General features: G+C 46.0%; 4 protein-coding genes, 1 long non-coding RNA gene and 1 pseudogene across 13 annotated transcripts; 3 read left to right on the top strand and 3 right to left on the bottom strand.

Annotated features, from left to right (window-relative positions):
* Positions 1–4,143: 4,143 nt before the first annotated feature.
* On the bottom strand, positions 4,144–27,007 carry POFUT1 (protein O-fucosyltransferase 1). Its single transcript, XM_079783378.1, has 7 exons — positions 26,799–27,007; positions 25,103–25,224; positions 21,496–21,678; positions 20,217–20,329; positions 11,601–11,793; positions 9,906–10,148; positions 4,144–5,436 (listed from the first exon to the last, which is right to left on the bottom strand). Exons 1-7 carry the CDS (start codon positions 26,914–26,916, stop codon positions 5,248–5,250), a joined length of 1,161 nt encoding a protein of 386 aa, XP_079639504.1. The 5' UTR covers positions 26,917–27,007; the 3' UTR covers positions 4,144–5,247.
* Positions 27,008–27,093: 86 nt separating this feature from the next.
* On the top strand, positions 27,094–43,649 carry PLAGL2 (PLAG1 like zinc finger 2). Of its 2 annotated transcripts, XM_079783376.1 has the most exons (3): positions 27,094–27,231; positions 32,732–33,105; positions 36,314–43,649. In XM_079783376.1, exons 2-3 carry the CDS (start codon positions 32,846–32,848, stop codon positions 37,542–37,544), a joined length of 1,491 nt encoding a protein of 496 aa, XP_079639502.1. In that variant the 5' UTR covers positions 27,094–27,231; positions 32,732–32,845; the 3' UTR covers positions 37,545–43,649. The 2 variants fall into 2 exon arrangements, with proteins under 2 accessions (XP_079639502.1, XP_079639503.1); XM_079783377.1 differs by lacking the exon at positions 32,732–33,105.
* Positions 42,758–45,112, top strand: LOC307107473 (putative testis-specific Y-encoded-like protein 3; annotated as a pseudogene). The gene is made up of 2 exons: positions 42,758–42,857; positions 43,837–45,112. The product of its transcript is annotated as a putative testis-specific Y-encoded-like protein 3 (transcript).
* Positions 45,113–58,413: 13,301 nt separating this feature from the next.
* Positions 58,414–107,444, bottom strand: TM9SF4 (transmembrane 9 superfamily member 4). 4 transcript variants are annotated; one of them, XR_013814241.1, is made up of 19 exons: positions 107,278–107,392; positions 84,528–84,644; positions 81,842–81,941; positions 77,694–77,862; positions 77,463–77,592; positions 76,547–76,670; positions 75,203–75,321; positions 74,990–75,101; positions 73,638–73,708; positions 71,777–71,909; positions 70,528–70,609; positions 70,358–70,433; positions 68,189–68,272; positions 66,149–66,324; positions 65,595–65,658; positions 64,005–64,124; positions 63,341–63,430; positions 59,430–60,373; positions 58,414–58,773 (listed from the first exon to the last, which is right to left on the bottom strand). XR_013814241.1 is itself a non-coding variant. In XM_079785012.1 (18 exons), the coding sequence occupies exons 1-18, from the start codon at positions 107,290–107,292 to the stop codon at positions 60,224–60,226; spliced, it is 1,929 nt and encodes a 642-aa protein (XP_079641138.1). In that variant the 5' UTR covers positions 107,293–107,444; the 3' UTR covers positions 58,414–60,223. The 4 variants fall into 4 exon arrangements, 3 of the variants coding, with proteins under 3 accessions (XP_079641138.1, XP_079641137.1, XP_079641139.1); XM_079785012.1 differs by having other exon boundaries at positions 58,414–60,373; positions 84,528–84,641; positions 107,278–107,444; XM_079785011.1 differs by having other exon boundaries at positions 58,414–60,373.
* On the top strand, positions 107,416–115,151 carry LOC307107645. Of its 3 annotated transcripts, none has more exons than XR_013814243.1 (5): positions 107,416–107,549; positions 107,926–108,042; positions 109,442–109,505; positions 114,342–114,733; positions 115,012–115,151. It is a non-coding gene; the product is annotated as an uncharacterized lncRNA (long non-coding RNA). The 3 variants fall into 3 exon arrangements; XR_013814244.1 differs by having other exon boundaries at positions 109,403–109,505; XR_013814242.1 differs by lacking the exon at positions 109,442–109,505.
* HCK (HCK proto-oncogene, Src family tyrosine kinase) lies at positions 114,740–137,602 on the bottom strand (the record flags this gene model as incomplete). 2 transcript variants are annotated; one of them, XM_079785014.1, is made up of 12 exons in its annotated part: positions 114,740–116,401; positions 119,180–119,311; positions 121,236–121,389; positions 127,605–127,681; positions 128,683–128,862; positions 130,263–130,415; positions 130,747–130,896; positions 131,330–131,433; positions 132,808–132,906; positions 133,881–133,980; positions 134,569–134,611; positions 137,486–137,602. In XM_079785014.1, 12 exons carry the CDS (start codon positions 137,600–137,602, stop codon positions 116,199–116,201), a joined length of 1,512 nt encoding a protein of 503 aa, XP_079641140.1. In that variant the 3' UTR covers positions 114,740–116,198. The 2 variants fall into 2 exon arrangements, with proteins under 2 accessions (XP_079641140.1, XP_079641141.1); XM_079785015.1 differs by having other exon boundaries at positions 130,263–130,412.
* Positions 137,603–143,007: the final 5,405 nt, after the last annotated feature.

Genomic DNA, 143,007 nt, shown 5'->3' with positions numbered 1-143,007 from the left:
CTGGAAAATGCCTTTTGTCCCTTCCCTTCCCACTGTTTACTTGGTTGGGCTTGGCATCCTAGGCTGATGCTCAATAAAGGATTAGATGTAAAAACAAATCAAACCTGCTTGCCCTTAAACAATGTTATTTCAAGGGAAAGATCCCAACCCTGAAATAAGCCAGGTTTCAAGTAAGAATCTGAATTAACTCTGACAATATAATCCATATTACATGATTTGCCTTTAGGCTGTGGGGTTTTTCCTATCAAGTCCTCTAAGGAGAGAGAAAAAATGGAGAAGAGAAGGGATCTTTATTTCTGGGCCTGGGAATGCTTTTTTATTATTACTCTCTAAGCTTTTTTGAAGTGCACAGAACATGGAAATGAGATCTCAGCTCTTTCTTTTCCCCTCTATCCTGTCCTTCCTTTCTTATTCCCTTACTCTCCACCCTCTTCCATATTTTCGGAGGATCTGTGATGTATCAGGACAGTGTCTCCCAGGCTTGGTTCCTGTGAAAACCATTTCTGTTTAATCCACAATCTGTCTCTATTGGAAGTTACTTAATTTTTTAAAAATGTAATTCCCATTGTTTTGCTTATAAAAATGTGGACCCATTCCTAAAACAATAAAATCAATTAAATCAAGGGTTTGACTATCTGGTTGTATACTTCCCCCAATGCACAATAATCAGTCCATGTTGCACTGTGGGACACCTCCTAAAGCTCTCCCATTGATCACATGTGATGGAAAGCTTCAGGGCTTGGGGCAGAGTAGGCCTTCCATCGGTGCTTTCTGGTTAACCCACAGTCTTCCGACCAGTATTGCTCAAGCTTTAGCTCCTGGAGAGCTTAAGATTCCTAGAAAGCTTCAGATTTCCAGAGCTTCTGATTCAGCAGGGCTGGGGGAGTAGGGTGGCTGGGAGTCTGCATTTCTTTTCTTTTCTTTCTTTCCTTTTTTTTTTTTTTTTTTTTAAGATTCTAGTATACATTTATTTTTCATAATAGACAAACTGGAATCAGAAACTTTGAGTAACTTGAGAAGACAAAGAGTTATTGAGAAGTGACCACAGGAAATTGAATCCAGACCCTTATAAATTTGAAATCCAATGTTAACCTCTTAAAAATATCTAGTTATATTATTCATCACAGCAAAGTACCACTTCTATGGGAATTTGGTCTTGGGAATCTGCATTTCTAACAAGCTGTCCAGGTGATGTCCATATTGCTAGTCCGAGTACAGCTGAAGTAGGTCTCAGGCCACTGGGCATCAACCCACCCAGATTCTGATTGTTCAGGTGTGGGTGAGTCCCTGGAATCTGCCTTATTAACCAGAGTTCCAAGGAACCTCTGGAGACCACCTTTGAGAAACACTGGGACCACCATTAGCACCTGGAATTCAGAGGTTAGGTAGAGAGGTGAGTGACCTGCCTCAAGGTCACTCTGCAAGTCAGGGACAACTCCTTCTCTCTTGGGTATTAAGCCTCAGCACATCCTGGACTTCCCTTTCTCTCCCACCCCGCATTCAGTGTGTCAGGGAACCCCACTGGCTCTTCCTTCAAAACATAGATTTCCTTTAAAATCTGGACTTGGGGCTGAGACTGTAAATGAAACAAGACTGTAAAATGTTTAGAATTGTTGAAAATGGGAGTTCATTTTATTTTTTAATTACTTTATTGATTAAGGTATCACATATTTGTCATCAAACCCTCCCTAGGAGTTCATTTTATAACCTATGATTTATATTTGATTTTTTCCATAATGAAAGTTTTTATATTTAAACCTATGAGCTAACAAAACCACGTCTGGGAATTTATCTTTTTAAAAAATATATATTTTTATTGATTTCGGAGAGGAAGGAAGAGGGAGAGAGAGAGAGAAACATCAATGATGAGCTTGGCTGGCGTGGCTCAGTGGTTTAGCGTAGATCTATGAACCAGGAAGTCGTGGTTCGATTCCCGGTCAGGGCACAATATACTTCTTTATTGTCTTCTTACTAGAATGAAAATTCCTTGAGAACAAAGACTCTATGTCTGATTCTCTGCTGAATCCCTAGAACCTAGCACAGAGCCTGGCATATAGTAGTTGATCAATAAATACCTGTTACTAAAAGGATGTTGAATAACCACCCAAGGGAAGTATAAGCTTCCTGTGGCTTTCTGTTTCTCGGGTGATCTCCCCCAAACCCCCTGGCATGGCCAACCCATGGCAGAAGCTCAAATGGGAGTCAAGTGCATCCTATGAACCGGGGGCAGCCGAGCATGTGGTTACCAGGACTGGCTTTGGGAGGTCAAATCCTGGCTTACAGCCACCACCTGTGTGGCCTTGGGAAAATTATGAGCATTTTCTGAGCATTCATTTTCCTTGTGCAGGAAGAGGATAATAACAGTTCCTACTTCCCAGGGCTGGTGTGGGGACTAAATCAGAGACTGCCCATAAATCACTTAACAAGCACAGTGCCTGGCACAGAGTAGGCGTGCGGCAAGAGGCAGTCAAATGAACGAACAGCCACAGATGAGCCTTTGTCTCTTTCACATTTACAATGTGCTCTGATTTGAGCCCTTTATCTGATTTAAGCCCTTCAACAACTCCATCAGTTTTATCACCATTTTATAGCTGAGAAAACTGGGTCAAAGAGGAATAAAGTGCTTGCCTAAGAACACACAACTGACTACAACTCTGGTGCCCTCTCCCCCAGAAATATAAGCTATTATCACAGCCGATGCTAACCAACACGATTTGGATGGCCCTTCAGAGCCCAGACATGTGTCTCGTGTGAGGCAGTGATGGACAAATGAATCCAACAAATGAAATCAGCTTTCCCAACTAGCCGATGGAGGCAGGAGTACACACATGGGGTCTGTGTCTCTGAATGAGGCTCGTGAACAAGTCTGAATAGATAAACTACCTCTCAGAGTCCATCTAGCATGTAAAACATTTCACTATTTTCCCAAGAGCAAAAACACAAAAGCCCTCTCTGTATAGTCTCTCCTGCTTGGAGTTGGGCGGCAGCCCTAAGCAATAAATGTCACCTTTGGTGTTTGACACCCTTGCTGCCCTGCAACCTCTGACCAGTCTGCCCTGACAAAAACAACAAACAAACAAACAAACAAACTCTTCCAAAGGTAACCCGAGGAAAAAGCCCCTGACTGAAGATCTGGGCCTGGCTCTCATGAGAATATCCTTCATCTTCCCGGGATCGAAGACCAGAGAAATCCCAAGATGGTGAGGGATCTGCAGGTATTAATTAGACTTGAATTTTAGAACCAAAAGGCCCAAAAGTCAGACTCTCAGGAGTCATGGGAGCACAGCATCTGGGAGACAAAGAAACTTACAACTATAACACTTTAAGTCTCATGGGATCAGAGATAACATTGGATAGGAAGGGACAAAAGTTGCTTCAAAACAGGGACTCCCATGCATCCCAGGTTTGGGGCATCTTCTGTCTGGTCAGAGGCTTAGCAAACACTCCCTTGTGAAAATATGGTCTGAGGGCTCCAGCTACAGGAGAAAGGCTGGGAGTACAGACCTTGGATACCAACTTGATGGCAAAATTCTACAACCAGGCCCCTGAGGCAAGAGAGCAAGAGAGGAGATGGCAGCCTTCAGAAGGATCCCACCAGGCTAGACAGCCCAGTGATTGTTATAAGACCCTGATGATGCCAGGTTTGTGGCAGGCCACCAACTACCAAGAGACTGAGACCAATGCCATGATGGCTTGGTGAGATGGTGTGGGCTCCGTGCAGGGAATGTGCCCTGTGAGCAGCACTCAGCTGTCTGTGGAACTCTGTGTGGCCCCATGACTGAGAACTTGTATTTGCCAAGTGTTTACAATGGAGGAGAGTGTTCATAGCCCAAACCTTGGAAAGGGGTCAAGAAGTGGGGTCGACAGTGGCTCTGGTGAGGCAGTGGGGATGAGTCTGAGGGCCACTCTGGGGGTCATATGGAAAAGTGGTGAACACCCCCACCCTACCCCTGGCCTCATCTACATTCAGTTAAGGTCACTTTAAGTACCTATGTTAATGAACTTCATTGATTTTTTTAAAATGAGAGAGAGTTGTAGGGTAGTCATGACCTTGTATCAAAACGAGGCTGCTCAGAGTGAAACCGGACAATCAATGGGTCTGGGCTGCCTGTCACTACTTGAGCCAATTAAGTAGAGACAGGGTTGAATCATATATGAGCATTTATTCCAATACTGCCGGCAGGGTGGGAGAGCAGCAGGTCATCCACAAGAATCTGCTCTCTATCTCTCCCTCCCCCATAAACCAGCTGCTTATATTGGGTAGAAGGACAAAGGTTACATGGGGAAGTAGGCAAAAGGGATAAGAATAGGTATGCAAAATGGGCAGTTTACAGGTAATATGGGCGGGGGGTTTGCAAAGACCTGGGGGCTTGTAAAGGGCTGGCACCGCTGGTTAATCTTTCCATGATAAGAGGTAGCTCCCAGATGTGGAGGATGGGATGAATTTCCAGGTGAGCTCCCAGGTCCCGTGTGCAACTCCCAGCCAGGTGGGAATGTACTTTCTTTAATCAGAACAAAACAATGACGGTTAACAGAGCATGATTAATCTATATATATAAAAGCCTAAGTGACCGAATGACCGTTTGACCAGTTGCTATGACGTGCACTGACCATCAGGGGACAGACACTCAACGCAGGAGCTGCCCCCGGTGGTCAGTGCACTCCCACAGTGGTAGCGCCACTCAGCTGACTGACGGATGCCAGATGCCAGGCTCAAGGCTGGTGATTGCAGCCGCTGTGGCAGTGCGCTGCCGAGCAACGGTGGTGGCAGGTGCAGCGGGGCTGGGATGAGCGGGAGCTGCTCGGGGGCCCAGCCCAGGCTCGGGCTCCTCCCTGGCCGCCTGCCGCTTTGAGAGGGAGAAGGCCAGGCTGAGGGACTCCATTGGTGCACGAATCCATGCACCGGGCCTCTAGGATTTCTTATAATTATAGCTGGTCTGCAATATTCTATTTCTGCCCCTGATAAGAGCAGGGTAGACCAAAGGCAGTGGTTGCACTGTTTTGCTGGTGTGAGAAACTCCCAGAAGCATGGGAGCAGGGAAGATGGTCTGGCTCCTAGGAACTTGGAAGTCCTGTACTCTGGGAGATGGACCGTCTTCCGCCCCAGGAAGTCCCTGGTTCTTTTCTCTATCCTTGGCAGCTGCTTCTCTTTTTGGCCTGCTCCTTTGGGGTCAATCCTGGGAGCAGCTCTGGGTGCCAGGCCTGGCTGGAGGGACCAGCTGGGCTGGTGATGTGCTCCAGCCTAGATCAGAACTCGTCCCGAAACTGTGGGGGCCAGTCCATGCCAAAGAAAGAGGATGGCTTCCCCATGAGGTCTCGTTCCCGTTTCACGAACGCGGAGAAGGAGGAGACACAGTTGCCAATAAAGTGGTCAGCTTGGCCAAGGATGTACAGGTCGATCTGGGCCACCTCAGGCTGCAGGCTCACCACTTTCACCTGCAGGAGGAAGGGTAGGGCATTTTAGCCAGGGTGAAGGCCAAGGTGGCCAGCTCAGCCAAGGCCTGCAGCCATATTCCCGGTATTCTTCCCCTGTGTTGAAGTTACAGACACAACAGGAGGTACAGAGAGGATTGAGAGGTAGGGCCGGCATCTAAGAGAAGTGTTGCCCAGCAACTGCCCTGGCCTATCCCCACATGGAATAGCAGCCCAGCACTCTTTTCCCACTGCCAGCCTTAGCTCCAAACACACCACTCATTCACACTCACCTCTGCTTGCTATTTTCCTTTGCCTGGAATACCTTTTCTCTGCCCATTGAAATCCCTACCATACTCTCAAGTCTCAGCTCAAGTTCTACCTTTCTCATGAAGCCCTAGACCAGTGATGGGCAACCTTTTGAGCTTGGTGTGTTAAACTTCGCCAAAAAACTGAGCATAACTCGGGTAGTGTGTCACTTTGAGGAAAAAACATTATTTCGCAAATGTTTCATCCTCAGGAGCAGCAAATGTTTCATCCTCGGCATGCGGCTGCCTCAGCGGCCGCGTGTCATCAGAAATGGCTACGCGTGTCAGCGCTGACACGCGTGTCATAGGTTCGCCATCACTGCCCTAGACTGACAGGCTTGGCTTCCCTCACCAAACTGTGATCTGACCAAGGAGCGCTCCACCCATCCACTTATGTTGCCTGATGCCTCTAGAGCCTAAAATCTTATCCAATTTATTCCCAAGATATTCCCCAAAGGTGAACCCTTCTCTTGATGAAATACCACTTCCTGGCCAGCCACCATCCTCTCTTACCTCTTCACTGGTCTCCTCACTGCCTCTCCTCCTGGCCTCCTTACCACAGTGCAGCCAGAGAAAATCTTTTTAGATACCTCTAACCCCATCATGTCCACTTCAAATGGTGCCCTATTGTTCTTCAGGTAAAGGTGGCAAATCTTTTTTAAAACTATGTTTTTGTTGATTTCAGAGAGGAAGGGAGAAGGAGAGAGAGATAGAAACATCAATGATGAGAGAGAATCATTGATTGGCTGCCTCTTGCACACCCCACATGGGGATCGAGCCTGCAACCCGGGCACATGCCCTCACCGGAAATCAAACCATGACCTTCTAGTTCACAGGTCAACGCTCAACCACTGAGCCATGCTGGCCAGGCAAGATGGCAAATCTTGATTGTGGCCAATAAAGCCTTGTTTAGGCTCCCTTTCCACTTCCTCTCATACCTCCAGCCACTACAATCCAGGCACCCACCTTCCTCAGGACCTTTACATATGCTCCTCCTCCCATTTGGGGTGCTTCTCTTTGCTTGGTTAACTCCTACTTAACCTTCACTCTGAAGCGCAAGTCTCGCCTCCCTAGGGAAGTCCTCCCTCACCCCCCAGTCTAGGCAAGGGTCCTCTGTTCTACACTCTGACAGAACCATGTTCCTTTACTTTGGAGTGCATGTCTGTTTGCAGTTTTCACTCCTTAGTGAGTCTCTGATTAATGTCAGCCTCCTGCACCTGATGGGGGCTGGGCTGTGTCAGTTTGCTTGTCACTGCTGGCTGGAGCCCTCCTCAAGAAGCATCTGTTGACTGGGCAAGTGAATGAATGAGACTCCCCCACTCCCCTACCCATGGCATGTATTATAGTTCTCTGCAAAGTTTCTTTTCTTGAGTCTAGACTGTGAGCCCTGGAGGGTCACATCACCTCTTATTTATCAATATCTCCAGCTCAGCACTGGCCAGGCTTAACGGAGAAGCAAGACCGTCCAGGAGAAAGGGGAGCTGAGGAGTAGAGAAGGGCAAGAACAATGGTGCAGAAACAGGAAATAGAAAATGGCAAAAGGCTCAAGGCATAACAAGTACATTAACTAAAAACTCACAAAAAACTCCCTGGGACTCTCCACATGCTTCAACTTAGTACTGAGATGGCAGTGTGGGCAGAGCTGGGCGGAAAGTGCTTTGCTGTCACACAGAGATTTCTAATGTAACAAAAATCATCATCTTGCTATTTGGATGGTAGCAAAGAAATAATATGAGTTTAATCATGGCTCAAAAACCCCTGAACAATTCCATCCACGCCCTGAAACTTATCCCCTCTGTGTCACACCCATAATTAGCTCTGGCACCTCTTGGGTAAATTCTATTCCTTCCTGGGACTTTGGTTTCCTCAGCGATAAAGCACAGGGGTTGTTGGGTTAGAGGTGCTTCGAGGTCTCCCAGCTCTAATATTCTTCTATAAAGTGGGTGGGTGGGAGACCAGAATGCACTGACTCAGCACTTTTTTGTTTGTTTTGTTAATCCTCACACGAGGATATTTTTCCATTGATTTTTAGAGAGAATGAGAGAGGGAAAGACAGAGAGAAACATGGATGAGAGAGAAACACATGGACTGGTTGCCTCCTGCATGCACCCAACCAGGGCCCAGGTCGGGGAGGAGCCTGCAACCAAGTAACTGGAATCGAACCCAGGACCCTTTGGTCCATAGGCTGACACTTTATCCACTGAGCCCAACCAGCCAGGGCTGACTCAGCACTTTTGTGTCTGAGTAAAAGCCTTGTCTGGGGTAAAAGAAAGGGAGCGAGGGCACTTATTGCTAGAAAGTGAGGGCAGCCTTGCTGGTTTGGCTCAGTGGATAGAGCACTGGCCCGGGTTCGATTGTGGTCAAAGGTATTAGTATATGCCTGGGTTTTGGGCTCGGTCCCCAGTAGGGGGCGTGCAGAGGCAGACAATCAATGATTCTCTCTCATCATTGATGTTTCTATCTCTCTCTCTCCCCCTCTCCCTTCCTCTCTGAAATCAATTGAAAAATATATATCTATACTAACAAAAGCCTAGGTGGTCCTTGCGCCCTCGCGTTACGCCCTCACGTCATCACAAGATGGCTGCCCTCACATAGTCACAAGATGGCCGCCACAAGATGGCTGGCAGGGGAGGGCAGTTGGGGACGATCAGGCCTGCAGGGGAGGGCAGTTGGGGGCGATCAGGTCAGCAGGGGAGCAGTTAGGTGTCAATCAGGCCATCAGGGGAGCGGTTAGGGGGCGATCAGGCTGGCAGGCAGAAGCAGTTAGGGGCAATCAGGCAAGCAGGCAAGCAAGCGGTTAGGAACCAGCAGTCCTGGATTGTGAGAGGGATGTACAACTGCCAGTTTAGGCCCGATCCCTGTGGGACATTCCCCGAGGGGTCCCAGATTGGAGAGGGTACAGGCCGGGCTGAGGGACACCCCCCCCCCCCCCCCCGTCCACGAATTTTGTGCACCGGGCCTCTAGTATATATATAAAAGAAAGTGAGGGGGTTCATTGCCTTTTAAGATCTGCTCAAGCATTTAGGGCTTTCGTTCATTCAGCGTAGTCTTATGGAATGCTTACTATTAATTCAGTCATTTAATGATACACGCTCTTCACGCATACAGTACCAAGCATATACATTCTATTGCTTATTCATATACTGAATACCTACTACTCACAGCTTTTAAAGTATTAATTAAGCACAAAAGACCTTCTCTTTATGCATCAACCCCCAACTTCTACCAATGACAGCTAACTTAACTGAGTGCTTATTTGGTACCAGACAGGTTTAATTTCTTTATATCTGATCTTCGCTAGTACTACTCTTAGTCCCCATTTATAGACAAGGAAACAGAAGCACAGAAAGGCAGTACCTTATGTAAGGCTGCACAGTGAGCAGAGCCCAAGTTCTCTGGCTCCAGAGTCCATGCTCTTCTTTTTTTTTTTTTTAAGATTTTTCAGAGAGACAGACAAACATCAATGTGACAGCAAAACATAATTCAGCTGCCTTGCCGAAACCGGTTTGGCTCAGTGGATAGAGCGTCGGCCTGTGGACTGAAGGGTCCCGGGTTCGATTCTGGTCAAGGGCATGTACCTTGGTTGCGGGCACATCCCCAGTGGGGGGTGTGCAGGAGGCAGCTGATCGATGTTTCTCTCTCATCGATGTTTCTAACTCTCTCTCCCTCTCCCTTCCTCTCTGTAAAAAATCAATAAAATATATTTTTAAAAAAAATTCAGCTGCCTTCTGCATGCCCCAACCAAGGATTGAGCCCACTGCCCGGGCATGTGCCCTGACTGGCAATCGAATTAGCAACCTTTTGGTGCATGAGATGACAGCCAACCAATGGAGCCACACTGGCCAAGGCAAGTCCATGCTCTTGGTTCCTCTGCTACACTGGACCCCTACTGGGGCCCATTCTTTACATCCTTATTCAGCAAACATTTAACAACTGTCTACTATGTGTTAGGCACTCTCCTAGACACTGGTGATGGCAAGGCGGGGTCTCAGCCCTGGAGGAGGTCAAAGCACCTGGCTAGACGCCAAGGAACAGGACAGTCTTGGATCCTGCCTTCAAGGAGCCTGGATGTCCAAGCAAAAGTCTGGTGGCAGGAGGACACAAAGCATGTGTGGGGAACAGCGGGAACACCGGGCACTTTCCCAGATTCCCTTCCTGCTGCACTCCCACAGGGCCCACGCATACCTTCCCTTTGAAGAGCTGCTGGATCTCTGGCACATAACTCTCAGAATCCGTGGCGATGTAGACAGACCGGGCGTTTTGAGTCCACACCCAGAGCTCCACGGCCCGCTTGATTTCCTTCAGGTCTGGGAGGCACATAGTCATGGTGAGAGGGGTCGCTGAGTTGCGGTTATAGCCCACACACTGCGGAGAGGCCATGAAGTGGGAGTCCGCAGTCCCATCCTTCAGCATGGCACAGGCATTCTTCTACGGGGTGGGGTCAGGGGGGCAGAGTTAGAAACAGCAACCGGCCTGGAACCCCAGAAGCCAAAGGTGGTAAGTAGACAAAGGCAGGCTCAACTATGTTTTTTTTAAAGCATCGAGGGAAGAGGGAAATGCATCAAAACAGTAACAGTTGTTTCTGGGTTGTGGGATATTGGCTTTTTATAAAGTTGGTTTTTCTTTGTGGTTTTTTCTTTTTTTTTTCTTTTTTACTGGTTTTACTGCATTATCTGGGACTTCCAGTCGAATTCTGAACCAGGGTGGTGATAATGGGCAGCCTTATCTGATTTCTGACTTCAGTGGGAACAGTTCTGATAGCTCCCATGAAGTACGTGTTTGCTGTGGGTTTCAGAGAGATAGCCTTTATCAAGTTAAGGTGGGTCCCTTCTATTCCTGCTTGGTTAAGAGTTTTTTTAAATCATAAATGAGTGTTGACTTTTCTCAAATGCTTTCTTGGCCTCTGTTGAGATGATTATATGATTTTTCTTCTTTGGGTGTTAATATAGTTAATATATAATTGCATTCCTAGGATAAATTTTACTTGTGTTGCATGGATTTTACTTGCTGATCTCTTACTTAGGATCTGTGCATCTATGCTCATAAGTGAGAATGGGCTATATACTTTTCTGAGTTGACCTTATCTGAGTTTAGTGTTTGTGCTATGTTAGCTTTATAAAAAAATAGTATCTTCTATTTTTTTATGTTCTAAGAAAGTACAGATGAGAACTATCTGTTCTTGAAGGTTTGGCTGAAACTACTCATAACGTGTTCTGGGTCTGGCTCCTTTTCTTTGTGGAAGTGGGGCAGGAAGGGAGTCTAGTGGGTAAATGTGTCATTACCTTCTCAATTAGCTCTGAATGAATTTTGATCTAATTTCAATGTTTTTCAAGTCTTCAATAATGAGCATTTCTAACACATATACATATATTTACCCGCTTACATAAACTAAGGAGACTATATTACTCCTGTTATTTTCACACAGAGGATAATGTGATGAGGCTTCTGTACATTTAAGCAGCCTCCAAATTCAGAGGATGACATCTTCATTTCTTGGGAGCCCCACCCAATCTCCAGAACTTGTTTTTTAATAAGTAGACTATTGACTAAACACTGAGCTGGAACAGAGGACTACTGGACTATGAGTCTGAGCTCTCTGGCTTGCTGCCTGACCCAGAGTCTCGCTTGATACTTCAGTTTATCCATCTCCAAAACCAGGATAAAAATGGCAACTTAGAACAAGAGCTGGCAAGCAAGCTCTTTGGAGCCACATGTTTGACCTGTCTATGGCAGGATCATGAGATACAGTGGGAACTCTCATGTGAGGACTCTATGGTCTTGGCTGGGACTTGGTGCAATGGGTTCAGTGTTCAAACCCCAAGGCATGGGCCCTGCTCAGGGACATGTCCAACCCATCCAGGAGAGGAAGGAGAAAGTTACCCAGTCGGAGCCAATGCGTAGGTGAATAGCGACATAGGGCCGGATGAGGTGGGTGCGGATCAGGGCCTCTCCTGTCTTCACCATCTCATTAGACCATACCATGTACTTCTGCAGTGGCCTATGCTCTTCCCGGACGGGGAACTGGGCTGGGGCCCCTGGCAGGGCCAGCACTGGATGTTCCTTTGGAGAAAATCTAAGACCCAAGACACAAAGAGGGGAAGTCAGACAGAATGCACAGAGAGCCTGGCTATCACCCCCACGGGAAAAGGGATGGTGTTGCACCATGTCCTAGAGACTCTGTTCAGAGGCCCCTTTAACATGCAAGAAGCATGAGAGGTTGTGAAACCCCAACGGGCTGATAAGAAACTGTGGCGGCGGCGGCGGCAACAGGCACAAAATGCAATACTGTCCCGCCGCCTGGAATTTACAACCTTCTTTGCTTGTTTAACAATTAAAATTTTCCAGTAGAGCATTCCAATCTTTTTTATATCATGTTGGCTTCCAATCTGTGGTGTGGTAATTCACTCCAGGGTGTGGTGTCTGGACGGAGCCTTGCCCTTTTACCCACATGGCGGGATTGGGATGTGCAGCTGCTTCCAGAGGGCAATGCACAGGCCACACTCACAGGGAATATGTACCCTGAATAAGCTCATTCACTCAACACTTCACACATATTTACTGATTGCCTACTATGTGCTGGAGCCCAGGGGAGAACAAGACAGGCATGGTCCTTGCCCTCATGGAAAGCACCAGAGTTCTACAGATGCCCATCATCAGACCTCCCTCAAAGGCTCTTCTCCACCCTGTACACGACGCACCTTGTAACTACTTCAACCTGTCTTTTCTGCTGGACTCACGCTTCTGAAGGGAATGCCTCCATGTGCTCAGAGCAGAGTCTGGAACACATAAGAGCTCTACTAAGACTTGCTGACTGAATGGATGAGGAGCAAACCTGTGTTCCCCTCCTGAGCTAAGCCCAGACCTATCCCAGCAACATGAAACACTCTGCTATCCCATAAACTGTCACATGCTAGATCTCTGCAGCTTCTTCCCTCTGCCTGTAATGCCTTCCTTCACTAGCCAAAATCCTGTTCTTAAAATTATGAAATAGGCACAGCACTCTGGAAAAGGGTTTGGCAGTTTCTTATAAAACTAGACATGCAACTACTATACAACCCAGAAATGAAAACCTATGTTCACACAGGAACCAGCAGATGAATGTTCAGAGCAGCTTTATTCATAAAAGCCAAAAACTGGAAACTCAGATGTTGTTCAGTAAGTGAATGCTTAAACACACTGTGCTGCATCCAACCAAAGGAATACTATAGCGATAAAAAGGAACAAACTATTGATTCAGGCAACAACTTGGACAGATCTCAAGGGAATTACGCTGAGTGAAAAAAGCCCCAATCCCAAAAGAATACATACTGTATGACTCCATTTATATAACATTTTAAAAATGACAAAATGGAGAAGAGAACAAAAATAAAGACTAGATTAGTGGTTGCCGGGGGCTAGGGTGTGTGTGCAAGTGTTTATGAATATTTAGGGAGGTAGGTATTGTTATAAACTGGCCACACAATGATCTTATGTAGAGCTGTTTGATATCTTGATTGTGGTGGTGGATACATGAGCCTACACTCATGATAAAATTGAATAGAACTAAATACACACACACACACACACACACACACACACACACACACAGAAGTGAGTACAAAATGAGAAATCTGAATAAGATGGGTGGATTGTGTCAATGTCAACATCCTGATTATAATACTGTACTATATATAGTTCTGCCAAAATTTATCATTGGAGGAAATGGGCAAAGAGAACATGGGATCCCTCTATATTATTTCTTATAACTACATATGAATCTACAATTACCTCAATAAAAACTTCACTTAAAAATTACAAAATATTTCAAACAATACAGGAAAAAACAGAAAATAATCCATACACCTAGAACCCAAATTAGCAGCTATTAATACTTTGCTTCAGATTAAGAATATACATACACCTAAATAAAAGCTCTATTTTATCATGTCTTTCCCTTCTTATTCTTCCCAGAAGATAATGTGGTTTTATGCATGATTACACTTTTACTACTGATATAAAAAGGTATTATATTGTGTGCTTTTTATGAAGTGTAATGGTAAAAGCACGAGCTGTTGAACCTGATGGCCTTGTTCTAGAATGCTGACTATGTCACTCGTTAACTTGAGCAGGTGACTTAACCAAGTTAGAGCTGATAATAGAGCTGATAATAGTGCCTACATCATAGGGCTGTTCAGACGATTAAATGGATTAATACAAGCGAAGCATTTAAAACAGTGCTTGGCACATAGAAAGTTGTAAGAAAATTCTGACTATCATCATCATCATCATCATCATCATCATCATCATATCACCACATTGCAGGTAACCTATTTCAACTTTTTCAAACTTCAACTTTATGTTTTAGAGATTTGGCCATATTGATCATGTAGATCATGTGATCCTGTTAACTTCTCTTGAAGTTTTCTATTTTGCACGAATAAACTGTGAGGTACCCATCTAGTCCCCTCCGGCTGGACAGGGAGGTTGCTCCCATCTTTCACTCCTACAACAGTGCTGCAATGAACATGCTACTTTCTTCATGCCCAACCCAAACACCTCAAATGCCAAACTTCCAAGACTTGTCGCCACTCCCAAGCTTCGGTTCCCTGTTCCCTCTTCTTCTTTGATGCCTTTTGCACACTGATGTGCTCAACAACCATTTTACCTGCTCTACCATCAGCCCATGAGGGCAGGGGCACAAGCAGTCTTATTCACCATGATTCCCACACACTCTCCTCGAGGGCCAGTGCTGAGGAAGTAACACACAAGTGTTCATTGACAGCCTGGCGCTATATAACACTTGTCTTGTCAAATAGTATTGAATATCTCATGTAATTTATTATGCATATCACTTTCACACCATTGTAAAGTAAAAAATCCTAAGTCAAACCATTGTAACTGGAGACCATACATACATGTGAATCCTTTATTAAGCCTTATTATCTGACAATATTCCAACTACTTTGAGTATGTTAATTCATTTGATTCTCATATGAGCCCTGTGAGGTAAGTAGTATTGTTCTTCTTATTTTACAGATGAGAAAATTGAGGCACAGAAAGGTTAAATAACATGCTGGAATTTAAATGCAGGCAGTCTGCTCCAGAAACTATACTCTTAACTACTACAACTCACTCACACCCTGGTCAACGAGCACCTCAAAAGCTGAGTCTGGCCCAGCCAGCGTGGCTCAGTGGTTGAGCTGGACCCAAGAGGTCGCTGGTTCCATTCCTAATCAGGGCATATGCCTGGACTGTGGGCTCGATCCCCAGTAGGGAACGTGCAGGAGGCAGCCGATTAATGTTTCTCTCTCAGCGATGTTTTTATCTCTCTTCCTTCTTCCTTTCTCTTCCTCTCTCTAAAAAATCATTAAAAAATATGAAAATTTAAAAAAGCTGAGTTTGTGGCATATTCTTTTTTTGTTGTTATTAATCCTAACCCGAGGATATTTTTTCCATTGACTTTTAGAGAGAGTGGAAGGGAGGGGGAAAGACAGAAAGAAACATCAATGTGAGAGAGACACATTGATTGGTTGCCTCCCACACATGCCCCAACTGGGGCCAGGGATCAAACCTGAGACCCATCAGTCCAAGGCCCAATGCTCTAACTATTGAGAAAACTGGCTAGGGCTATGGCATATTCTTTTGATTCCCAGCCCCTAGTACAGGCCTCAACACACAGTAGGTACAATAAATATTTTTTGAATAAATGAATGAGAAGAATTCAGGGATCTCACCAGAAAGACCAGATCACGCTGTTAGAAGTGAATAAGAACTGAGCACCTATTCTAGGCCAGGTCCTCAGCTAATCTCCTTTCAGATGCCACCTCAAAGGATTACAAAAGGAAAGCAAAAGTTTGTGATCTCCCAGAGAGCTGAAACATGAGGATAAAACCAGGATCTGCACCCTCCCTGCCCTCTTGGAAAGACCCTGCTGCTGACCCTTGGTGAATTCCATCCCCTCAACAGCTCCCAGCTGTCCCAGTGGGATGTCACCTCTGACCTGACAAGCAGCAAGAGACCAAGACTGATGTGCTCATTTGCTTCCAGTGAGGGAGGAGAGTGTTGCTTGAAAGAGTTTCACCAGCTCCATCTGCCCCCTGACTGTTCACCCTCGGTCAGGCCCTTAGCCTGGCCACTGTCCAGCTAAAGGAGGTTTTCTTTCCTGCTGGCTGGGTGCAGTTAACCTCTGGGGTTCTTCATTACCACGCCTACTCTACTGAGAGCCCCAAAAAGCTGGGGTTTCTCTATGCACAGCATCCACTCATGTGCCCAGTGTACATCTGTGTGTGTACACCAGTAGATGTTCACCATGCTGAGTGCAGAGGATGCAGGGATGTCCCTGCTATGAAGAATGACCTTTTCTTCCAGCTATTAGTATGGCTGGCTCCTTCCCATTTTTCAGGTCTCAGCCCTGACAATTATATATCACCTGTTTATCTTCTCTCAGGGGGGCTGTGGCTGGAGAGAATGATAAGCTACATGCTCAAATACCTGTTATCTTCATGCCACAAGAATGGGCCAGCATGATGGAACATAGCCTTCCAACAACAAACAGCAAATGTGCAAAATGTCAGTGGAATTAAATCTACACCCGGGTATTCACAGACTCAGAACCAGCAGAGCCCAGAAACCAAGTAGTGGTGAAGAAATACCTCTTACCCTCTTCTTCCAGAACTCAACTTCAACCAGAAACCCTCTTGTATGTTACCCAAAAGTTTGTACCCAACTGTGCCTGGACACACGGCAGCCCAAAACAAAGACACTTCACAGTACTTTCTGTAGCTAGGTATGGCCATGTGCCTGACTACTGGCCAATGAGTTGTAAGCAAGTTGTACTCAAGGTGAAGATGTGGCCATCTTCTGCTCCTTCTGTCCTTCCAGCTAACTAGGGCAAGGATGTGATGGCTGAAGCTTTGTCAGTCATCTTAGCCCAAGGGGTGACACTACGGATAAAAGCCAGTGCTGGGATGGCTGAGTAGGGAAATGGAGCCTAATTCCTGATGACACAATGGCGCTGCCATCCAGCCAGGGTTGCACACCCCAGCACTTAAAAATAACGTTTCTATTGATTTTAGAGAGGAAGGGAGAGAAACACTGATGAAAGAGAAACATTGATCAGCTGCCTCCCACATGCCCCCCACTGGGGGATTGAGCCTATAACCCTGGCACGCGTCCTGGCCAGGAATCGAACTGGCGACCTCCTGGTGCCATGGGATGACACCCAACCAACTGAGCCACACTTGCCAAGACTATCCCAGTACTTTTTTTACCGAAGAAAATAATAAACTTTGCCCTGGCTGGAAAGCTCAGTTGGTTAGAGCGTCGTTCTGATATGCAAAGGTTGTGGGTTCAATCCCGGGCCAGGGCATATAAAGTCAACCAATGAATGCATAAATAAGTGGAACAACAAATTGATGTTTTCTCTCTCTCTAATCAGTAAATTTAAAAAAAGAGAAAAAATAAACTATCCTTTAAACTTGCTGTTATTTTGGATTTTGTTACATGTAGCCTGAAAGATCTAGACCTGTGGCCATCCATCCAAACTTTCGGGTGATATACAAGAGGGTTTCTGGTTGAAGGGGGTCAGGGGGAAGAACTGAGCCCCTCCAACTAGGCCCCCATTGCCGCTCCCATGGCACTAGGGGCACTTCTCAAGAACTCCAAGGAATAGTTTGAAAAACCACTGACCTTGCTCACCCCTTCATTTTACAGATGGAGGACTGCAGCCAAGAAGGGAAACAATCTGCTGAGGCACACAGTGAGCCAGGGAACCCATATTCTTACCCCCAAAGGACAATTTTCTACAACGAGCAAGTGTCCACTATTTTATTTTATTTAAAACAAATTTAATTGATATTTTTAGAGACAGGAAGGGAGAAAAGGAAGGATTGGGGGGGGGGGGGGGGAGATCAATGTGAGAAACATCATTTGGCTGCCTTCTGTAGGCTGACTGGGGAATCAAACCTGCAATTCAGGTATGTGCCCTTGATTGGGAATCGAACTGGCAACCTTTTGGTTCTTGGGATGACACTTAACAGCCATTCTGGCCAGGCAGCTTCCACCTTTTGTCCCTTGGGACACTCACTCCTGGGGTGCACCCTCTCAGAAGCCGGCTACCATGCCATGCTCTCAGAGTCCAAGCCACAGGGAGAGGTCAAGTGTATGAACGCCAGCTGACTGCTCCAGCCTTTGGGAGGTGGTTAGGTTTAGATGAGCTCATGAGGGTGGAGTCCTCGTGATGGGATCTGTGCTCTTATAAGAGACAGAGAGCTTGCTCTCTCTCCAACATGTTTGGATACAGCAGGAAGGCAGTGCCTGCAAGCCACGAAGTCCTCACCAGAACTCGACCATATTGGCACCCTGATCTCAGACTTCCCAGCCTCCAGATCTATGAGAAATAAACATCTGCTGTTTAAGTCCCCCAGTTTGTGGTATTTTGTTAGAGCAGCCCAAGCTGATAAAGACAAGGTCTCAGCCCTGCCAATCACACATCCCCTGTTATGCCTTTCGGGACGATCTTATGTAAAAGTATTCACTGTCTCCCCCATTAGACTCACCTCCATCAGGGCAAGGGCCTTAACTGCCTTATTCTTGCCTGACTGCCCAGCATCCATACCAGTGCTTGACACTCAGGAGGTACTTCGTAAATGTGCTTCTCAAATTGCCTCCAGGGACCTCATCTTCTCTATTAGTCTCATTTTCCTAAAAATTTGGCTTCCTCAAGCCGTCACACAACTCCTACACAACTCAGTGAACTACAACAAGACTGTGGGGCAATAAAAAGGTGTTTCAGCAACATTCCTCGACTAATGCATTCATGCAGCACTGTCCCTTCTTTTCCAACCAGGATTGTGTGCTTTTTCTGGCTTTCTGGAATTTGCTTTTGGAGCTGCTTTTAGAGCTGGTGTCATATTTTCTTTTTTCCTGGCATTTTGTGATAAGGGGCAAATCTCTATCCATTCAGGGCAGGTCTGCCTTCTGGTAATAGCTCCAAGTTCTTCAGAGCTGAATGGGGAGAACCAAGTAGGTGATTAAATGGGACTGCACTACCTGGATTAACAATGAGGGGGATTAGAATTTGCCATAACTGAGTAGCTCATGAACTAGCTCTGAAGGTAAGTTCCAAATAGGAATTGACAGCTATTAAAGGCATAGCTGTTTCCCCACGGAGTCAGGCTGCCTGGATTCAAACCCCAGACTGTCACTTCAGGCTGTGTGATCGTGGGCAAGTGACTTGACTCCTCTCTTCTTCAATTTCCTTACCTGCAAAGCACACATGACAGTAACACCTGTCCCAAGAGGCTTGTGGAAGGATTAAGTGAATTATTACCTTAGAAGTCTTAGAACAGTATCTGGCATATAGTGGGCACTAAATAAATATTAGTGCTTATTACCTATTAAAGGCTTACATACAGACTGTATGTCCACTCAACAGCTGCATTACCGTGGGCAAGTTATTTAACCTCCCTGGGCTCAGCTTTCTCACCTGTCAAATGAAAATTGACCATAATACCACTTCATGAAGTTCCTCAAAGGCTTACATAAAATAAAACTTGTGAATAATAATTGTAATAGCTAAAACTGGTTGGCCCTCTACAATCTGCCATACACTCTATACACTATAGGGCAAATACCATCGTGCTCCTTCCATTAAACCAAGGAGGAAACACAGGCGAGACAGCTAGAGTGATTTACTCAATCACTTAAGAGGCAGGGCTGGGTCGGAGCTCAAGCCTGTCTTATCCTGAGCCTATGCTTGTTTCTCTACGTCAGTCTACCTTTACCCACTAAATGCCAAGTGCTATGACCACGCATGAATTCATAAGCTTCTTATAGCTCCTAACCCAAGTCTGACTTCTAAGCCCGTGCTCTTTCTTGCCACACCATAGCATCAAGGGCAAGCACACTATGTTAGTTATCATTATAACTAGACAGTAGCTAGCTGAAGGCTGAGGCTGGGTCTTCCTCATTTTTATATGTCACCTCTGGCCCTTGAGTACTATGTCTCATACATGACAGACGCTCTATAAATACCTCCTGGCCTGTGCCTATGCCCTGCTAACCTATTTTTTAAAATAGGGCCTACTGGAGGGCAACTAATAAAACACATCCAATTATTATCAGGATGACATCATTCCTCAGTCTGCACCTAAAGTTGTTCTTCTTCTCTAGAAGCTGCTTCCAATTTTCACCTTGTTAAGAAGAAGGTAACAGGGGAGTGATTCTCACGCCTAGAGGAGGAAATCAAGATTCATGTGACTGCACAATATTCTTTTTATGACATTCTTTATCGGCTGATAAACTCTTGCTCAACCTCGTGGCAGGTCAACGTTCCACTGTGTCAGGCATTGAGATGGGAACAGATCACACAGGATCCTGAGTTCAGCAGACAGAACAGCTGCACCTTTGGTCTCATATATCAGGGTGTGGTAGAGGGGGAGAGGGCCAGGAAGGTGCTGAATGCCCAGGGGCTCCATACCTCTCCCCACACCCAGCAATGCTGCCCCCTCCAAGTACCTCTGGATCCACTGGTCTTTGTAGGAGGCGCTGTAGGAAATGCCCGAAAAAAGCTCCGACTTGTTGAAACTCACATGAAACTGATCCCAAAATGGGCCAAAGGGGTTTCCTTCCTGCAGGAAGACAGTGGTCAGAGGCTTACTGAAGGGGAAGGAAAGCCAACTGGGGATGGGGCCAAGGAATTGTGGCTGGGGAACTCTGGGCGATTTTACTCAAGCCGAAACACCCTTGTAGGATGGCCCATAGGAATGTCAGTTTGTAATTCCTGGCGTGGGGCCCGAGGAGGGCAGTTCCACCTTCAGTGTGGTTTCTAGCAGGAGGCATTCACCAGTGTCTGAAGGAGTCTTTCCCGCTCACATGCCACATCCGTTGACCCTGTAGCATGGATGTGGATCTGGGGAGGAAGTGGACCGTGGATATGGGACCATGAATTAGAGCTTCAAGAGACTTTTAAGATCAGCTAATCCAATGCTGCTACTTTTAATATGGAAACTAGGGCCCAGACAGGAAAAGACACTTGCCCAAACTCATACAGCAAGTGAGGGCAGTGTTAGGACTATAATCCGTCTCCTTTCTCTCATTTCAAGCCTCCGCTAACCACCCTCCCCAGACTTTAGCTTAAGCACTGAAAGACATATTGAGGACTGTCTTATTCCCAAAGTGCCAGGAATTTACAGGTTTACAATTTGTACTGATAGAATATAACAGCTTCTCATTAACCTGCTGAAGACAGGAAAGTATACAACTTAGGAGAGTGGACAATGGGGTCAATTTACCTAGGGTTGAATCGTGGCTCCACCACTTGTTTGCTATGTGACCTTGGTCAAAATACTGAATCTCTCTGTAGCACTCAGTGTCCTCTCTATAAAATGGGGATGTTAATAGTACTTTCCTCATGGAGCAGTTTGAAGATTAAGTGGGTTAATATGTGTAAAGCTCTTAGCATGGCACGGCATATATTAGTGCTATGTGAGCATTAGTTGTTATTACTGATGTGGCACTTTACAGTTTACAAGCGCTCTTACACCCTGGCTCTCATGATACTGTACGAGTGAGACAGAGAAAGGACTGTCATCTTTGTTTTATAGGTAGAAATAAAGGCTCAGAGGAAGCAAAGTCCGCTGCCCAAAGTGACACCACTGACATATGAGACTTAAATTTCCATCTTTCTATTTTATGCCCTTCTGGTGCCTTCCCCAACAAGAGCCATCACGCAGTGTCTCATGGGCCTAGAGAACACCGATCAGGCAGAAAGGGCCCCCAGGTCCCTAGGACTCACCTTCATGGGGCATGTCTTCTTATCAGGGCTTCTCTGGGCTGCCACTTCAAAGCAGTATGCTACCCGCTTCTCAGGGGGCCAATGGGTGGGGGCCAGCTTCTCCATGAAGTCCTCCAGGCTGATGACCCGATGGTAGGCCTTGAGGGGCGCCAGTTTGAAGTACTTCTGGAAGGACACATGGACCTATAGAAAAAGGGGGAAACAGAAGGGCAGGGACAAGATATCTGTAAAGAACAAAGAGTAATTTCCCTTGGGTTAGAAAATGCCTACTGATCTCTAAGAAAAAAGAGAAATGATGCAAGAGAAAACATGGGCAGAGGACAGGAGTGAACAACTCACAGCAAAGAAAACCCAATTAGCCAATACACTCAAAAGATGTGCAACTTCACTAGTAATTAGGGAAAAGCAAATTACAACAATAAGGCATTACTTCTCACCCATGAGATTAGGAAAAATGTAAAAGCTTAACTCTAATTATTGGAAGAGATGTGAGGAAAGGGGCATTTTCGCACTTGGCTGGAGTAGCAGTGTACATTTTGGAACAACCACTTGGGAATGTAATCTTGAAGCATCTAATAGAGTTTAAATTGCTCCTTCCACCACCTCGAGGTATTTGCCCTAAAGAAATTCTCGCACTTTGCACCAGGAGATGGGTACAAGGACTCTCCAATATAGGAAAGAACTTGGAAGAGTCACACCAAAGGCACTAAATCCAAGATAGTGGTTGCCTTAGGGGTGGAGAGAGGGGTTGGGATTAGCCTCAAGAGCCAAGAGAGATTTTATCTTTTATCTGTAGCAAAGATGAGAAACTGTTAACTATTATCACTTTTAGTGGTAGATACATAGGTGGTGATATTAATCTGTTTTTTTCTGGATTAAAAAGAATTTCTTAAAACACCAGGGAATAAAATTTAGACTTTATACTATAGGTCAGGGTTCCCAAGCATGTTCCACTAGTTTAGGTGGGTAAAAGATTCTGCAATAAAAAGACACCAGAGTTAAACAGGCTTGGGAAATACTGTATTAAGCTGGTTTCCTTACTCTAGGACTTTTCAGGGCCTTAAATATGCTAGTGTGCATTCTGAATCCCCAATTTTGGGGAGACGGGAACTTGATAATAAAATTTCCCAAAGTGATTTAACCACCGCACACTTCTTGTATGAGCCATTGGCGTTCCAAGGAACAGATTTTGGGAACCCTAACTATTAGCAACAAGATCTTGCTGGGCGATTTTAAGCAGAAATAATATGAGATTTGCCTTTTTGAAAGATCACTCTGGTGGCGGAGGAGAGAACGTATCTATGGTAAAATTAAAGGGGGGAGTTAAGAGGCTACTCAAATGGTCCTTTTGTTTGTTCAAGTATTCATTCAACATATATTTCTGAGCATCACACATAAGTCCAAGTGAAGGTGGAGAAATGGAAATTCTAGAAGATGTAAAAGAAAGTGAAGGAGAGAGCAAAGCATTTAGGATAACTTATAGATTCCTGGCTTGGTATCCAGATGAATGAAGGTGACACACATTAAGGCTTGGAATATAGGAGGTAACACAGGTTTAAGGGGAAAAATGCCAAGTTCTGGCTTTGAAAATTTGAGATATCGGTGGAACATTCAAGTAGACTCAAAGGCCTAGGAGTTGGAAACAGAGGCCAATGGTCAGAGGAGAGTCTGGGCCACAGATAAACTTGGAAGGTACATGGAGAATAGTGAAAGCCACAAGAGCCAACAGAAATTTATAGCCAAGCAAATAACAGTAATAATAGCAACTAAGATCTATTGAGTGCTGACTTAGCACCAAGTGCTGTACTCATTACAATTTCATGGATTCGCCCATCTAATTCTAAGAGGAGGAATATAACCATCTCCAGTTCACTTATGAAGAAACCCAGGTGAACTCATCTGCGGTCACATAGTTAATAAGAAAACAGAAAGAGAAGACTCACCAACATTTAAACAGTGGGCAGAGATACAGCAGCCCCCGATATAGTGCAAAAAGAAAAATGCTGAGAGGTCAGGCTTGAAACAAGAACAAGCTGTGTCTTGCAAGCCAGGGGAGTAATGTTCAGGAAGGAGAGAGGCTCACAAGGCCAGGTGCCACCAGGAGGTCAGTTGAGATAAAGACTGGATTTGGCAGTTCTGGGATCCTGGGACCTCTGTGAGAACGGTCCCAGTAGGTAAGGGGAGCCTAACTGGGGCAGGGTAAGTAACCTGTAGACAGCAAGAAGTGAAGACTCCAAAAGACTTGGCTGAGAAGACAAGGTGAGAAAAAGAGGAGGATGCACGGGCAATGTCTAAATTACAACAGTGGATGCAAAAAAAATCAGAACATCAATGACTCCTGGTTACTGAGGACTTCTTGTGTTCTAAGCACTTTATATTGTTGAGTTCAGTTGATTCTAAGAGAGAGACATACAACGTTCAAGGCATGCCACAATCACTAACTCAAATTAGGAAGGTAGCAACCATTATTATCAGCCTATTTTAAAGATGAGGCAGCCAAGACACAAAGAGATCAAGCACCCTGCCCAGTCTACACAGCCAGTAAGTGGCCATGCCAGGTTATGATCTCGGGTACTCTGGCTTTTAACCTTTGTTAAAAAAAAACACCTCTCTAACTACAGAAAAATAAATCCTATGCAAAGAAAAGACTATAAAAATGAAATACAATGTTTTATACATACTAAATATAATTTTTAAAGTTTATTGAAAACTTGTAAAGTCAATTCATTAAATATTAATTCAGTTACTACTGCCAGACCCTTGGGGATACAGTGTGAACAAAGACAGACACAGCACAAGTGGAAGACACAAAGAATAAGCAAGGAATTAGAAGATGCTGAGCATCACTAAGCCCAGGGATCCCCTGATGGGATGAAAGGTGGTGTTGGAGTCTGGGTTGGTGGCCTTGGACACGTTATTTTTAAAAATATATATATTTTATTGATTTTTACAGGGAGGAAGGGAGAGGGATAGAGAGCTAGAAATGTCGATGAGAGAGAAACATCAACCAGCTGCCTCCTGCACACCCCCCACCGGGGATGTGCCCGCAATCAAGGTACATGCCCTTGACCGGAATCGAACCTGGGACCTTCCAGTCCGCAGGCCGACGCTCTATCCACTGAGCCAAACCGGTTTCGGCCTGGACACGTTATTTAACTAACCTGTGCTTCAGTTTATCTTTCTAAACAGATAATAGCATCCGTCATCTTTGACGAATGGGATGCACAAAGGGTGGGGTCAACAAGGTCTGGAAATGAATGGGGCTTTAGGTTCAGGTCACAGGCTCTAGAATCAAACACCTGAGAATTCCAGCTCTACTATTCACTTGTGTCACCTCGGGCAATTCACCTAATCTCTCTAAGTCAGTTTCCTCATAGGGATGTGATGAAGGAGAAAAGAGCTAATCTTCATGCAGTGCTCAGAACAGTACCTGGCAGACAGCAGGTGCAGGATCAATATTATTGTATTCCAGGGAAGACAGTTCTGGGTGGCGGTAGGGCAAGCACAGAGCGGTGGGAGGTAAAGCCCGGGGGACTTGGGAATCGAGCAGAGGCGAACAGGATTGGGAAAGGGTGGACAAGGGCCAAGGTCAGTGGGAGGTACTCACATTGGTAAATGGAGGCTTGTGATGTTGGTACTCAATCCAAGGGGGTACAGCTAGGGTGCGGTTCAATAGCTTTGCAAATGCAAGGGAGCCCAAGAAGTGATCAGCCTGGTTCCCGAAGCGCCCTGGATGGTATATTGGGAGAGGTGAGGCCTGGGGCATCACGGGCATGAGGAATGCAGGGCTCATAAAGGATGCAGAGCCAGGGTTGGGGAAGGCCAGGGGAGCTGCGAGTGTGGGGTCAAGTCTAGATGCCTAACAGTTAGGCCCTTCAGGCCCTGTCCCTTCTGCCTCAGCCACTCCAAGTTCCCTTCTGTTTCCCAAACATGCTCTACACTTCGACTCTACACAGCCTCAACCCAAGCCTTTGTTTTTTGCTGTTCCCTCCAAGAGTGCCTTTTCACCTCTATCTTTACTCACCTACGAAAGGGGCAACTCCAGTGCTTCATTCTCTGGGATCCTTTCACCTACCCTCTGCCATTACTCAGGCCCCTCCTCTGCTTCCCATCTTGGATTTCAGTTACCAGTTCTTCACTTATCCTAGAAGGTCCTTTCCCATTTTCTGACCTTTATAGTGGCTGTTTCCTCACCCTGTGAATGCCTCGGGGCAAGGACCCTCTCTGATTTTTTTTTGTTATCCCTAGCATGGCATCCGTTCATACATCCCACAAATATTATTGAGAAGCTACAATGTGCCAGGCTGTCTGCTAGGTGATAGAATACAGGAGTGAGCAAGAAGGGCAAGGTCTCTGCTCTTAAGGTACTCACAGACCAGGTAGGGAGACATTAGATGTGTAAATATATAGTGATAGACTTGTATAATTTCAAGAAGGAATGGAAAAAACTTTGGTGATGAACAGTAAGAAGTAGATTATTTCGGTTGAGGTCAGCGAAGTCCTTTCTGGTGACATTTAAACTGTGATCTGAGGATGGGAAGGAGTTGGTCTGGCAGAAGTGAAGAGGAGGGTGATCCAGGTGTAGGGAACAGCACAGGCTGCAAGACCCGAGTATGTGTGAGGAATAGAAAGGGGTGAGTGTGCAGTTGGAGGATCTGGGAAAGGAGAAGGGTGTGATGAAGATGGGCAGAGGTCCAAATTATCATGGTGAGGGGTCTGGAGGATTAAGGCATGACTTTTACAGTGATGGTCCACCATCCCATTTAAACTGCATCCCTCCGCTGGCCATTAGATCCTTCCTTACCTTTCTCTACATTATTTTCCCTAAGTAATATGCAATTACTTATTATTTTAAATGTTTATCTTTTATTGACTGTCTTTCCCAACTAAAATGGAAGCTCTACAAGGCCATGGGGTTTTCTGTCTTATTGCCATATCCCTAGAGCAGAGCACAGGGCTGGGCACAGAGTAAGCACCGGGTAGATATTTGTCGAATGAATGAAAGAATCGCCCAGAGTCCCTGTTGAGTCAGTGGCATCAAGTTGTGGCCCACTAACGCCATTTACTGGGCTCCAGGCTAGCTTAGACCTTGCGCAAGACATGTAACCTCTCCTGGCCTCAGTTTTCTCATCTGCTGCCAAACAGAAGGTTGGACACGGAGGCCCCTCGGTGCCCACGGCTGGGTTCTCTCTTGGACCTGTCAGTTTAGGACTGTGATAGGAGGCCCGGGGCGCTTCCGAGGCGTGGCTTCGCCTCTCGGGGCTCAGTTTCCTCGTTTGAGCAGAGGGCTCGGGAGGCCTTACCCATGCATGGGCAGTAGAGCAGGTAGCCGGCCGGATCCCAGGAGCCCGCGGGCAGCCCCGGGAGCGGCAGCAGGAGCAGCAGGAGAGACGCACGCAGCGGCAAGGCCCGCCACGCCATTGCGGCGGCGCCCAGGTCGGCTCCCGAGCCCCAGCGCGCGAGGCGCGCAGGCGGAGAGAGAAGGAGGGGCGTGAGCGTCCGCCCCGCTCCCGGCGGTCCCCGCGCGTCGCCCGCGCACCGCCCCGGCCGCTCTAGCCGGCGGGCGGGCGGGACCATAGAGATCCCGCGGCACCGCCCCCTCCACTGCCCGAGCGCCCGCTCGCGCGGCTCCCACAATGCACCGTACAATGGCCCGACCGCCGCCACTACCGGGGCCTGAGCGGGCCTGGCGGAGCCCGAGCGCGGCCCGGCCCGCAGTGCGGGGCCCCGAGCGCGGTGAGTGCCGGCGAGGGCCCCAGGGGACGGCGGGGAGCGGGGCGGGAGGCCGTCTCGTTGCGCCCGCGCGCCCGGCACCCGGAGCGACGGCGCCCCTCTTCTTGGGCCCCTCAGCGCGGTCGTCCACACCCCCGACCGGGGCCCCCTCTGCGTCAGCCCGGGCCCAGATAGGCCCCATGGGGACGAAAACTCTCCCCGGACCAGATACCTGGGTCTGGGGGACGCGAAGAAACTCCACTGCCCCCCCACCCCCCTTCCGAGACTCGGAGACGCAGCCCGAAGGGTCCACTACCCCCGACCCCCAGGGTCCCTGGGGACCCAGAGAAGCTGCACCTGCTCGCTCCCCGCGGACACGCCTACTCGGACCTACAGACCCCCCTCCCTGCTCCAAAGAGCCCGCTCTTTACCCTCTGTTTCATTTTCCAGAACCTCACAACCCTTTTCGAGGCTTCCCTCAAATACTTGGTTTTGGTTTTAGAAACCCAGATAGGACCTACTACAGTTCCCTCCGCAGTGACCGTATTCCCTAAATTTAGGTAACTTCTATCCGAACACCCATTTCCAGACTCTTGAAATTCGGGGAATTCACTTGTGACTATCTGGAACCTTCCAGTCCTCATAATTCCCCAATGTCTTTTATTTTTATTTTTTTTTGGTGTGTGTGTGTGGGGGTCCCTTAGAGATCCAGTTAGCTTGCTCATGATTCCTTGCCATACTTGCCCTTTTTTTTTTCCATTCCCGAGATCTCCAAACCCAGCCCCGAATTTGTTCCTTCCCCGGCAGCCGTCCCGTCCACTCCCATCTCTCCCAGCCCCAGAAGAATGAAACCTTCTAGACTCTAGAAGTCTAGAGTCTAGAAGCTGCTGGGGGAGCCAAGTGGTTCCCTGCAGTTCCAGCCCCACACTATGGCCCCAGCTCGGTGGGGGAAGGGACCTGTAAGGTGGACGACGTGGGGACAACTGGTGTGGGGGAGTTGTTGGTGCTTTCACCTGCCAGTGTAGCTTGTCTTCTGGCTTGTGTGTTTTTCCATCTGTCAGTTTAGGACGGTGATAGGGGCTGGCCTTGGGTTTCTAATCCCCCACCCCCACCCCCAGGTAAGGTCACCAGATTGGGACAGGGGTGGGGGTGGGTACCTAATCAGCTTTCCTCTTCGCGAAAACGGGGCTGTAGTGAGTTACAGGCCTTTTCTCAAGGCTTCCTCAGGAGTGGGAGGCAGCCGGAATGAGAGTCAAAGGGACTCGAGAGAGGGCCCGTCTGAACTGACAGAACTAGCAGCCCCAGAGTAGATCCAACCCCTGTTAATCCAGTTTGATGTCTCCTGGAAGGAATGATGCAAGTCACCGAGGCTCTCCAGCCTCTGTAATTTAATTCTCCCACCACTCCCCAGTGTGTGTGAGAGAGGGAGTGAGGGGGGCAGCTATTCTCATTCTCTGCTCCCCACTGTTTTCCAGCCAGTCAGTGTGTCTTTTGGATTCATTTCTGGTGCCCAGGTCAGGATCTGTTGTTGTTGTTTTTTTTCTCTTTAAGTCTATTTATAATTTCCCAGTTGCTATTTTGGGTTCTGCTTAAGGGAAGATTCTATCCACCCCAAGGAATGGGTTCCAGGGTGTGTTTCCTCCTCGGCAGGTGTTGAATTGAGTTCTTCAGATCCCCAAGTAGCTCTTAGGCAGGAGGGATAAAAGCTATTTTAGGGTAGTCACTGAAGTGGAGCTGTTAATCCTCTGTGGGTCTCTCTAGTTAAGAACACTTAGAGATTAACCCTTTCCTTGCTGTAGGAGGGCTGTTTCTCAACAGCGTTTTGAGAGGGTTGGGAGAATTCTAGTGGCAGCAGAAGGTGGGAACAGGCAACTCAATACAAAGGCAAAGATAATAGCTGCCTTTTGTTGGGTACTTCCTGCAAGAGAGGCCCTCTGCTGAGCTCTTTGCATACCTGACTAACATAATCCTTACAACAAGCCTGTGAGGTTAGTATTTTTAGCTTTACAGATGAGGAAACAGGCTAATAATGGAGAAAGAACACAGTTTCTATAGAGATGATGTAACATCATAAAAACTAGTTTCATCAGAAGGCAGCGGGTATGATGGCTCACAACAGAGGACAGACAGACTAGGGAGCAACTGGTCTCCTTTCAGCTTCCTAAGAGGGCCATACAGAGTTTTTAGCAGGCACTTGTACAGAGACTTAATAATAGAAGAGATGCCTAAAGTGAGAGAACTCTGGCCCAGGAAGGTAAAGTAAAGAGGGACTGGTTAGAGGGGATGACTGAGGGTTAATTGTGAGGGGAAAAGGGGAAGGTTGCATTCTGGGGAGATGATGGGAAGGGAAGGAAGCTGAGGTCTGAAAAGTAACATTAAAGGGGAGGGGGAAAAGTAGCCCTACTCAGGCCCCATGTGGAAAAGAGGCAGACACAAATTAGATGTCCGAGATGACACTGTGTATTCACACATTTTTATATGTCAGATGCTTTCAGGAGTATTATTTCACTTAATCCTCCATGAGAATATTATAGTTAAGGATAATAAATCTCAATTTTATTTTAAAAAATTTTATAACCATTTATTTCAGCCAGACTGAGGTCAGAAAGCAAGATCTCAAATGTTCTCAATAAATCTCTATCTTAGAAATTGAGGAAACGGAGGTTCAGAGAAACAAAATAACCTGCCCATAGTTTCACAGCCAGTGAGTGGCAGCTCTTCTGATAGCAAGTCCAAGGTTCTTTCCACGCTACCTCCCTCTTCAGATCAGGTGCCAGAAGGAATCTTAGGATGAAAATATACTGAGTTATACCAGTAACTGGGAGTGATTGTGTTTGTTTTATGGGAACAGGTTCTGTCAGCTTCTCTGTAGTTAAAGTTAGCATGTGAGACCAGAAGAGCAGCTTTGAAAGAGAAGCAGAATTCTTTGACAGTTTTGCCAAGGAAGAACTGAAGGAATAGGCCTGATGATGTGAGAAAAGCTCAGGATTCTTTCTGGAGGAGAGGAGTTTGCAGACAAAGGACAGAGGGAGAGAGACTAGATTCCCAAAAGGACTCCTTAAGGTAACACTAGCAGCTTTGGTTATCCAACAGCTTTTCAGTGACTGTAGGTGAGGACTTCCGCTGTGCCTTTTTAAAAGCTAGGGTAAGAAGGATCAGGGTGTTGGCTGTTTTCTTTTTAAAGCCTTAGCCCCATTAAATGCAGATCAAGGCAAGCACATGGCTGCTGGCTTCCTCCTTTGGTTCTGTGAGTACAGCCTCATGAGCCTGTTTCCTAGAAGCCCATTACTCATACTAAATTGCTGTGTCTTGTTTGTGCTTGTTCAGGAGAACAGATGAGGTGGACGTGTGGGAGGTGGGGGATGTACTGCTCTCTTTCTGAGTTTGTGCGGAATTTCCAGGGCTAGGCTCCCCTCTCACAGTAGCCAGAGTGGTACAACTTGCTTCCCTCTGGCTGCCATTCCCAACTTTCCAGAGGTTGAGGTGCGTGATTTCAGATATCAAGAGGAAGCAGAATTTGACTTTGAAGGTAAAGGAAATCCCCTCCAAATTAGACATTTCAAACTTGAGCTTCCTATCTACCCAATTCCAAGGTGTATAGTAATTGCTGGTATTATAAACAGGTAATTCTACCCTTGTGAAGAAGGAGGATACTTAAACATTGAAAGCAAGACATCAGGGACCTTTGAGGTTTATAATGAAGTAGGTAAATATGCCTTGACTTGAAGGCTCAAGTGGGACTAGTTTTTGGTGCTAGCTATACCTCACCAGCTTGTGATTCATGCAAAGTGCAGCCACCTTTGTGCAGATCATTCTAGGCAAATCTTCACTCATGATGGGGAAATGTTTATCATATTACATTGCAACGTTTCTTCAACAAGTGGAATGGTTCCTGAACAGGACATAGCTCATGTTAATGATGAGCAAAGCTCTCTAGGGCATGAACCCGCTGATCCTATCATCTTGTTCAAGGCCCGTCTGTTGGATGAATGGTCACTGTAAGCAGCAGTTGCTAATGAGCTGAGCAAGCATTCTGTGGCTCACAGCTAGTTTGTATGGTTGGCGCCCTCCCCAGATTCTCGTGGACAACCCCCAGATACCCTCTCGGCTCCCTTCACATGGAAAGGTCTCATGACCATATTTTGGCATGACCTCTTCAAAGGGAATCCCTGTTGTAGCAAGTTGCATTGCAATTGGTACTCTGTGATGTGCTTGTGAGTGTGAATGTGGATCTGTTGTTCCCCTTTTGAGAATCAGTTTGATAACTCCTATCCTCTTCGTCTGAGTTGATGTCAGGAAAGAAGTACTGACACTTGCTTCAGCCTCACCCCTCCCCAATCCCTACCCCTTCTACTCAATAAAAGAAAGGATCATACTTCAGGGTAATGGCTTCACACTTTGGAAGTGCTGTAACCCAGTTTAAACCAGAACTTCCTGAGTCTAAGTTAAGCCTATGAGAATCAACTTATACTCAACGATTAATTTACTCATCTAAAAGAAAGTTGAGGGTCCTTTTCTAGATGCTAGGTGTATGGAGATGAAAGAGATGTTCTGAGCCCTCAAAGAATCAGAGTTTGGTGGAGGAAACTAAGTTCTAATGCAAGTATGTTGTTAACCTGCTTGTAATGGAGAAATGAATGTGCACTGTGAAGTTCTATAGGAGGGGCCACTCAGCAGCTTGGGGTATTGGACAGGTTTGCTAAAGAAGAATGGTCTGGGCCCGAGACAAAAAGACTCAGAGAAGCAGTGGAGGGCATGATGGGACCAGCACTGGTTTAGTGGAAATGCTGAGTGTGCTGTTGCCTCCTCAGAAAGAATCTCTTGATGTTGATGTGCTACAAAGAAACATATTTGGCCTGGCTGGTGTGGCTCAGTGGATTGAGTTTCGTCCCATGGACCAAGAGGTCCCCAGTTTGATTCCCAGTCAGAGCACATGGTCAGGATGTGGGCTGATCCCCAGTAGGGGGCATGCAGGAGGCATATTTAAAACAAACAAAAAAAAACCCATCTGACACAGGGGCTGACTTTTCAGGGTGTAAATTTCCTAAGTAAAGGCTTTTCCTCTTCTCCGTTGCCTTTTGGGCATTTTATTGCTCCTTAGCACCTCCAGGAGGAGGAGAATTGTGGAAAATAGTGGGTGAGGGGGAGTTAGGGTAATGAGGAGGAAGAGGATATGCTGCTAGCTCTAAGTTTAGTGGGAAGGATGTAGAAGAGAAAGTTTGGAGTTTAGGGCTTTTATTTCCTCAGATTATCTTGTTTCTAGTAGCCTAGGTGGTACTAGTGAATAATGGTTACCACTAAGCACTTAGTAGGTTCCCAGCCTTTGCTGAGTGTTTTCTATTATCTCATTTAATCTTCAAAACATTCTTATGATTTAAGAGATTATTAAGCTTATTTTGTATGTGAGGAAACCGTTCAGGGAAGTAATTGGAAGGGCTGGGATTGGGACCGGGCTCTGTTTGCCTCCAGAACCCATATTTTCATGGTATTGAGCGCCCTAACACCAGGTGTTCTAATATTTCAGGTGAAGAGATTGTTTTCTGAAGGCTGCGTTGGAAGCTGTGACAGAGCAGAGAGCCCGTGTGAAGCCGATGGGGAGGCTTTCTGAGTAACATGGCCCTTCGCCATTAGCCTTGCCATGACCACATTTTTCACCAGCGTCCCCCCCTGGATTCAAGATGCAAAGCAGGAGGAGGAAGTGGGCTGGAAAATAGTTCCCAGGCCTCGGGGCCGGGAGGCGGAGAGTCAAGTGAAGTGCCAATGTGAAATCTCGGGGACACCCTTCTCAAATGGGGAGAAGCTGAGGCCTCACAGCCTTCCCCATCCAGAGCAGAGACCATATAGCTGCCCTCAGCTGCACTGTGGCAAGTCTTTTGCCTCCAAGTATAAGCTGTATAGGTAGGTGTCACTCCCATACCTCTTCCTGTCCTGGGGTTCCCAGAGGACAAAGCCAGAGAGACTCCACTGAGTGTGACAGAAGAGTAGAGGTTAATTTGTCTCATAAATGTACCCTGAATTCCAACCATTTGGGGTCACTCACTAAAAAATAGTGGTGGTGTTTTTTTATTCAAACACTAGAATGTGTGGGTACAATATCAGATAACCATGAACAAACTAGATTGAACATTTTTTTCTATACGTTTCCCCACTCCTGTAAGGTAACAGTGAAAATCTTGGCCAGAAATTAGGAATCCATCTTAGAACTTTAGAAGGAAAAGGAGATGCTGTGATCCAATCTATAAATTTTAAAGTGGAGGCTCAGAGTAGGAAAGTAACTTACCCAAGGTCACATAGCTTCTTAGGTACTACAGTGCCTCTTCTACTGAACCAGCCTGTCATTCAGATGATTACTTCTGTGTCTGTAGAGTCCCTGGTGTCCTCTGGGTTGGTGGCTTTCCTGAAACTTGTAAGCCCAAGAACCCCTGCTGAAGTGAAATTGAATGTAAGCAGAGCAGCTTTGAAGAGAAAGGGGCCAACTAAAAGCAATTTTGATTTTATCCTTGCTTTTCTATTAAAGGAACATGAACATGCTCTTTACAAATGAGATAAGCTGCCTGATGCAGTCTTTTATCTATTCATCTATCATGATTTATTGAGCTCCTGCTACACACCAGGCACAGATAGATGGGAGTGCTGGTCCTCCTTGAGTTTACTGTCTTAATGTGGACAGAGAGCAAATAGGTAAATATATGAACAAGATGACCACAGAAAGCCTCAGTTCCTTCTCTGGAAAACAGTTGATAGGAAGGAACTAAAACAGGTAACAGGGTAGTAGGGGCCCAGAATTGCCCTCATGACAGTTCTGTGGGCCTCAGGAATGCTTTGATTCTGTGTGCTCCTGTGTCTTAGGTAAATGCCTGTTGGAGCTGTCCTGTTAGACCATCTTTTTTTTTTTGAGAATTTTTATGTGTTTATTTGAACCAAAGTGATGATATATGCTGGGGAGCATGATCTCAAATGCTTCCCTCTTAAACTGTCATAGTGACAGTCTAGGTGACAGTGGGAGGCTGTAAGAAAGGTCCTAGTTCAGGAGGCATGACCTCTGACTCCACCTATTGTGTGATCTTAGGTTAGTTACTGAACCTCTTTGAGCTTCAGTTTCTTCACTTGCTAAATGAGGGAAGTAGGCTGTGGGTCACTCAGCACTTCTCATACATTATCATGTCAGTTATGTCATAGGAGGTCAATAGTAACCCTCATACGCGTGAGCATGAGAGTAGCATGAGAGGAATGGGGAGGTTTGATGCTCTTTAGGTAGAAAAGATCACTGGGTGCCATACTAGAAACAGTGGTGGCATACCTAAGTGAACCCAGTTCTCAGGAAGGTCTGTGTTTAAATTTAGTTTCTGCCACTTACTTACTGGTGGGTGGGACTGCTCCATGCTTTCAGCCTCTTATGGGGAACAAGGTTAATGACTCAGCTCACACTGGGCCTAGCAAATGGTCGGCCCTAAAAGTCTTGCTGAGTTGATTCTGAATGTATTATGGAGCTCTGGATTGTGATTCCTAGACTCTGAGCTGTTTTCCAGCCAGCAGGGAGCAGGTAAACCAACGGACACTGCTGTACCATGAGAACATTTAAAATATGTTGCTGGTTTACATGGCAAACAATTTAAGTGGTACAAATGGACATGCAGTGAAAATGAATGGTCTTCACATTCGAAGTCACTATTCTCCTCCCCAAAGACACCCAGAGAGGTGAGGGGGAGGGTCAGTTTCTTATGTGTCCTTGCTGAGGCATTCAAACATGTATTCCTTTTTTATTTTCACAAGGGATTGTATTGCATACATTATATTGAACTTCCTTTTTTGACTCAGCCCCAGATCAGGAAGTTTATCTAAACTTCATTTTCCCTTTATTGTGTCATTTAAAAATTTTTAAATATAATTTATTAAAAAGGAAATACATTCACATAATTCGAAAGGTACTAAAAGGTACAATGAAAATGCTCCATCACACCCATAAGCTGCATGTGTCTTCTCCCCAAAGGCAACCAATATTGTCAGTTTCTTTTATATCCTTCCAGAAATATTTTAAGCACATATAAGCAAACTTACACATATTTCCCTCTTTTTGTATGCATAGTGCCAGTCTATATGTACTCTTCTGTCTCATTGCTTTTCCCCATTTACTGTATTTTAGGAGCTTTTCCCTGTGGGTACATGGAAAGCTGCCTTATTTTTAAAAGTTGAGTTATTTTATGAATTTATCATAATTTATTTAACCAGTCCCCTATTGATGAATATTTAGGTTGTTCCTGATGTTTTGTTCTTTTGTTTTTTTTAGATATATTTTATTGATTTTTTGCAGAGAGGAAGGGAAAGGAATAGAGAGTTAGAAACATCAATCAGCTGCCTCTTGCACACCTCCTACTGGGGATGTGCCCACAACCAAGGTACATGCCCAAGACCGGAATCGAACCTGGGACCCTTCAGTCTGCAGGCTGATGCTCTATCCACTGAGCCAAACCGGTCAGGGCTGTTCCTGATGTTTTGCTACTAAATACACAAGGCTGAAAGAAAATAGTATATACAGGGTGGGGCAAAAGTAGGTTTACAGTGTGAGGACATGAAATAGTTTTTTGTATTATTATTTATTATTGTTTTTCATACAGACAACTGTAACCCTACTTTTGCCCCCCTCCCTATATATGATTCTTCAGGTGGGCAAGGATATCTAGAATACACTGAGTGGTCAGATTATTATGATCTCTGAACGCATAATAATCTGGCCATTCAGAGTGTGTGTGTGTGTGTGTATTAGAGCCTCGGTGCATGAATTTGTGCATGGGTGGGGTCTGGCCAGCCTGGCCAGTGGGAGGGGACATGGGTGGTTGGCCTGCCTGCCTGCTGGTCAAACTCCTGGTCAAGGGGACAATTTGCATAGTAGCCTTTTATTATATAGGATATACACTGAGTGGCCAGATTATTATGCGTTCAGAGATCATAATAATCTGGCCACTCAGTGATAGTTGGCATGGTATTCCATCCATTCCATTGCATGGCGCTACCATAATTTTTATATCTAGTTCCCTGATAATGGGCACCTCAGTTGTCTGGCCAGCCCTTGTGATCTTGCCTTTTTTTTCCTCCATCCCTATCCCAGGCACATGGCTACCCACTCAGCCCAAAAACCACACCAGTGCATGTACTGTGATAAGATGTTTCACCGCAAGGACCATCTCCGGAACCACCTGCAGACCCACGACCCCAACAAAGAGGCTCTTCACTGTTCCGAGTGCGGTAAGAATTACAATACAAAGCTGGGCTACCGGCGCCATCTGGCCATGCATGCCGCTAGCAACGGTGACCTCAGCTGTAAGGTGTGCCTGCAGACCTTTGAGAGTACCCAGGCCCTGCTAGAGCACCTGAAGGCCCACTCACGCCGGGTAGCAGGGGGTGCCAAGGAAAAGAAGCACCCCTGTGACCACTGTGACCGGCGCTTCTATACTCGTAAGGATGTGCGGAGGCACCTAGTGGTGCACACAGGCCGAAAGGACTTCCTATGCCAGTACTGTGCCCAGCGGTTTGGCCGCAAGGACCACCTGACACGGCATGTCAAGAAGAGCCACTCGCAGGAGCTGCTCAAAATTAAGACAGAGCCAGTGGACATGTTAGGCCTACTCAGCTGCAGCTCCACAGTCAGTGTGAAGGAAGAGCTGAGCCCTGTGCTGTGCATGGCCTCTCGGGACATGATGGGGGCCAAGGCCTTCCCTAGTATGTTACCCATGGGCATGTATGGCGCCCACATCCCTACCATGCCCAGTGCAGGCATGCCACACTCCCTGGTGCACAACACGCTGCCCATGGGTATGAGCTATCCTCTGGAATCTTCACCTATCTCTTCTCCAGCTCAGCTTCCTCCAAAATACCAGCTTGGATCTACCTCATACTTGCCCGACAAATTGCCCAAAGTGGAGGTGGATAGTTTTATGGCGGAACTTCCTGGAAGCCTGTCTCTTTCATCCGCAGAACCCCAGCCCGCCTCACCTCAGCCGGCGGCAGCTGCGGCCCTCCTAGATGAAGCACTGCTCACCAAGAGCCCCGCCAACCTCTCTGAGGCCCTCTGCGCTGCTAATGTGGACTTCTCCCACTTACTGGGCTTTCTTCCACTCAACCTGCCCTCATGTAACCCTCCTGGGGCCACAGGAGGCCTGGTCATGGGCTACTCCCAGGCTGAGGCACAGCCCCTGCTCACCACATTGCAAGCTCAGCCTCAAGATTCCCCAGGAGCTGGGGGACCTCTGAACTTCGGGCCTCTGCACTCCTTGCCTCCTGTTTTCACCTCTGGCCTGAGCACCACCACCCTGCCTCGTTTCCACCAGGCATTCCAGTAGCCCCGAAGGAGGCCCTCAGTTCAGTCTTGAACTCTGTCAGGGTGCTTCAGTACCCATCCTATCTGCATCCCCCATAACGGCAGCTGAGCTTTCAGAGCTGGGTTCAAACAGAAAAAAATCCAGTATCTGTATGGAGCACTTGGTTCGGGGGCTCAGGCTCCAGGATCAGTTCCAAGAGGAGCTTTGAGACCCAACCCCATGAAAAGATCACATACTATAGGACTTCAGGTATTTTTATTTTTTTATCTGAATCGGGAGCCACACTTAGTCCTCTCTTTCTCCAAAGTGTCAGAACCTCATTCTCTTTGGAGAAGGGGTGACCTGTTGGAGACACAGAGGGTTTCACTTTGGATGACCTCGAGAAAAATAGCCGAAGAAGCCCGCCTTCTGGTCCCAACCTGCAGACCCACACAGTTGGTCAGGCCCTGACGGCAGAGGGTCACTTGGCTCCATCACCTGCTTCCAACCAGCGGGCAGGAGAGAAGGCCTCTATTCTTCCCCATCATCCCATCCCTCCTGTACCAGCACCTCCATTTTCAGTCAGTGTTGTCCAGCAACAGTACTGTTTACACAGTCGCTTCAGACACACCATTTCACCTCCCTTGCCGAGCTGTTAGCCTTAGAATGATTGCAGTGAACATTGTTTACACACCGTGAATTCATTCCCACCAGTCCATTCCAGTTGGCACCAGCTGGAACCTTTTGGTACCTGGTGTTAACCGGAGCCCTGTTTACAAGGCGGAGTCGGGTCTCACTGACTTCTCTTCACTTGAGGTCATATTTTTCCCCTGTGGGGAAATAAACTGACTTTGGACTGCTTCAGTCTCTGCCATCTTCCATGACTGTGTCTGTTCCTGGCTTCCTCAGCAGTGTCTGCAGGAGACAGGCAAGAAGATTGGAGCAGTTTTCTCACAGGTCTGCAATTCTACTTTTCTCCAAGTATACATCATGACCCCCTCATTCTCCTCTTGAACTGGGGAGGGGAAGAAATAAAAGGCATGCCCACTTCCATCACCTCCCCATTCCCTAACCCCTACCGTGAGCATCATGCGCTGTTATCAGGAGTCTTTGAAGGAGGGGCTTCGGTTCTAGGCTGGTGTGAATAGCAAAGGAGAGGGTGTGAGCCCCTCATTTGTCTCTTACCTGTCCCTTTTCCAGGAAGTTGTGGAACTGTAGGAAGAGGAGTTTTCAGAAAGTTAGGACTGGGCAGATAGTTGAGTCCTAATCTATGGGTGCATCGTTGCTTCCCACACCAAACTTTTCTTACCCACAGTGTCCCTCCTCTCTCCTCTACTTTGCAGTTCCCTTGGACTCAGGGCCACTGTACATAGGCTTTTCTGCTCTCCATCAAAGAACTTCCACCTTCCTCGTGTGGCCCCCCTCCGTTTTGCCCCCAATATTCAGCAAGATTACTTGCAACAAATGATTAGTTCTGACTTGTGGGGCTCTCTGCCACAGGCAGCACAGCCCTTGCCCAGCTGAACCCCATCCCTGCTTCATCTCAGTTCTGCATGGGCACTCTTCCCACTCATGGAAGGGAGATAGCTCAGGGACCACCAATGTGGGACCCTCCTGAGACTCCTCCACTCTGATTCAGAAACACACTTCTACCTCTTTACTGTTAACTCCTACAGATGCAGCCAGCAGTTTCTGGGCACTTCTCATAGCAGGTGCCTCATGCTGGCTTCTCCACTAGGATTTCAGGACAAACTACCGAGGAACTGCCTCAGCCTCCTCCCAGTCCCCCCCTCTTCCCCTTCCGTCTAGATATAACTTTGGTCTATCATCAGAAACTGAGCAGGTCCAAGACCCAGGCTTCTGCTTCAGCCCAGGCCAGTACTCTTTGTTTGAGGTGAAAGCCTTAAAATGTAGCTCTCTAGCCCTTGATTGGAAGCAATGTGGAGTGACTAAGCATGTTTTGATTTAGGCAGGGTATCTTGGGATACCTTTAAAAAATAAAACCAGATATAAATATCTGGCAAGGTTGAAATCAGACTAGGTAATTTGCTTCTAAAAATTAGTTTCAGTGAGTCCCAGGGACTGATTAAGGTTTATTTTAAAAAAGCGTCCACCTTGGTACGCAGCCACCTCCTGCATGCTGTGCATGTTATTGGGACTCGTATTACAGGAAATGGTATGTGAGGATCCAAGCAGGACTCAGTGCTGCCATTCTCCTTGTCTCTGGTCTTCATCACTAGACCCAGTAACCCTTTACCACCTTCCCTGCACCCATAGTTTACAGAGGCAAATGGGCCTCTGGCCACAGAATATAGTCTCAGGCTGTTAGGGGAGACCCCTCCTTTCTGCCTGCTCTTTCCTGTCCCTTCCTTGAATCCTCTCCGCCATTAGTGATGCTGGGAAACTCATAGGACAGGCAGAGCAACTATTTAAAACCTTGTAATTGGAGCCTTGCCTCCTCCCCTTCTTTCCCTCCTGCTCCCTTTCCTCTTCCTTCAGTGCCCTCACCACCCACAAGGAATTTCCCTATCACTGTGAACTTGGCAAATGCAGAGGTACATCTGCCTTTACTTTTTTTTACCATAGCCACCTAGCTGTTCCTTAAACCTCCCTTTTCATAATTTAAAAAAAAAAAAAAAAAAAAAAAAGCCTTATTGACCTGGTTGTTCAAAGGATAAGAATAGCTTTATCCTACACTCAGTACCAAACTCACTTCAGTACCCTTACTGAGGCCATGCGAGCCTGAGGGGCATGTGGCAGAGACCAAACAGGGACCAGGAAAAAGGGGTAGTAATGTCCCCTTTCCCCACCATCTCCTCTAACTTCTGTCAGCGATGAGCTGCCCTGAATGGGGGCAGACACCTCCCACCCTGCACAGTAGCTGGTCACGGTTGAGTGCAGTCCTGGGGCCAGAGGACAGCATGCCCAGCTCTGTCAGACCAAGGATCTGTGCACATCGTAAAGGGGTGAGAGGCAGGGAAAGGAGCACCAATGAGGCTTTTCTCCCCAACCTTTTACAAATGGCATTTTGTTAATGGAAATCTGGGAAGCAGGTGTGATTACTTTTTTGCTCGTAGATATTGTCCTAAGTTGAAATTCTCCCACTACCCTAAACTTTCCCCTAGTAGCCCTTTAAATCCACCCCCCCTTCTTTTTGGTAGTTGTTTTTTCCACCCCTCTATCCATCTCCCCTCTTTATCTAGGAGCTGTTTGTAAACACGATTTTTAAAAAAAACAATTTATATTGTACAGGATCAATATTTTGCTTTTAACAAGGATATTTATGTAATAAACTTTGCCTTAGGCAGGTGTTGGCCAGAAAAATCCAGATTCCTCTGGGACCCCACCCTGGCCTCTCCTGGAGCTCTGAACCTGCTGTGGAAGGAATTGGCTGTGACCTTCACCACTGGATAGTAGGGGCTGTGGCTAGGGAGGAGGGTGTTGTGGTTCTGACAGGAGAAGGATTCACCATGATAATCTAGTGCCTCTGTTGAGGTGTTTGGAAGAAGTATTCTATTCCAATTTCTTCAGATATAAGCTGATTTTCTTAGTGGATTCTCCCCATATGCACATCTCCACCTCTGAATATTCGGCACTAGAGCTCCTGAAATACCACTTCTTCTCATACACCCCCCTCCCTCCCAGTGGTCAAAGGCTTTGGAGCCTCTCTTTCGTAATGCCAGATTATTTAAAGAGAAAGATACAAGACAAAAACCTTCTAGCACTTTGTAAACAGTGAATAACCTCTTGGAGTATTTTTGGCTTTATATAAAACAAGGTTTTTAATTGTAAAATATAAGTGCCATTAGAAAATGCACAGGGCATATCTTTGTTAAAGTAGATTTTCAATGTTTTACAGAATTACATTTTCAAAAAAAAGTTTTTATAATGAAGTTGTTTATTAAAAACTTCTGAATGATGTGTTTGGAAGTTGTGAACCTATCTGATTGGGAAAGGGTTGGAGAGAGTCTGGGGAAGAATTGGAACCTCCAAACATCTTTAGCATCTAAGGAGATGATGAGTATAGAACAGACAGGAGCGACCTACACTTTGGCACCTAGAAACTGCATTCCTACCTAATAAAAGGGAAGTATGCAAATAACTATCACTCCACTACACCCACGATTGGGCCGGCGGCAGGCTGGGAGCGGGACTTGGGGTGGCCAATTGGGCTGACAGGATGAGGGGGGGCGGTGGCCAGAGGAAAACTGCTGCTGGCGGAAAACTGGTATCGGCAGCCAGGTGAAGGAAGGTCTATTGCACGAAACTTTGTGCAACGGGCTTCTAGTTTGAAATAAAAGATCTAGGATGCCTTTGAGGAAAGTGGCATCATATTATCACTTAATCTTGGATGCAAAGGTCAGGAAAATCAAATTGGCTTAATGATTTCATGAAACTGAAAATGCCAAATGTAGATTAGTCTTTAGGTTAGGATTGATCCAGCAATTCAAAAGGTTGGTCTGAGCATTCTGATTTCTTTCTGCCCTATCTTGCACAGTTGTGACTGCATCCTCGGGGCCTACAAAGTGGCTTGTCCCTTTGTGTAGGAGTAGAGTGCTGCTATGATTCCAGATCTGTTATTCTCACACAGTGCTGACCAGGAAGAGAAAGGGAGTCCTTTTATTCACAAAAGCCCCAGTAAGCATCTCCTATCTTATTGGCCTTGAGGGGATTCTGTGCTATCCCCAAACCAGTCACCAAAAGCCAGTGATGACAAGGTTGAGACGGGAAAATTTTGTTTCTCAAAGGAAATTTGAGGTACTATTATGAAGAAGAATGAATGGATACTGGTTGTCCAAGAAAAATGTTATCCACTGCTCACAGTGCACAACTGGTAAGTAACAGAGCTAGGACCTGACCTTGCTCACTTGTGCCGATCCATTAGGTTCAGACAAACTTGAGAGGCTGACATGGCTTGGCCAGTCGCTAATAAAGGTAGTTATCACTCTCCTGGGTCCCATCACTTGTGCTAAAATCCCCCCATCCAGGGTTCAGACTGAGCTTGTTTTTCTGTGGTCTGGAGCCAGTGTCCTTAGCCAAGCAGTGCAACTCTGGAGTCCAACCCAGGAGTCCAAGGGGCATTAACAAGAATTAATGTGTGTAACAGGTGTTGTGTGTAAAAAGGGCAGTGGGTTGGCCCTTCATCTCTTTGGCCTTCCACTTGACAAATGTTCACTGTCCATCTCAATGGGTCAGATCTCTGGCTAGCGCCCCAATGAAATCCACCTTGCCCTCTAGGGAGTTTGTGCCCCAGGATGGTCCTGCGGGCTCAGACTATCTTATCCATTGTGCCAGGGGAGGATGAAGGCTTTCTGGAGGAGGTGGCAAGAACTTCAAGGCAGAACAGGGACATAGGTATATTGACCTCCACAGGCTACACATTTCAAAGCCAAGACCACAGGAACGGATGCATTTGTAGGATCAGGGCTGCAGGGACTGGTCCATCCAATCTCTTACCTATTCAAGCACACAGACCCTGCACTTCAGACTCGAGTTCACATTTGTGAAATGTTTGGTACAGAGCCAAGGGCTAGCCCCAGAGTCTAAGTCAAATTGTCTACCTTTCAGCCTACTGGCCAGAAGGGCCCAGCTGGCAGGGATGAAACCAGGCAGATGCCACTTGTTCCCTGGTTGGCAGTACTTGAGACCCTCCCTTGCCCCAGATCCTTTTTCTCTGACCTTGTTTCTCCTTTCTTCACATAGTTTGAGCATCTCCATGTGCTGATCAATTGTCAAATACTGTCAACTGCAGCACGCAGTTTGGTTGCAAGGGATACTCTTGAGCCCCTCTGCATATGCCTGAGTAATTTATCCAGTGCAAAGCTGCAAGGTGTCCTACAGCTACCCCAAAGCTGCAGAGGACTGGGGGCACCTGGAGACTCCCACCTGCCCACCACAGATGGGGGGAACGGTAATCGCCTGGCTGGTAGCTGTGATGGAAAATTCTGTCTATAACCAGGGGTTGGGCTTGGCCCCTGATGCTTACTCGGAGCTGCTCCTTGCTTGGTACACCCCCGCACTTCACCACCAGCGCCCTACTAATAGTGGGCCAGTTCTGTCTGGCACCGGATGTTTCATCCCCACCGGGAAGTTCCCTGCTCCTCGGCCAGACCTGGCCCCTCGCGACCCCCGCCTCCCCCTCTCTGCCCCGCCCCCCCTCCCTCAGCCGGGCGACCCTAGCGAATCACCTCCCAATAAGAGGGCGCGCGCCAAGGAGTTGGAGACCAGACGTTCCGCCAGCTGCCACTCTCGCGGAGTCCCCTTTGTTGACAGAGCCCCCGAGCCCCTTCAGGCCAGAGGCTTCCGCAGGTGAAGGCGGAGGAGGGTGCTTAAGTCCTGGAAACCACCGCGCGCCTGCCGCCCGGCCCCGCACAAGAGCGGGGGCTCACGCCTGGCCTTGGCGGCTTGGGCCCGAGAAGCCGGGGAATGCGGGCACCCAGACTCGCAGCCGGCCCCGGGACCACCTCGCCAGGTCCTGGGAGTCGGGAAGCGGCCTCCGCAGCGACTGATCATAACCTGGAAAACGGCCTTGTTGGGGGCGAGGCCCCAAAAACCCGTGGCGTAGAGGGGTTGGGGGGGCTCGTGCTGAAGCCGGGCGGGAAGGCGGAAGAAGTGATTATTGAGGAGGGCGCCATCTTCTTGGAGGAGGCCGATTGGGAGGTGCAAGAGCAGCAGGTGGCAGAGAAGCTGGAGGTGGCAGAGAAGGACGGAGGCGCAGGAAGGACCGGTACCCCTAAACCTTGATGGCCCAGTTATGGACCCACTGGAGGCCATCCACTGGAAGCTGGAGGCCATGAGTGCCCAGGCCAACCGGGCCTATCTGCAGCTTGAGCGCAGGTATGGGCGCATGAACCTAGTCCTTAGATTCATTATCCAGACTATTCCTGGCTTCTGGGTCACCACCTTCCTGAACCACCCGCAGCTGTCAGCCATGATTAGCCCCGCACTTCACCGCCAGCGCCCTACCAATCTGGGGCCAGTTCTTTCTGGCACCCGTTGAGATGAAGATATGCTCTGCTACCTGATCAACTTGGAGATGAGGGAGCTTAGGAATGCCAGGATAGGCTGCAAGTTCAAGTTCTGCTTTTGGAGCAACCCCTACTTCCGGAACCAGGTGACAGTGAAGGAGTATGAATGCAGATCCTCAGGCCGGTGGTGTCAATTGCAACTCGCATTCCATGGCACCCGGGCCAGGAACCACCTGCTCGGGTGCACAGGAACCGGGAGACTGTCCGAAGCTTCTTTATCAGGTTCTCAGCACAGCCTCCCAGAAGCTGACAGGGTTGCCCAGATTATTAAAGAGGATCTGTGGCCCAACCCACTGCAGTACTGCTTACTGGGGAATAGGCCCCACACAGCCAGGTGAGGCCTAGTAAGGTGGCCCACAGAGCCCCCTCCTAGGCCCTATGGGTTCCAATGTGGCTAAGTCCCACGCTGGGACCTGGCCCCTACCTACATAAGACTTCCTTCTGCCTCCTGTGGACCTCTGCTTACGCCAACAATGGCACTCTGCCATCTGCTTTCTCCTCCACACACTCTGGCCCCTCTAGACATTTAGTGGATGCAGCTCCAAGACTGTAACCTTCATGGCCAAGTTCTTTTGTTTCCATGTGGCCTTCATGCATCATGGGACTCATATGCCACAGTGTCTATAGACCCAATGCTGTAGACATGTACCGTACTTTCCGGCGTATAAGACAACTGGGCGTATAAGATTTTCCTGGGTTAAAAAGTCATTTTATACGCCAGAAAATACGGTATATTGGACTATATTGATGGGATTAGATATAATGGATTAGATATATTGGACTACTGTATTTTCCGGCGTATAAAACGACTTTTTAACCCAGGAAAACCTTATACACCCAGTCGTCTTATACGCTGGAAAATACGGTACTGCCATCACCTTCATGGCCTATCTTTGATCCTAGCCTTACTACCCATTTCTGAGATGGGTTCCCACAAGTCATAGCTAGGAGGACCAATGCCTCTTCAAGGCCATAATATGCTGGGCTTCATATTTATGCTGGCCATGCACATGGGCTGTGGCAAGCTGAATCTTATCACCCACAATGAAGTGGGTGCATTGTGCTGGCTGTCAACCAGACTTGGACATTCCAGGGCTTCAGAGCTTCGCCAGCACAGGCCAGGCTACCCCACACTGCTGGACTGTTCAGCATCTGGCAGCATGGGCACAGCGACAGCAGACCACTGTTGGGCATGGGTGAGGTCAAGGACATGAAGCAGTGGGTAACACATTCTTTGTGATCATGCTGCTCTTATCCATGTTGGTGCTATCTCACAGCCCGCTGTCTGTGAAGTACCTTACCAATATTCTCTGCTGTACCTTACCATGTCTGGCCATCACCTGTCTCATGAGCTTTGCCCAGTTTGCCACCAATCCTTTTGCCTGCTCCCAGGTCTATAAGGACCTCAAGGACTGCCTTTCGACTCAGGTGGGCCACCTGCAAATGCACAAGAGATCTCCCAAACCCCCAGGAACTCTGCTTCTGGCACATCTGGGTATGAGCTCAAGGCAGGGGCAATGACTGGTCTCTTCCAGAAGCCTCCCTTCCTGACCCCCCATCACTGGACTCCCATAGAACCCAGCTTCCCTTGCCTCTACCTGTTTTTAGCTTCCAGGTTGAGGGTTCTGGGGAAGAGGTGTTTCTGGTCATGGGGCCTACACCTGCCCAGAGCTCACATCTATTTATTTTCTTTAAAGTGACAGCTCAGAAACAGAAAATAAACAATTGAAGGAGCAAGTTGTTTTTTTAATAAAGAGGAGCAGGCTTTGTGGTTTAATTTGCCTCTTTGTCTCCCGAGAGGATGGGCTGGCTCATAGACTGCTGGGCTTTGTCCCGGCTGCTACCATGCCCTCCTTCTTCACCAAGGTCGAGTCTTCAAAGGGGGAGGGCAGGGCTGCTGAACAGAGACCAGGAGGTCTGAGCCCCGGGAGCAGGGGTAGCTCATTGTTTTGTTTATGCTGTGTTCTTTTAGACTAACTTTAGCCCAACTCTTTCTTCCACCAGGTCCAATCCCCCCTGTGGGATCCTCCCGCCCCAAGTTCCCCTCTCCAGGCCTTCATGGCTGTTTCCATTTTATTTTGGGGGTGATAATACCCCGGCCCCTTCCCATGGAAGGCTATGTCTTCTGCTCCCCAGGACTTGGGGAGGTCTTGACACAAAATAATGAGGGGGGCTGGTGGGAGGGCGGAGGCGGGGGAGAGGTGCTCTCAGAAGCCCAAGTCAGCTGTATGGAGTGAAAGGGAGAGAGCCCCCTGACTTCTTAACTTTTTTGGTTCACTAATACTTTTTTTTTTAAATTAGAAGAACTATTACCAGAACACGGCAACTTTAGGGGTTCTCTTGGTCCAGGTAAAAACTTGTATAGAAAGTAAATGCTATGTTTTCCATTTCACTGCTTTTAAGTAATGCATCCCCTTCTCCATTTCCACCCACTGGGGTAATTGAGCTGTCGAGGCCTTCTTGTTGCCTTTAGTTGAGAACATTTTCAAGAATGTCATTGTAATTATTTTATGCCATTGGGAACTTATGTGGCTATTCCTGATTGTTATCAAATTTTTATGGCCTGTTAATTATAACCCTGTACTTAGAAGTAGTTTGAATAATGGTGGTTTTGTAGGACTTCAGAATGGAAACTGTTACTGTGTTTTGTGAGGATAGCCTCCAAAAAGAAATCTGTAACTCTGATGGTTATGATTCTGTGTCCCAGGGGCCATGTTGTAATAGACATCACTCTAACTGATATCTCTGACTCTAAACAAATGTTCATGAGGTGGCTTTGTCCAATCAGAATAGGATTCATGGCACTTTCATCTTCTGTGTACATGATGAAAAAATAAAAACCTTTCATTCTGGGGGAGAAATTAACTTGGATCATATTCTTGCCCTGTCCAAAACCCTCCATTGGGAGAAAAAAAAAATCCTAATTCCTTATTGTGGCTGATACAGCCCAGCATTTTCTGTTCCCTGCTAACATCGTCCATCAGTTGCCTCTATACTTCCCTAACACTCACCTTCCTGCTCCTTAAATATACTAAGCACGTTCCAACCTCAAGGTTTTTGCACTTGCCTCTCTTTCTGGAACTTACTTTCTGCAGATGTTCTCATTTCTGGCCCCCTCAATTCTTTTAGGCCTCAAACACTTCTTTAGAGGCCTTACCTGTCCAGGCTGTCTGAAGTCATCCTCTACCCCTTTCTCATCTCTTCTCCCCATCCCTATCTGTCTGCTGCTTTGCCGCACGTGCACCTCAGAAATTACTGTGAGTGAATGACTATTCAGATGTGTCAGAGTGTTATGCTGGGCTCTGTCAACATAGTTCCTACCCAAGGATTTCAGTTGGGCAGAGAAATGTGGGGGCAATGAAGGGTGACCATATAATTTGTCATTTAGCTGGAACACATCTGGGAGTGAAAGGGACACTACTAATAATTACCCTGGGACTAGAGGCCTAACTGGTACACAATGGTCATCTCAAGGAGATAGAACCCAACTTAAGTCCAGCTTGGCATACAGCTCACCCCAACTGTGTGTGATGTGTGTGGCCAGAGGGTGGAGACTTCTCTGAAGTCAGACACTAAAGCTGGGCTTTTAAGAATGGGCAGTAGTTTAGAAAGTGGGGCAGGAGAAGGGAATTCCTGACAGTAAACAGCATGACCAAAGGCACTGAGATAGAAAAATGCATGATGTGTTCAGGGCCCTGAGTGTGGCTGTTTGGGAGAGGCAGGCTAGATGAGTAGGTTAAGGCCATTTTCTGGAAATAGAAACTGAATGCAAAAACTAAGGTATTATCTCATGGACAGAGGATCAAATGTGGTTCAGAGATGGGAGAGCTCACAGGGCAGCTGGAGGCAAGAGAAGATACCAGCTCTGTAGTATCTTCAGTTTGAATCTTACTGAAGCTCTCCATGATTGCCCTAGCCCCCAATCTCTGCCGCCTCCCAAGTACAGCCTAGTACCTTAATTTTGGACACCAGTGCCTGTGCGGGCGGCACCCTCTGGGTCTCTCTTATGCCAAATACCTGTCCTTGATGCTCCCAGCATGAGCCTCAAAGTGTCCTGGCAATCCTGGAAGCTGGTTGTCTGCCCTGAACCTACCTGGTGTGTAGATGCACTTTGGTTCCTGCAGCCCAAATTTAGGCCAAGCTGAATCCTGTATGTCCTTAGGCCCAAGACAATGGTGCTTACCAAAACAAGTGCTTACCTGACTTTCTGCTGCATGACCAGTGGCATGCTGCCTTCACACTGAGCCTGACCTCGCCAAGTGTGTGTCCCAGCCGCACTTCTGGAGCATGAGTCTCATTCTCAGAACCCACTCCTGCTTGCTCACTCATTCAGGTCCAGAGCCACTCATTTGTTTATCCATACATTGTAGCACCGCCTCTGTACTGGGCACTGGGGACACAAGACGGCTCTATTCAGGTCTCGGCCTTCAGTGAGCTCGAGTCCAATGGGGCTGAAAAAAATGATAACTGCTGACATTTAGTGAGCACCTACTATGTACCAAGTGCTTACTAAGGTATAGCAGCCAGAGTGGCTCTCTAAACCTTGTGTTGGCCATGTCCTTCTTCTGCTCCAAACCCTCCAAGGGGTCTGATTGGATGCAGGAGGAAAACACAACATGCTTCTCATGGTCTGTAAGACCCTCGTGATCTGACCTCGCCATCTCTCTAATTTCATTCCCCATGCTTTCCTCCTTCCAGTGACTCCAGCCTTCTGCTAGTCTTCAAACCTGTCTGAAGACCTCGCTTGCTCTTCCCTCCACTTGGAACCTTCTCTAGATATTTGCATGGCAGGCTTCTCGATTCATTAAGGTCTAAGCTCATCTATTGCAATTTCATCTCTTAAGGGAAGCCTTTCCTGACTACCCTTTCTAAAAAAAACACCTTCACTCTCCTTCCCCTTTCTCTGATTTGGGTTTTATAATAAGACTTACGACCACCTGACATTATATTGTATATTTATTTACCTATCTACCTTTTCCTCTACACTCGTGGGGACTGTTTATATTCACTGCTGGACGCTATTCTATGTGAGGGGTGTTCACCTAGAATGTCGTCCAGTACAGTGGGGGGGCTCAGAAACTCTGTGGAACAAATGAATGCTTCACATCCTCCAGGTTCAGGAGGGTCTTCCAGGTGGGCAAGGGGATAACTATCTCCCTTCTACTGAGAGATGGCCACTTGGCTTACACATGCTCCCAGGGTGGTGAGGAGGGGCTTCCTGCTTCGGTGTGAAGAGCAAACACAAGCCTCTGACACCAGGGTTGTGCTCACCGCTGCTCTAAGAGATCAGCCCTGTTCTATTGGCCTGGGAAGGACCTTTGAACAAGTTCTTTTCAATCAGAAAAATATGTCCAGAAACTATAGATAGCAACTAGTTGTTACCTGTAACTGTGCTGATTACAGCTTGGGGGACTTTGATATTTTGCTCCATGGACATGATTTCAGCACAAAAATTAAAGGAAGTCTCTCGTATCTGCTTGCCCTGGCTCAACAGGAGAACTAAATATTGACTTGGGTCAGTGAACTTTGAGGCCCCCAGCATCAGAGCTGACTAAGGATCTCAAGGGCATGGGGCTGTGGTGTAGCAGGCACCAGCTGGAAGGCTGATGGACCTGTGAGCTCCCGATTCTGCAGTGTGGCCTTGGACATGTCTGTTGATAGCTCTCAAGAACTTGGAATTCCTTAAAGGGAGGAAAAATCCCTTTAAGATGCCTTCCCCTCCACATAAGATCTCCAGCTCTCCAGGTGGCTGGCTCAGTTACAATACTTTTGGTTGCATCTAACAGAAGCTTTAACTTTGACTTAAACTTTTTTTTTCTTACCTGAACATCCAGAGGTAAGATGGGCTTTGGGGCTGTTTGATTCAGCAGCTCAATGATGTCTTCAAGGACTTGGGCCTTCCTCTCTGATCCGCCATCCTTTCTGTTGGTTCCGCTCTCAGGTTGGTACCAAGATGGTGGCAATAGCTCCAAGGGGCACTTTGGGATATGGCAACTCCAGAGAAGGCTGATTTGTCTTCCCATGACACCCTTAAAATGGAGGGAACCTTTCCCAGGAGCCACTCTAGACCTTCAAGATCTTGTATGTAATTGGCTAGAACAGGGTAACATGTCTACTCTTGAATTAGTTATTAGCGAGAGGGAGCATGGTACCATGACTTGCTTGGACCAAGCATCAGTGAAATGGATGTATGCCCACAATGTCTAGTGGGATAACTAGGACCATCATCTCTAGGAGCTCACAGTCATAATTTGGCCTTTCTATGGGTCCCCCAAGATGGCACTTTCATGCTGTAATGGTCCTTAGGGTTAGAGGGTACTGACTTCTGGCTAGCATAGGTCCAATGGCAAGGTTTCTGGTCTTAGAGAGCTCCTTAAGTCCAGCCAAGTCATTGCCAAGCTAAGATTCTTGGGAGTCAGGCCCTTTAGACTCACCTTTGGTGAGTGAGGAGGGAATAACTGACTGAGCACCTAGTGTGAGTGACCCTTTGACTTAACCCTACCAGACCGCTGTACCGATTTTTCGGTAATTTCCGAATCTGCCGCTATACCGCTGTACCTAATTTTTGGTACTTTGCCTAGACCTATTTTCTACAATGTCTCCAAGTTCCATCTTATTCTAACCACTTGTTTGCATGTAACTAACATTTTTCTATATCATGTTGATTTTTTCTCTTTAATGCTCAGGAGCCCAGGTATAGGGGACAGTTAGGTTCAGGGCCTCAGGTCTGGTAGGTTTAACAGAACTCATACAGTCCTTCACAGACACCCTGTGATCTTACAGGTAAAAAAGTTGGCAGTAGAGACTTCTGTTTTTAGCCAAGATGGAATTACAGGGATCATATTTATCCTTCCACCTGAAGCAACCAGAAAAAAAAACAGATCAAATACATGAAACAGTGGTTTTCCAGGCTCTGGACATTGACCAAAAAGGACAGTGATCCCAGGCAGGTAAACAAGCAAGGTAAGCCCCGTGATTGCCCTAGCTTACTGCCCTAAGAGAGTTTTTAGGCTGTAGCATAAGGATGGGTGACTGAAGTGAAGCCAGTGCACTGAGTTGAGGAGACAATGCAGAGAGTTCAGGCAGGCCAAAGCAATGAGTTCCTAGGACAAAACACCAGAGAATGAACGAGAGCTGCAGAGAGAAACGCCTAGAGATCTGCAGAGGGTCTCCTTGAATATTCAGTGAAAAACTGATCGGCACAAGCCTGTGGGGAAACTATCTGAGGCCAGGTAAAGAACCATCAGGAAAGATGAAAGGGAATAGAATAGTCTCTATTCCCACCAGCCATGGCACTGGGGACAAGGTCATGGGGGCATTGAGGAGAATACTTAGAAAGGTCTCAGTATTGGCCAATAACTAGCCCTAGAATGAGCACTGTTCTGAAATTGCCTTAAAAAATCTTACGAGCAAGACTCAAAAAGATCAGACTATTTCCAGTAACTTAACTGTCCCAGAACAAAGCTCAAGGAGATTTATAGGATTACAAAAACATTCAGCACCTAACAAGGTAAAGCTCACAACATCTGGCATGCAATAAAAGATTGTCAGTCCTATAAAGTTCCAAGCAATATAATCCACAATGAGGAAATAAGCAATAAACACCAACCCACAACTGAAACAGAGGTTAAAATGAGCAGATAAAAACATTAAAAGTTACTACTGTATTCCACAGCTTAAAAAAGTTAAATTGAGCCTCACATATATGGTCAAATGATTTTTGACAAACGTGCCAAAACCATTCAATGGGGAAAAGGACAATCTTTTCAACAAATAGTGCTGGGAAAACTGGATTTCTACATAGAAAAGAATAAAGTTGGGCCTGGCCAGTGTGGCTCAGTGGTTGAGTGTTGACCTATGAACCAGGAGGTCACGATTTGATTCCTGATTGGGGCACATGCCCAAGTGGTGGGCTTGATCCCCAGTAGGGGGTGTACAGGAGGCAGCCAATCAATTATTCTCATCATTGATGTTTCTATTTCTCTCTCCCTCTCCCTTCCTCTCTGAAATTAATAAAAAATATATTTTAAAAAAGTCAGACTCTTACCTTATACCACATACAAAAATGAACTCAAAATAGATCAAAGACTTAAGTGTAATATCTAAAACTATGAAATTCTTAGAAGAAAACAGGGGAAAAGCTTCATGACATTGGCTTGGCAATGATTTATCAGATATGACACCAAAAGCACAGGCAACAAAAGAATAGAAATGGGCTTCATCAAAATTACATCAAAGGAGCCCTAACTGGTTTGGCTCAGTGGATAAAGCGTCGGCCTGCGGACTCAAGGGTCCCAGGTTCGATTCCGGTCAAGGACATGTACCTTGGTTGCGGGCACATACCTAGTGGGGAGTGTGCAGGAGGCAGCTGATCGATTTTCTCTCTCATCAATGTTTCTAACTCTGTATCCCTCTCCCTTCCTCTCTGCAAAAAATCAATAAAGTATATTTTAAAAAATTACATCAAAGGACACTACTAACAGAATGAACAGGCAACCCACAAAGGGACAAAATATATTGTAAATCATGCATCTGATAAAGGATTAATATTCAGGATATATAAAGAACTTCTACAACTCAATAATAAAAAAAACACCTCAATTAAAAATTGGGCAAAGGACTTGAATAAACATTACTCCAAAGAAGATATACAAATGGCCAACAGGCATATGAAAAGATGCTCAACATCACTAATCACTAATGCAAATCAATCCCATAAGAACATTCACTTGGATGATATTATAAAAAGCAGAAAACAACAAGTATTGACAAGGATAGAGAAACTGAAATTTTTATGCATTGCTGGTGGGAACGTAAAATGGTATAGCCACTGTAGTAAACAATATGGTGGTTCCTCAAAAAAGTAAACATAGAATTACCACAGGATCCTGCCATTTCACTCCCAGGTATATACCCAAAATAACTGAAAGCAGAAACTTGAACAGATATTTGTACATCAATGTTCACAGCAGCATTACCCCCAATAGCCAAAAGGTGAAAACAACCTGAATGTCCATTGGTCGATGAAAATATATATATTTTGATATACACATACAATGGAATATTAAGCCTTAAAAAGGAGTAAAATTCGGATACGTTACAATGTGGGTAAATCTTGGAAGACATTATGCTAACTAAAATAAGACACAAAAGGACAAGTAGTGTGTGATTCCACTAGAGTAGTCAAATTCATAGATACAGAAAGGAGAAAACAGTGGTTGCTAGGAGCTGAGGGGAGAAGAGGAATTAGTATTTAATGGGTATAGAGTTTTAGTTTGAGGGAAAGTTTTGGAGATGGTTGCACAACATTGCAAATGTACTTAATGCCATTAAATTGTACATTTAAAATGGTAAAATGGTAAATTTTATGTTATGCATATTTTACTCAATATAAAGTTGAGATAGGAAAGATATACAAAAAAGACCTAAATCAAATTTCTAGAGATGAAAAAGATAATGTCTGAGATGAAAACCACACTAGATGTGATGAATGGCAGAGTACATATGGCAGAAGATTAGTAAATTTAAAGGCATAGCAATAGAAATTGTTCAAAATGAAACATAGAAAAAAGAATAAAAAAAGAAAATGAAGAGCATTAGTGGGTGGGACATCAGTGCTAGGACAACTTCAATCAGCCTAATATATGATTAATCAGACTGGCTGAATGAAAGGAGAGATGGAGGAAGAGAAAAAAATATTTGAAGATATAATGATCTAAAACTTACCAAACTTACTGAAAACAATAAACATACAGTCCCAAGAAGCTCAATGACTTTAAGCATAAAAAATATGTAGAAAACTATACCAAGGCATACATAACCAAAAAATAGCTCAAAAACAGTAACACAGAAAAAAAGACATGTTACATATAGAGAGGACACAGGACATCAGATCTGTTGTTGGAAGCAACATAAGTGATAATAGAGTAACATCTTTAAAGTACTAGGAAAGAAAAAGAAACTTGTCAATCTAGGATTCTATAACTAGCAAAAATATCTTTTAATAACAAAGGTAAAATTGAGACATTTTAGGCATATAAAAACTGGAAGAATTCAGCAGCAGCAGATCTTTACTACAAGAAATGTTAAAGGATATCTTTCAGGAAGATGGAAACTGGTAACAGATGGAAATAATTTACACAAAGGAATGAAGACCACTGGAAATGGTCTATATGGGTATATATGTAAGTTTTTTTTCCTAGCATTTAAATTCTTTTAAGACAATTGTTTAAATAAAAGAGCAAAAGTATATTATGAGGTTTATAACATATATAAAAGTAAAAAGGAATGGCAACCATACTATAAAGGCTGGGAAGGTAGACATGGAAGTATCCTACATAATAAAAGCCTAATATGCAAATTGTTTGACCGGGAGTTTGACCGCTCACTGGGATGTGTGCTGACCATCAGGGGGCGGCACGGAATATGGCGGGCATCAGTGACACTGTGCTGGCAGCAGGTGGTAGTGGAGGTGCTGCTGGCCCCGATGAGACTGTGGCGGGATTGTGGAGCAGGTGAGCGGGCGATGCCAGGCCAAGGCAGGTATGAGCAGGGGGCCCGATTGTCCCACCCATAGCCCCGCAGACTGCAACCAGCGGCAGTGGTGGGGGGCGGGGCCGCTGCCAGGCTCCCAAGTGCTGAGGGAGCTGGGCAGGGGGGCCCAGCCCCGATTGATCATCCCGCAGGTGAGATGGTGGAGCAGGTGAGAAGGCGGCACCAGGCCACAGTGGGGTGCCAGGTGGGGCTGTGGGGCTGCGAGGCTGGGGGCATGAGCTGGGGCTGCAAGGCTGGGGGTGCAAGCTGGGGCCCAATCCTTGCAGGCCACCCCACCCCTGCACGAATTCATGCACTGGGCCTCTAGTACTATTGTAAGCTTCTTATATTATACATGAAGTTGTATAATAACACTTAAAGGTAGACTGGCCTGGCCAGCATGGCTCAGTGGTTGAGAGTCAACCTATGAACCAGGAAGTCATGGTTTGATTCCTGGTCAGGGCACATGCCCGGGTTTCAGGCTTGATCCCCAGTGTGGGGCCTGCAGGAGGCGGCCGATCAATGATTCTGTCATCATTGATGTTTCTCTCTCCCCCTCTCCCTTCTTCCCTAAAAAAAAAAAAAAAAAAAAAGGTAGACTGTAACAAGTTAAAGACATATACTATAAAGCCTAAAATAATCACTAAAATATAAAAAGTTATAAACAATAAACCAATGAAGGAGATTAAAATGCAAAGCATCCCTAATTTACCCAAAAGAAGGCAGAAAAAGAGGAAAAAGCCAACAACAGGTAGGACTAGGAAACAAATGGTAAGATTATAGACTTAAACCTAACCAAATCAATATTCCCATTAAATATAAATGGCTTAAACAATCCAATTAAATAACAGAGATTGTCCGGCTGTGTGGCTCTGTGGTTGAGCTTCAACCTATGAACCAGGAGGTCAAGGTTCAATTTCCGGCCGAAACCGGTTTGGCTCAGTGGATAGAGCCTCGGCCTGTGGACTGAAAGGTCCCAGGTTCGATTCCGGTCAGGGGCATGTACCTTGGTTGCGGGCACATCCCCAGTGGTGGGTGTGCAGGAGGCAGCTAATCGGTGTTTCTCTCTCATCGATGTTTCTAGCTCTCTATCCCTCTCTCTTCCTCCCTGTAAAAAAATCAATAAAATATATTTTTTAAAAAAAAAGTGTTGCCTTCTGTACCTTTTAAAAAAAAAAAAGGTTCAATTTCCGGTGAGGGTTGTGGGCATGCCGAGGCAGCCAATCTATGATTCTCTCTCATCATTTATGCTTCTATCTCTCTCCCTATCCCTTCTTCTCTGAAATCAATAGAGACATTTTTTTAAAAAGCAGAGATTGTAAAATTAGATAATAAAGCAAAACCAAACTATACACTGCCTATAAAAAATACACTTAAAAAATAAAAATGCAAATAGGCTAAAAGTAAAACAATGGAAAGAGATATATTGTGCTAACATTGGTCAAAAGAGAGTGGGACTGACTATATTAACATCAAAGTAGATTTCAGAGCAAAGACTATTACCAGTGATAAATTGATCCAAAGGGCAATATGTATCTAACAGAGTTCCAAAATACATACAGCAAAAACAAAATTGCAAGGAGAAATATACAAATCTATAATTATAGTCAAAGATTTCAATACCCCTCTTTTAATTGATATAACAAGCAAGCATAAAAATTAGTCAGGATATAATAGAGTTGAACAATACTATCAACCAACTTAACCTGATTGATATTTATAGAATACTCCACCCCCCAACAGCAGAATACCTGTTTTTTTATGTGTACACTGTACATTTACCAAGATAGATCATATTTTGGGCCATAAAACAAGTCTCAATAAATTCAAAAGGTTCAAGTCTTACAAAGTCTCTGCCCATATGGTCTCTGCCCAAAACAGAATTAATAACAGAAAGAGCCCTGAAAAAAAAAAAATCCCCCAATATTTGGAAACTAAATAACACATGAATCAAAAAAGAAATCAGATATTAGAAAGTATCTTGAATTGAATGACAATGAAAAACAACATATCAGAATTTCTAAGATGCTGCTAAAGCGGAACTTAGGAAGCAATTCATAGCATTGAACATCTATATTAGAGAAAAAAAGAGGCCACAAATAAATTACCTCAGCTTCCACCTTAAGATATTAGAATAGTGCAAATTAACTGAGTTGGAAGGGATGGGGTATAATAGGCAACTATTGTTTTTGTTGCTCTACCTTCCTTACCTTGGGAAGTCATTCTTCCCTCATCACCCATTCCAAGTGATTCCGGTGAGGTTGAAATTCACAATAGTCAATACCCTTGGAGTATGCAGCCCATAATAATACTCTATTCCCCTGGGTTTAGTGAGTGGTCCAATATGTGCAAGCAGTAATCCAAGTTGGGCCCACCAGAGACCTTTCCTGGGATTTATTTATATTAAATACTAGAGGTGTAGCGCACAAAATTCATGCACGGGGGCAGGGGTCCCCTCAGCCCGGCCTGCACCTGCTCGCAATCTGGGACCCCTCAGGGGATGTCTGACTGCCAATTTAGGCCCTATCCCTGCAGACATCCCCCTCGCAATCCAGGACCACTGGTTTCTAGCTGCTCGCCTGCCTGCCTGATCACCCCTAACCACTCTGCCTGCCTGATAGCCCCCAGCTGCCTTTGACTCAGCCCCCGCTGCCACGGCTTCGTGTGGAAGGTCATTCAGCTGTCTGGTCTAATTAGCATATTATGCTTTTATTATTATAGATACTTAAGTAGGGAAGGATATGTTTTTTTCTAGGCTTTCCAAAGTAGCTAATGTAAGCCTAGAGCCATCTGTGCCATGTCCTCCATACCTTCCCCATAGGGAAGAAGACTCTTGACAATGGGACAGAATGGACCAGAGAGAAGCAGAGTGGAAAAGGGAGAATCCTAAGGCTATATTTTGAGCCCTTGGATCTATCCAAACCTGAAGCCAAATCATCCTTTTACTTGGTGACTTATGAGCCAATGTATTCCCATTGGGCTTAAGCCAATTTGACTTGTTTCTACTGTTTGCAATTAAAGGAGTCTTACATGACAGACAGGTGAAGTGAGTTGACAGTAAAATATTGGAGCTGGGAATCTAAAATCAGGTCTCACTGCTACCAAAGCTCAGTTAAATACCATTTCCTACTTGTGGGATCAGAGGGGCAAATACTTGTGATTCAGAATGGAGGGGATGAGCAGATGGGAGAAGCTATGGACTTGTACCAAGTAGGGGAACAACAGTGGCCTTAACTCTAGCTAGCCTGACATGAGACTGAGCTTTGAGGGAAACCACTCAGCTCAACCCACTTGGAGAAGTTGCCTCACCTCAGACCCCTAATGCTTGCAAGAGATTCAAGAGGCATGACAACAGGACAATGGAATATTTATTTACAATTGGACCAAAAAAAAAAAAAAAAAGGCATACAGGCATTTTTAATTAAAAATAATAATGATGATGATTAAAAAAGTCAGAAAAATTGATGATGTTTAAATCCTTTATGAGGAGTCCATTTCCCTACTCCCCCCAAAAGAGAATCGCTTAGGGAAAAAGAAATCCAAGATTTGAATAAACAAGATTCCATTATCATTCTCTACTGCTTGAGTTCCCTTTTCTTCAACCTGATTCTTGGTGGCTGCCACTTGGCACTGTGGAGTCACTGTGAGGCAAGGCTGAGAAGTTCACTGGTTTGATTGGTGGAGCTGGTAGGGGCCGTTCTGAGAATAACCTGGGAGGGGAAGGGGGTAGAGTGTGTTCCTAGCTTAACCAGCATCCTGAGCTTTGTCTTGTGGTGGGAGTCCTAAAGGGCTGGAGCAAGGGTGAGTGGCTGTTACTTAAACCCTAATCCCAGGGTGGGTTTGGTCTCTTGCAATTTAAGAGAAAGTGACATGCACAGAGTGGGTGGGCAGTGGGGGTGGAGGGAAGACTTGGCCCCAAGAGTGGGTGTTGATAAAGGAGCCAGATCTGCCATGTTAGTTATCTCTAACTTGGGGTAACTGGCTCCTTGCCTATTCCTGGGAATTGGGGAAGAAATGACAGAACTTACCTTCCATTTCCTTTTCACCATCAGTTTTCTGGGTGACCCTCAAAGGAGGCAAGAACTCAAATGGGAGGGGGAGGGGAATGGGGTTGGCTAAAAGAGCTGTGCATGGGCACTAAGGCTGGGGATGTCAGGGAGGGAACGCCTCTCCCCAGCCACCTAAAGGAAGGGATCTGAAGTCTCCAGGCCTTGTTGTGCTCGAAGTGGGGGAAGAGAGACCCCACCACCAGCACACTTTGCAAGAACAGCAACCCCCTGAGGAAGGGACTGGGAGAAATCCTAAAGGGTGAAAACCCTCAGCCCAGGCACAGACATGGATATACTTGGTTTGGCTTTGGAAATACCTGGCCCTGGATCCAGGATTTCTTGGCACAGAAATAGTTCGCTGCAAGTCTCTTCTCTGCTCCAGCAAATTCCCACTGCTCACTAGTACTTCCAGGGAGGTCCTTGTAGCAACCAAGACTGGACTTGCTCCTGGTGACAAGGCGACCCAGAGGCCTGGCTAGAAGCTCTGCCTTGGGCAGCCCCAGGAGAAGGCTGGAGAGGTGAGAAGAGGGAGGGAAAGTGGCTGGTAGAGGCAGGTTGGCACTGAGGATGCATGTCCGGGCTAGAGCTGTGCTTGTCACGGCATCAATGGCGAGGATGGACGGTGAGAGGCTTGGAAACCTCACTGAAGTCCCAGAAGGCCTGGTGTTTCCTTTTCCAGTTAGTCGTGGGGTGGCCAACAGCCCTGAGGAACTGAGGTGGAGACAGTGACCAAAACCCAGTGTCTTGGTGGATTTATCCATGCTGGATCCATTGTTAAAAAAAAAAAAAAAGAAAAAAGGGAAAAACCCCTAACCAAAAATAAACCTGAACGGGTCCCAGAGTTCCTACTGAAGGGAACTTTCTTAGTACTGAAGAAAAAATGATCCACAAAAAACCTCATCCCCCACAGAATTGGAATAAGATGATGGAGGAAAATGCAAGATTTATCTACAGGTCCTCCCGCCCCCCCGCAGCCCTGGGATCCAGGAACACCGTGCCAGGAGTTACATTCCAAACAAGCAGGAGTTACTTTATTTTGCGTGCCTGCAGCTCCCCACGCAGGGTGCTTCCTGTCCATGGACGGAGTGGGCATGGCTATGGTCCACCCCCATCAGTCTATCTTCACAGCAGCGTAGATCTTGCGGACAAACATGTAGGCTGCATAGAAGCCGATGGTGCCCGTGAGGAGCCAGAAGGACAGGACCATGAGGGCCGTGTAGCCAAAGTAGAGGAGAGAGGGGATGAACTCGACGATGTCCAGCTGGGGCATTAGCAGGGGAGAAAAGAGAGGGGTGGATGCTTAGTGCCAGCCTGCCACGGCCAACTGCCCCCCACCCCCATAATTTCATGGCAAGCTTGGCAGGAAAAGGGGCTTGCTCCAGATAGGCAGCAAGGAGCAGACGGGCCCACAGTCACAGTGAACCTTCTTCCATGCTAGGGCCCGTGCATTGCCTTGGATTCTCATGATCACCATGGTAGGCTGTTAGCCCATGTTACAGATGGGGCATGAGGGGTTAAACAACACCCACAGTTACACAGCCAAGAAGTAGAAGGAACTGGGATTTGAACCTGGGGCTAGAGTGCTAGGAGTCAAAGGCCCAACTCTATCGACCCAGGCCATTTCTGGCTGGGGTAAGAGGGGCCAGGAGTCTCTCAGGGAAAGGCCTAGGAGCTCACTGGAAGACAGGTGTGACTCAGGGGCGAGGACCAGATGCAGTACAAATAGATACAGCTCTGTCTCTTCTTTACCCTCCACAGTTCCCAGAACAGTACAGTGAGACTCCTGAATGGCTGGAGTAGCAGACAGGGAATGGGGGAGGAGAGGTGTTTCAGAGTCCCAGCTTAAGGACCAGAGAGCCACCATATGCCTGCCCCAGCCTCCAGCCCTCTCTTCCTCAAAATGCTTCTGTCACTTTTAAAAAAAAAAATATATATATATTTATTTATTTCAGAGAAGAAAGGAGAGGGAGAGATAGAAACATCAATGATGAGAGAGAATCATCCATCGGCTGCCTCCTGCATGCCCCCTACTGGGGATCGAGCCCAAAACCTGGGCATAAGCCCTTGACCGGAATCGAACCTGGGACTCTTCAGTCCCAGGCCGATGGTCTATCCACTGAGCCAAACCAGCTAGGGCTACTGTCACTTTTTTAACACCTCACAGGGATTTTATCTTGGAGCATTTTGGACTCCTCTGTAGAGTTTTGAAGCTTGAGCAGGGAGGCCAAGGATCTGTGTTGTGCTGGTATGTGCTGGGCCAAGTGGAGCTAATCTGGAACCGTGGTATCAAGATCTGCCCAGATACTAGGTAGGACCTGCATGGGGCCTGCTCTAGGGCTCATGGACAGACACATGGTCACAAAATGCCAGGAGCCCAGAAGAAAACAATAAAGTCACTGTTTTGTTTTTGTTTTTCTGTTTTTTAAAGATGTTTTTATTTATTTATTTATTTTTAAAGAGAAAGAGGAAGGGAGAGGGAGAGAGAAAGAGAAAGATTGGTGTGAGAGAAACATCCATCAGAACTGAATGGATGACCTTCAATTCTGATGGATTGAAATGCACGGGACAACACTCAACCAACTGAGCCACACCAGCCAGGGACTATTTTTAAAATTTTTTAATCATTTACCAACATGTTTGGAGAGAGAGAAAGGAAGAGAGAAAGGAAGGGAGGGAGGAAGGGAGAGAGGGGGAGAAAGAGAGAGGAAAAAAAGAGAGAGATAAACATTAATCAGTTGCCTTCTATATGTGCTCCAACTGGGGATGGAATTGGCAACCCAGGTATGTGCCCTGACCAGGAGTTGAACTGGCAACCTTTCCGTGTATAGGACTATGCTAAACCAACTGAGCCTCTCTGGCTGGGCATAAGGTCACTGTTTTGAGACCTTCCTGAGGTCAAACATTCTCAAACTGAAGGTGAAGTCCACGTTCTCAGGCTCTACCCACACCTCTCCTTTTATAGCCTTTCTTGTGGCTGGAGAAAGGATGAAGGTGATGGGAGGTGGGGGCAGGGGACAGGGGACAGGGGAGCGGTAAATCCAGGGGTAAAACCAGGAAAGGGACGAGGCAAAAAGGCAGTACTGGAAGGGTCCTTTGAAATTCAGACAGGCCAAGGCCATCATTTTACAGACAAGGAAGGCTCTGGGGATGGAGGAGGAAGTTTTTAGAACAGAGAAGAAAGAACGAGGCAGAGGAAGGAAGGACAGGAGACTATGCTGTGACTCCAGGGGGCCTGGTAGGAGGCTATGATAGTTATGATTTGCTTGCCCAACACTGTCTCCTGTCTTCCTTCTGCCCGGTGTTTTGGAGTACCCACTCCTCACTCTGTGGTCCTGTTGGGCCTGTCATTCCTAGTATAAAACCTAAGCTAGTCAGTGTAAGCCATCCTATTGGACCTGAGGAACAATAGGGGATGGCATGTAACCTGGGCCAATAACAGTTTTCCCTTAGGGATTGATAATATGATGGTAGAAGACAGACTTTCTTTTAGCTCTAGGGCTGCAAAGCTGAAAAAAAGGAGCCTCTAGGGCTGCCAAGGGTCAACTTTCTACTTTGTGGAAAGATCCTGCCAGCAGATTGAAGCCAAGCAAACACAATGTACCGGAGTCGGGTGAGCCAGGCTCCCTTTCATTCGCTCACACTTTACCTATGTGGCTCACACAGCATAGACGATCTGCGATGCAGACGAAGCCGTGGCCCGTCCTGACCTTATTGTGAAGGACTGAACTGTACTTGAATGAAGAAGGGAAGGAAGCATCCAGAGACAGGACACCTGAGGTCGTAAATTTGGGTGCTCAAGGCTATTTCATAATTTTCTGTTTTTATCTTTACTAACTCTTTTCATTTATCCTCTTTATCCTTTCACGTTCTCTTTTTCTCTAGCTTCTTGAGGTGAATACTGTTATCATCAGTGTCTCTTTTTACTATTAAAAGCATTGTAAGGTGATATATTTCTTTTAAGTATCCTTTTGGCTATATGTCACAGGCTTTTCATGCAATAGTCTCATGGTTATATATTCTGAAAGCTTTTGTCTTCCAAAAATACAGACATAGATTCTCTTTCCTAAAAAGATACATGTTCTAGAGCAGAGACAGTTCTATACTGGCATTGGTCCCACTGTTGATGGGAAAGTAAGATTCAGACACTTGAGTTTTTCCCAGCACTCTCTTCTCCACTATCCTTCCCTAAAAGGGCTAAGGGATCTTGTTAACAAAATAAGAGTGGTACCTTGTTAACAAAATAAAAGATGGCATAGACCAGGACGTAGAATGCAGATCCCCCGGAGACTAGGAAATTCCTCCACCACCAGCGGTAATCCTGAGGAGGAAACAGAGGGGTCAGAACTCTTCCCCAAGTTTCATAGTTGCCCAAGGAGCTAAAGACTCTGGGTAAGAACAGTAATATTTGGGGCGATGGGAATGTTTTATATCTTGACTGAAATGGTGGTTTCACAACTGTATGCATTTTCAAAGGCACATTGAAAAGGGTGAACTTCCTTGTTTATAAAATATACCTTAATTTAAAAAAAATCAACAACAAAAGAATAGTAATAACAACTAACATGTCGTGAGCAAATGCTCCCCATGTGCCAGGTACAATTCTAAGTGATACATGTGAATCAGCCCAGTTTAATCATTGTAGCGGCACTCTGAGTCAGGTCCTACTGCGATCCTTGTTACATTAGGAACACATAGAGAGGTTAAGCAACTGCAACCAGAGCTACTAATGAAGGAGCCCACTGAATAAATGGAGGCCCAGAGAGAGGAAGTGATATATCTGCCCGAAACCTCATGGCCAGAAGGGGGAACATGGGAAACCCAGACAGCTTCAGTGACCCATTCAATGTTGGACCCAGGTTCCCCACCCCAACTCCTGGCCCCATGCCCCTTACCTCTGCACACAGCTGAAAGTACACCATGACGATGCTGATTTGTGAGCAGGACACCACCAGGATGATGAAGACGAGGAATAGGAAGCCAAAGAGGTAATAGAACTGATTCTCCCAGATTGCCTGCAGACATATCACAGCCAGCCTTCAGCTAGCCTGCCTCCACCCAATGGCCCTTTCCCCTGGCTTACCCTGCCTGCTCTCAGGACACTAGCTCTCAGTTAGGACTGGCATACCACTTGTCACCAGGGCAGGAATGGAGATATCATCACAATGCCATCGGGGTCTATGTGCCTGGCATATGGTTCTCACTGGCCCTCCTCCCTGGAGCAGAGGGTGAGCCAGCCTATTCTTAGGGAGTGGCTGGGGCATGGCTGACCCTACGATGGGTGGGCTTTACCCTGAACACTGAAGCTTGTAGAAAGCTGCATCACACCCTTGTCAAAAGTATATAGCAGCCCGGCCGACATGGCTCAGTGGTTGAGTGTCAACCTATGAACCAGCAGGCCAGGGTTCGATCCTGGTCAGGGTACATGCCCGGGTTGTGGGCTCAATCCCAGTGTGGGGCGTGCAGAAGGCAGCAATCAATGATGCTTTCTCATCATTGATGTTTCTGTCTCTTCTCTCTCTCTCTCTCTCTCTCTCTCTCTCTCTCTCTCTCCCCTTCCTCTCTGAAATCAATAAAAATATATTTTTTTTGAAAAATTACATAGCAGCCACCACCACTCAGGGGTAGCTTACCACATGGCAGGCAAGCTACAAGCTTCATGGACATCTTCACATATGAACCTATGAAAGTGTGGACTTTTACAGTTAAAGAAGTCAAGGCTCAGTGAGGCTGGCGATTGGCCCAAGGTCACACAAAGAGAATTGAGGTGGCTGTGCTGGCAGGGAACCCATTCTCTGACCCCTTTCCTAGGTAGGGCTGGGTGAGCAAGGGGATCTCAGCAGGGAGGGGCTGGGCCACTCCAGAGCAGCGAATACTTGTCCAGCACTGACTTGGTGCAAGGTACCCTCTGTGCTGGGCATCAAGTTAGGTGAGACAGATTTCAATGGCTGTGAAGAGTTCTACTGCCAATTTTCATTTTCGCACGCCTGGGACAAGAGCAATCGTCATCACAGCCACAGCTACAATTTAACAAGCGTTTCTGACTGTCAAGCACCCTGCTTTTTACAGACATCATATTCCAGCTTCACAATGATCCTGAAAACAGGCCTCATTCCCTCTACTTCCTGAGTCTTTTGAGTAACTTAGGTAAATATGTATAGGAACCCAGAAATCAAAGCAGATGCAACAATATTAAAAATAGTGGTGACTGACTGCAGTATTATTGAAGCAGCTTCTATTCACTGAATCCTCCCACACTAGACCCTGCACACATGCCGTATCTCATTTGACCTTCCAAGCCATCCTAAGAGGAAGGACTATTATCCTGTCGGGGTGAAAAATGGGGGCTCCAAGAGGTTAAATGGCCCATCTGAAATTTCAGAGGCAGGAAGAGGCAGAGCACCTCAGTGAAGGGGAAGGGACCAGGCTAGCGGTGATAAAGGCTGTGTGGTGTGGAGGGAAGGGGAGCAGACAGCACTACTCACACTGAAGATGAAGAAAAGCTCGATGAACATGGCACCAAAGGGCAGGATCCCAGCCATAAGAATGCTGCGGCAGAACAGGAGGGTTAACACTGGGAGGAGACCCAGCCATTGGAAGCCCAGGCTCCCTCCCTAGCCAACCTGACTGAGAAAGCTTACAGGGTGTGGTGGTTCTAATTCTTTCAGCATGCTTCTGTACCATTATAGCCTCTTGAGAGGCAAGCCGGTGGGCATCATTCTCTCTGTTTTATAGATGGGGAAACTGAAGTACAGAGAGGCGGGCTGACTTGCTTAAGGTCCAAGCAATGGTTTTAACCTGTGTCAACACACCTTTCCACCCCTCCCCCAACCTGGTTCCTAGGCCAACACCAAATCTGGCTATAATTCGGTCCTCTTTATCTTAGAGCGAAGCTAAGTTTTCATGAAGTCTACTAGGCCCAGCTGAGCTGCAAAACACCAGTCACAGCATCCTTGGGGGGAGGCACCTTCTTTCATGTTCTCCTAAGAAGAGCAGTGTTAACCTCACCCATTCCAGAAGGCCCCTGCTGGAGACTCACCCCACAAATCGGTTCATGTACCACCGCTGTTCAGGGATCTGCCGGGGAATCTGATTGGTGCGCACAGGGTTGTCATATGGCTGCTTTCTGAAGCCGAAGTAGTAGCCCAGGTAGACGAGGGGCAGGGAGATCCCGAACCACATGCACAGCAGGGCCACCATAGTGGGGAAGGGCACCTGAGGACACACCACCACGAGGCCCCATAAGGCCCTGATGCCCAGGCTGGAGACTGTGCAAAGGGAAGGGGACCTTCTGGGGTCTCAGGGAAAGAGGGTGTGTACAGCAGGGCCACCATCATGGGGAAGGTCCTACAGACACACCCCAGAGGGCTCCTGGCCAGAAGCTCTGGAGCTGACCCCAGCCTTGGGGAAAAGTGGAGTGCACATGGTAAACCCACTTGGGCTATGAAGACGGAACCACAGCATCCCAGAGCTTGTCATTCAGGGAGGAAGTGGGGAAAGAACAGGGACGGAGGAAACTGAGGACATGAAGGAAGATGAAGAGGCCAGAATGAAGGGACATTATGTGTTTGGTATGTTAAGTGAAGAAAAAGAAGGGCGGAGGGGGGGAAGGACACTGCACAATTAGTGTGTTCCCTATTTTTTGTCAAAATAGAACCCTACAATATACTACTAACTAAATGAAGCAGGTTATAAAACTGTATGTCTAGCACTCCATTTTAATAAAAATACCCAATATTTATATGTGTAAGTGCCTAGAAAGACCTATATCAAAAAGTTATTAGTACTTCCTCGGCTGGGATATGGAGGATGAAAACGGATTTTTCACTTTCTTCTTTATCCTCTTCCCTGAAGTATTATGTTTTGATAAGAACTATGCAAAAAAAGCCCTGGCTGTTGTGGCTTAGTTGGTTGGGTGTTGTCCTATGCACCGTTGATCGGGGTGCACGGTTGATCCCAGGTCGAGGGTGTGCTGGAGGCAGCTGATTGATGCTTTGTTCTCATGGATGTCTCTCTCTCTCTCCCCCTCTCCATTCCTCTCTCTCTAAAAATTAATAAAAGATATTTTTAAAAATCAATTAAAAAAAGAATCATGCAAAAAGAAATTAATATATGTCAACTATTTAAAATAGAACTTATTCCAAAGTAAGCATCTTATAAATGTTTGCTATTATTATTTTATAATTTTTAAATTACATTCTTCGATTTTAAATAAATCTAAGAAGAGGAAAAAGACTGAAAAAATACATAGTAAAGATCTACATAGTATTTATCTCTGGGTGGTTGGATTCTGGGTTATTTCTGACTTCTTTAACTTCTCTGTACTTTCCAAATTTTCTACAATGAGTGTTTGTAATGAGCGGTTGGTTATTGGGAGAAAAATGTTGAAAGAGAGAAGGAAGATAGGTATAAAAAAGAGGAAGTGAGAGGAAGAGCACCACTGTTCTTCCTGGGCAGCTTCCTGGACTACTGGAAAGAAACCAGTCCTCCGGCACCCTGGACTGGAAGCCTCACCCAAGGACCTTTAGTGAGCACCTGCACGAGGAGGGGCGGTGGCTCTAACTGCTGTGGCTGAGAGTGCAAATGCCTGCCTACCTCTACCACAGTCCTGTTAATGGATCAAGACCCCATCTCCCAACCCTCAACTGAGTTCACAATCCTACTCAATGAGTCCTGGGCAGCTGCTAGAAACAACGGGGGCTGGCGGGATCCCTCTCTGAGGATAAAACAACCTGCAGGGGAGGAAAGCCTTGTTTTGGGACACTGACTTAATAAATTCACAGCAAGCAGCTTTTCCTTGGTTGGGACAAAGGGGAATTCCCCAGTTGGCCCCTAGACTATGGACACCTCCCTATAGAGAAGTAAGTTTTGGTCAGCTGTCTGAAAAAGCCCACAGGAAGGCCAGGGCCCAGGCAAAAACATGGGCAGGGCTGGGGAAACCCCAGCTAGCCCTCAGCCCCTGGAGCTGGAAATAGAACTTTGTGAAGACTCAGAAAAGGGAAGGGAAGAGCAGGAAGTGACTTACGGAGTAGCGCTGAGCACAGCTGCCCAACCCCCCCTTGCTGGGGAGGGCACTTACCGCTCCTGATGAGTGCTTTCCCCAGATGAAGCAATTCAATACGAAGCAAATGCCGAAAACCACGCCAGGGTACAGTGTCGCTGTCTGGAAGCAAGAGGAGCCAGGTTGGGGAGCTTCATCTAGGGAGCTCCCAGCTGTCCCAGTGGGGCCCCCAGACTACAGGTTCTCAGTCCCTCCCTGTCCTCTAGGACTCAAGAATCATTCCCCCCAGAAAGCACTTCCTGATTCCCAGACTAGGCAGGACTCATGTTCTTTGTCCTCTTAGATTCCTGAACAGCCCCTTCCTTGTCCTCATACCAGTTTGTAATTCCATATTGTTGTAACCTAATCAGTGTCTGCCTACACCATAGGCTGAGGAGGAGTGTGCCCTCCTGTTCACTGATGTAATCCTAGCACTTAGAACACAGCAGCTGCTCAATAAACATTTGTTGAATAAAGAATGAATAGCCCTGGCTGGTTTGGCTCAGTGGATAGAGTGTTCGTCTGTGGACTGAAGGGTCCCAAGTTAGATCCCATTCAAGGGCACATGACAGGTAGCAGGCTCAATCCCCAGTAGGGGGTGTGCAGAAGGCAGCCGGTCAATGATTTGTGTGCTCTCTCTTTCTCTCTCTCTCTCTCTCTCTCTCTCTCTCTCTCTCTCCTCCTCCTCCCTCCCTCCCTCTTCCTCTCTGAAATCAATAAAAAAAAATTTTTTTTTAAATAAATGAATAAAACTTTTACAAAATGTATATGTCTAGCCCAGCCAGTGTGGTTCAGTGATTGAGCACTGACCTAAGGACCAGGAGGTCATGCTTTCAGGCTCGATCCCCGGGGGCGTGCAGGAGGCAGCCAATCAATGTTACGCTCACATTGATGTTTCTCTTTCTCCCTTCCCCTCTCTCTAAAAAAAAAAGTCAACAAACTATTCTTTTTAAAAAATTTAAAGGATGAGGTGAGTGAGAGGGTGGTGTACCTAGGCAGAGGTGATGGCAGAAGCTGGAGGAGAAATAAGCAATCATATACCCGCACTGATCATCTGCAAACACGTTAGAACATCAGGGAAGGCTCAGAAAGTCACAGGGAGACCAGGGAGGCCTCACAGATAGTCAAGGGTGGAGGCCAGAGGCAAAGATGCCTAAACTTGGGCAAGAAACCTGGAGATGGAGATGGGAGGGAACTCATGGACTATTTGGCAGGAAAACCCTCAACACTTGATATTTGAGGAGAAGGTGGTCACCGGGGTGAATGGTGTTGCCACCAGATGCAAGGAATGGGTTTGGGGGAAGAGAGACTGGGATTGGTGTGAGACCCACTGATGGAGCTCCTGGAGGGTATCTGGTGGGAGACCTCACCAGGGGATGAGAGGGCAGGGTTTTACGCTTCTGTAGATCACACAGTATCTTGAGAAAAACACTTGATGTTACTAAGGATTCTGGACCTTTTTTGATCCTTCTAGAATAATCGTAACAGCTCTTCTATACTCAGGGTTTACTATGTGCCAGGGTGTGGCAGCCAGAGCTCTGAGACAATCTGAGTTCCCTCCCCCACAGCTTTCTATGTTATTTCAGAATGCTGGGATTAAAGGCTTCTCCGAGTTTGACACCAAGGCTCTTCCTGGTCCCCTAAAGACCTCATTAGCTCTGGAAGAAGGGCTCAGGGCTCCCTGGGAGGTAGAGTTGGCTCCTAAGCATCCTTCAATTTCTATGTCCTGGTGGAGGACAGAGAGGGCAGGAGCTATCCTCACTGAAGGGGAACAAAGGACCAAAGTCTGGAAAACAGACTAATTGTGACAAGGGGCCTGGCTTCTGCCCCTCTGCACCACTGGGCAGGATGTACTACTCCCCGCAGCCCTGACCAGTGTTTGCCCTTAAACTTTTACACTTAAGCTTGATGGCTAAATTCAGTTATTCTGAGTCCTCTATTTCTTCTCTTGCTTGAGACATCAGACTAAGTAGGCTAAAAATCACCTAAACTCAATCCTCTCATTTTATATGGCAACTAAGGCCCTAGGTTCTGCTGCACGAGCCCAGCATTCCTGACCCTCAGGATATACTCTTCCTGCTCCATCATGCTGCTGCTCAGCCTCTGGCCCTAAAACCTTCCCAGGGCCTGCTGACACTGCTCCTGAGGAAACCAGGATGAAACTTCTCAGTTCCCCACCAACACCAGGAGGAGGTTGAGGACACTTACACAGAAGGCTCCTTTCTTCCACCGATGGCCTTTTAGAGTGCGGTACAGACGGCCAGCGGAAAATCCACCAAAAACTCTGTGGGAAACAGCAGGGATCCACACCAAGGAACCTATTAGCTGGAGCGCAGCTGGCGTGTGCCAGCCCCCGGAGCCCGCTCAGACACACCTACCCCATGAACATGAAGAGGAAGCAGGCAGTGGTCATGAGAGCTCCCCGGCTGGAGGGCGACAGCATCCCAAGCATGGCCACAACTATGGAGGGAGTGGACGGAGGAGAAAGTCAGTGACTGATCGATAGCCAGGCCCCCACCCCCAATCCCAGGCTGGCTGACAGGGACTTGGGCAGATGGAGTAAGATAAGTATACTCCCTTCCTCTTTACTTAGCTGGGCTTCAGAGGGCTGTAGCTTTCAGCCCACAGGGGACTTGCAACCAACCAGGCATTGAGCTGAGCATTATGAATGCTAGTCACTAAATCCGCCTTATCAATCCTGTGAGGTGGAGGCTAGTTTCCCAATTTCTTAGCTGGGGAAACTGAGGCTCACAGAAGTTAAGATCACAAAGCTTGTCCACGGTCACAAAGCTTGGAGCTGAGATACAAATTTAGGCAGATTAGTTGCCAAGAGCTTAGATATTAAAAGTTCTCATCACAAGAAAAAAAAAAGAACCATGAGAGGTGATAGATATTAAATATTAACTAAACTTATTGTGGTGATCATTTTACAACACATACACATATCAAATCATTATTCATACATCTTAAACTATAATGTTTTATGTCAATTAAAAGATGGATAGCCCTGGCTGGTGTGGCTCAGTTGGTTGGGTGTCATCCTGTGCACCAAAAGGTTGCCAGTTTGATTTCCGGTCAGGGCACATTCTGGGTTTTTGGGCTCAATCCCTGGTAGGGTTGTGTAGGAGGCAGCCAATCGATGTTCACTCTGACATCGATGTTTCTCTTTTTCTCTCTCTCCCTCTCCATTCCTCTCTCTCTCTAAAAGAAAAAAAAAAGTTGGATAAAATCTTAAATTTTTAGGCAGATTGACTTCAGAACTGTCTATAACTACTATATATTAGTTTTTTGGGGGTTATTTTTGAGAAGAAAAAAAAAAGATCTGATTCCAGCCCTCATTTTGGTCCTGACTTGGTAAATCACTTCATGCCTGACTGCAAAAGGAGGCCAACCTCAGAGCACTGACATAGTGGACGTGGTGGGCTATAAACAGTGCTGAAAAGCTCTGTCGAGCATCAAATTACCAGGGCCTGGGGTTGAGAGGACCTAGCCTTTCTGCTAGGATGGACAGCTCCATCTGGCCCAGAGATGCTGACATGCCTTTTTCTCCAGGAAGAAAAGCCTACCCTTCTCTCAGACTCAGCCCATGCTGCTCTGGTGACAGCCTCCCACACCAGGCCCACTCACAGATGACGATGAGGATCATACAGAAGAGTTGAATGCCTGAGCCCAACAGGGAGCTGAGGATCATGGGGTACTGGGGTGGCCTGAAGACGTCACCGTGCACCAACTTCCACCCAGACTCTTCCATGGTGTCTTCCTACAGCAAAGGGCCAGAAAATGCAGCTGCGTCTTTGGCTCTGGTATAGGTAGCTCCTGTAGGGATCACCCCCAAGGACCCACTCTGACTAGGGATGAGGGTCCCTCAAGTGTCAATCAGCTCCACTCTGACACAGGAGTGTAAGCGACACGATACAGTGCTTCCCAGAGAAATGTCACAGGGTACAAGGAGGACACAAACATAAAGCCTACAGCTACATAAAGAGAAAATCTCCCTAAATTCCACAAACCTTATGCATGGAAAAATAATGTAATCATCAACATACAAAAATGTGAACTGTGATAACTTTTGGGTGGTGAGATTTATAAGCAATTAATTTTTTAATGATTATAAAAATAATATGTGCTCTGACTTGTATAAAATGTAAAAAAATTTTGGTATATGGCATGATAATCAAATGATCAAAAAGCCCTGGCTGGCTTGGTTCAGTGGTCAGAGCCAAAGGGTTGAGGATTTGATTCTGGTCAAGGTTGCAGGTTCGATCCCAGGCCCAAGTCAGAGAGCAGGAGGCAACCAATCAATGCGTCTCTCTCACATAGGTGTTTCTTTCTCCCCTCCTTTCCACGCTCTCTGAAAATCAATGGAGAAATATACGAAGATTAAAAAAAAAAGTGATGTGTACTATAGAAAAAATTTTAAAAATCTAGAAAAACTGAACAAAAGATATAAAACTCAGACTTAAAAAGATACAGAAAATAAAATGATTTATACATTTAATGATACCACTGTTTTGATATATTTCCTTTAATCCTTTATGTATCTGTGTATATATAATTTGAAATTGGGATCATAGTATATTTACTGTGTACTTGCTATTTTCAGTTGATGTTTGTGAACATTTCCTCATGCCGATAAATATTCTTAGAAGTATTATTTTAATGTCTGTATATATTTTCATTGTACAGCTATACCATAATATAACCAATCCATCATTATGGAACAGTAGGCAATGTCCAGTTTATTTAAATTATAAATAAAGCTGCAATAAATATTTCTAGACTAGGTCTTTGTATTTCTGATGCTTTCTTTAGAAAAATTCTAAAAGAACTACTGGATCAAAACAAGTCAACTATTTTATAGTATTATATGTTCTGTATTATATGTTCTTCCAATTAATTACTTTTCAGAAAACTACCAATTTACATTGGCATGGGTGGTACAAGAAGGTGCCTATCTCATGTTAACCTTGCCAAAAATTAGTTTTATGGAAACAAAAATATGTGGTATTTTGAAGGACCTAAACTATTTCTCATGATTGTTTGAATCTGCGGTTTTTAGGAGTATCTCTCAGCTACTTTTGAGAGCAGTTTTTCACATGTTTACTAGCTATGTACAGTTCCTTGTCTGTAAACTCTTTGTTCATTATCATATTAAAGATTTTAGATTTTTAAAGAGATTTTATACCAGTTTTTTAACTGTATCATCTTTTTTTGGTTTAAAAATTTTTAATGTCAAATTCATCAAGTTTTCTCCCTGTGATTTCTTCCATTGCTTTTATGCTTAGAAATCAGAGTCTATCCCCATCATTTTGGGTCATAAACATTTTTTTGCTTTTCACTATTTTTAAGGTTTACTCTATAAATGATCACACACACACACACACACACACACACACACACACACACACACACACACACCCCTTTTGGTCTGGCAGGCTACTCTGCCTTCCCTCTCCAACTCCATCCCTCCCTAGCCAAGACCTCGTACAATGTCATCCTCTTTGTTATAGTTGGCAATGTCCTTCCGGAGGGTCCGAATGATAATCATGCTGAGGATGCCTGAAACAAATAGGAGAGGAAGTTGTCAGCATTGCCAACCAAGTTTTCTGTGCTGCATGCCTTCCTGGGATTGGTGTTTCACTGAGGGATGATTGGCATGTGAGAAGTGGCTATCAGCTGCCTCAGGTCCTCTTTTGGGTATAGCTCCATCCCAGGTATTCGGGCAGGAGTGAACAGAGGGCCACCTCCCAGACAAAGGAAGGAAAGAGCTGTTGGGATAGGTATGGGCAGAACGGCACCCCAGCTACTCCATGGCCTGGTTCTACAAGCTTCTCCAGCCTCCCCTCCTCCCAGGCTCCCCTCTTCTCACTCACCCCTGGTTCTATTTTTTTTTTAAATCCGGAACTTGAACTCACGACCCTTTGGTCCATGGGCCAATGGTCTAAACACTGAGGAAACCCATTCAGGGTTCGTCCCTGGTTCTTTGCTGCTTTTATTATCACTTCACACTGCATTGCTCTCTCACCTCCATGCCTTTACGCAGGCTATCCTCTACCCTGAAAATCCCCTTCTGCCCAGATTAACTCCTACTCACACTAGTATAGTGGTTAGGACAATAGGTTGTATGACTTGAACTAACTTAACTCACAGGAATTCGAGAACTGAGATGCTTATAAGCACAGTAGATGGGTCCTGGGTTATATTAAACAGTAGCTAGCATTTTTACTTCTCATATAATATTAAAATGATCAGTTTCATTTCACCTCTGCCCACCACTCTGCCCCCTGCTTACTACCCTCTTGCCATCCGGTTTCTCGCCAGGCTTGTCCCATTGCAGGCTGCTGGACCAGCCTTTCCCTAGTTCTTCCAATGGTGACTCCTCATTCAGAGAGGTATTCTCTAAAGTAGCCTTCACCTTTTCCTTACAGCTGTGTATATGATCACCTTGTTTATCTGCTTCATGTCACTGATTACTATTTCTTTGCTTTTTTGTCTCTTCCACCACCAGAATATAGACTCTGAGGCCAGAGACTGGGTTGGGTTTGCTCACCACCATATTCCCAGCACGTGGCACAGCACCTGCACAGAATGTGCAACAAAGTCTTACTGACTGAATGTATGCATGAGATGTATCCATCCCCTCTAGGAGCTCTCCAAAGTAGAGATTGAATCTTGTTCACCTTTGTGTACCTGATGCCTAGCACAGAGCCCTGAGGCCCATTTTTGATCCATGCTTGGCCCTAAGAACACCCCAGAAGTCCCCCTTAAGTGATGTGATGCCTCAGCCCCTTATCCCTCACCTCCTTGTCCTCTCAACCCTCCGACCTATAGATCTCTCACCTGATAGGAAGAAGACCACAACAACGGAGTTAATGATAGAAAACCAGTGGATCTGCACATCACTCATGGTCAGGTAAGTGTCCCAGCGAGAGGCCCATTTGATGTCACTTTCCTGGTGGGGGGAATAAGCACTTAAGAGTCAAGCCTCCTGCTAAACAACTCCTGCCCAGACCAGAACCCTCCTCCCCTGTTGTGGCCTCAGCCCCTTCTCACCTCCCAGTGTACAGAGTAGGTGAAGTACAGCTGATTTTCCTTGGTGGGATCAATTTCTTGGGGCGAGGAGTTGGCACCCTCAGGCAGAGTGCATGAACTCTTCTCATCTACTTTGAGGTCTGTGAGAGATAGAGACTCAGTCTGTTTCTGTGGGGGGCCATTGCTACTACCCAAGGGCTGTCTGGGGGGTGCCTTCAGAAGCTGCCTGAGGGGATGGCATGCTGCTGGGACCCAGGTCTGAGTGGAGGCTGTGAGAACAGCTCTCACCTTCCAAAGGGCCTTAGGTGTGTGTGTGGAGGGGTCTGAGCCCCTCATTTAATCAATCAACCTTCCTTCACGCAATTCAAGCATTCATTTACTCATTCAATCAGTCCTATTCACATGCAAAACAACATGGGCTCAGTCTATCATATGTTTACTCATTCACTGAGTCCCCAAAGTTCTGGTACTTTAGTAATCCACTCAGAAGCCTCTTTCATTCATCCTGTTATCTATCCATTTAATCAACCAAAAAACATATCACAAGCACCTACTATATCCCAGGTATTGTGCTGGAGATAAAACGATGAGAAAAGGAGACAGGTCTCTAACCTCCAACAGGCAATGGGGGACAGATGATGTCAAAATAATCAGATAAAAATGTCCAGCTGTGCTCATGACACTCACAAAGGAGAGGCAGTATGGAGTTCGGAAAGTACAGGATGTTTTATTTGAGGCCTCTGTGTATGATTTTGTTTGAAAACTAGGTTCCACAGCTTAAAAATAAAACAAACCAACAACTCCTCACCCGCCCTGAAACCCAGCCCCACTGTGGACAAAATGCTAGGTCTCCTAAATTAAAGAGTGCCCTGTGCTAATAAGCAAGGTGAGACTGGACCAGGTCTGCTGAGCTTGGGCCAATTTTAGTCTAGACCATTCACTCACACAGAAGACAAGAAATCAGAAACTGGTTGCCCGATAGCTGTCTGTACACTGCCCCTTTCCCTTCAACCCAGAGGGAGCTGGCTGGTTCTTATGAGAGGCATGGGCAAGCCCCAAGTTTCTGTTTGATCTTGGCTAAGCCACTAACCTCTTGGAGCTTCTGCTTCCTCATATATAATCAAATATATCTGGGGGTTGCCAGAGGTGGTAAACCTGTAAGGTGCCAGGCCAGGACACAACAGATGCCAGCTCTCCCCTTGTACCCTACCTTCTCTAATGGGAATGCAGTGACCCTACCGTGGCTGGGCCCATATGCTACATTGGGGCCTTTTAGCTATTTCAGGAATCAAGTGAGAAAACCCAGGAGTAAAAGCCTAGGCCCATCCACCAGCCCTGCCCCTCTGGTCGCACCTCCCCACTCACCCTCCAGCCTGATGCTCTGGGGAATCACCTCGAAGCGGACGACACGGTATGTGTGCTCCTGGTCCTCTTCCAAGTCCTCTCGGTGGTAGTAAAGGATGAAGGAGAGGTGATTGTGCAGGTAGATCTAAAACAGACCAACAGAGAAAACAAAATAACTAATAGCCAAGAAACAACCAGAAAAATCACTCTGGGGGACCACCTAGGTATTAGGTCACTCCCCTTGTCCAATAGACCAGCTATCCCAACTTTCCCAAAACACTGCTCTCAGAGCTCTCCTATGCTCAGAAACCCTCCAGGGCTCCCTAGGGTTTAAGACAAAAGCCCATCGCTAAGCCTGGCATTCAAGGCCTTCCATCATCTGATTGTCACCACCTTCGAAGACACATTAGTTCACCTTAACTCCCCGAACTCCTCCTTGCCCCATGAATAGAATAGTCTCCACTCTGCAGCTCTGTTCATGTCATTCACTCCAATCAGAATGCTGCCCCTGACTCCACTGAGCTCAAGCCTGTTTTTTAAGGCCCACCTCCTCAGTGACAATCTCAAAGCTCCCTCTGAACGGCTTTGGCATTAACTGTCATGGCAGTGGCACATGGTCAGAAAGGTATGGGACTTAAGATTCAGGGTCTTACACTGTCAGTCTTTTCCCAATTAGGATAAAAGCCCTTTGATGACAGGGACTGTACCTCAAAAGAAATGTTTTTGTCCTCAGAATTTTTTTTAGAAACTGAGGTTTTTAGCGACTGTGCCTTTTACCTCCTGGGTAGCATCTGCAAGAGCCTTGCCCAAGAGCGCCTGGAGGAATCTGCCTCAGCCAGCCCCAGAGCTAAATATTTCTTCCTCCTCAGTGGTCCCAAGTGCTCGTGACTTTAGGTTGTGGCTTCTCCAGCCCTTTGAGCACACCAAGACACTCTACCTTGTTGACATCCGTGAAGCCAAGCCGGTAGCCGTGTTCAAACTGCACATCTTTTTCCTTCTTCTTGTCATCGCCGTCGCGGTTGGAGTAGAGCTCCAGCCGGGTGGCCACAGGCAGGTTGTCGGCAATGCTGGAAACCCAAGGCCCCGCTCAGTCCCTCTGAACCGCCTCTCCCATCAGTGCCCTCCCCAATGTGAATTCGAGGATGGCAGGCAGCAGAGGACGACTTACAGGTGGACATAGTAGTCCTCCGTGATCCGCTCCGCCACGAGCCGGCTCTCTTTCACGGACAGGGTCACTGGTTTGTTGGACTCACTGCACAGAACCTCACACTTCTTTTCGCTATTCATGAGAACCTGGAAAGGGGTGTTGACAATCCGGTCCCCTCTCAGCACCTCTCCTGCCGTAAGAGAGACAGATGGAGCTCAGAGCTTCAGCCCTGAGGCTGCTGAGGTCAGCAGAGCCACGGAGACCCAGGGCTGACTTGCAGGGCTGTCATCAGTTCTGCAGCCTGGCACTCCATACTCTACCCGACCTATTCAGGCGCAGCTTACCCTTCCACTCCTACCCATTGCCCTCTCCTCCCCCTTTGTGCTCTAGCACCATCAGACTTTTCAGAGCTCATCAAATATGCCATTTCATTTCACGCCTCTGGGCCTCAGGTCCCTCTGGGCCTCAGGTTGTTTCCTTTGCCTCGGAGGGCAATTGCCTGCCCCAGGTTTTTGAGAAACTCCTCCTCACACTTCCAGCTCAGCTTCTATTTCACCCTTGAGAAGCCCTTCCTAACCTCTTCACTTCCTCCTCTGATTTCCCTCTGTACTGAGGCAGCATCATACAGTGGTGAGGAGAGAGGGCTGCCTGCTCTGAATGCTGGCTCTGCCACTTACTCACTTAGCAGCTTTGGCATGTCACTTAACCTCACTGAGCCTCACCCTACTCATTTATAAAACGAGGATAATAATAGCACCCACTTCACAGGGTTACAGACAGAAATAAAGTACCAGTCACAGAGTAGGCAGGCAACAAATACTATTTTCATTATCAGAATCACCTCTGCACCTTTTATGTCAATGATGTGACTTTGCACAGTGTTGACATATTACGTTTCTGGCTCCCTTGACTATGAGTTCTTCAAAGGCAGACAGTGTTTCCTATTTATCTGTCTTCAGATCCTGATTCAGGGTAGGAGGGAAGTGGGATAAAATCCAGCACTTGAAATTTTTAGCCAAAATACCTTTTTACTTAATAAACTGGTACGCCCCTTGCATGCCTGCCTCAGAGTAACCTGCTACCAGATGTCATGCAGCAGGCACCAAGCAGTTACAGATTGACAACTAAAACTCAATGGTGCTTTTGTTTTGAGTCATTCTAATAATAACAATGCTACTGTGATGATGTGAAACTGGGACAAGCCAAAGGAGACTGACCAAACCAACAGGCAGGACTGACCCCTGAACACACACTTGGTCTAGCATTTGCCTACCAGTGTGGACCTATGTGATGTGACACTCTCTGCCTAGTCATTTATTCACTTATTCATTCATTCCCAAAACATGTACCGGATTCTGGCTATCTCCTAGGCCCTAAAGATACAATGTTGAATGGACATACACATGAAGCTTATGGTCTAATGGGAATGCAGACTTTGATTACATGAGAATATACTGTTCAACAAGAGGAACTTGCTCTAGACAAGTGATGCTTGAAATGAGCTATAAAGGAAGAGAGAAGTGTTAACTAGCAAACAGATAGGGGAAGAATGTTCTAGACAGAAGGAACGGTATGTGCAAAGGTCACTTGAGGGTGGGGGAAGCACGGTAAAACTGAGAGGCCTGTGCAGTTTTGATGCAGAGAGCAACTTGAGGTGAGCTGGAGAGATGGGGCTGGAGCTGGATCTCAGGGGGTGTGGACCACACTGGAAGTTTCAACTTTATCCAGAAGGCAAAAAAAAGCCAATGAAAGGTTTCTATGAAGAGGGATAGCAGAAGACTTCATCTGATTCTGTTACAGAAAGATCACTCGGGATGATGGTGGTCTGTCATGCAAGTGAGCAACGATGGCTGGACGAGAGGGTGTGATGAGGATGGAAACAAGTATACAGATTCAGGAGCTACTACGGAGGTGAAATCTAGAGACCCAGTCCTGACTGATACAAGGAGTGAGTGAAGAGGGGTGCATATTAGGAAGACTGAAGTTTCTATAACCAGGTTCTAGGTGGGAAGACAGGAAGTATAGCAAATTTAGACTAAGGGCATTTTTTTCAGCTTGTTAGTTTGACTTGATATATCTGGATATAGTCAGATATCCAGACATAAAAATCAGAGGCGAGATCAGGACTGATGGAAGCTGTGAGTTGTTGGTACACAGATGAGAGGGCCACAAGCTGAGAGAGGAACAGGGTTATAGTCCAAGTAAGGTGGGTATCACTTCTTGATATTTAGAAATTAAATTTAAACCAAGAAAGAGGATATAATGGTCTGGAATGGCTCATTTGTATTCCTTTTAACTTTTTAAAAAAATATATATTTTATTGACTTTTTACAGAGATGAAGGGAGAGGGATAGAGAGTTAGAAACATCGAAGAGAGAGAAACATCGATCAGCTGCCTCCTGCACACTCCCTACTGGGGATGTGCCCGCAACCAAGGTACATGCCCTTAACCAGAATCGAACCTGGGACCCTTCAGTCTGCAGGCCAACGCTCTATCCATTAAGCCAAACCAGTTAGGACCCTTTTAACTTTTTAAAGCTGGGAGCAGGTCGTCAGCCAGGCTAAATGAGCAACACGCCATGAATGTCACCCCTCTAAGAGAGTCTGAGGTTGTACTCCAGCACATCTACCATACACACACCATGAGCTGAATCTCCATCAGTATAATCATGAGCACAGCTATCAGCTATCAGACAGCCCAACTGAGCCTTTCTGGAGAAGGCAGCTGGGACAACAGAAAGAATCTGGCCTTAGAAAACTTGGGCTAGTATCTCCATTTATCTACCTACTGACCATATGACACTGAGCAAGTCTTTCAAATCCTTGAAGCTGCTGTTCCCTCTCCTATGAAATAGGGAAATCATATTTGGCTTTGCAGAGTTACTATAGGAATCAACTAAGATAAAGTGCAGAGTAAAGTGCTTAAGGATATGGCCAGAGTTCCTGCATTCTGCCGCTTACTAGGTGAGTGACCTGGGGCAAGAGACTTCATCTCCTTGTGTCTCACTCCCCTTGATAAGAGGATATAAGAATAGCTGCCTTATAGGGCTGTTGTGAGAATTAACAAGTTAATGCATACAAGTGCTTAGAAGAGTGCCTGGCTCATAGGAAAAGCCCTGTAAATATTAACAGTGATGATGAAGATAATGTAGAGTACAGTGCTTACAATCCAATAGGCATTCAATCAAGGATGTTTCTGCTCCACTCAGTAGGACATTAACATTTACTGAATGTCTACTGTGTGTTAGGCACTGGGTCAGAAGTGGTGGAGAGGGGAATGTAAGACATGATCCCTCTGCTCAAAAAGCCCCTAGGCCATGAAGAGAAGCACTACACAAAGGCAGGATGACATACATCATGGCAGGATAACTTTTGTACACAGAAGTTTCTATTTCTAGGAAGCAGGACCATTCCCCAGCTTCAAGGGTCCACATTCAATTAAGATCACCCGGTATCACTCAGAAGTGTGCCCAATTGCAGAGCCTTCGATCTTTCCACATTTTCATCTCCAGGCCTTAACACTGAGACAGGCATAGAAATAAGTACTAATAGTTGTGTCCTGAATAGATGCCTCCAAATGTCTTTTCCTTTAAGCCTGAAATTCTGCCAAATAGAGATAATTATTTGCATTAGAATAAAACGGCTGCTATTTATGGAACATTTGTGCCAGACATTGCCCTGGTGCCTCACACATTACTTGAGGTGAGTCTTGCACAGCATAACAAGAACTATAGTGATGTCCCTGCTTCCTTAGGGCCAGAGGTGATCACTTTCTTTTAATTAAAAGTAGAGCAGGTTACAGAAGCCACCGAAAGGAAGAGAGAGAGAGAGATAGAGAGGGAGGGAGAAAGGTATGATATTTAGAAATCAAGGGAGAACCAATCTGAACAGTAGCCAAGGGCTCCAAGTCTGAAGCCTGACTGCCTAGCTTACCTGTTGATTAACAGTATAACCAGAGGCAAGTCACTTCACCTGTAAAAGGGGAATAAAAATAACAGCTACCACCCTAGAGCTGTTATGAAGATTAACTAAGCTAATATGTACGTAAACGATGTAGACCGTGTCCAGGACACAGTAAGTGCTACCTAAGGGTTAACTGCTATTATCATTATGAAAAGATCTGGGTTCCCATTGGGACAGGCTGACAACAGTGAGAGAGAAGAACTTACCCAGATTCTCTGCCTTGTACTTTATTTTTAAGGGCTGGCAGAAGGGCAGTGAGTAGTACTCATAAGGTAACTGGGTTCGAGAGCTGGTGAGCTTCACAGCCTAGTGGGAGAAGAGAGGCCATTATTCTTCAATTCAGACTGTTTCAATAATCCTCCCTGGTACCCACCATCTTTGGCATACTCGACAGTATTATCTAGAAAGCAAATGAACTGTTGCAGTGTTCTATATACTCTATTGCCCACAATTCTGAGTTATTTCATATTTCATTAAGTTTATTAGATTACATTACAGACTTGGTTTAAAATCACAAACAAATTCAATATATATTGAAAGTCTTCAACATACTGATTATCCTCTGACCCTGGAATTTCACTTCTGGGCATCTTTCCTAAGGAAATAACTCCAAATGAGGACAAATCTTCAGGAACAAAGAGGTTTTACTCCTTATTCATAAGCATAGTGGTCTCTGCTTCTAGTTTCTTGATCCCATTAAGCTGCTTATAACTGATGCCCCAAATGAGCATGATGTGTAGCAATTTGAAATTTTGATAATACCTAAAATTTGGTGGCAAACTAAGGGACATATACGTGAAAGCAAGTCATGTGGACAGCCCTTTGAGACTTTCTTATCTTCTGCTTCTCCTTTTGAACACTGGGATGCTCAGGACATAACAAAAACGTTATTTTCACACAATCTCACTGCTTGCTTTTGCACAGAGCAGTAAAGATGTGGTTCACATCAACATGGCAATGAAGCAAGAAATATACATTTATTTTAGAAGTAGAATTTTTTTAAAAATATATTTTACTGATTTTTCACAGAGAGGAAGGGAGAGGGACAGAAAGCCAGAAACGTCGATGAGAGAGAAACATCGATCAGCTGCCTCCTGCACACCCCCTACTGGGGATGTGCCCGCAACCAAGGTACATGCCCTTGCCCGGAATCGAACCTGGGACCTTTCAGTCCGCAGGCCGACGCTCTATCCACTGAGCCAAACCGGTTTTGGCTAGAAGTAGAATTTATTGTAACTTTGTTAAGTTCTGCTAGCTATGTTTTATAGGATCACTAAGAATCTGAAGGATGCCCTAGCCGGTTTGGCTCAGTGGATAGAGTGTTGGCCTGTGAACTGAAAGGTCCCAGGTTCAATTCCGGTCAAGGGCACATGCCTGGGTTGTGGGCTCGATTCCCAGTGGGGGACTTGCAGGAGGTAGCCGATCTATGATTCTCTCTCATCATGGATGTTTCTGTCTCTCTCTCCCTCGTCCTTCCTCTCTGAAATCAATAAAAATATATTAAAAAAATATAAAAGAATCTGAAGGATGACTCAAAAATTTCAACTACACATTCTTTTGTCTATGGGGGACTGATGAAGGTGTGAGAATGCTAAGTATTCTATACTGTAAACACTGCACAGAAAAAAAGACTAAGAAAAACAGACCAAAGTATTAAGAATGTTTATTTGGATGATGATAGAGGGGAGTCCGGTTAGGTGGGAGCCCTTGTACAAGGTTATACCCTTTCCCTGGTAGCAGTCTGTATCCAATGACTGGCCCACTGGGGGGTTTGGAGAGGTGGTTCTCTTGCCTCAATTTAGAACAACTTTGAAGGACCAGCCATTCCAGTTCCAGTGTTTCCCACATGCCTCAGTTTACCATAGCTCAACATTCCCTCTGCCCAGCCCACTTCCCTCACTCCCACCAAATGCTGACCCTGAGAGTCTCCCCGGTACATCTCCTGCACCAAATCTCCACCTTACAGTTTGTTTCCTAGGAAACCATATCCAAGAAGATCCACCACCAACCCTCAGCCCTGCTTGGGGCTCTGAGAATGCCACCAAGAGTCCACTGTTTTAGAGACATAATCAAGATGTCAACCTGCCCACTGCCCCTGGTAAACCATTTATTAAGTGACTTCCTTCCACTCTCCACCCTACCACAGTTGACTGACCCTCAGATCGGCATCCAGCCTGAAAATGTGAGGTAGCCCAGTTGGAAAGCCTCTGTCTAGATCCTGACTTATGGCAATGCTCCTCAAATCCTAATTGTTCACATACCAACTTGCCCTATCTACTTACCTCTTATTCTACTATTGCATCTGACTCATTTTTCATAAATACATTTAAGAAGCAAACATTATATATCAGTATTAAAAACAGAAAATCGATAGCCATGAAACCATGAGTTGAAGTACTAGCTATGTTTTCTAATATATGTTAAAACAAAAGTTATTAAAATATATTTGTCAACCACTTAAAATCATCTCATATACCACCACTCGGATATGCAGTACACATTTTGGAGATACTGAACTGGAGAAGCCAGCGGGTAGCAGAAGCTAACATTGAAAAAACAGAGGTCACAATAGGCTGTGTATGTACAGACAATATAAGTTAGGCAGGAAAGCTGGTAAGAGAGGAGATGGAACAGATAAAAGAGGAAGGTAGAGATGTCATAGAAGAGGCAGACTGAGAGAGAGAGACAGAGAAAAAAATGAAGATGAGAAAAAGAGAGAGAGAGAGAGAGAGAGAGAGAGAGAGAGAGAGAGAGAGAGAGAGAGAGAAAGGCAGAGTTCCTAACTGGCACTGGTCTTTGTTCTCTGCAACCACAGGAGGGATAAGACCAGCTCACCATGGTCTTCAACCACACTGCCCAGCACAGAGGCTCCAATGGTCCAGGAACACTTACCTTGATTTCTACAGGGTCATTCTGGTGGAAGTTGATTGGCGCAACCCCAGGGACATAGAAGGCTCTTGTTCCACACATGAAGGAGAGAAGCAGCAGGGACCACGGCAACCAAGCCTGCTTAGAAAAAGAGAGGCCTAGGTTGGAATGAGGGAAAGAAGTGAACATCTCTCTGGGGCAGACCAAGTCATAGTAGGTTTATGTCTACTTTAACTGACCCAGTCTCATTCCTACTCTGGGAAGCCTGAGATGCTACCTCTTACATGCCCCCAAAGAATACTACAAGGAATCAATTCTGCACTTCCAAAAACGAGCAATAAAATAAATGAAGTAATAATTAACATGGGCAAAAGACTAATACAGGAGCTACATTTCCCCACTTCTGGATCAATGTTCCTTTAAAAAAATATATGTTTTTAATTTATTTTAGAGAGGGAGGAAGGGAGAAAGGGAGAGAGCGAGAAACATAGATGTGAAAGAAAAACACTGATTGGCTGCCTCCCATTTGTACCTTGACCTGGACAGAATCCACAACTTGGGCACATGCCCTGAATGGGAATTGAACTGGTGACATTTCAGTGCACAGGATGACATCCAACCAACTGAGCCACACCGGCCAGGGCTGGATCAATGTTCTTTTAACTATTTTATATTATACTAGAAGCCCGGTGCACGAAATTCGTGCACGGCGGGGGGGTTGTCCCTCAGCCCAGCCTGTACCCTCTCAAATCTGGGACTCCTGGAGGGATGTCCGACTGCCCGTTTAGGCCCGATCCTGGTGGGATCGGGCCTAAACGGGCAGTCGGACATCCCTCTCACAATCCAGGACTGCTGGCTCCCAACTGCTTGCCTGCCTGCCTTCCTGATTGCCCCTAAACGCTTCTGCCTGCCAGCCTGATCACCCCCTAACCACTCCGCTGCCAGCCTGGTTGATGCTTAACTGCTCCCCTGCCAGCCTGTTTGTCCCCAACTTCCCTCCTCTGCCAGCCTGGTCACCCCTAACTGCCCTCTCCTGCAGGGTTGATCACCTCCAACTGCCCTCCCTTGCAGGCCTGGTCCCTCACAACTGCCCTCCCTTGCAGGCCGGGTGCCTCACAACTGCCCTCTCCTGCTGGCCATCTTGTTGTGGCCATCTTGTGTCCACATGGGGGCAGGATCTTTGACCACATGGGGGCAGCTATATTGTGTGTTGCAGTGATGATCAATCTGTATATTACTCTATTAGATAGGATAGAGGCCTGGTGCACGGGTGGGGGCCAGCTGGTTTGCCCTGAAGGGTGTCACAGATAAGGGTGGGGGTTTCCTTGGGGTGTGGGGCGGCCTGAGCGAGGGGCCTGTGGTGGTTTGCAGGCCGGCCACGCCCCCTGGCAACCCAAGGGGAGGCCCTGGTATCTGGAATTTATTTTCCTTCTACAATTGAAACTTTGTAGCCTGGGGCGGCAGCCATTTCCGGGGCAGTTAATTCACCTTCTACAATTGAAACTTTGTAGCCTTAAGCGGGTGAGCCCGGCCAGGGTGTGCAGAAAGCTTTGCTTCCCCTGTTGCCGCCAGCAACCCTGGCCTGCTCTCTCAAGCTCCATTCTGCCGCCATTTGTTTGAATTTGTTTACCTTCTATAATTGAAACTTTGTAGCTTGAGTGGAGGCTTAGGCCTGCAACGGCTATGGAAAGCTTGGCTTGCTCTGTTACCTGGGAAACCTTGCTCTCTGTGGCTGTAGCCATCTTGGATTGGGGTTAATTTGCATACTCGCTCCTGATTGGCTGGTGGGAGTGGCTTATGTAGCGGAGTGATGGTTAATTTGCATATTACCATTTTATTAGAGAGGACTAGAGGCCCAGTGCATGATTAAATCATGCACGTGTAGGGTCCCCTAGGCCTAACCTGCCATCCAGGCCATATCCACTGCCCCGCAAAGCCTAGCACGCTCCACGGACACTGCTGGCAGCCTGCTCCCCGCTTTTGATGGCAGGGGGTCCGCTGGTGCCGGAGCAGACACACAGCTCCCCGCTTTCGATCGCGGGGGGGCTGGGTGGGTGTCTGCTGGTGCACCAGGCCTTTCAAAAGCCTCCGGCAGAGGCTTTTGGCCTGGTGCCGGAGCGGACAGACACCCAGCTCCCCCGCTTTCACTTTCGATCGCGGGGGAGCTGGGTGTCTGTCCGCTGGTGCCGGAGCGGACACCCAGCTCCCCGCTTTTGATGGTCAGCGGCAGGATGTGGGCTCGCTGCCCCAGAGGCCCCTTCTGTGCCGCAGCACAGCCATGGCGCAGACGCTGAGCTCGAGCCGCCACTGGTGACGCGAGCTCAGCGTCCCGCCGGCCCAATCGGCCACCCCCGCCACCCCGAGTCCTGCCCCCCCACGCCTCCTGGCTAATCATGGGCATAGTGAAGGTATGGTCAATTTGCATATTACTCTATTATTAGGTAGGACCAGAGGCCCAGTGCACCAGGTGGGGTCTGGCTGGCCTGGCCCCAATTGAGGCAGATCGGGGCAGATCAGGGCAGATCAAGGCTGGCCTGTTGGGAGGAGGAGATGGCAGGATGTTGGCTGGTTGGCCCACCCTGATTGGGCCCGATTGGGGCTGGGCCGGCTAAGGGGAGGGGCCTCAGGTGATTGGCTGGTGGGCCCCTCCCCCGATTGGTGGGGGGGGCAATTGGGGGTGGGACTGGCCGTGGGGAGGGGCTGTGGAAGGTTGGCCAGCCAGCCTCACCCCCGATTAGTATTGGGGGGTGATTTGGGGTGAAGCTGGCTTGGGGAAGGGGCTGTGGGCCAATAGGGGTGGTGGAGGCCCATCAGGGGTGGGGCCAGGCAGGGGGAGGGGCTGAAGGAGGTTGGCCAGCTGGCCCCACCCCCTATTGGGGTCAGAGGGTGATCAGGAGTGGGGCTGGCCCGGGGGAGAGGCTGTGGGACGATCGGGGGTGGGGCCAGCCTGGGGGAAGCGTTGCAAGGGGGTTGGCCGGCCTCCCCACCCTCCCCCTGGCCGGCCCCACCCTCGATTGGGGTTGGAGAGGCTGATCAGGGGCAGGGCCAGCTGGGGGAGGGGCCGAGGGAGGTTGGCCGGTGGCCCTACCCCCCACCCCACATCAGGCCTGTTTGCTGGCAGAAGTGGGCATCACAGCTACAGGTCTTTCTGGTGGTTATAGCGTTTTGGTCACTGGCTTTTTATATATATAGACTAGTGACTCGGTGCACGAAATTCATGCACATTAAAAGGGGATTAATTAGAGGAAATAATTTAATATTGCTATTTGCCCTTTCTCTATAATAGAAGTGTCAGAGATGAAAGAAAATTAGTAAAATGTATATGAAAACCTTCCTCCTGTCAGAGTCTGGGGCACACCACAGGACCCAGAGTCAAGTCTCCGCCCACCGCCCCCCCCCCATTGGGCTAGATCCAGACCCGGCCAGTCCCACCCTTGTCAAGCCCTGCCAGGCAGGGGGCGTAGCCTCAGGTCCCCTGGCTCAGCGCCAGGACAGGGGGCATGGCCTGAGGTCCCCCAGCCCAGACCGGGGCGGGGGGCATGGCCTGAGGTCCCCCGTCAGGCCCCACCAGGTGGGGGGGGCGCAGCCTCAGGTCCCCCAGCCCAGCACCGGGAGGGGTACGCAGCCTGAGTTCCCCGAACCAGCACTAGGGGTGCACCTTGAGGTTCTGGGTGGGGGGCGTGGCCTGAGGTCCCCCGGCCTGGTGCTGGGGCAGGGGGAGCAGCCTGAGGTCCCCTAGCCCAGCACCAGGGTGGGATGCGCACCTTGAGGTCCCCCGTCAAGCCCTGCTGGGCAGGGGGCGTGGCCTCAGGTCCCCTGGCCTGGCACTGGGGTGCGGCCTGAGGTCCCCCGCCTGACGCCAGGGCGGGGGGCGCGGCCTGAGGTCCCCTGTCAAGCCTCATGGGGGCGGGAGAAGGCGTAGCCTCAGGTCCCTGCTGAATGCTCGTTAAGGCTCCTTATGGGATCTTGGCCTCAGCTATGGGTGCAGCCATCTTTGTGATGGAGTAATGGTCAATTTTCATATTACTCTTTTTAGATAGGATTACTCTCCTGTAGAGCTAGCAGGGAATAAAGCTCCAGTGTTCCATTTATTCCTATTTCTCTATATAGTAACAGGCTCACTTTGTAAGGAAGCTCCTCGTTACCAACATATTTTCCTATAAGCCTTCTTCAAAGTTGTACTGACCTCATCACCTCCCACTCTCCTCCTTACTCAGCTCTAGCTACACTGGCCTTCTTGTCTCCTGACAGCAAGCCCTTCTCCACACCTCAGGGCCATCACCTTTACTGTTCCCTCTGACAGAATGCCCTTCCCACAGATATCTGCATGGCTCATCTCATTCCTATTCCCAGTGCCTGGCACAAAGTAGGCACTTCTGCATGCAGGGTAGTCATCTGGGAATCAAAGGCAAGAAAGATCAACTACCAGTCTCAAGAAATTCATCCCCTCAAAGCATGGCTTTCCCTTCACTAATACCATCCTTTTCTCCCTTAAGGAACTAGAGCTTCATGATACTCTCTCTGCATGGTCTGAACAAGGAACTTTTGTCATCCATACCTTGATCACCAACTCAATACTTCTTTGAATTTATTTTCTTGGTGTCTGTAACCAAATTTATCCCTGAGGCCCAGCAGAGGGGATCAGGGCCCATGAGTCACAGTGTTTCTATGGCAGCCGTTTGGGCCAGTGTCTGCCATGGATGGGGCAGGCACCGAATTTGACATGGCTGCAGGCCAACTCAATCCTGGTTTTGCATTTGTCCTCTCTCTCCACACCTTTTACTGCAGCAGCATTTCAGACCTTCATTTCCTCCTATCTGGACACTGGCCACAGCCTCCTGATCACCTTGCCTTGGCAGCTGCTCCATCCTTCAAGTTACGCTCCCCTCCCCCCATGCAGGTTATTCTTTCTGAACCTTAGGAATCAGAATCACTCAGAAGACTTGCCAAACATTTAGGCTGGTCTGCATTTTCACCAGGAGCACAATGGTAGAATAAATGACTTTAAAAGTTTAAGTTTTTGCTCTGGCTCGTTTGGTTGAGTGGATAGTGTTGGCCTTCGGATTGAAGGATTCCGGGTTTGATTCTGGTTAAGGGCATATGCCCGGGTTGCCGACTCGATCCCCAGTGGGAAGCGTGCGGGAGGCAGCCGATGGGTGATGCTCTCTCGTCATTGATGTTTCTATTTCTTTCTCCCTCTCCCTTCCTCTCTGAAATCAATAAAAATATATTTAAAAAAATGTTTAAGGTTTTGAGCTCAATATACTTTTTTATAGATACACAGGTTGATCAAAGTCTTAAAAACAATATATTCACAGAATATTTTCCCCTGGATTTGTTGTGAACGTTTATAAGTATCTGCCAGCTAATGTTCACTATGAAATATGAAGTAATAGTTTGATCCCCAAAACAACAGTGAAAAATAGATAAAAGAGTTGTATCATATTTGGTAATTAGAAAGTCTGCGGAATTAGGGATGAGAGGAGGAAAATCTTTAAAGGAAACGGCAAAACTAGAAGGTAGAAAATTGCCTAACAGGGCAGATTCTGTGAAAGACAGTACTTCCCATCCCCCACCCCTACCTCCCTTTCTTTTATCTTTCTAAATTAATTTAAATTTCCTCTAATGTTAACATTTGACATAATCATGGGTGAATAAGCTTTTAAAAAATAACTACTTTTAAAAAGTTTTGAAAAAGTAAAACATATAGTAAATAATTAAAACAGTACAAATGGGTATACCATGAAAAAGAAATCTTCCTCTCACTTCAGCTCCCCAAAGACAACTGCTCTCACCAGTTCCTTGAAAATCCCTCTACAGATATTCTCTAAATATATATATAACTGATTTCAGAGAGGGAGAGGGAGGGGCAGATGGAGGGGGAGGGAAAGAGATAGAAACATCAATGATGAGAGAGAATCACTGATCAGCTGCCTCCTGCATGCCCCACATTGGGGATGGAGCCTGCAACCTGGGCACGTGCCCTGACCAGGAATGGAACTGTGACCTCCTGGTTCATAGGTTGATGCTTCGATGTTCAACCACTGAGTCATGCTGGCCGGGTCCTCTACAGATATTCTATGCATGCACAGAGGGAAGGGTTTAGTGGTATGAGTTTGCCTTGAATACAACAAACAGAGTTTTATTCTTTCTTTCTGTGATGACTGTGCGCTGGCCACAGCATCTGATTTCCTCTTGATCAAAGACTTCCTCCACTGATCAGTTATTGGAAGATTTGGTCCCTCTCTCTCTGGAACCCTTTACTAGGCCTCACTAGTCAGTCCTTAAAATATGAGTGCGTAGTGCGAGAGAAATAAACCCTGTCCTCTTTTTTCCTGTAATTCCTTCGTGCTGGAATTCCAGTTCATTAAACTGCAAAAAAGATAAATCCTGGGTTACTAGCATAAACTGTTATCCAAAAGTGGTTTAAAAATAAAAAGAACGCTGAATTTTTTAAAAAAGATGCAGAAAACAGACGATCCTCACACAAAGATACTATCGACAAACCTCAATTCAATTTATCTTAGAGGAAGGACCAACAGATGAAAAATGGCAAATATTTCCATAATATGCTAGAATCTTTGACTGCACCAAGATGACACTGTCAGTGTTAGACATTAAAATGTCATTGTTTTGATATTCTATATGCTGAAGGGATTATGAACAGGAACACTTCTAGGGGACAGTTTGGCATTCTATCAAAAGCCCCACAAAAGTGCACTTTTCATACTGAATTATGGTCACTTAAGTATCTACCATCTCTTCAGCTAATCGCTTGTCTAGCTTTGTTGACAGGGGTACTCAATAAATCCTTATCAAACAAATTAATAAGCACCAACCAACTTCTGATCTATAAAAATATAAAACCATCCACTCACATAAAGGTTAAATAGTATGGTCCTTTTAAAAATATATATATATATATATTGATTTCAGAGAGGAAGGGAGAGGGAGAGATAGAAATATCAATAATGATAGAGAATCATTGATCTGCTGCCTCCTGCATGCCCCCTACTGGGGATCAAGCCTGAAACCTGGGCATATGCCCTTGACAGGAATCGAACCAGGTACCTTTCTTTCTTTCTTTCTTTTTTAAAAATATATTTTATTGATATTTCACAGAGAGGAAGGGAGAGGGACAGAAAGCTAGAAACATCGATGAGAGAGAAACATCGACCAGCTGCCTCCTGCACATCCCCCACTGGGGACGTGCCCGCAACCAATGTACATGCCCTGACCGGAATCGAACCTGGGACCCTTCAGTCCGCAGACCGACGCTCTATCCACTGAGCCAAACCGGTTTTGGCCGAACCAGGTACCTTTCAGTCCACAAGCTGATGTTCTATCCACTGAGACAAACCAGTCAGAGCAATACTATCGTTCTTTTGGTTTCTTAAAGACTTTTAATTGATTTTTTTCAAAAGATTTTTAATTGATTCTTAGAGAGAGGAAGGAATAGAGAAAGAAAGTTTGACTGAAAGTTTATTTTGTCTAATATAAATAGCTATCTCTGCTTTCTTTATATTTATTTTTGGATACTTTGTATTTGCATATTTTCTTTTACAGCTGTGATTTAGAATTTTATTTTCTTTTCTTTTTTTAAATTGATTTTTAGAGAAGAAGGGAGAGGGAGAGAGAGGAACACTGATGTAAGAGTGAAACACTGATTGGCCGTTTCCTGCATGCCCCCTACTGGGGACTGAGCCAGAACCCCGCATGTACCCTGACCAGAAATTGAACTGGCAACCTTTTGGTGCAGGGGACGACATCCAACCAACCAAGCCACACCAGCCAGGGCTGAATACTATGACCCTCGAGAATTTTTTTTTTTAATTGTCAAATTTAAGTTCTTGACACTTCCCACCATTCTACCTGTCTAAGGACCTAGCTTAAGAATCCCTGAGGAGCCTGGCCAACATGGCTCAGTGGTTGAGCATCAACCTATGAACCAGGAGGTCATGGTTCAATTCTGGTCAGAACATATGCCCGTGTTGCATTGTGGTCTCCATCCCCAGTGGGGGTGTGCAGGAGACAGCTGACCGATGATTCTCTCTCATCACTGATGTTTCTATCTCTTCCTCTCTGAAATTAATAAAAATATATTTTAAAACAAAGAATCCTTGAGGATACCTATTACACCTACAGCCTATCTGTATATAAAGAATAGTGGTTCTCAATGCTGATGCATATTAGAATAAGCTGGGGAATAAATTCCCAATCAAAAGGTGTAGAGTGGCTGATTAAATAAAAAGACCACATACCAAGATCCAGAGATATGCTGTCTACAAGATTCACTTTAGAACTATCCATAGACACACACAGGTTGAAAGTGAAGGTATAGAAAAAATATTCCATGTAAATGGTAACCAAAAGAAAGCAGAGATAGCTATTTATATTAGACAAAATAAACTTTCAGTCAAAAACTGTGTCTAGAAACAAAGATCATTATATATATAATGACAAAGGGTCAATTCAATGGGAAGATATAACAATTAAAGATATATATGCACCCGACATCAGAGCATCTAAATATATAAAGCAATTATTGACAGATCTGAAGGGAAAAATTGAAAGCAATACAACAAGAATAGGGGACTTCAATATCCCATGTACAATAATGTATAGAACATCCACTCAGAAAATCAATAAATGGCTGACTTGGAACACTACAAACTAAATGGACCAAACGGACGTAATATAGAACTTCCCACCCAACAGCAGACTATACATTCTTCAAGTGCACGCAGAACATTCTCCACGTCACAAAACAAGTCTTAAATTTAAGAAGACTGAAATCATTCCTTTCCTGACCATAATGGAATGAAACTAGAAACCAGTAACAGAAAAAAAAAAAAGAGAGAGAAAGTCTACAATTATGCGGAAATTAAGTAACACACTCTAGAACAGCCATTGAGGTCAAAGAGGAAATGAGAATTTTAAAAGTTTCTCAGACAAAAGAAAATGAAAATACAACATACCAAAACACATGGAATGCATTAAAAGCAGTATTAAGAGGGAAATTTATAGTGAAAAGTGCCTTCATTCCAAAAATATCTGAAAACAAACAAAACAAAAAACACAACCTATCTTTACACCTCAAGGAACTAGAAGAACAAACCAAGCCCACAGTTAGCAGAAGAAAGGAAATAATAAAGATTAGGGCAGAAATAGGAAAAAAAAAACCAACAGAACCAAGAGTTGTTTTTTAAAAAAAGATAAACTTGACAAACACTAAGAAACACTAAGGAAAAAAAGAGAAGACTGAAATAAATAGTATCAGAACTGAAATAGGAAACATTACAATAGATGTCTTGGAAATAAGCAGGATGATAAGGGACTATAATGAATAATTAAATGTAAAAAATTGGATAACCTCGAAGAAATGGACACATTCCTAGAGATATACACCCTACCAAAACTGAATCAAGAAGGAATAGAAAGCCTAAACAGACGAATAAAAAATAAGATTGAGTCAGTAATAAAAAAACCTCCCAACAAAGAAAAGTCCAGGATCAGATGGCTTCACACAGGTGCAGTTTATTAAACATTCAAAGAATTAATACCAATCTTTAAACTCTTCCAAAAAACAGAATAGGGAATACTTACAAACTCATTTTATGAGGCCAGCATCATCCTGATTCCAAAATCAGACAAAGATACCACAGAAAACAACATGTCAATATCCTTAATGAATACAGATAGAAAAGTCCTATATATTAAAAGGGTAATATGCAAGCTGACCCTAACAGGGGAACGACCAGTCGCTATGACGTGCACTGACCACCAGGGGAAGACGCTCAACGCAGGAGCTGCCCCCTGGTGGTCAGTGCGCTTCCACAAGGGGAGCGCTGCTCAACCAGAAGCTGGTTCCTGGCTGGCCAGCACAGCAGCAGTGTTGGGAGCTTCTCTCGCCTCTGCGGCAGCACTGAGGGCTCCCGGGCTGTCAGAGAGATGTCTGACTGCCAGCTTAGGCCCGATCCTCTGGGGAGCGGGCCTAAGCTGGCAGGTGGACATCCCCCGAGGGCTCCCGGGCTGCCAGAGGGATGTCTGACTGTCAGCTTAGGCCGGATCCACTGGGGAGTGGGCCTAAGCCGTTAGTCGGACATCCCCTGAGGAGAACCTGGACTGCGAGAGGGTGCAGGCCAGGCTGAGAGACCCTCCCTCGAGTGCATGAATTTTCATGCACCAGGCCTCTAGTCCTCAATAAAATACTAGTAAACCAAATTTAGCAGCACATTAAAAAGATCATATACCAAGATGGAGTGGGCTTTATCACTGGGATATAAGAATGGCTTCCATATGCAAATCAACCAATGTGAGTGATAAACCACGTTAAATGAGAGAAAACTCCCCATATGATCATTTCAATAGATACAGAAAATGCATTTGACAAAGTTCAACATCCATTCATGATTCAAATTCTCAACAAAATAGGTATAAAAGGAACTTACCTCAACACAATAAAGGCCATATATGAAAAGTACACAGTTAACATTATTTCCTTTTTAATTGAATTTATTGGGATGACACTGGTTAATAATATAAACATTAGCATTTCCCCTCCTAAGAAGAAAGATATCAGAACCCTCCCCCCACCTTTTTTAACCTTATCTGATATGTGATTTGAAGCCAGAGCAGAGGATTACAATCTCCTGGGTTATCAAGCCAATTAAATCTAAGAAGTCACCCAAGTTCTATCTTCTTCTTCTTTTTTTTTTAAACTTTATTTTCTTTACAATTTAATTGTACATGTATATTTTATTTTTTTATATTTTTATTGATTTTTAGAGAGGAAGGGAGAGGAATAGAGAGATAGAAACATTGATGATAGAGAAACATCATCGGTCCATTGATCAGTTGCCTCCTGCATGCCTCCTACTGGAGATCAAGCCTTAAACCCGGGCATGTGCCCTTGACCGGAATCTATCCCAGGACCTTTCAGTCCGCAGGCCAATGCTCTATCCATTGAGCCAAACTGGCTAGGGCCTACCTTCTTTTGCAAATAGAATTCTCCAATCTTAGCAGAGAGACTCCACCCTTGGGAACTCAGAGGCTCCTTGAGAGCTCAGGTTGCAGAGGAATAAAAAGCAAATACTCACAAACGTCAATACACTTATTCCAAAGTCTCAAACTAATGGAGCAAGTACACACACACAAAAATAAAAACAAACAAAAAGGACCCAACAGTGAGGATAATACTCACCCTGGTAGAAGTCAACACTAAAAAGCAACAGGAAGCCACAGAGTCACTGAGCACCTACAAAGTAAGTTCAAGGCACTGTGGCAGACATTTTACAAATACTGATTTGTGCCATCCTCACAACTACATATACCTGGGAATTTTTGTCATCATTTCAGATGATTGCTAGTTAACTCGAGACCCAAAGATAAATAACTTGCCCAAGATCAGAATGTAGAGAAACAGGTGTGCTCTTTTTAGGCAGGTGAGTTGCATTAAACAATGATGAGCATTCAAGGATGATATTGATAACATCTGCAGCTAATATTTACTGAATGCTGATTGTCTGCCAGGTACAGTTCTAGGTTCTTTTCATGCAATAATCCAATTAATTTTCACAACAATCCTGTGAGGTAGAGACTCATTATTCTCATTTCACAGATCAGAAAACTGAGGTTCAGAGAGGTGACATAACACTGGCTAAGACAGGACTTGAACCCAGGCAGTCCATTCTCTAACCAGTATAGAAATTAGTTCACTATTTACTGAGCACCTACTATGTGCCTGGCATTATGCCAGCCTCAGAGAATGCATGCCCACTAGTTTTCAGCCAGTTGGGGGACAGGTCATCAGCCAATCACAATACTAGGTTCCAGATGCTATGATGGATTAAGAAGCTAAGGACAGTGTATTGGGGAGGGGTGCATAAAGCTATCCAAACTGGTACTGAAGAAAATAGACAAAACTGAAATGTAAAAATTGAAATAGAAGTACTACTAGAAGAAAATATAGATATACTTTTTAAAAAAATCCAGAAGCTATAAAATAAAAAGGTATGTAGGATGGAAGAAAATAAAAAAATATATAAACACCATAGAAAAAGAAAAAGACAATTTGGATAAAAATATTTACCACACCCCTGAAAAGGACTAATTTCTTCACTATACCAAGAGCTCACACAAAACAATGAAGGACAAATAACCCAAAAGAACATAAATAGGAAGCTTTTAAAAAGTGCTCTCTCTCTAGATATTTATTTTATTAACACAAAAAAGAAGGGAGGTAAAACTATTATTAAAGGACTACCAATGTAAGTTATTAAATAGAAAAAAGTAAGAATATCTAAAAAAAACTCTTACAACTTAATAATAAGAAGGCAAACAATCCAATTTTAAAATGGGCAAAAGATTTGTACAGACATTTCACCAAAGATATAGGAATGGCTAATAAGCATATAAGATGTTCAGAATCATTTGTCATAAGGGAAATGCAAACCAGAACCACAATGAGGTATCACTGCACACCCTCTAGAATGGCTAACCTCAGAAACACAGACAATAACAAGTGTGAAAGAAGATGTGGAGAAACTGAAACCTCACATATTGGTGGGAATGTAAAATGGTATAGCCACTTTGGAAAGTTTGGCAGTATCTTTAAAATGTTAGATAGAAATTACCACACTATGCAGCAATTCCAATCTTAGGCATTTATCCAAGAGAAAAGGAAATAAATATATGTTCATACAAAGACTTATACATAAATGTTCCTAACAGCTTTGATCATAACAGTCCAAAATTGGAAACAATCTGAACACCCATCAATTGGTGAATAGCTAAACAAAATATAGTGTAGTCACAGAATGGAATACTATTCAGCAATAAAAAGGGGTAAACCACCAGCGTGGCTGGTTTGGCTCAGTGGATAGAGTTTGGCCTGAGGACTGAAGGGTCCCAGGTTCAATTCTAGTCAAGAGCACATGCCCGGGTTGTGGGCTTGATCACCAGTGGGGGGAGTGCAGGAGGCAGCCAATCAATGATTCTCTCTCATCACTGATGTTTCCATCTCTCTCTCCCTCTCTCTTCCTCTCTGAAATCAATCAAAATATATTTAAAAAATAAAAAAATATTTTAAAACAAGAAGAATTGAATATAAAAGTAAATTTAGATAATATATATTTTTAAAAAAGAGTAAACTACCAACTCATGTTACAACACGATGGCCCTCAAAAACATTATGCTAAGTAAAAGCCAGGTGCAAGAGTCTGTATGTTGTATGATTCTACTTATGTGAAATGTCTAGAAAAGGCAAATCTATGGACAGAAAGTAGATCAGTGGTTGGCTGGTTGTGGGAACAGAGATTGACTTCATGTTTCAATCCTTTGACTGTGAGGAAACTGGTTGAGGAGTTAATAAAAATGTTCTAAAAGTTTGTGTCATTGTTATGATGGCTGCACAAGTCTACACATTTACTAAAAATCATTGTACTGTAAATTTATGGTATTAAAAATGATACCTTCATAACCCTGAAGGGAAAAAACAAAAACAAAAAACAGCCAAGGGATGGATAGATGAAACAAGTTTGGCATTATAATGGTAATGGTGAAGTTGGGTAATGGGTTGTGAGGGTTCATCATACCATTTCTTCTACTTTCGTGTATGTTAGAAATTTTTCATATAAGTTTTTAAAAATAGGCATTTTTATATGCATAAAAATGTTCTGGGGAAAAATTTTTAAAGGTTTTTTTAAGTTGACTTTTAGAGAGGGGGAGAGAGAAAGTAACATCGATGTGAGAACCTCCCCTACTCCATACCATCCCCTCCACTGGGAACTGAGCAGGCAACCCTTGGTGCATGGGACTACACCCAACCAACTAAGCCACACTGACCAAGGCTGAAGAAATGTTGTTGTTTTTAATCAAAACTATTTTTATACTAACTTTTTGCCATATACATGAGTCACCCATATTCAAAATAAATACATTTACATTTTAAGGTGAAGGAAATTGGTTGCCTCTGAAAATACTTGGGCAAGCACTTCTGAAGAAATACAGAAAATGGGAGTTATAAAGTAAGAACAATGCAGAGGGGATTCTGTAACCAGGTGTGTGGGTAACCATCCCAGATCAGGAATTCTTAACCTCAGGTAGGGTGTTGCAAAACCCTCTGAGAATCTTATAAAACCCGCAGAGTCTGCTCCCAGGAAAAACGCTACAAAATGCAGAATCTGATGTACAATTCCAGAAGGATTAAGGACTGAGAAGTTCATGGTACTAGACACCATTTCAATTTTGGTAATTTTTTTTTTAATGAGTGAAAGCAGTTTTATTACAGAAAAGCTCCCTGGGAGGGGACCCAAGTGGGTTGCCCAACTTTTGTAATTTTTGACCTCTGCAGCCCTGACAGCCTGACCGATTATGTTTCACCCACAGCTCTATTCTGTAAGGAACTTAGGGAGTAGCAAAGTACCTGCTTCTTGGGAAATTCCATTGTATTTTCCTTTAATTTTTAATTGATCACCACAGGAATTCTCATGTGAAATTCAGTCTGAAAAGTCAATTAAGTATTTAAGCAAACATCCTTTGTATGTTAGAGTCCTGAGAGGAGCAGGAATCCTAAGAGATGTGAACCAGCCAATTCAATGTTATTTGCTTTATTTGGTTTCCGTGTCACGAGATGGCAAAGGTAGCATGTCAAGGAACAAGGTGATGGTAATCTAGAAGCCGTTTGTGCTGTAACCTAACACCCCACCACTAGCAAAGATATGGGTGACCTGAAAAGTTATAATTTAAAAGACCCAAGAATCAAGGTTTTTGCCTTCCTTAACTATTTTACTTTTGGGAGGCAGGCATGTAAAAAAACCTCTCCCAAACACTCCAGTGAAGGACTGCTAGGACTAAAGAGTACCCCTCACTCCCCCAAATTTGCAGCACCCAATTTGAAAGGTGTGAACAATTAACTTCTTCCAAAGAAAATAGGAAGTTTCCCCTGAGAACTGAAAATTGTTTCATTCACTCACATTTCTCTGTGGCCAGAAGTTAACTTTTCTTTTCTGGAGTCCTCTGCCTTGCAGTCTTCTTTCCTATCATCTAGCTATACAGTCTGGCCAATCCGTACAGCTTTTCTAGTTCCCATTTCATGTCTTTCCTGCTGCAAAAGCAGTACCTTTCTTAACAGTAAGCTAGATTCTTCTTTTTTCTTCTCCAAGATACAGTCACCATGTTAAGGTCACTCAGTAATTGCTCCCCAGAATACGGGGAAAAAAACACAAAGAAAAAGGCTTTGGGGCACAGTTTACCAACAGTTAACTGAAATCAATTATCCGATGGGCTAAAGCTCCCTAAGAATTCAACAACACACACAGGATGGTTAATGACAGCTAAAGAACACTTACCAAGCAGCCCCATGGAGCTAAAGAACTCACAGAGAAAAACAACAACAACAAAATCAAACAAACCAGAATCAAATTAGCCACAGGAGACTGAAAATGTAGCCTTTATTTCAGAGCCCACAGACACAGAGTAGCTATGAACAGATACATAAAAAGACTCAAAACTGTTTCTTGGGGTAGGGAAAATCCGCAGCAGGCTGTGGAAATCCAATGAAACAAATGACTACCCAGCAACAGACACCACACCTAAATCTTGAGGCCAGAAAGTACAGAAATAAAACTTAAATGCATTGACCTTCCCTCTCTGCCTTGAGTATTTATTTATAAAAGAAACTCAGTCCAAGCAACAGGTTTACATGGTTCACCTCTGAAAGACTTCAAACCTTGAAATGGAAAAGTTATAGAGAGCTCTCTTTGTGCTAGGCACTTTCATGTTTCATTTAATCATCACAACGACCCTTTCGAAGAAAGTATTATCCTTACTTTAAAAATAAGGAGATTTCCTAGCCGGGTAGCTCAGTTGGTTAGAGCACTATCCTGATACATCAAGGTTATGGGTTTGAACCCCGGCCAGGGCACATACAAGAATCAACCAATGAATACATAAATAAGTGGAACAAATCGATGTGTTTCTGTTCTCTCTCTCTCTCTCTCTCTCTCTCTCTCTCTCTCTCTCTCTCTCTCTCTCTCTCCTTGCTCCCCTCTCTAAAAATCAATCAATAAAATTTTTTAAAAAATAAGAAAACCGATTCAATATGGGAAGATGAAAAAGTTCTGAAGCTGGATGATGGTGATGGTTGCATAACAGTTGAAGGTACTTAATGGCATTGAACTGTACACACAAAATAGTTAAAATGGCTAATTTTATGTGATGTATATTTTACAATTAAAAATGATTTTAAAAAAGGGTAACTGAGGTTTAAAGAAGCAAAGTTCGCCAAAGTCATAAAATCAATCAAAGAGTGTCAAATTCTAGCCCAGGTCCTAGACCAAGCCTCTGTAAAATGGACTTTTGTAAGGATTAGGTTAAATAATGAATGGGGATATGGTGAATTAACAGACATGTATTATGTGAGTAGCAAGTTTTCCCTAGAAGTCAGGTATCATAGGGGATTACCACAAACTTTTAATAGCGTGTGAATCAGAATGTCAGAGTAGAAAAAACTTCATATAAAGACCAAGCATTATGTTCAAGCCTTAATTTCACAAGACATTTGGGGGTTGCAAATTTAACCACTTAGGAGGGTCATAGTAGTGACCTAAATGGTGAAGCTGCTCAGGAGTAAGACGATAGAATTGAGAAAATGATAAACTGGGACCTGCATGAGGAATGCTCTTGATGGGGAATTTTGGCCCAAATTTTCAAGAGAAATGAAAACCTAGAATTGTAAAATCTCCCAATCATTAAACATTGACAACTAACTTGAAAAATATTAAGTACTATGCCAGCCAACCCCACTTCCCAGTTAAGTCCATGTGAAGATGTGGCCCACAGATTGCCAATTTATAGTGTCTGATCTACTTTAAGTAGAAACTGAGGCCCAAAGATGTTAAGGGCACCCAGACTTTCTTCTAAACAGCCTTAAGAATTCAGTTCCACCCTAGCTGGTTTGGCTCAGTGGATAGAGCCTCGGCCTGCAGACTGAAGGGTCCCGGGTTCGATTCCAGTCAAGGGCACATGCCCAGGTTGAGGGCTCCATCCCCAGAAGCTGGGCATGTAGGAGGCAGCCAATCAATGATTCTCTCTCATCATTGATGATGTTTCTATCTCCCTCTTCCTTCCTCTCTGAAATTAATAAAATTATTTAAAAAAATATATATATATATATATATATATTTATTTAAAAAAAGAAATTCAGTTCCAACTTGCGATTTGATTTTTTTATAAATTTATTTTTTTATTAAAGTATAGTTGGTGTATAATCTTATATTGGCTATATTAGTTTTAGGTGTGTAGTGATTCGATATTTTTATACCTTACAATGTGATCACCCCAATAAGTCTAGTAACTGCTAGTAGAACTTAGCATTCCTTCTGAATATAAAACCTTGGGATCCCAAACCCTGGGAGGTCTGTCAATTTAATGCTCAGGCATAGGTGAGACATCATGTTAGGAAGGCAGAGAAGGAAGCAATGAAAAGGATTGAAACAGAAGTCCTTAACCATGCCCCATTTGGGAAACACTAGTGTCAGCAAATGGGTCAGAGATCAAAGCAGGTATGGGGGTGGTAGGTGGCTCCTATCATTGTCTGTGGCCAGATGGCCCTGCTCATCTTGGGTCCTTCCCACACTCCTGCCAGTGCCAGAAATCAAAACTCAACTTTCTCCAGCATTCTGTGACCTACATCTTTAATGCCAAGATCAAAGGGGAACTTTTATCCAAGCTGTAAAAGGGAAACCAAGAGGCAACTTAATGATATCTCTGCCTCCTCAGTACTTCCTGAGGGGATTAAGGGCACTCCTTTAAAAGGATTCCTCAGAGAAACACATTTGAACCAAGGCCTGGTGTCTGCACCAGCTCCAAGGGCACAGTGGCTCCTGCAGAATATGTGCCAGTGGAGCAACTCAAGATCAGACGGACAACACGACCAAATGACAAGAGCTTGGAAAGACTACAGAAACCATGATCATGGGGGAAAAAATCCATCTGACTTTATAGATATACTAGAGGCCGGGTGCATGAAATTCGTGCACGGGTAAGGTCCCTAGGCCTGGCCAGTGATCAGGGCTGGGGCCTTCCTTCGCTCCGTGCCACCCCCTGGTGGTCAGCGCACATTATAGTGAGCAATCAAACTCCTGGTCTCCTGGTCGAACTCCCGAGGGGACACCTTGCATATTAGCCTTTGATATATGTAGATTGGCAAAAGTCGCCTTAAATCCAAGTATTCTAAACTACAAGATTTTCAACCTGGAATTCAGAAAGCATCAAGTCCAAACCCATATGTAGAAACAAACCAATAAAGCCAAAGTGATTTCCACCCAGGCCACACAGTGGATCAGTGGCAGTGTTAGGACTAAGCATAGGCTGCTGACTCCTGTTCTGTGCTCCTTCCTCAATGCCCACCCCACATGTGAGGCCCAGAGGAGACAGCAATTTCCCACACATGGGACTGGTGGCAGAGTCGACCCCTCCTGCCCAATTCCACTACTAGATATAAATCCAAGAAAACGGAAAACACAAAAACTTGCACACTTATGTTCACAGCAATGTTATTCATAATAGCCAAAAAGTGGAAACAACCCTAATAACCATCAATCCTATATAATAAAGATGTAATATGCAAATAGTCATTACACCGTGAAGCATAACGACCGACCGAATAATGACCAGATCACAGATCAGCAGGAGGGTGGGTCAGCGAGCTCCAAGCGGGCGGCAGAGAGCTACAGGAGGGGGCAGTGCAGCAAGCTATGGGCGGGGGAGGGGGGGGAGGGCGTAGAGAGCTACAGGAAGGCGGCAGGGAGCTACTGGCTACAAGTGGGTGGCAGAGAGTTATAGGAGGGGGCAGAGCAGCAAGCTATGAGGGGGGACAGGGGGCAAGGGGGTAGGGGGAGCTACAGGAGGGTGGGGCAGCGGGCAGAGAGCTACTGGAGGGTGGCAGCGAGCTACTGGTGCACAGATTCGTGTGCAGGGCTACTAGTGGATAAATAAAAGGACAAAAAGAATGTGGTCTAGCCATACAATGAAATATTATTTGACTATAAAAAGGAATGAAGTACTGCCTTAGCCGGTTTGGTTCAGTGGATGGAGCGCAGCCTTGCATATTGAAGGGTCTGGTCAAGGGCACGTACCTTGGTTGCAGGCTCCTCCCTGGGCCGGGGCCCTGGTCAGAGATTGTGCAGGAGTCAACCAAATGATGTGTTTCTCTCACAGTGATGTTTCTCTCTGTCTTTCCCTCTCTCTTCCACTCTAAAATCAATGGAAAAATATCCTCGGGCCAAAACCGGTTTGGCTCAGTGGATAGAGCGTCAGCCTGCGGACTGAAGGGTCCCAGGTTCGATTCCGGTCAGGGGCATGTACCTTGGTTGCGGGCACATCCCCAGTGGGGGTTGTGCAGGAGGCAGCTGATCGATGTTTCTCTATCATCGATGTTTCTAGCTCTCTATCCCTATCTCTTCCTCTCTGTGAAAAATCAATAAAATATATATTTTTAAAAAAAAGAAAAATATCCTCGGGTGAGGATTAAAAAAAAAGAGAAATGGTACTAATAAATGCTTCAACATTAATTACCTTTTGAAAACATTATGCAATGTTTTTTTAAAAAGCCAGATACTAGCCCTGGCTGGGTTTGGCTCAGTGGATAGAGTGCCGGCCTGGGGACTACAGGGTCCTTGGTTCGATTCCCTGATCAAGGGCACATGCCCAGGTTGTGGGCTCGATCCTCAGTAGGGGACCTGCAGGAGGCAGCCAATCAATGGTTCTCTCTCATCATTAATGTTTCTATCTCTCTCTTCCTCTCCCTCCCTCTCTGAAATCAATAAAAATATAGTTTTAAAAAAGCCAGATACTAAACACCACATATTGTATGATTTCATTTAGATAGAATAACCAAAATAGGCAAATCTATACGGACAGAAAGTAAATTAGTGGTTGTGGAGAACAGGGGAGGGGTTGTGTGGGAAGTGACTGCTAATGGTTTTTTTTGGGTGATGAAAATGTTCTAGAAGATAGTGGTAAAGGTTGCACAACTTTGTGAATATACTAAAAACCACCAAACTGTAGACTTTAAAAGGGAAAATTTTATGGGAAATGAATGATATCCAATAAAAAAGGAAAAAGATAAAACCCAAAACAGCATGAACAATGATATATGTGAGAGAAGTACAAAGAATTTTATTCTCCAAATGGAGGTTTTTAGACTCCTGAGATGCCTACAAATGTACTCAATGGATATTTCACAAGTTCCACCATAATAATGTTCCCAAAAGCAGATTCCATATGCGCAATATTTCCATAAAGAGTGAGATGAGCCTGCCTCTCACCTCAGACCCAGCTAGCTCACCTTGGTATCCTGTAACTTTAGAGTCTACACCCAGGGCAGGAGGAAGGCAGGAACACCAGAGAGAACTTCAGTTTATACCAACCATCCCCTACGGTGGGAGAACTCTTGTCCTGCAGGTTCAAGAAACACCCACTGTGCTAACACAGAACTGGGAGGTGGCAGCCTCCTTGAGGAAGAAGAAGAAGAGCCGTTCACTAAAAAAAGGGAGGGAAAAGGCCATAAATGCTACTACTTCAAACTTGTACCTACAACCCTAACTTCCAAAACAAAAAAAACAAGCCTGTTCCCACGGTCACTGAGCCCACTAGCTCAGTTCCTCTTTGGTTGTACGACTTGCCTCAGAAACCCATACACCCCAAAGCAGACCCACTCGCTTACATCCCCAATGGTTGTGAAACACCCTGTGTATAAGAGGGCGTGGGGACTGTTGACTTCCCAGTAAGTGCTTGACACAGACCAAACTCAAGTCTATCTGTGACTCCACTTGGCCTATTACACAGACTCTCTTAACAAACTTATTTCCACGCCTTTTCACTATTGAATCAAACTTGAAGTTTCTCGTGTGCACCCTTCACACTGGCCTCTATGGGTCACTGTGTACATTACATCCTCAGTTTCTTTAAATCAGTTACTATATTCACAGCACTTACCACCATCTGACATTATCTTGTTCATGTATTTGTTTACTTGTTCTCTCTCTCCTCAGACTAGAAAAGTTCCACAAGGGTGGACCTTGAGCCTCTAACTCACAACTACATCCCTAGGCCTTGGCACAGAGCAGGCACACAAATATTTGTTGATTATATAAATGCGTTCCAGAAATATGTATTGCTAACTTATTACCTCTTTAAAACCCCTGAACAGGACAGGAGTCTCCCATGCAATTCTATAAATGCCACTTTATTGAACTTTTTCCCTATGGCAAGAGAGGGTGTGCCTTTTCCGGTTAAGTTCTTACGCCATGCTTGATCTGAACTAGGTCCAGGAAAAAAATGGGTTTCAACATGCCACTTTGGGGATTTTCCCCAATCATGATTCAGACTGAAATTTGACAGCACAAGGCTGTGAAATCTCTTTTACCTGGCCTCTGAGGCTCTAAATAAGGCATCTCTCATTAAACAAAAAGGATAAATTATCCGTTGGTTAACAGAAGGAAGGAAACTTGTTATCAGCCAATAACCTACCCTTGTTAGGAGAAAACCAACACCAAAGAATTTAAATGAGAACTTTCCTTTGTTCAAGTCAAATATCACTCCCTTTTCTCCGTGTCTTCCTTTGCATTCACTCTCAGCATATTATCAGCTAAGGAAGCAACATACAAGAAGACCTAGAAAACCACTCTGGATTAAATGACTCAAATTTTGGTTCTGTCTGCTTGTTCTTGACAAGCAGAGTGTGAACTGAGCCTTTGGAAGAAAGGCCATTGCTTCAGAGATCTACTTCCAGGATTTTGTACAAGGAGCCAAGCCCTGACCCACTTTCCAGGCACACCGCACACTTAACCACACACAGGCTTCACCCTAACGAGCTCCATCCTAATAACCTTCATCCCTGACAGCTGTGTGGCCCCTGCAGGCGCATAGGCAAGCGGGGCCAGTATAGTGTTTTTATTTTTAAACGTAGTACAGACCACCTCCATCAAAATCACTGGAGTGCTTATAAAACTGCGAATTCCTGGGCATCGCTTGCCCTAAGGAATTAAATCTTTAGGAGTGGGGCTCCGGAAACTATTTTCAACATGCCTCCCTCCCCTCACCCCCCTCCCCGCGAACAACGGGATAAAAGCTCCCCAGGAAAAGCAGAGTTGACAGAAAGAAGACAGGAAAAATAATTAGGGAAGGGTCTGGGGGTGGGAAATGGGGATGAGAAAGGGCGCGTTCGGGGTAACCACAGTCGAGATGGGTGCGCGGAGGAACAGGCGAGAGCAGAGGTGCGGACGGGGCTCAGGACAGGCTCTGACACAGGTTTGAGGCGGGGAGGCTGGTCAGAGGTGAGGTCGCTTCCACGGACTGGTCCGGAGAGCGGGGAGGCGGAGACAAGCAGGATCTGGACGTAAGAGGGAGGAGCAAAGGCGGGAATAATGGGGGGCTCTTCAAAGGGGCCAGGGCTGGGAAGTGGAAATTGGAAAATGGGGGTCACAGAAAGCGGAGACCAAAGCAGGAATAGGAACCAGCAGAGGCGGTAGCCGAGACCTTTCCTCCGACCCAATGCCTCCCTCAAAACTCCAGGCCTTGACAAGCCTGAGTGCGGGGCCAGGGCCGGGGAAGGGGAACTTTCGGGGAGACAAGCCCAGTCAGGGACATCCCTCAAGCCTGAGCTAGGGGTTCCGGAGATGGCTCGGGGCAGGCATGGAGTGCCGGAAGATCTTGGGATCCCCCGGAGAACCCGGCTCCAGCTCCGGCTCCCGGAGTCTCCTTCACTCACCATCGCTGCCGCCATCTTGGATCCACGTGTCGGCGTGATGACGTCAGCGGAAGTGGTGTTTCCCCGGTTATGGAGTTCGATTCTGTGAGGTGCCACTCAACTTCAGTCGCTCCGGTAGTTGCGGGATGGAGGGGCAAAGTAGACTTAGCTCCTGATCGGTAGCCTGGTGTGGGCAGTCAAGTCGCTGATTAGGGGAAGCGAGAGTGCGGCATAACTTTGGGAGCCATATTAGCTCCTGGCAGAGACAGCTACTCCCCCTTCCCCGCTGCATGGTGGGTAATGAGGGTGGTGCCTAAACGCACAGGTTCTCTGGGCACCATCTTTACTAATGGCCAGAGAACCGTTGCCAGGGTTACCTGAGGCCTTGATTTAGGTGAGAGGCGGATACCAGGATTCCAATAGCAGGGTTCTACTCGGAGAATAATTCGTAATTATGTACTTAATTACTTACTTAACTATTCTATATCCTCTCCAATAGGCTGTAATATCTATAAGGTAGGATCCTGTTTATTATTTAACCTCACTCCCATTTTCATCTGTAAAATGGGAAGGGGATTATTGTAATACCTTCAATCATAATTTTGTGATGAGGATCTAATGACATAATGTCACATAGTTGTCATTATACTCTTACGTATTTTCCTTCAGGCATATGGAAGTTGCCCAGTACAATGCACTATTTGTTAAAGGAGTATTCACTCATTCGAAAAGCAACATGTTTAGTGGAGGAAGACATCTTGGAATGTGCACTTCACCATGTGCTAGGTAAGTGTGTGACTCTTGTTAACGCAAGGGTGACCTGGCCCTGAGTGGGTTCTTGACTTTGCGCAGGAAAGATTTCACAGCAGGAATCCAGGTGATTTTTAAAGAATGTTTATTAAAGCTGGCAACAGTGAAGCAAGGAAGGGCCTAGAATAGAAGAAGCAACAGTAGAGGGAGTAACTAGGCGGGGAAATGAGCCTGGGCTGGGCTGCTTTGGCTCACTAGGAAGTCAGAGAAAAGGGGGCATTGGGGACAAGGTCAAGGGTTAGCTGGGGAGGAGCTGTCGTTGCCCATTGCTTCCTGGTTGCAAGCCTCCTGGGGTCCCTTAGAGTGTAGGAGATGCATGCCTGTGGAAAACAAGAAGGGGCTGGGAAAGGCTGGACATACTCCTGGGAGGGAGAGGGAGTACGCTGGGACCTTCAGTTTGAGGGTTTTTTTAAGGCTGGGAGTTAAGGGGAGGTCTAATAGCTTATTCATTAGTTTTAGGCTGATGTGCCAAAATGAGATTTATTCCCTTAACTCCATCTGCCCTTGGGTATGGTTGGCAAATAAATGGCACTTGGATTTCTGCTATCTCCCTGAGTAGAAATGAGCACCATTGTGGTGGATTGTCCAGAAAGATGGTTGCCAACAAGTCCTCCCATTTTTTCATGAGCATGCTGTTTTTCCCTTCAAGAGGCAGATTTTATTTATCCTCCCTTTGAATCTGGCTGGTCACATCACTTGTTTTGACCAATAGAATGTGGTACAAACAACTGCCAGTTCTGGGTCTTAGCCTTAAGAGGTTTGGCAGCTTCTGCTTCTATCTATCATCTTGGGTCTAAAGAAGTCTGGCTACCCTGCTGGAGAGCCACATGGAAAGGGAGGGAGGCCAGCCAACTCCTCAAGACATCTAGAAACTCCAGCTGAGCACTAGAATTGTGAATGAAGTCATCTCGGACATCCCAACCCCAGCTGGACTGCCAGCTGAATGCAACCACATCCGACACTTATGTACAGTAGAAAAACTGTCCAGCTGAGCCCGGTCGGTCTAGAGTTTGGAGTTGTTTCTCATGTAGCAGTTGATCATCGAAACACACATCCATTAACTCTCTGACCCACACAACCATCCTGAAGAGTAGCTGAACAGATATTATTCCCAAGGGGAAGACAGCTTGAGAGACTAGGAGAACTTAACCTGGAATCTCATCACTAGTAAGTCATAGATTCCAAACTTGCAACAAGTTCTCCTGGATCTTGAATCCTGGGTGTTTTCTGGATGCTTGAAGAGGGATGAATAATAAGGGGAAAAGCTCCACAAATGGCTTATTATGCCTCAGTATTTCCATTTTCCCCCTCCTCATACTTTTTATTTTCCCCCAAGCGTTTTCACGTTCCAATCTCTTTCCGTAACATACACCAGAATCCTGGAACTTGGTGGCCTGAGGTCAGATCCCATCCCTACCTCTCTCTAGCTCCATCACATGGTAAGTTTCTTTTTTTCCTTTAAAAAACTTTTTTATTGTGGTAAAATATACATCACATAAAATTTATCATTTTAATTGATTTTATTTTTTTAAAGATATTTTCAGACAAATAGACATGATTTTTTAAATTAAAACATGTTTTTATTGATTTCAGAGAGAGGAAGGGAGAGGGAGAGAAATAGAAACATGGATGAGAGAGAATCATTGATCAGCTGCCTCCTGCACAATCTCTACTGGGGATCGAGATCATCTGGGCATGTGCCCTGACTGGGAATTGAACAGACAACCTCCTGGTACATGGGGCAATGCTCAACAAAGTGACCTTGGCTGGGTATTTCAGTTGGTTAGAGCCGTGGTTGGCAAACTGCGGCTCGCGAGCCACATGCGGCTCTTTGGCCCCTTGAGTGTGGCTCTTCCACAAAATACCATGGCCTGGGCGAGTCTATTTTGAAGAAGTGGCATTAGAATAAGTTTACGTTTAAAAATTTGGCTCTCAAAAGAAATTTCAATCGTTGTACTGTTGATATTTGGCTCTGTTGACTAATGAGTTTGCCGACCACTAGGTTAGAGCATCGTCCTGATATGCCAAGGTTGTGGGTTTGATTCCCAGTCAGGACACATACAAATATCAACCAGTGAATGCATAAATGAATGGAACAATAAATCTCTCTCTATATCTGTCTCTTTCTTCCTCCCTCTCTCCACTTCCTCTCTCTCTCTCTCTCAAATCAATTTAAAAACATTTTATATTTAAAACTTTCACTTCCTAATCATTTTACTGCATCTTTCTCTTGAGTTATTTACTTCTACTTTATGTGTAATATTACTCTTATTCCTTTCCAGCTCTGTGTTCAGCGGTGTTGGTTGGTAGCAGAACCAACTTGTCCATTAACATAGTAGGCACAATGCAGAAGGCCCATCATACTTTTAGGTGCCACAAAAATGTTCAAAAGAAATAAATTTTTTAAATCAGAAGGAAAAAAATGTCTTCATATATAATATTAATATATTCATCTTGATATCAATGTAGTTGTCAACTATAATTTCTAATTAATTTAATATATTTATAAATAGAATATATATTTTATGGGAGAAGGTTCCAACAAAAGCAAAAGTGCCAAAGGCCCATGGATATCATAATACATTTCTGGTTGTTAGTTTGAAATTGGCCATGTTGAGACGGTTTATAACACGAAAATCAGCAAAGCTACAAATCAGGACTTGAATTATTGTTTCGCTATCAAAATTTTACTCTAAAAGGCTACATAGTAAATATTTTAGGCTTTGAAGACCATGTTACTGGGTCACAATCCAGCTCTGCCTGTGTTACAAAAACCACTACAGACAATAAGTAATGGTGTGGCTGTGTTGCAATAAAATGTAGTTTGCCAAACCCAGGTCTGGACTTAGGTTAGGTGATGGAGCCAATGTTAATAATGCAGATAAAAACATTAGGTGTGTTGTGTCTGTAGCTGTTACATTGTGATTAGCACAAAATTGTGACAGTATTGGAAACTCTTACCTTACTCAGCAAAGAAGTTGCTCATATCATCTACTAATGAGTGAAAACATGCGTACTTCATTATTTCATTGTCATCTTATTCATGAGTATAAATGAAACTATCAACCGACATTCATGTCAGAGCTATACTTGGAGAGGGTATGTTGTCAAGCAAGTTACTTCTGTGGGTAACTGAAGTTTAATCCTGTGGGGAAATCCCAGGAAACAGCACAAAACACAAACCTCACAGTTACCCCAACCAACAGGCAAGAGAGCTGGAGTGTTTATTTGTACACCGACTCCCAAAAGTCATTATTTGAGGACTCATCCCAGAGGGCATTAATTCCTTAGCACTTTTGGCCTTCTTGGAACGCTGGCAGCTGAGGGTTTTGTGTGTGTGTGTGGTTGTTGTTTTTTTTTGTTTTTTTTTTTTGCAGTTTTAGAAAAAGAGCCCTCAGGCACAGTGATGCAGATAATGACAGCTAAAAGTCTAGGCCACTTTAAGGGATACTGACAATGCATGCCACACCCTCTGAGGTACAAGTCCGGAGGATCGTCCTAGCTGTATGGTGGCTATGCCTCAATTATCTTGAGATCCAGGCACCATCTGGCTTTGCCATCCCTAGAGTTAATTCATTTCCCTCAGGGTCCAAGATGGCAGCTAGAGTTCCAGCCTTCACATGCACATTCTAGACAGTATGATGGAGGAAGAGATAAAAAATAAGGGGCAAAGAGTCCACATCTTTCTATTTTTAATTTTTTTATTTTATGGATTTTTTACAAAGAGGAAGGGAGAGAGAGTTAGAAACATTGATGAGAGAGAAATATCAATCAGCTGCCTCCTGCACACCCCCTACTGGGGATGTGCCCGCAACCAAGGAACATGCCCTTGACCGGAATCGAATCCGGGACCCTTGAATCCGCAGGCTGACGCTCTATCCACTGAGCCAAACTGGCTAGGGCAAGAGTCCACATCTTTTAAGGAAGGATCCTGGAAGGTGCTATACCACTCTTCCCCTTACAACCCATTGATAAGAATGTAAGCACATGACCACACTTTGCTGCAAAAGGGAGTGGGAAATGTAGCATTCATTCTGGGTGGTCACATGTCCCTGATAAAAATTCTGTTTCTCCAGAAGAAGGGGAAACATGGGGGTGGGGATAACTAGCAGTCATTGCCAACCTTCAAAAGGGAAGGGATGCAAACAGAATGTAAATCAATATAGCCTTATGTCATATACTGTGATGAGGACAGACACATGACTAAATTGAGGGCCCAGGTTGGGGAATAAGGAGGCAGTTTTTTTCAAATCACAGGGGAAACCAGTGCTTTCTCTATATTTATACTGAAAGCCACAGCTAGAGGCTAGATTGAAGCAAGTCATTAACATGGGGCACCTTCCAGGGGAGAACTGCATACAGAGTCCCAAAGAATTGGTAGCACAAAATTTATCCCCATATTTTGTTTTATTTATCTATTTACCTAGACCTTATGTTTTAGAGCAGTTTTAGATTTACAGAAAAATGAGTGGAAAGTACAAAGTTCTCATATCCCCCCTCATCCAGCTCCTAGTTTCCCCTATTATGAACATCTTGCCTTAATATGGTATATATGGTACAACTAATGAGCCAATATTGATACATTACTGTTAACCAAAGTCCATAGTTGACATTAGTGTTCACTCTGTGCTGTACATTCTGTAAGTTTTAACAGATATAATGATATGTACCTACAATTAAAAGTACCATACAGAATAGTTGCACTGCCCTAAAAATCCCCTATGCTCTACCTATTCATCCCATCCTCCCTCCCCACCAAATCCGTGGCAATTGCTGATTTTTAATGGTCTCTATAGTTTTACTTTTTCCAGAATGTCATATATTTGGAATATACAGCATGTATCCTTTTCAGATTGGCTTCTTTCACTCGGCAATATGCATTTAAGGTTCTTCCATATTTTCCCCTTTTTTAAAAATAATATGTTTTTATTGATTTTTAGAGAGAGGGAGAGGGAGAGATAGAAACATCGATGTGAGAGTGAAACATCAATCGGTTGCCTCCTGTACGCCCCCTACTGGAGATTGAGCCTGCAACCCGGGCATGTGCCCTGATCGGGATTTGAACTGGTGATCTCTTAGGTGCATGGGTTGATGATCAACCACTGAGCCACACTGGCCAGGCTTCCATGTCTTGATAGCTTATTTCTTTTTATCATTGAACAATATTCCCTTATATGAATGTACCACAGTTTGTTTATCCATTCACCTGTTGTTGTTTTTTAAATTAATTTTATTTATTAATTTGAGAGAGATAGGAAGGGCAGTGGGAGAGAGAGAAACATTGGTTTGTTGTTCCACTTATTTATGCATTCATTGGTTGATTCTTGTATGTGTACTGACCGTGATAGAACCCACAACCTTGGCTTATCCAGATGATGCTCTAGCCCACTGAGCTACCAGGCCAGGGCTATCAATGCACCTTTGAAGGATAACTTAGTTACTTCCAAGTTTTGACAATTATAAATAAAGCTACTACAAACATTAGTGTGTAGGTTTTTGTGTGGGTATTTGCATTGCTGAATTGTATAGTAAGAGTATATTTAGTTTTATAAGAAACTGTCAAATATTTTCCAAAGTAGCTGCGCCATTTTGCATTCCCACCAGCAATGAATGAGATTTCCTGTTTTTTCACATCCTTACCAGTATTTGGTGTCGTCAGTGTTTCAGATTTTGGCCATTCTAATAGGTGGGTAGTGATACCCATTGTTTTAATTTGCATCTCTCTGATGACATAGATGTGGAGCATCTTTTCATATGCTTATTTGCCACCTGTATTATCTTCTTTTGTGAGGCATCTGTTCAGCTCATTTGCCCATTTGTTAGTTGGGTTGTTTTCTTATTATTGAGTTTTAAGAGTTCTTTGTATATTTTGGATATCAGTCCTTTATCAGATAGGTGTTTTGCAAATAAGTTCTCCTATGTTGGAACTGGCTTTTCATTTTCATTTCTCTGTCTTTCTTAGATCAGTTTTTTAATTTTAATGAAGTCCAATTTGTCAGTTTTTTCTTTCATGGATCATGCTTTTGGTGTTCTATGCCCATGTTTTCACCTGTCTTTCCTGTGACCAGAGGGAAATATCAGAGTGTAGGGCAGTGTAAACTGATAGAGCAGGAGGGCATGAGTTGACTCCTGGATCTTGTCCATTTAGCAGTAGCTCTAATTCTTGAAATCATGTTTCAGTCAGCTATTTCTGTAATAATGCTATGTAACAAAACAACCCTAAAACTTAAAGGCTTATAATATTCAGCATGTATTCCTCTCTCACATGTCCACAGGTCAGCTGGAGTTCAGTTGATTGAAGCTGGGATCAGCTGGATTTAACTCCAAGCTGCAGGTTGGGTCCAGATCTGTACCACATGTCATTCATCTTTCTTGGACCATGTTCTTTTCCGGGCAAAAGGCTGGAGGGGAAGCCAGCCCCACAAGCACATTGCAAGCCTCTGCTTACAGCACATCTTCTAATATCCCATTGGCTAAAGCAAGTCTCATGCCTAGCTCAACATTAGTGGTGTAGAGAAGGGTACTCCTCCTATGGATTACTGAACAGCAATTCAATGTACCACAATCATGAGTGCAGATTCCTATCACAGAGCCCTGTGCTCTGCTTCAGATACCCAAAGATGCATCCCAAGCAAGAAAACAAGAGAAAAATGGAATTACCAACTAGGTACGTTGAAACACTGATAGCTTTATTTTACACTGTTCTTATATCCAGTTTCTAAGGTTAAGACTCTGTGCTACTCAGGGGTACAGAATCAGTTCAGTATAGGGTTCCATGGGACCCTGGTGGGTGCTGTGATGTGGATCCTTCAAGGAATGCAATAATATAGAAAGGTATCATTTGTGCCCATCCCACTGTCACCTCTCCTCATTGTTCCCCTCACAACAAAAGCTGACTTTCAACTGTGACAACATGCCTCCTTGTCTTCTCTGCTTCCTTCCCAGGTCTCCCTCCTGTCCACTGAGAGCTTCCCACGCAGGGAACCAGATACCTCGCAGCAGCCACATCTCCAGACCCCAGGATTCCTGCAACGGTGGATACCATCTCAGCAGCCATAGTAGCTGCTTGGCCATGGGACATGCCCCCAATGCTGGTAGAGATCCACCAGCTCTTGTAGCAATGTGGCTTGGCCAGAGAGTCAGGGTCCCAGAGCATGAAAAATCATTCCTGTCATCCTGGCAGACCCCGCTTCTTGGAGTCAGAAACCCATCCAGAGTCCCAGTGCCAGTGTGATAGGCACAAAGGTTTCCACACACAAAGGTCCATATCCTAATCCCCAGAACTTGTGAAGATGTCACCTTATATGGCAAAAGGGACTTTACAGATGTGATAAGGATCTTGCGATGGGAGATTAGTCTGGATTATTCAAGTGGGTCCAGTGTAATTACAGGGGCCCTTATAAGTGAGAGAGGGAGGCAGGAGACTCAGAGGCAGAGATACGATGCCTGAAGTAGTTTGGAGTGAAGAGCGGGAAGGAACTGTGCAGCCTCTAGAAGCTGGAAAAGGCAAGGAAATGGATTCTCCCCCGGTGCCTGCCAAAGGCACGTGGCCCTGCCCACCCGTTTCACACTTCTGATCTCTGGAACTGTAAGATAATAAATTTGTGCTGTTTTTAAGCCACCAAGTTTGTGGTAATTTGTTGCAGCAGCAAGAGGAAACTAACACAGTCAGCAGCTATTTGGGGCAGTTTGAATATCATATTCCACTTCTCTTTGTCCTACTGGTCTCGGGGAGGGGCCTTTCCCATTTCTGACTTGTCCAGCAAAAAGGCAAATAGTCAGGAGCTAGAAGAAAAGCTGACCTGTCAGTAAGCCTTTAGCATTTGTATCTTTTATTTAAATATTTATTTCATTATTTTTAAAGTTTCCTATTCAAACCATAGCTGTAACTAGAAACCAAATGTCCCAGGCAACAGAAATATAACTTGGGGTCTCCTGAGAATGGCAGACTGTGGATTGCTAGAGTCAGAAAGAGATTGTCCAGTCCAGCCCACCCACTTGACAAATGAAGAGCCATGGCTGGAGTGAGGGTGGGTGTCTGGGAGTGAGAAGGGTGAGCGGACATCTAGCAGATGGTGCTGGAGAACCTCACAGGCATCGCCTCAGCGCCTGGCCCTGCCTTGGTCCCCTCATCACGGCTGCTGTTGGTACTGGCTCTCAGTGGCCGTGTAGAAGTCGTCCAGCACACTCTGGATGTATTCGAAGGTGGGCCGCTCCTCAGGGCGGTTCTTCCAGCAGCGAGTCATGATGTTGTAGAGCTCCTCGGGGCAGTGCTCTGGCCGGGGCATGCGGTATCCCCGCTCCAGCGCACGGATCACCTCAGGGTTTGTCATCCCTGAGAAGGAGCCATGGAATTAAAAAGGGGGGGATTGGCAATGGGAGTCCTGGGGAGGCAGACAAAGTTGCCTCCCAGCAGCCATCACTCCCCACCTCCTGCGGGAGCTCCGCCTCTCTGACTGTGAAATCCATAGACTCCCCTGAGTGAGGGCAGGGGCATGGCACCCAGTGTTGGCCAATGGAAGCCGAGGGGGGGTCTCCAGGGAGACTTCCAGGCAAGGTCTTCCTCCCTGAGAGAGACTTGAGAAGACAGTCCTTACTCCTCCCTTCGGGTACTGTGAGGCAGTGTGATCCTTGGAGCCGCAGCAGCCATCTGAGCATGTGAGGGAGATGGTCACGGACAAACTAACCCAGAGTCCTGAGAGCTGCTGAGCGGCTGAACTAACCAGTCACCAATGTCAGACTCCTTATGGGGAACAATAACTCTTATTGTTTCTGCCGCTCCTTAGTCTGTTATTTGTTAATGCATCCCAATGGATACAGGGTGCCATAGCCATTCCTGGTTTTTCCTGGCCTACCCTCCAGACAAAACAGTTAGAAGGCCAGACTCGATGCACCCTATGTGTGAATGGGACACTTCCTTATTTAATTGAATTTGTTAGTTATCTTTAAGAACAACCATTTAACGGTCTATGGCCCCCAATTTTATATCACCAGTCTTAAACTCCAAACTTATATATCCAAGTGCTTTCTTGAACATCTTTACTGGGATGTCTACTAGTCACCTCAAATTTAACGGGGCTAAGACAGAATTCTTTAATTTCTATCCACATAGACCATTGCCCACCTAGTTGCTCAATTAAAACCACAAGAGTCACCCTTGATTCTTCTCTCTCCCTCACCTTCCACATCAGCAACTCACATCCTTTCTTCTTTTGAAATGTAGCATCAACCCATCAACTTATATCTCTGTTGCTATCACCACCTGTGCCTGAGCCACTGCCGCAGCTTCCACCTGTCCCCAAATCCACTCTCCATGCTGAACCAAGCACCACTTAAACATGAGATGATGCCACCTCCCAGCTTCTGCATGCTTAGACTAACATCCACTCACTCTTCTCCATGACCATGAGCCCTGCCGGATCTGGCCCCTGCCAACCTCATCATCTACCATCTGCTCTCATTCCTGGCCTGCAGCTGCCTGGCTTCCTTGCTATCCTTCAGGCACACTTCAGGCCCTATAAACTAGCAGTGCCTTCTGCCTGAAATCTTTTCCCTAGATCCTCACTCAGCTGTTTTCAGCTCAAATGTGACCTGCTCTGACAGGTACTTCCTGTCCACAGGAGCTCCAGGTCACTCACTCTTAAACGCCTCTGCTTCATTTTCTTCTCAGCAGTGATCTCCTTGGGAGTGTGTGTCTGTTTAGTGTGTGCTCAGGCTATACTGTGAGCTCCTTACAAGCAGGGACCTCATCTCTTACTGTATCTTAGAGCCTAACACACGGAAGGAACTTGAGAAATACAATTGAATGAGCGATGTCTATATTTTTTGTTCCTAACCTTCACGACCACTTGTGCAAGGTAAATATTACCGGCTAGGGCACCTATATTTTTTTACAGATGAAAACACTCGGGTAAAAGTGAAGTGAATTTGTCAAAATGTAATAATTGATGGGGACACCATTCAAATTCAGGATGGTTTATAAAAAATTCAGAGACTCTTTATATCTGCTTTGTCCTCTCTTCCCAGTGTTTTGGCTAGGGACACCCATGGAGACATTCCAACCAAAAAGGAACAGAGCACAACAGTATTTACTGAGTGCTAGGCAATCTATATGTTGCGTGTATCTTTATATACTCCTGTGTTCTACTCAGTCTAGGGTGCTGCCCGCAGGCGTGTAGGTAAACTCATCTATTCCACAAACAGCTACGAAGCACCTACATGTCCTAACAAACATGAAATAAAGTGCACAAAGCCTTCATCTACAACTCGATGCATTGTTGACATGTATAGACCTTATAATCCCCACTCAGATCAAGATAGAGAACACTTTCAGCACCTACAAATGTGGCGGGCACAGAGGTAGGCAGTGCAGATATACCAGTGAGGAACACAGACATGATTTCTGGCCTCACGGAGCTCAGAGTCTGATGGGGAAAATATTAAACAAACACGTAGCTACCAAGTGTGATGAACACTATGAAGGAAACAGTGTAGCGTGTTTTGAATGAGAAGCATGGGGGACCTGTGTGGTACTTTGGATGACTAGATGGTGGGATGCCACATAAAGTGAAGCTGGAGAGGTAGACAGGGGCTGGATCATGCAAGACCTGCAGGCATAATTAGAAGTTTGGGATTTTGTCCTAATTGTGGTGGGAGAGCACGAAAGAGTTAGAGATGGAGAAGGGACAAGATCTGAGTCACAGTTTTAGAAAACTCGTTCTGGCTGCACGTAGAGAATGGCCTATAGGAGAGAGGGGAGAGGCAGGGTGCTGGTTAGGCAGGCACTGTACCATCGAGGTGAGAGGTGATGTTGGCCAGGATGAGCATGGAGGCTGTGGAGTTAGAAGGGGAAGACTTGGATGTGTTCTGGAGTCAAATATCAGAACCGCTGACTGGTTGGATGTGGTAAGGAGTGAGAGAAAAGGAAGGACGGAGGAAGCCCCCAGATTTTAGGCTTAAGAAACTGGGTGGATGGCGGTGCCTTTAACTGAGATGGAGCAGGTGCAGGGAGGTTGGGGAGGAGGATGAAGAACTCAGTCTGAATGGACACTGACAAGAGAAGAAAGCCAGCCTGGGCCCTGGAAGCAGCCCCGAGCTGAGGCCCCTTCACTACCTGGGTATGGGATCCGGCCGTAGGTGACGATCTCCATCAGCAGGATACCAAAGGACCAGACGTCTGACTTGATGGTGAAGGAGCCAAAGTTGATGGCTTCAGGAGCTGTCCACTTGATGGGGAACTTGGCCCCTGCGGAGTTGGAAAGAGCGGAGTCAGGGAGGGCCTGGGGAGCAGTGGGCTGGGTCTCTGCTAGGGTGAGGGAACAGGACAGCACAGTTGCCCACATCTGCCCCCTGCAGACCTGCAATTTCCCTAAATCTAAATCTGGCCTCTAGAAGCAAGGAACATCCACGCTGAGGACAGATGGCTAAAGTGGGGAGGAGTGGGCAGAGGGTCTGGGGTGTGGCCGGGTAGCCAACTCCCCAGGACCACCTTGTTAATTCAGCGGTTACCCCAGCAACCTACAACTCCTGAAGAGTGGAGTCCTAGAGGTCACAGAATGTTCAGGACAGCAGGACTTCAGGGGCCTTGAGTCCAGGTTGCAGCGAATGCCTTAGCGCCCTGGTGCCGGGCAGTGGGGGAAGGGAAGATTTGGGCCTTGGCCTCTCTGTTTTCCACCAGTCGCTGGGTGTCTCCCTTCTACTCTTTCTCTCCTTCCACCTGGTCTGGGATGGGTTTAGTTAACCCTTGGTTACTGATTTCCATCTTAATTCCATTGTGGTTGGAGAATATACTCTATAAAAATGCAAGTCCTTTGAAGTTTGATGAGCCTGCTTTATGGCTGAGTACATGGTCAAGTTTTGAAAATGCTCTGTTGTTTTTTTCTCTCCATTTCTTCCCTCCTTGACATTGAGAGAATTTTCTTTATTCCTGGTTCTCCTCTCCTGTTTTAGAGATTATACAGTCTACTCTTAGTCTTTTAGGGGTTGCCCTTAGCTTAGATTGTTTTTATTGTGTCCTAACAAACATGAAATAAAGTGCACAAATCCTTCATGGACAACTCGATGCATGGTTGACATGTATAGACCTTATAATCCCCACTCAGATCAAGATAGAGAACACTTTCAGCATCTCCGAGGCTTCCTCCTGCCCCCTCCCGCCCCCAATACTACCCCCATCCCAGGTAAGCACTATTTTGACCTCTACCACCATAAATGAGTTTTGCCTGTTTTTTTTCTTTAACGGTTTTATTGAGATGTATACACAGGTCATGCATTTTACCCAGTTAAAGTATCCAATTCAATGGTTTTTAGTATGTTCACAAAGTTGGGAATTTTAGAATATTTTTATCATGCCCCCCCCCCAATAAAAACCCCACATATCAGGCACTCCCTATTTCTTTTCAATTTCCCACCCCAGCCCTAGGCAATCATTAATTTACTTTCTTTATAGATTTGCTTGTTCTGGACATTTCATATAGATGGAATCATACAATATGTTACCTTTGTACCTGCCTTCTTTCACTAACATGATACTTGGAAAGTTTATCCATGAGTAGCATGTCCCTCATTCCTTTATGAATGATATTCCATTGTATGGTTAGACCACATTTTGTTTATCTGTTTATCAGTTAGTTGATGGACATTTGGTTTGCTTCTGCTTTTTGGCTGTTACAAATAATGATTCTATGAACTTTCATACACAAGTTTGCTTGTTTCTGAATTTTATATAAATGGAACCGTCCAACATCTACTTTCTTGGTCTGATGTCTTTCATTTTGATATTACGTCTATGAGAGTTAACCACTTTGTTGCATGTAGCATTGGTTTGTAATTTTTCATTGCTGCATACATTATATTGTATGAATATACCACAAGTTACATATTCATTCTCCTATTTATAGACATTTGGACTCCTCTGTTTTTGTCTATTATCCATAAAGTTGATCTTACGCTTAATTTCAACATGTACACACCTAACTTAATCTAAATCAGAGTCTCTGGGTGACTGGAGGCCAGGACACTACATCCAGAAGGACTCTATCAAGTTGAATAACACATAGCTAATTCTGGGGTGGACCTTTGCATTTTACTGATCACTTTCACAGGCTCAACTCTCACCGCTCACCACCAACCCAAGTGGGCCCCACTGGTCCCTTGGCGGCATCCCCTACCTTCCCGGGCCGTGTACTCGTTGTCCTCGATGACCCTCGCCAGGCCGAAGTCGGCAATCTTACACACCAGGGTTGCAGAGACCAGGATGTTGGCAGCTCGGAGGTCTCGGTGAATGTAGTTCCTCTGCTCGATGAAGGCCATGCCTTCCGAAATCTCCACCCAAAACAGAGATACCCTCGTCCTCAGATGTGGCCCAGCCCAAGATGAGTCCCACCCAAAGGCAGAAGAGGAGTGTCCAAGTGTGAGGAAACAGGAAAACATGTGTTCCAGCTCCTTTTTGTGTGGGACAGCCCTAAGCTCAGACTGGCATTTCCCTGACTACCCTTCCAGGTTGGGAGGATCCTCAGGGCCTGACTTAGTGTGGGGCTTCTCTAGGGTTCTGGGAGTTCCAGAGAGCACTTTGAGGAGAAGCAATGGCATTATTCTCCGGGACCTGTATACCCACTCACACCAGGATACTATGAAGAGCTTTCCTCTCCCACTCTCTTTCTGGGGACAATTTAGGCCCACATCATATTCTGCTGTATCTCTTTTTTAAAAATTCATTTTTATTGATTTCAGAGAGGAAGGGAGAAGGAGAGAGATAGAAACATCAATGATGAGAAAGAATCATTGATTGGCCACCTCCTGCATGCCTCCCACGGGGGATCAAGCCCACAACCTGGGCATGTGCCCTGACTGGAAATTGAACCGTGACCTCAAGGTTTATAGGTTGATGCTCAATCACTGAGCCACGCCAGCTGGGCTCTGCTGTATCGCTAATGCCATCTTTATCCCCAAACCTCACAAGGGAAAATTCATTTGTTCACAGATATCTACTGAGTGTCTTGGGGGTGCCAGACATGTTACTTGAATATGTGCTAAGTCAGGCAAAACCCCTGTGGGTGGTAGTAAGTACCATAAAGAAAGGATGAAGAGGGTAACAGGAGAGGAAACCTAGAGGGCTTTTTGGATTGAGTGGTCATGGAAGGCTGCTTTGAGGAGGTGAAATTTATGTGAAGATCTCAGTGATGATAGCGTGCCAAATAAGAATGTTCCTGGCAGAAATAACATCATGTGCAAAGGCCTGGAGGTAGGAATGAGCTTGGATGTTTATGGAACAGGTCGCTGAGAAGAAGTTGCTACAGGGACCATGGTGGGAGTTGAGAGAGAAGTGGCTGGTTGTGAAGGACCTTGTAGGCTAGGAGAGGAGGTTGGACTGTATTCTGAGTGTGATGTGAAGATAGTAGAAGGCTTCGAGGAGGAGTGTGATGTTGTCTGATGTATATTTTAATGTCATCATGGCTGCCGAGTGAATAATAGACTGTGTTAAGGATTCTTATTCACAATGGGGCGTGGACGTTTCTGATGGAAAAATGTAGGATTTTTCCTTAGAGACATCTTTTACATAGAATGGTTTGTGCATTAACCCTTATAAAGAGGTTTATTATTAACTCTCAGACACCCACTAAACAGCACTTGTAATTTACAAACTGGTCTTCAAGCTCCTTGAGTCAGGTGCTCTCACAATCTGTGTTTTCCAGATCATACCACCAAGAAAATTCTGAATGTCAGACTCAAACCAGTCTGTGAGTGTTCAATCCCAGTGCACCATGCTGCCTCTAATTACTGCAGATCCCCAGTGCCCTGGAGGACTGCAGCTGGGTGCAATCTGGTGAGATTATTTGGAGGGGATAGGGGGCCTTGCCAGACAGACCAAACCAATGCACCAGCCTGCTCAAGGCTGGAGGAAAAGTGGGCAGTGCACTTACAGGAAGTGGACAGGAGAGGGCACCCATGACTATTGAAACTGAGGTCTGAGGCTGCAGACTTTCCAACAAAAACGCCAGACTTTTAAATTTTGTTTGGGGTAGCTTGTCAGAGGGTTGGGTAAGGCAGGTCTTACCTGGGGGTGTGTGGGAAATGTATAAGGAGTCCTTAGAGTCACAGTTAACAACGGTTATTACCTTCATGGCAGACATCGTAGCTTATTCATGTACTAGTGGCCCGGTGCACGAATTCGTGCACATTGAAAGGAAATTAATTAGAAGAATTATTTTAATATCGCTATTCGCCCTTTCTCTATAATAGCAGTGTCAACCAAATTCATGATTGACAATGACAGATTGAAACACACCTGTGTGATTGGCCCCAGTGAGAGCTTTATATAGAACGCACATGCATGAGTCAACTTAACCTTTTATATATAGAGAATAAACTTGCTTAATTAGACCTGCTTTCTGATTTAGCTAAAGTTTTTCCAGCCCTATGAAGCACCCCAACTTCTCTTTCAGGTAATTGTCAGCAACACAGCAGTAAATATCAACATGAAGCAGATTATTATTGTAGATCACGCAGGGAGAACAAAGGGTAAAATATTTAACTACAGCAGTATTTGACTATATTCTATGCAGTGAGAAAACCTGAAATCATTTTCAAGGTCCAGCATTTCTTCTTTTCAGTTGAATCAAGTTTCTAAGCTTTCTCAATCTCTGTTTTCTGGCTAATGAAAATAGAATTCCACCAAGTCTCCTATCTACCTACTCCAGGACTTCTGTGAGGATCAAATGAGATGAGGCACAGGAAAACGCTTCACAGACATTTGGTTAAAGTGTAAAATATTTGGCCCTAGCCGGTTTGGCTCAGTGGATAGAACGTTGGCCTGCAGACTCAAGGGTCCCAGGTTCGATTCTGGTCAAGGGCGTGTACCTTGGTTGCGGGCACATACCCAGTAGGGAGTGTGCAGGAGGCAGCTGATCAATGTTTCTCTCTCATCGATGTTTCTAACTCTCTATCCCTCTCCCTTTCTCTCTGTAAAAAATTAATAAAATATATTTTTAAAAAGTGTAAAATGTTTGCACCTGGCTATAAAGCAAGTCGTGTTCCTGGGCTGAAGAAACTTCAAGGAGGCTAGTCGCTAGGGAGAGGAAGCCAGGCGTTGCTATGTGATGTCATTACCCGGATGGACTTAGCATATTAGCCTTTTATATATATAGATTATAAGATGATACTTAACAAATAGTACTTACTCTCTGCTTTAGGGAAGGCACTATTTCAATCAGCTGTGTTTCACAGGTGAGAATGCTGGAAGCCAGAGAAATAAGTAACAGGACTGGAACTCCAACAGCCAATGCTCAAGGTCCATGCACTTAGCCATTATTCTACCGGAATTTTTGGCCATCTATTTGGCACAGAGTAAGCAGGTACTAATGCTGGTAGTTACCACTGGCAGACAGTCATGCTATTGATTTTCCATGAGCTCAGTGGGGCAGGTGGTACAAAACCCACATAGAACAGTAGGGGATGATGCCTACGTGCCTCTGGAATTGGATCAGTTCTTTTTGAGCCCCATCAAGCTATTTCAACTTTCTATGCCTCACATTTCTTCTCTGTAAAATGGGGACAACAATAGAACCTGCCTCTGAGGGCTTCTGTGAGGATTAAATCTGCAAGCCTACATCAAGAACTAAGAATGGTCTCTAGCATGTTAAGTATTTGTTTCAGTGGTGACAATCAGTGCTCCCTGTTGAGGAAAGTGGCACTCAGAAAGGTTACGCAACTTGCTCGAAGCTACACAGGCAGAGCTGGGATCAAAACCAAAATGCTATGCAACTCCTAAGCCCAATACACAGTGTTGTTTTTCAATGTTTTGTTAACAGAATGAATTAAGGGATAGGTTTACTGGGCTCAGGGCTGGTCTAAGAATTGGGGGTGGATTAGGTGGTGAGATTTCATGACCACCAAATTGGCTGCCATGATGTCAGGCATTGGAACTTGGGTTTCTTCCAAGGAATCACAGAATCAGAGTGGGAAGCGCCTGTAGGATATTCTAGCTCTTCAAACTGAATCCTACTGATACCTCAAGGTAGCCAGGGGTGGGACAGGGGTATGTATGGGGAAGGGGGGAAAAAGAAAGGCCATATATGAGGTCCCACCTTACAATCAGAACAGCTGTTTTGACCTATTTTGAAATACTCAGCTACTGTATATGATTTCATTGACCAACAGAATTGTGCCTTAAAAAATAAAATAAAAAAGCTTCTGAACTTGAAAACCACAGGTGTGGTCCAGTTCAAATGGAGAGACTGAGACCTACAGTGGATCCAAAGCCATCAGCCAGGTGGCAACAGGCCTGGGGTAACCAGCACTGTGTTCGTCTGACTCTAGGGCTGGAGGCAAAGACCAGGTTGGCTCCTTCTTGACCCTGGGCCCTGAGGTCACCTCTGCTCCTGGATGCATAGGGCCTGGCGCCTCTTTTCCTCCCTTGGTTTGTTTTCCCATCTGTGAAATGAGGAGAGTGGCTCTTGCCCAGTTGATGACTCTGCCCAGCAAGGTTTCTGCCAGTTTGATGGCTATAATTTAGCAACACACTGGACTACTGTTTCTCTAGGGACAGGGCCCATTAAAGTCAAAATGCCAGGCCTTGATTTCCAGGCTCTGAAATGCAAGACCTTTTTTTTAAACCTCTGACCTCCCCCCAGCCCCTAGGATTTGCCTACTCAAATGGGCCCTGCCTTAGGCATCTTCAGAAGGCCCAGGTCTAGGCCCTGGTACAGGTCTCCCTTAATACACTCCAGGCTGCAAACCACACTCCCTTCATCTTTCCCAGCCCCAGGCCCCAGCTGACCAGGCCCAGTTCTTATGTTTTCCCTTTGAGCTTTGGCACAGGCCATTTCCGTGGTCTAGAACACCCTTTCTTCTCCTCTTCATCAGACTCACTTCTACGCATTCTTCAGGGCTCAACCTAGAGGCCAATTCCTCTGGGAAGTCTCCTTGGGTTGCTCCTAGTCCAGCTGTGTACTCCCATAGCACCCCTTTCCTATCTGTTTTCCCACAAATAGGAAAGAATGAAAGAGGATAGAAATAAAAAGCACTCAACTGAGGGTGAGAGGAGCTGCAGAGTGTGAAGGGAAGATGAGAACGATGCGGTTTTAAGAAGTGTTCCTGTGACTTGTGTACATGATTATTTTGCTGGATACTACATTCTTTTGACATTGAGCCAGGCCTCTTGGGTCATGGCTCTCGAAGAGATTCAGTTATTTAATATCTGTCTTCCCATCTGGACTGTTCGCTCTGTGAGGACAGCAATTCTTTCCATTTTGTTCACTGCCATATCCATCGAAAGAACACAGGAACTTAGGCAAGCTACTGAACCTCACTGGGCCTTGGTTTCCTCATCTGTACTTATCTTCTCGATGCTTCAAGTTTCTCTTATGTAAACTTGATGGCAATTACCATCCTGTGGCTACACTGTCACATTGGTGACTCCCAATGGACCATGCCTCCTGGACTCAGGCCCTTGGCCAGTCCCCTTCCACACTGGCTCTGGGCTGAGCCCTATGACTTACTTTAGCCAATGAGACATTAGCAAGCATCATGCAGGCTAAATTAATCGGCATTTGCACATTAGGGTTTGGCCCGTTGGTATACTCTATATTGGGACCTCACCACCAAGCCACAAACTCTGGCTGGACTACTGAGTGGTGCCACGTGGAAAAAAACCCAGAGGATGAGACACCACCATGGACATTCTCGCCCTTGGCAAGCTGCCAGCAGAATGCAGCCATCTGAGTGACCTCGATTTCAACATGTGGAGCAGGACAACCACACAGCCAAGTCCAATCAACCCACAGAATAATGAGAAATAAATTATTGTTTCAAGCTCCTAAGCTTTGGGTGGTTTGTTACATAAGAATACTTAACAGCCCTGGCTGGTGTGCTCAGTTGGTTGAGCACTCTCTCGAGCACTGGAAGGTCACCAGTTCAATTCCTGGTCAGGGCACATGCCCAGGTTGCAGGCTCAACCCCCCCAGTCAGGGATTCATGCAGGAGGCAGCATATTGATGTTTCTCTCTCACATAGATGTTTCTCTCTCTCCCTCTCCCTTCCTCTCTTTCTAAAATCAATAAAAACATATTTTTTAAAAAAGAACAGATAACAAAAATCCCATCCTAGAAAGTTGACGCGAGGACTTAATGAGCTAGTACATGTAAGACACATTTTAAAAGTATACTTTTATACAGAGTGCTCAATAAATGTGCTTAGGCCAGTGTTTCTAAGTGGTTAGAGGTCAGCCTGCACACCAAAGGGTTGCGAGTTCGATTCCTGGTCAAGGGCACATCCTTGGGTTGCAGGTTCAATCCCCAGCTCCCATTGGGGCACATGTAGGAGGCAACCAGTTCATGGGTCTCTCTCACATTGATGTTTCTCTCTCCCTCCCTTCCACTCTCTCTAAAAATTAGTGGGGAAAAATATTCTCAGATGAGGGTTAACAACAACAACAACAAAATGTTATCCAGTATTGTTGCTGTTATTATAGTATGTCAATAAGTATGTGCTGAATAAATAATTACCCTCCCCTCCCCCCAGCTTCCCCACTAGCCTCTCACCTGGGCTGAGAAGTCAATGAGTTTTGGCAATGGCTGCTTGCTGCCTTCATTACTTTTCAGGAAGTCCAGCAGGCTTCCTGTGGGGGAGGGGGAGCAACAATGAGTGCTCTCACTACTTAGGGTAAAATTGTTCATAGTAACAAATTTAAATAAAACATCTATTTACCACACCTAGTGTTTGAGAAAAATAAGCTGAGTGTTTTTAAGTGACTTTGTGACTGCTAGACTGGTTCTTTGAGACAGCTTTCTGAGCCCATGTGACTTGGGCTATGGTCTTATAAGGCTGGTGTAACTGTGTAATTAGAAAATGAAAAAAGTTTTGAGATTTTAAATCACACTAAATGAGGTTGGGTGATATGTTTCTATTAATAAAAAATGGGCAGGTATTGACCGGCCTGTGGCTCAGTGGTAGAGCATCCACCTCCAGACCAGGAGGTCACAGTTCAATTCCCTGTCAGAGCCCATGCCTGAGTTGCAGGCTCCATCCCCAGTAGAGGCGGGGGTGGGGAGAAGTGTGCAGGAGGCAGCCAATTAATGATTCTCATCATTGATGTTTCTCTCTCCTTTCCTCTCTGAAATCTATAAAAATATTTTCTAAAAATGGGTGGGGATTGAAAATGTTTGTGAAATGGTGGCTTAAAAAAGTCCCTGAGAAATTCTGGATCATGGGTGGGCAGGGTGGGGACAGCCTGGAACGGATGCTTTGTGGACTCTCTTTTCCAGAGCATTGGCCCATGCAGGGAACATGGCCGGCAGGGAGAATTTCCCCTGGCCTTTAAGGCACACAGTAAATCCAAAAGCCTCTTCTTCCATCACCAAATGGGGGTCTGCCCTACTCCCCTCTCCTGGTAGCTTCATGTGCTCCCCTTCCACTGACATCCCCTTCCACTGACATCCCCTTCACATGATTTCACCACATTAACCAAGAGGACTGGGCAATGGCTGCTTATACCTGTGGGAAGAGCTCCTGGCCAGACTGGGGTCATCTCGAGGGCAAGAACCATGTCAAAGTCACCTCTGAGTCTTCAATTAACTTGTCTGAGCCACAGCCTGCATCCCCAGCCCCCAGACACAGTACCTTTGGCCATGAACTCCGTGATGATATAAATGGGCTCCTCTGTGACCACGGCATGCAGCTTCACCAGCTTGTCATGCTGCAGAGTTTTCATCAGGTTGGCCTCTGCCAGGAAGGCCTCCACAGACATGCTCCCTGGCTTCATGGTCTTCACGGCCACCTTGGTGTGCTTGTTGTAGGTGGCTGGAGTGGGCGAGAAAGCAGGAAAGATGGTCAGAACCCATGCTCTTTCCCCATCGTCCAGGAAGGCCCAGCTGCAGAACTGCCTCCTCCACAAAGTCTTCCGTGCCCAACTCAGCCCTTAGAAAAGGATGGGCTTTGGCTCAGACAGATGTGGGTTGCAAAGCTGGTCCACGCCTTCCTAGCAGTGTGCCCTTGGGCAAGTCACTTATCCTCCCTCATCTGTGGTTTCCTCATCTGCGAAGTAGGAATGATAAGCACTGCCTTTGAAGGGCTGCTGTAGGGATTCAGATCCTGTCACTCATACACACAGACCATCTTTGCCTTGTCTCTCCCTCTCACATATAACATCGTTTCTTAAAATGCTTTAATCTTAACACTGCTCTCAAAATAAATACCAGTTTCATCATGGTCTATAAGGCCTGCATGATCTGGCCTTGCCCACCTTGCCAGCTTCATCATCCACCAAACTCCCCTTGACTTTTGTGTACAGTCAGCCTGCATGTCACTCAGCACCTCAGGTACCCAACCACCCCTCCCACCACAGGAACTTCCCACATGATGTTCCCTCACCCCATTTCTACTCCGTCTTATAAATCTCTTAATTGCTTGTGTTTCCATTTTTGCCTTGGCTGCCAGGAAGTTTTAATCCAAGTCTGAGGTCTTCCTTTAGTAAGAGTAAACCCTTATATAATATAGTTTTGTTTTCTAACTCATTACTCAGATCTGTCTTCCCTTCTTACTTTCTCTGCCACAACCTCTTATTAGGTGCCTGGCATATAGCAGGCTCTCAACAAATATAGTTGAAAATATGTGTATTTAAACATATTTTTTGGACTAACTTGTTTGCGACTCTGTAAGTTGTCTTCAGTCTCATTTAAAACATGGTGGGTGGAAACACAATCGGGTGCACCAGGTACTGGGCCAGGCATTGCTGTTCTCGAGTTATTAGCGGCAGGACAGCAGGGGTGGAACGTGCCTTATGGGTGCCCCACAACGCCTTGGCGTGGCGCTAGGCACACAGTTACCAACACTGAACTCACCTGGAAATCTCCAGGCTGCATTTCCCCATTCTTAATTTCCATCATCCTAAGAGGCCTTGGTAATCTCACCCCCAACTGGTAGGCCTCTTGGCTCTGCGTCAGGGAGCAGATTCCTCATCTAGGACTCCTGCTTCCCAGGAGGAAATTTTTAACTCCACCAGGTAAATGGCCTCAGAGGTACATCGGTGTTTGCATGGCAGGACAATTTGGTTTGCTCTCAGAGGAATTGCTCCTTTGTGGTTGTTATTCAGATCTCCCCTTCGACCCTACGTGGCATTCCCACTTTGTCTCAGGCTCTTCCTGGAAGTGATGACCTCCCTACTCCCTCCCTCCCACCACCCTCTGGCCCTGGGTCCTTACCCATCCAGACTTCCCCAAACTGCCCGGCTCCAAGCTTTTTCTCCAGCTCGAGGGATTCCCGAGGGATCTCCCAGGCATCTTTCTCCCACGGCTTCTGGGGCTTGGAGGACACGCAGGGCATTGTCAGCTTCTGGCAGAGTCCGTCGCTCCCTTCTGGAACAGAGCTGCTGGTCAGCGAGGGCAGCCAGCTCTCGGCCAGCCAGAGGCTTCCCCTCAGAGGCTTCCCTGCCTGGTCGGCTGTGGTTGGCCACTGTTCCAGGGGGTTGCCACGATCAGGGACATTCCCAGAGAGCAGAGCATGACCAGATGCCACCTCTGCCCTCCTTCTCAATGGGCCTAGAATTTCAGGAGAATCCAAAGCAACTATTTGTCTGGGGAGAGTCAGAAAGAGCTCAGCAGGCCTCAGAGGGCACGGTGCACCGTGACTCGGGTTCCCGGGAGACAGGTCCACCCTGCTTGGGGTGTGGCCCTGGGCAGGACTTACTCTTGTAGTGGGCCACCAGCTCCTGCAGGGTGCTGAAGGTGTTTCGTGGGGAGATGTAGAAGCCCCCGTTGTCCAGGGTCCGGATCTTGTAATGTTTCACTGCATCCCTATGCTGGGGGTCGTAGTCTCGTACCGACAAAGAGTAGCTCCCTGCATTGGTCAGAGAGAAACCACTCAGGAGTGGGACTTCAGAGTCTGGCCACTACCGTGGCACCCCTTCCGGACACCCCGATAAAGCCACCCCTGGCACCATCCTGGCAGCTGGGCAGTGGAGCACAAGGGTAAGAGTGAGCTGTGGAATCAGCCTGCCAGGTTCTTGTCCAGGCTCCTCCATGTCCAGCTGTGAGACCTTGGACAAGTGAGTACATCACTTCTCTGTGCCTCAGTTTCCTCATCTGTAAAGTGGGATTGGTTGTGAGACCTCTCTATCTCATCACATTGCCTGATAATTGAAAGAAGTAATGCTTGTGAAGTAGTCAGGATGTAAACGCTCAGTAAACGCTGGCTGTCATCATCATCATCATCATCGTCATCATTATCTAGATAGATAAATAGATAGATAGAGTGGGGACTGCTGGGTCACCTTTGGTGGTCTCGCTGTCGCGGATCATGAAGGAGCCCAGCACGTTGCCAGGGGCCAGGAGCTGGCGCTCTGCATCCTTCCGGCTGATGCCCTTGAAGAACCACCTGGTGGAAAGGGGAAGAGACAACGTGTGAACCCCGGGTGGGCAGTCCTGTCCCACTGACAGTGCCACCAGGGTACCAAGGGCCTGGTTTCCTGCAACGTTGACGTTCCTCAAAGACTCTTTTGGGAAAAACAATGATTCTTTTGATATGAAAACAGACATTTGACCAGGGTTGAATCCAGCTTGCTGAGACTGACGGAAACTTACACACATTGGGGAGCTTTCTTTAAGAAAAATAACACAGCCTTACACATACAAAATGCCCAGAGGTCATTCCAACAGCACCCAGTGAGAGCAGTGAGGTGATGGACAGAGAGGCTGAGTGTGAAAATACAGCAGTCTTAACCAACTGCGGTCAAAATCTTACTTCCGCAAATTTCACAAGAACACACGACATTCCTGTCAGGGCCTCGAAGGCCCATGTGAGTGAGGGTCTGAGCTTCATCAGTTTCATGGTTTATCCTTCTCTGTGTCAGATATAAAACTGGCATAAATTTCTAAGCAAAAATGTGAGATTTCAAATAATTTTATACTTGGGCCCATATCCTTGGATCTTTTCTTCATTCTCCCATAATACTTGGGATTTTGGGTGGGAAAGTTCAAGCAGCAGCAGCCAAATCTATTTCCACCCTCAGCAGGGTGAGGAGTGGTTCCTGTGCTGGGATGGAAAAGCCCCAGACCAGAGGTCAGTAGGCGTTGGCCCCGCCATAAAACTGCTGTGCGACTTCGAGCAAGTTGCTTTTCCTCTCTGGGCCCCTGTTTCCTCTGCATCAACTATGGAGAGAGACAGCTAACATTCATCCACCCAACAACTCTGGAACTGTTGCCCTTCTTATCCCCATTTTACAGATAAGGAAACTGAGAAACAGAGAGAGCAAGTGGCTTGCCTGGCATTACACAGCTGGGAAGTGGTGGAGCCACGCTTCAAATCCAGGCAGTCTAACTCCAGAGCCCAAGCTCTTAATCACCACGCTCCTCTGCACTCCCTCCCCCAACCTTCTTTGATTCCATTTTGTAGAAGGATTCAGGCCGTGGTGAAAGAGTCAAGCAATGTTACAGGGTATTTAGTAAGAACCATCGCCCTGGCAATTCCACCCCTGGGAAGTTATCTCGCAGATCTTGCACAAGGAAGAAATGCTAGTGAGAAGAGTTGAAAAGGGAATGAGAGAGAAAGTCACAAAGGGGACCTGCTTTGGACAGGGTGGTTAGGGAAGGCCTCTCCGAGCCCCGAAGGATGGGAAGGAGCCAGCCAGGCCCAGAACCCCAGGAAGAGTATGCCAGGTAGGCGAGGTAGGGAGTGCAAAGGCCCTGAGGCAGGAACAAGGCTGGCCTTGCTCACGCTTCCTTCTGGAGGGCAGGGAAATAGAAGACTTACTCCTCTGTCTCCAGAGAGTCAACGCGGGCAACGTAGTTGCTTGGGATGTAGCCCTCTTTCTGGGTGGCCAGGGACCGAGCCTTCCACCATTCCCCAGACCTAAGAGACAGGAGGGAGCAAAGGGGTCAGTGGGCAGGACTTCCCCTAGTCCTCTTGGGCCCCTCAGCTTTGGCCTGGAGTACCCCCTGCATACACCCCATGATTAGAGGTAGGGATCTTTACAACAGCCCCCACTGTGCATCTGAGGGCCTGAAATCAAGGTTTGTCCCTGCGTTCACAGCCTACAGACCTGGGTCTGTGGCCCCACTATTGTTCCCTGGTCTTGCAGTCTTGGCCTTCCTAGCCATACCTAAGGTGGGGCCCTGTGCCCATGGCAGACTCTAGGGGTTCAGCTGGGGCCAAGAGCCAGAGGGAGTGGGCTCAGGAGTCTGACCAAGCATAACCACTGCCATTTTTGGCCCCCGTACCCCCTGACATACTGGACATTACACTCGCTGATGGTGAAGACTAGAGGAGATTAAAGGCAGCAAACTCAGAGATCCAAAGATTTCTGTGTGCAAAGTCACCTCAGCAGGGTCTGGTCCACAGGTAAGCTTGCAGCTTGGTCACAGGAGCCCGCGGAAGGCTTCCCTGGGGAAGCTCTGTGAGCCGCTCATCCTGGCCTGGGTGGGCGCCATTAGTAAGGGCACAAGCCCCTTTATTGTGGCTTCAGCCCTTCTTCCTCTATTACAATCAGGTCCATTCTCATCAGTCACATACACCCTAGTCCAGTGGTCGGCAAACGGCGGCTCGCGAGCCACATGCGGCTCTTTGGCCCCTTGAGTGTGGCTCTTCCACAAAATACCATGGCCTGGGCGAGTCTATTTTGAAGACGTGGCGTTAGAAGAAGTTTAAGTTTAAAAAAATTTGGCTCTCAAAAGAAATTTCAATCGGTTGTACTGTTGATATTTGGCTCTGTTGACGAATGAGTTTGCCGACCACTGCCCTAGTCTAAGGTTCTTTACTGAAGGACAGAAGAGAGTGTACTGAGTATTGGGGGTAGGAATGTCTTGGGGGAGGGGATGAGGACTCACTCCTCCAGGACCACCATCTGGTCTCCCTTCTGGAAACTGAGGTCTTCATGGTGAATGGCCTCGTAGTCATACAGGGCAATCACGATGGTGTCCTTAGAACCTGCGCGGACGAGAGACACGTGGGGCAGGGAGGCTTTATCTGAGCACCCCCACCGCCCTGAGGGTTTCCCTTCCAACACCTGGCACCCAGCCCTGGACCCACTGATGTGTCTGTCTTTATAAGTAAGCATCTTGCCATACTGGGTGCGATTCTACAGTTTAAAGCTAACAGTGTTTTGTTCATGTTATTAAACAGTGCTATAGAAACAAAATAGCCTGTACGAAGTACTTTGTGGCAATTTAGGGGATTTTTCAAGGGTGGTTTTTAAAAAAATATATTTTATTGATTTTTTACAGAGAGGGATAGAGAGTTAGAAACATCGATGAGAGAGAAACATCGATCAGCTAGATCAGCTGCCTCCTGCACACTCCCTACTGGGGATGTGCCCACAACCAAGGTACATGCCCTTGACCGGAATCGAACCTGGGACCCTTGAGTCCGCAGGCCGACGCTCTACCCACTGAGCCAAACCGGTCAGGGCTCAAGGGTGGTTTTGATGAAGCTTTTTGCCTCAAGCTCTGACTGAGAACCTAACCTCAACCTCTACAGAACACGAGACTGCACCGCACGCGTTCGCCAGATACTTACCCTCCGTGGACCCTGGGGGGTTGCTGTTGTTGGTGTCAGGTCGCTGTGGGGAAGAAATAGGAGAAAGGAATGAATCCAATAATGTGTGGGGAGCCACAGAAGGCCTGTGTCAAAAGGGATACCCCCAGGCCTCTTAGCCCAGCCCTGTGTGTCATGGTAAGAGGCCCAGAGAGGGCAGAGGACATGCCTGAGGTCACATGGCACATGGGATATAGCCACGACAAGGATCTGGAGTTGTGGGCTCTGCCCTTGGCTTTGGACATCCTGGGGGACACTGGCTTGTCTCTTCCCCTCGACGTACAGTGAGGGGGTTGGCCCAGACCCATGTTTTCCAAGGGATGTTTGAAGAAACCCTGGCCCACCAACATGCTCTATGAGAAAAGGCTCCATGATGTCAGTGAAGGAACCTCAGTGTCTATCTCAAGGGGAACTGGCCACACTGTCGCACCCTAAGCAGCCCTCGTAAGAGGGAGGTCAAGCCTCCTTCCTGACACAACTAAACCTCAAAGATTATTGTTGAGTGAACAAAGCTAGTTCTTCAGAATATGATACAGTTACATAAAATGCATACACACCCACCCTAAACACTTCCTGCGGACACATACTATGTACGTGTGAGCGTATGTCCACGGCAAAGGTTCGTGAGGGTCTTCACCAAACTGACCACAGTGGATGCCCCTGGGGAGAGGGATGAGACCGCTGGGGAGGGGTCTTCGGTCAGAGGCAACTGTAGCGTTAACTGTAATTTGTGACTTTTCTTTTCAAGGGGAATGCATTTGTGTGTCACATGCTTAGATAAACAGTCATTTAAAGAGCCAGGTTTGGGAAACATGGAGAAGGATAACCCTTTTCTGGGAGAGCCCCAGCCCTGTTGCCAAGAGTCATAAAGGCCCCGACTTCTCCAGGGAAGGAGCCTGTTCTGCTCAGCATTTCACAAACTGATTTGACCTGGGAACCCTGTCCGGGAGTGGCTGAGTATAGAATCCCTTAAATCTGATGCTCAGAGAGGACAACCAAAAACTGGGGGGAGAAAACCCTCCACTTCCCATTGGGGACAAGCTGGAGGGCCTCAGAGAACCACAGAAAGGGCCCCGGGTCAGGCAGGTCGGAGAGGAACAGACCCAGGAGTGACCAAGGGTTTAGGATGACAGCTTAGGACATCACCAGTGTGAGAAGCTCATGCAATCTCAGGGTGTTTTAAAAGAGGTCATGCCAGAGGGAGGGAGGTGACTCTTCTACGACTCTCCCATTTCTAGACATCATGCCCGGAGAAGGGCCAGCAGGGTGGAGAGAGGCCAGGAACCCGTGGTATAAGCAAGAAGATGTGGAAGAAATGAGTGTGTTAGGGTAAGATCTTTGCCTTCAACCTCCACAGGCTGTCATGGCAAAGGGAGTGGGTGTGTTTGGAGCGGGCTGAGGGGTAGGTTTGGGAACAAGGAGTAGGGGCTGTGGGGTAACAGACTGTCCTTCTAAGGGTGCAGGTGAAGGCAGACACCTCTGCCTCTGAGCTTTCTTAGGCAGCCTCCGGTAAGGGGGGGGGGGAGGACTCAAGGAGCCCGGAAGGAGAGAGAACCCAGCCTTGGGGGTAGAAAGGCCTGGCCCTACCTCTTCCCAGCCGTGGGACCCCAAGGGGTCACTGAACCACTGCAAGCCTTAGTCACCCTGGCTGTAAAGTGTCAGAACTCCTTCCTCACAGCTTTTGGTGAGGATGAGTGATGTGGAAACACCTCACTCCGATGCCTGGGACATAGTAGGTGTTCAAAATTGGTCTCAGTTAGTGTAACTGTTACTGCTGCTATTAATACTGTCATCTCATTACCAGTATTGTTATGGTTGCCACCACGATCACTACTGTTACCGCCCTCTGATATCACTGTGGCCACTACCATTACTCGTGGTGCTGTTACCATGACTACTGATGCCACCATTGCCCACACTATTACCACCATTGCTGCTGCTCCATCGTTAGCACTCAGCTTCTGCCTCTGTTACTTCCGCTCCTACCCCTGATACTTTGGAAGTGGCACGAGCCAAGTTTAAATCCTGGTCCTACCTCTTACTCACCACGTGGCTTTTGGCAAATTATTTAATCTGTGGCTCATCTGTAAAATGGGTGTAATGAAAATTGTGACTGACAATGAGATTATTGTGGGGATTAAAGGTGTTAATAACTATAAAGCACTCAGGAGCGTGCTTGGTTCCGGGTAAGCTCTGGATAAATTTAAGTTAATACCTCTGCCAGTGTTACACCTCTCTTCTTGCTGCTACACTCCCACGGGTATTTAGCAATGGGAGTACAGCAGTTACTGTTACTACAGCTATTGCTAGGAACCTGGATAGTATCCTCACTGTCATTACTGCAGCCGCTGTTGTTGCTTTCTGGTCACTCATTGTGCTCAGCACCACTTCTGCTACTCCCTGGGCTTGAGGCCTGCCCTGCTCCCTGGGGCCTGGTCACTGGAGCCCAGGCTGCGTGGCAGGACAAGAAGTGATGTCCTTGGCCCTAGCCGGTTTGGCTCAGTGGATAGAGCATTGGCCTGTGGACTGAAGGGTCCCGGGTTCAATTCTAGTCAAGGGCATGTACCTTGGTTGCAGGCTCCTCCCTGGCCCAGGCCCTGGTCAGGGCTCGTACAGGAGGCAACAAATTGTTGTGTTCTCTCACATCAATATTTCTCTGTCTTTCCCTCTCTAAAAAAAAAAAATCAATGGAAAAATATCCTCAGGTGAGGATTTAAAAAAAAAGAAGTGACGTCCTTGCCCTGGGTGCTCCGTGCAGACGTATGCTGGAGAGTTAGGAGGCTGCTGGTGACTGGTCAGCCCCATTTCACCCCAAACATGCCTGCTCACCCTTGGGAAAACAGGAGGCTGTTATATCAGCATAGGGCAGCCTCCCCCACCTCCTTCCTCCCCCACTCACCCTCTTGCCTGTGGTCGTGGGATCTGGCACATACAGCGGGCTGTGTGGGTTGGCACTGGCCTCGCTTTTTGAGACCTTGTCTCTATCCCGGAGGAACTTGGACTTCACGCACCCCATCCTGCGGCAGAGAGAAGGGAGGTGAGCCCTGCTGGCCCTGAGCCCAGGCAGGGGAGTCTTTGATGCTGGGTTCCAGGCACTCTGCCCCCAGGCTGGCTTCTCCTCTCCTTCCCCATCAAACCCCCCTTGTCAGCCCCACTCCCCCACCCTTGCCACACGGAGCTCGCTCTGCCCTTGCCATCTCTGGGCTTCTTCACGTCCACGTCAACCGTGCACAATACAGAGCTGACACATTTTTATAGTCATGCTACGAGGGACCCTTGCTATGGCGAGTATATTCAGAGACTAAATCATGAGGATCATTGAAATTCAATAAGTAGAGCGTGGGAACAGAGTAGGTGGTGGGCACAGCCGGCTCAGGGCTCAGAAAGACGGAGCTGACCCAGGGCTGCTCAACACTACCCGCACCTCACTCCTCACTCCCCCTGCTCCCCAATTTCAGTTCCCTATCAGCAAAGGGAGCCGATAATACCACCTACTGCAGCGGGTTGAAAGGAGGAGAGAAAGCATGTGGGCAGACAGATACTCAGCACAGCATCAGGCTCAGGCAAACAGTAAAGTACAACTATACTATTATTATCTAATAAATTACCATTTTCTATTAAGTGACAAAGATAAATCATGTAATGTGCCTCAAACATTCCAGCTAAGTAATATTCAAGGCACCATATTCCTCCTGTCATTTTATGATCGTTTTATAACAGGTTCCTCTTGTCATTTTATGATCGTTTTATAACAGGTTCCTCTCTCTCTCTCTCTCTCTCCTTTTGTCTCATTGATTTATCTGATCATTCATTCATTCATTCATTCAATCAACAAATATTTTTTATATATATTTCTTTACTGCTTTTAGAGAGGAAAGGAGAATGAGAGACAGAAACATCAGAGAGAATCATTGATCGGTTGCCTCCTGCACGCCCCCTACTGGGGATTGAGCCCGCAAACCAGGCACGTGCCCTTGGCCAGAATCGAACCTGGGACCCTTCACTCCACAGGCCAAACTATCCACTGAGCCAAACTGGCTAGGGCACTCAGCAAATATTTATTGAGCACTTTTCTAAACCAGGAATAAGACAAGCAAGTTCGTGCCCGTATGGAGCTCACACTGGGGATGAATGGAAGACACAGGCAATAAACAGACAAATAAATAAAACGATAGATTTAGTTATTGAAAAGTGTGAGGACAATAAAAGAGGGTATGATAGGGAACTTCTCTGTGGGGCCTCTTTATTTTATGTATTTATTTAAAATATATTTTTACTGATTTCAGAGAGGAAGGGAGAGGGGTAGAGAGACAGAAACATCAATGATAAGAGAGAATCATTGATCAGCTGCCTCCTGCATGCCCCATGCTTTCCCCAAGTTGGGGATTGAGCCCACAACTTAGGTATGTGTTCTAACCAGGAATTGAACCGTGACCTCCTGGTTCATAGGTCAACACTCAGCCACTGAGCCTCACCAGCTGGGCTTTATTTTTTATTTTTTAAAAGATCTTTAAATTGATTTTTAGAGAGAGGAAGGGAAAGGGAAGAAGGGAGAGAGAAAAATCAACCTGAGAGTGGAACATCAATTAGCTGCCTCCAGCACGACCCCTACCGGGGATAGAGCCTGCAACCTGGGCATGTGCCCTGACCAGGAATTGAATCAGCAACATTTCAGTGCATGAGACATGGCCCAACCAACTGAGCCACACGGGGCTCTATGGGGCCTCTTCAGATAGGGTGGTTGGGGAAGGCCTTTCAGAGGAGGTGATATTGAACCTGGGGCCTGAATGACACAAAGGAGCCAGTCATGAAACACTCTGAGGAAACAGTGTTCCAGGCAGAGGGAGCAGCAGGTGCAAAGGTCCTGAGGTTGGAATGTGCTTGGAGAGAATGAGTCACTTGAAAGGCAGCCATTGTGACTGGAGATCACAGGTAGGAGAAAGGATGGTATGCGATGAAGTTGCCACATCCTGAACAGCCAGTGAGGAATTTGGATTAGATTCTAAGGGTGATGGGAAACCATGGAAAGTTTTAGGCAGGACAATGATAGGATTCAATTTAAACGATCCCACTGGCTTCTGGGTTGAGGATGGACTGTAGGATCAGGGCAGGGAACACTGCTCACTCCAATTGTCCAGTCCTGAGATCATGGTGGCCCGGCCCAGGGTGGTGGCTACTGAGGAGATCAGAAGCAGGCGCAGATTCAGGGCCATTTTGGAGGGAGAGCTGACAGACTGTGCAGATGGATTAATTAATTAATTTAAAGACACTTAAAGAAAACACAGTCACCTGATCAGAGTCAAGTTTCATTGTAAAAGTGGCAGAAATATTTCACTTCTTTTCTCAAAATGCACACATGTGTTTGCTGAGGAGACGGGCTGTGAGCAGCCACATAAGGAAGTCATTGTTTTCCTCATCTGTGCACAATTGAAATTTTCTCCTAAAACAGTTAGAACGCAGTTATACTTGTTAAAATAAACATGTGTTAGTGGTTTAAGGGGGGAAAAAAATCCAAATTCTTAGGCTTAGGGGAGTTATTTGAAAAAAATTCTTTTTATTCACAAGGATGCTGTTTTGTCTGTCCTGGTGGGAATTGGGAATAATTTACCACCTCAGGACTTAAGGGTTTGTGTTTCAGTTGCCTTTTGTGAATAAAGTAAGGAATTCAGACTCAGTGCTTTCCACTGTGCTGGTATTCATTTAAAACAGAAACCAAACCAACACCTCTTTGATTGGTGATAAGTATCACAGTTCTGGGAAATAAAACAGCATACTGTGTGGTTTTATATGGCATAGCGTTATATTGCATTTTATATATTTTGATTAATGAGGGTGCCCTGGGAAGAGCACTGCTGTGTGATATAGGGCAGCTCCTTCCACCTCTCTGAGCTCCTATTAAGTATCAATTTACATAAAGATGGCCACGGGGTCCCGAGGGATGGGCCTCTGAAGGCCCCAGGTTCATGCACGATCCATGGCCATTGCTGAGAAAGGATGGTGGGGTTTTACCTCAGAGGATGCTGGTGAGCACGGAGTGAGTTGTAAGTGTAAAGGTGCCTGGCACACAGTAGGTGCTCAGGAACCTTAACCATAACCATCTCTGTTAACTCGCATAATGGTCCTGCCCTGGAGCAAAAGCAAGCACAGATTGCAATTCCTTTGGCCCATAAACTTAGAGATACCACAACATTTAAGAATTTAACTTTTTAAAATAAAGAATTCCCATTAATTCTTTTTTTTTCTTTTTGCACAATAAAGTGTGATTTTAAAAAAGTGATATACCAGCAGGAGTCCAGTTTGCATAAAATGTGATTGTCCCCTTAAACCAAGAGAACCAGTCCACTGCCCAGGATGGAGTGGCCTCAGAAATGCTCATTTTCATGACTGCTAGACCTAGAAGTGTAATGTGAGCCATGTATATAATTTAAAATTTTCTCCAGCCATATTTTTCGAAGTAAAAATAAACAAGCGGATTAACTTTTAGACATATTTATTTTTCCCAAAATGTCAAAATTCATATTAACAGCTAATCAATATAAAAATGATCAGTTGAGTACTTTTTATTTTTTTCATGTTAAGTCTTCCCATCCCAGTGTGTATTTTACATGTACAGCACAACTCAGTGAGGACTTGCCATGTTTCAGGAGTTCAAACACTGTCTGTAGCTAAAGCTACTGTACTCAGTGGTACAAATACAGTATGTACCCATCCTTGCATACAGCGGATGCTGATCTTGCTCATGTCTATGTCCCTCAGTGCTTAGCTCAGTGCCTCCCTGGCACATGGTAGGACATAATGCACAGTTAGTGAATAAATGCATGCCCAGAGCCTGGGCTCTATGTAGTCAGTCCAGCACAGATGTCAAGACGTGGGTCCTGATCCAGGGACCGAGTGGAGAAGGGAAGACTGGACGTAGAGAATTACATTCCAAAGCCACGTGCAAAGAAGCTGGTAGGGATTGGCACAGACAGTCAGAGCCATACAAAAATTGCTAAGATACTTAGTGAGCAAAAAAAGCAACTCACAAAACATATATATCATCAAGTCATTTTTGTCCCATGTATTTATATCCCGATACTGTGTATGTTAGTATAAATAGAAAAAACAACCTGTTTATAGTAATTGAGCAGCAGGATAATGGTGAATTGGGTTTTGAAGACTGTGGAGGATTTCAATAAAGATTTGGGGAAAGTCAAGAATGTTCCAAAGAAGCACTGACTTCCAAAAAGGATTTGAGGGCACTTATAATATTAAACCACATGCAGAGCACTTCAAGACTCACAAAAGGTTATGGTACAGCATTTAGAAAGGAAAGATTACTGAACCAGAAGCCTCGGGTGTGACCGCTACTGCCACTGTGTACTAGATTTATCTCTGAGCTTCCTAGTAGCCAAGGTAAAAGGGAACTTGTACATTATCACCATAAAATTCCAGGAAGTATGGCAATTTGTTGACAAAAATATTTTTTGAGCACTAATCTATATATTCTAGAGGCCCAGTGCATGAAATTCGTGCACGGGGAGGGGGGTGTGTGTCCCTCAGCCCAGCCTGCACCCTCTCCAATCGGGGACTCCTCAAGGGAAGTCTGACTGCCCATTTAGGCCCGATCCCGGTAGGATTGGGCCTAAATGGGCAGCCAGACATCCCTCTCACAATCCAGGACTGCTGGCTCCCAACTGCTCACCTGCCTGCCTTCCTGATTGCCCCTAACCGCTTTTGCCTGTCAGCCTGATCATCCCCTAACCACTCCCCTGCTAGCCTGATTGATGCCTAACTGCTCTCCTGCCAGCCTGATTGCCCCTAACTGCCCTCCCCTGCAGGCCTGGTCACCCCCAACTGCCCTCCCCTGCAGGCCTGGGTCCCCCCCAACTGCCCTTCCCTGCAGGCCCAGTCGCCCCCAACTTCCCTCCATTGCCGGGGAAACCCAAGCCTCCTGCTCGCTCTGTGGCCGCAGCCATCTTAGTTGGGTTAATTTGCATACTCCCTCCTGATTGGCTGGTGGGCATGACTTGTGGGTGTAGTGGAGGTACAGCCAATTTGCATATTACTCTTTATTAGATAGGATAAAAGCCCAAGTGACTGTTACAACTGAACGACCAGTTGCTATGATGCACACTGACCACCAGGGGGCAGACGCTCAATGCAGGAGCTGCCCCTTGGTGGTCAATACACTCCCACAGCCAACCTCCCACAGCCAGCCAACCTCCCCCTGTCCCTCCCACCATCCGGCAGGTGAGATGGTCCGATAGGCTCTGATCACCAGCCAGGCCTAGGGACCCCACCCGTGCATGAATTTCATGCACCGGCCCTCTAGTTTAAAATCAAATTTATTATGTGTGTCTTCATGTAAAGGTCACAGTGGACAGTTTCTTCAGCTGTGAAATGGGAGCAGAGTCTAATATGTTGATGAGTGGTTCCCAA

Source organism: Cnephaeus nilssonii, assembly GCF_951640355.1.
Source record: "Cnephaeus nilssonii genome assembly, chromosome: 11".
In the NCBI taxonomy this organism is placed as follows: Eukaryota; Metazoa; Chordata; class Mammalia; order Chiroptera; family Vespertilionidae; genus Cnephaeus; species Cnephaeus nilssonii.
The sequence above is the reverse complement of the archived record's forward strand: the minus strand, read 5'-3'. Positions and strand labels throughout refer to the sequence as shown.

Bases quoted from the DNA above. Each gene is read 5' to 3' on its own strand.
- PLAGL2 (XM_079783376.1), top strand. From the start codon at position 32,846: ATGACCACATTTTTCACCAGCGTCCCCCCCTGGATTCAAGATGCAAAG. The intron at 33,106-36,313 runs GTAGGTGTCACT...TCCCTATCCCAG, and splicing joins TCCAAGTATAAGCTGTATAG to GCACATGGCTACCCACTCAG.
- TM9SF4 (XM_079785011.1), bottom strand. The intron at 77,593-77,693 runs GTAAGTCGTCCT...TTGGGTTTCCAG, and splicing joins GAGGACTACTATGTCCACCT to CATTGCCGACAACCTGCCTG. The intron at 66,325-68,188 runs GTAAGTGCCCTC...GTGTGTCCTCAG, and splicing joins GAAAGCACTCATCAGGAGCG to GTGCCCTTCCCCACTATGGT.
- POFUT1 (XM_079783378.1), bottom strand. From the start codon at position 26,916: ATGGCGTGGCGGGCCTTGCCGCTGCGTGCGTCTCTCCTGCTGCTCCTG. The intron at 20,330-21,495 runs GTGAGTCCTAGG...GTCTTCCTGCAG, and splicing joins AGAAGACATGCCCCATGAAG to GAAGGAAACCCCTTTGGCCC. The intron at 11,794-20,216 runs GTACTTGGAGGG...CTTGGGTCTTAG, and splicing joins AAAGACCAGTGGATCCAGAG to ATTTTCTCCAAAGGAACATC.